This window comes from Oreochromis aureus, linkage group 7, assembly GCF_013358895.1.
Source record: "Oreochromis aureus strain Israel breed Guangdong linkage group 7, ZZ_aureus, whole genome shotgun sequence".
In the NCBI taxonomy this organism is placed as follows: domain Eukaryota; kingdom Metazoa; phylum Chordata; class Actinopteri; order Cichliformes; family Cichlidae; genus Oreochromis; species Oreochromis aureus.
Window position 1 is genome coordinate 62,900,882 of NC_052948.1, and position 116,059 is coordinate 63,016,940.

At 42.2% G+C, this 116,059-nt stretch overlaps 4 protein-coding genes and 1 pseudogene across 4 annotated transcripts; 3 read left to right on the top strand and 2 right to left on the bottom strand.

Annotated features, from left to right (window-relative positions):
* The first annotated feature begins 10,817 nt into the window (after positions 1–10,817).
* LOC116329015 lies at positions 10,818–28,398 on the top strand (annotated as a pseudogene).
* A 29,831-nt stretch (positions 28,399–58,229) lies between these two features.
* LOC120440860 lies at positions 58,230–61,780 on the bottom strand. The gene is made up of 2 exons (XM_039614281.1): positions 59,251–61,780; positions 58,230–59,103 (listed from the first exon to the last, which is right to left on the bottom strand). Exon 1 carries the CDS (start codon positions 60,904–60,906, stop codon positions 59,629–59,631), a length of 1,278 nt encoding a protein of 425 aa, XP_039470215.1. The 5' UTR covers positions 60,907–61,780; the 3' UTR covers positions 58,230–59,103; positions 59,251–59,628.
* On the bottom strand, positions 61,738–66,364 carry LOC120441093. The gene is made up of 4 exons (XM_039614771.1): positions 65,861–66,364; positions 63,444–65,713; positions 62,137–62,259; positions 61,738–61,943 (listed from the first exon to the last, which is right to left on the bottom strand). The coding sequence occupies exons 2-4, from the start codon at positions 65,479–65,481 to the stop codon at positions 61,738–61,740; spliced, it is 2,367 nt and encodes a 788-aa protein (XP_039470705.1). The 5' UTR covers positions 65,482–65,713; positions 65,861–66,364.
* Positions 66,365–66,430: 66 nt separating this feature from the next.
* LOC120440861 (carboxylesterase 5A-like) lies at positions 66,431–71,994 on the top strand. The gene is made up of 4 exons (XM_039614282.1): positions 66,431–66,661; positions 70,349–70,498; positions 71,036–71,108; positions 71,753–71,994. The coding sequence occupies exons 2-4, from the start codon at positions 70,369–70,371 to the stop codon at positions 71,940–71,942; spliced, it is 393 nt and encodes a 130-aa protein (XP_039470216.1). The 5' UTR covers positions 66,431–66,661; positions 70,349–70,368; the 3' UTR covers positions 71,943–71,994.
* A 5,591-nt stretch (positions 71,995–77,585) lies between these two features.
* LOC116324947 (carboxylesterase 5A-like) lies at positions 77,586–104,845 on the top strand. The gene is made up of 6 exons (XM_039614772.1): positions 77,586–77,726; positions 87,284–87,364; positions 87,720–87,861; positions 89,672–89,821; positions 90,359–90,431; positions 104,631–104,845. The coding sequence occupies exons 1-6, from the start codon at positions 77,586–77,588 to the stop codon at positions 104,818–104,820; spliced, it is 777 nt and encodes a 258-aa protein (XP_039470706.1). The 3' UTR covers positions 104,821–104,845.
* The last annotated feature ends 11,214 nt before the right edge of the window (positions 104,846–116,059 follow it).

Below are 116,059 nucleotides of genomic sequence, written 5' to 3' on the forward strand. Positions count from 1 at the left end.
CAGGTGACCCGCACCATGCTGGATGTGCAGGACATGTTTAGTCCAGCACAGAGCCCTACCCTTTATACCCATATTCATACGTGACACTGTTAGGATGGCCTGTAGTGGCTGGGTTCAAATAGGAGGCTTGAGGCAGAGATGAGGTGTGTTTATTCACCTATATTAAAATTCCAAAAACATAACATGAAATAAAACAATGTAGCCCAGGTGTGGAACATGGATCCAGCAACAGCCTCTGATGTTAACTGGCACCCCTTTATAGACTGCTGCTAATTGGCCCTCAAGCTATACTGTTATCTGGGGTTCAAAACTAAACTAAACTACACACACATTTCTTACCCAATAACCTTTAATTACACCAAATAAATGCTGTAGACATAATAACAATAATTACAATTATTAAATAAAATATTTCCCACTTGGCCCACCGACTACAATCTACAATAAAGTAAAATTGCTATTCAATCCCCTCTTCATCACTTGGTACCACCAGGAACCTTTAACAAGGCACTCAAGACGCCTGGGGACTCTTTTGGCTGGCACACCATAAGTGAAGCTGGAAGACGCCCCCAAGGAAAACCAATAGCCAAATAATCAATATAAACATAACAAACTTTCCTTTAATATAAATATTAAAATCACTCATGTTTTATATGGACAAGTAATAAAAACGACCTTCATTACAGACACCTTGTATAGATCTGGGCAGAATGAATGTGAAAGAGGCAGAAAACCTCCAGAGCAGATACTTCGGGCGTGGGCATAGAGGTGGGGGGGAAAGTCTGAAGTAGCAGCGGTGTTTGATTAGTTTGATTAATCAAGAATGAGACTTCCATATAGGCTCTGTCAAATCCCATTAACAACAGCCACCTCCATTGCTACTGACCACCAGAGTTCTGACAGGCGGCAAGACAGACGAAGAGGAAAGTGGGAAGCATCTTCAGAAGCAGCAAGCATGAAGAAAAGGCAGGAGTGCAGAGTCTGGACTTCAAATACAAACACTGACAGGAAGAGAGCTGGCTGCTGTGGTTTAGAGAACAGAGATACAGTATGTTGTGTGAGGGAGACCATGTGGAAGGGCGGCCAGGTGGTGGTGATTGAAACAGACAACAGTGTAGGTGCAGGTGAAGGGAACAGAGATGATAAACAGGTGTTGGATAGATATGGTGCTAAGGAGAAAAATGCAGGACAGATAAAAGTGGATTTTATGTAAAGGCTGTGGTGAACACATATCTCAAGAATAGTGAGAACATAGCATAACATATAAGGTACACACAGGTGGACTACATAAAGTGAGAGGAGAAAGGAGCCAAGGAGAATGAGGAGGAAAAGGAACTATTCAAAGGCAGAATAGTCGGGGAGAAGAAAGAACGGGAGTGCTGGGAGGTGAAAAGGACTAGGCTAGGCAGAGAGATGGAGCTGGAAAGGATATTAATAATTAATTAATATCCAAAACAACATAGATCCGTGTATACCAAGGAGATCAAAGCAGCTAAAAGGGTCTACTCCCAGAAGCTGGAAGAACGGCTCTCAGCCAACGACCCTGCGTCAGTGTGGAGGGGCCTGCAGGAAATCACCAGCTACAGACGCCCCCCACCCACTGTTGAAGCAAACAAAGACCTGGCCAACGAGCTAAATACATTCTACTGCAGGTTTGAGACGGACAGACCCACGCCTCACCCTCCCTTCCCCAGAGACACCGCTTCAGACACTGACCCCAACACACCTTCCACTTCTCCCCCTTCACCCTCCCCTCCCCAATCCAGTCTCAACGACCACCCCACCCTCCCAATCCAGACCCAATGACCACCACCACCCTCCCCATTTCAGACTCAACGACCACCATCACCCTCTCCAATCCAGACTCAACGACCTCCATCACACCTCTCACCCCCCTTTCCTCCTCCCTGAAACTCAGAATACACACTGAGGATGTGAGCCGACTATTTCAGAAACAGAAGCCCAGGAAAGCCCCCGGACCAGACGGTGTCTCACCCTCCTGCCTCAAGACCTGTGCTGAACAGCTGGCTCCCATCTTTACTCGCATCTTCAACAGATCCCTGGAACTGTGTGAAGTTCCCTCCTGCTTCAAACGCTCCACCATCATCCCTGTTCCCAAGAAACCCACCATCACAGGACTGAATGACTACAGACCTGTCGCCTTGACGTCTGTGGTCATGAAATTCTTTGAATGACTGGTGTTAGACCATCTGAAGGACATTACAGGCCACCAGCTGGACCCTCTGCAGTTTGTCTACCGGGCAAACAGGTCGGTGGATGATGCAGTGAATATGGGGCTGCATTACATCCTGCAACACCTCGACCGCCCGGGAACTTATACCAGGATCCTGTTTGTGGACTTTAGTTCGCCTTTTAACACCATCGTGCCTGAACTTCTCTCTTCCAAACTCTCCCAGCTCAGCGTGTCTCCAGCTACCTGTCAGTGGATCACCTGCTTCTTGACAGACAGAAAGCAACAAGTGAGGCTGGGGGAGATCACCTCTGAAACTCGGTCCCTCAGTATTGGTGCCCCTCAAGGATGTGTCCTCTCACCACTACTGTTCTCCCTCTACACTAATGACTGCACCTCCAAGAACTCAGCTGTAAAACTCCTAAAGTTTGCAGATGACACCACCGTCATTGGCCTCATTCAGGATGGTGATGAGTCTGCATACCGGCAGGAAGTTGAGCGGCTGGTACTCTGGTGCAGTCAGCACAATCTGGAGCTGAACACTCTTAAAACTGTAGAGATGACAGTGGACTTCAGGAGACATCCCTCAACTCTGCCCCCCCTCATCATATCAGACAGCCCTGTGTCGACTGTGGAGATCTTCAAGTTCCTGGGTACCACCATCTCCCAGGACCTGAAGTGGGAGACCAACATCAACTCCATCCTCAAAAAGACCCAGCAGAGGATGTACTTCCTGAGACAACTGGGGAAGTACAGTCTTCCACAGGAGCTGCTGATCCAGTTCTACACTGCAGTCATTGAGTCTGTCCTGTGCTCCTCCATCACAGTCTGGTATGGTGCAGCCACCAAACAGGACAGGAGCAGACTGCAGCGGACTGTACGGGCAGCAGAAAGGATCATCGGCGCCCCCCTGCCCTCCATCCAGGATCTGTACCTCTCAAGAACCAGGAAACGGGCAGGGAAAATCATCACAGACCCCCCACACCCTGGACACAGACTTTTTGATCTGCTGCCCTCTGGCAGACGGTACAGAAGCCTGCAGACCAGGACCACCCGACACAGGAACAGTTTCTTTCCCCTCGCCATCTCCCTTCTAAACAGTTCAACTGTCACACTGCTCCCACTGCCAGACTGCAACTGTACCTTATGTACATTCTGTAGTATTCATTCCACCTCATTTCATTTCTGTATTTTATGTATATACGTTTAGATTAGTTATTTATAGTTGGTTTACACAGCTTTGTGTATGTATGTGTATGCATGTGTAATGTATATATAAATACGTGTGTGTGGGTGGGTGGGTGTGTGTCTGTGTGTGATTTACATTGCTGTGCTCGAGAGCCACCATCTACCGGAACCAAATTCCTTGTATTTGTCTGCACATATACTTGGCCAATAAACACGATTCTGATTCTGATATGCATTTATGTGCTTTTTTGCAGCATACTAATATAAACTAATTAAAATCTGTGTTTTTAAATGAAGTTAAATTGCTTTTCTCTTTCCTTTTGTACCCGTTTGGTGCTTTTAAAGGTCACTCAATGTGTGACTCAGTCACTAAATGACCTATTTTTCATGTTTTTTACGACAGTGTTGCATTTTACTGTTATATTTTTACGATCTTTTATTTTTATAACCATTTGATAACATCTCTGGAGTAGGTGGCACTCAAAGGGATAATCTTATGTGGAAGAAGAGTCATATCTATGATCTTTGTGATTGATCAGATGCTGCCAGTTTCTTCTCTTTCATGTGAACGTGCAGAGAAAACCCTGAATTGATTTCATGAAAACCAGCTTTGTGTGACTGTTTAGGGTAAGTTCAGCATATGGGTATGCTGAACTGGCTTCCTGGGTCAAGTCGTTGTTCAAGTACAAATGAACCGAACTTTAACTAAAGAACTCAGAGAGCACGACTCGTCCCGAAGTGATAGGGCTCTAAAACTTTTTACGATGTTTTTATTACAATATGCTAACGCCAGTCTTCTTTGATAACAACTGATGAGCTTTTGAATGAATATTTTATTATTTTCCCACTGAGGCGAGGGAGTTTTTAATTGTTCTGTTTGTACGTTTGTTAGCAGTCTAGCACTCAGCTTTCAAAACAGTGTTTCCAAATTTAGAGTCATTGCAGATACCAATAACAGCTCAAGCTGGTTTCATTTTGTTAAACTCGCTGGGCCCACATCCTCATTTGAGGTTTGACAGTGTTTTAGTAGGTAAAGGCTTGGACATAAATTGAGCTGCGGTTTGAAGAATGCCTTGAAGGGGACTGGCGGCGGCTCCCGGGCCTGGCAGATCCCCACGTACTAGATAGAAGTGAAGAAGTTAAAGAATTAAAAAGGGGACGGAGGGAGGGACACGTAAACATGGAGGTGTGTTTGGAGGCGTGGTTCCGCTCCTGAATTAAATCTGTGAAAACTTTAATGGATTTTCTTCAAACTTCACAACAACAAACTAGGCCTTTGGGGACATGAGTGCGTAGGCTGGCCAAGCATTTGATCTTCATCGTTTGGTCAAAGTTGAATTTAGATATTTTTTTCCTTTTTTTTTTTCCTTTCACATAAGAAGAAAATGAAAGGGCACAGAGAAACATGCACTACACACTTGTTATTTAACTATTTTTAGAAACAATGCTCTGATGTCACAATGACCTCAAAGTCTCGCATGAATCATACCCTGCATGAATAAAAATAAACTCAAGGTTTTACAGCTTGTAGAAGTCAAGGATTTCAGCCAATTCTGCTCCAATCAGATGGGTTCAAGGTCCGTCGTGGAAATCAGGCTGAACTTTCCTTAGACCTAATTTATTCCTTTTTGAAGAGCTGAACGAATCTTTGGTTAACTTTAACCTATCTTAACGTTCGGTTAAAAACAAAAGCTTAAAAACCCATTCCACAAATTCTTTCAGCCTTGCGAGCCAAGACGAAAGCATAATGGGTTATCAAATAACTCTAGCTTTGTATAACCTCACTAAACCGTAACTAATTCAGGTATAATGTTGCATAATCTATTATGAAAGCATGTTATATAGTAAGCTTATGACCTCCATCATATAATTTCTTCTCTGCACTGTTGGTGTGAGAATATTTCAGTATTGGAAATCTGGTCACAACGTGGACCCCAGTACTGCTTCACAAAAAACAGTGAGTGATGTCACAATGTCCGTTTTTCATTAACGGTCTATGGTTTTAGATCCAGGACTGTCGAGCAACTAAAATTCTCTAATGTTCAACAGGTTCAGGTGACTGGAGAGATTTAGAAATTTATAGCGACGAGGCTCCACTTCCTACTGACACAGACACAGACACAGACACAGACACAGACACACACACCTTTTTAAAAAAAACAAAACAACAACAGTTGGAGATGAATCATAAACAGTTGGTGGCATAAATTAATCCTTAAACTAAGATTAACCCTGCTACCCTACAGCAAGAGGTTACTGTGTTCAATCATTCTATGAGAGCTTCAGCTTCTCTCCTCATTGGAAAAACAGTGAAAAGTTAATCATATCCATGTTGGCACTTTCACAGAAGATATTCTTAAGAGTTTCACTTCTTGGCCAAAAAGATTTTAAGTTTAAAAGAGAAACAAACATTCAATAAAATGATTTACAGCCACCAAAACTGACTTTTAAATAAAACTTAAATTGATGCACAAATGACACGTAGCACAAGACACAGCCCTTCAAAACAAAACTGTGCTTGGCTGTTCATATTTAGACCAACTTTCCCAACGAGGCTATACTAAATTTAAGGCTTGAAGAATTTGTGAAATGGGTATTTTAACCTTTTGTTTTCAACTGAAGTTTGAGCGAGGTTAATATTAAGAGCTAAACAAATCTTTGGTTAAGAAACGAATCAATTAGGTCTTAGGAAACTTCAGTCTGGTTTCCACAAAGGACTTTTAGATGAACATGACGCTGCACGGAAAGGTTTCTGTATTTTGTATTTATTGGAGAGCAGCAGGCGTGTCAGCTGATAGAATTGGTCAAAGGGGAGGCAGATCTAAGACTCGAGAGTTTAAATCAGCCAGGGCTTAAGGCTACCATGAGGAAGATGTCAGTTCTTTTCCTCACTGCATCAAAACAGCAACTTGGCCACCTCAGGATTGAGGTGGTCAAGTTGCTTAAAGTGAGCTAACAGCCCTCCTGATCTCATATCTATAACACACTCTTGAATATGAATTTATATGTGTGGTGGCGCGAATGAGGGATAACCGGGGACGGTAACTAAGATGGTGACAACGCCACCTGGGGGAGGGAGTTACACCCCAGGAAAGATTTCTCTAGCCAAAGTAAGTGTTACACTGGCTACCAAAGCCCACAGACTCGTTATTAACGGCAGAGGTGAGACAGATGAATTTTACAGATCAAAGTTTATTAAGAAGAACTACTAAAAACATAGAATTATAAAATCGAAAAGGCACCTAAGGTAGCAGGGTTGAGACGCCAAAATAGTTAATTAAAACACTTTATTAACCAAACGACCAGACTCCCTACCACGATGCTACCCTAAAAACAATCACAACATGTTAAAAGAATAACTAAACAAAATAGTGGAGACCGGCCACTTGAGGAGGCAACAGGGAGGAGTGCCCAAGGGTGCCACCAATTACTCACCCATGTAATTTCACTGCAGACCTCACTCACACTAAACTCTAAATGGTGCAATCTACCTATGCCCGGTGTGTACACTCGCATGCATCGGGGAGGGGATTCCACCTCACGTGCCTAGCCCCCCAACAAGCGGCCGCACCTCCACTAAAGCAATAAAACAAAGCATAAAACGTTAAACAAATTAGTAAAAGATCTACATAAAACAAATACATCCCAAATTACTGTTCGTTATAAAAGCATCGCATAACAAACAAAACAGCATAGACAGCAGCAGTATAGTGGAAACCTGCAACAAAAGAGGGATATATGCTATATGCCACATTATGATAACGCAAGAGTCCCACTTACCACTCTCTAAAGGGCCATACTAAACTGAGTAGCTTTCCTGGAGAGATCTGCAGCGCTTAGTTGCCTAATGCTCTCAGGCACCTTAGATGGACAAGACTGCTAAATGCCTCCTTCTGCTAGTGAAGCGCAGCTGTTTCTTATAAGCCTGCTAATTGTCAACTGGGAAGGCGTGGATGTTAGTGGTGCGTTTGTGGACATCATGTAAAATCCTACCCCAGAGTCTACTTCACTACATCTGCATAATTGAAATTCTGCTCCAGGTTCCCCAGAATCCCAGTTCCAGGCTGCAACAGACTCAACGACATAGCTAGATCTCTTCTTCTGAACTTCTCCTGATGAGGTTGAGAGTCGATGAGCAGACTCATCGACTCTCAACCTCATCAGGTGGTTGACCTGCCAATTCTGGTATTCTATGGCAGTGAGCACAAGGCCCACTAGAGGACTTTTGGCCCTCAAGCCCGCCCCCCCCCTTTTGAAGTCTGGTTTTGATTGTTTGGTCAGAGAAAATCACATTAGTGCCCTGCTGGAGGTCATTTTGTAGCTCTGCAGCTCTTCAGCAGTGCTCATCCTGTTCCTCCTTGCACAAAGGAGCAGATAACAGTCCTGCTGTTGGGTTATGGGCCTTCTACGGCCCTATCCAGCTCTCCTACAGTAACTACCTGCCTCCAGGAATCTCCTCCATGCCCTTGAGACTGTGTTGGGAGACACAGCAAACCTTTCAGCAGTGCCACATATTGATGAGCCATCCTGGAGGAGTTGGACTGTGCAATCTCTGCAGAGTCCAGGTATGGCATCATGTTACCAGTAGTGACCCTGTGAGTGTCAGTGTCCTCCACCTGTAAAACCATTCCTGTTCTAGGAGTTGTATCATTGTTGCCCTTCTATTACACCTGTTGATAATTACATTAACACCAAAACAGTAAGTGAATAACAACCCCCTCTGCTACTTAACCCAGAGGTTCTCAAAGTGTGGGGCCCGCCCCCTAGGGGGGGCGCAGAGCCATTGCAGGGGGGGCGTGGTATGAAAAAAAAAAAAAGAGCGCTTGGACACTGTGGACAGGTTTTTGAAGGGGCTCCCACACAAACGCAAAGCAGGAGATGAAGCATCGCCAAATATGTTTCCAAACCAACTTCCTTCCAAGCCAAAGACAGGAAAATATGGTGAAGCATATCTTCCCTTTGGCTTCACCTGCACAAGTGCCAAGGTAGGTCTCCCCTGCAAAATTAGTTTCCCTGCGTCGGGAGCAGCGCTGGGCTCTCCAAATCACGGACAAACAGTATCCCACATTCTTGATTTTTAGTTCACAAACACTTCTTGTAATAACTAACTACTCCTGACATTTAATGTCGGGAGTAGTTAGTTATTACAAGAAGTGTTTGTGAACTAAAAATCAAGAGCTAACATGATGTTAGCTCTTTATGCAGTAAAGTTACAGTGGGATACAAATAATATCAGGCTGATCCTGCCGTATTTGTTCCCCCTGTTCAAATCACGGACAAACAGTATCCCACAGCTGTTTATGTTTTTGAACCCATTTTGTACAGAGAGGCATTTTTTGAAAAATGTATTGATAGCAATGTTGAATATTATTACACAGGAAAAAAAAAACAACTACACGTAAAATAATCACACCGTGACGCCTCTGCCTTTCTAAATGGAGGGACAGTAACTGCGTGTGTGTATGTAAGCGTGTAAAACCTGCAGATAGTCAGATTAACAGTATTTTGTCTCTACCTGCCATTCTGCAATTCATCTCATGTAAACAATAACGTGGCGCACAGCGTGACGTGAAAAAAGAGCACATACCTTTGACGTTGCGTGGCGAACTCTGTAATCCTCGTCCACACGTAAACGCAAAAAAGGAGTTTTAAATAATCTCCGTTTTCGGTGAATCGCAACGCCGTTTACGTGTTGACGAAAACGCATAGAAACAGCTGAGTTTTCAAAAATACCCGTGTAGGTGTGGACGTAGCGTAAAAGAGTTAGTAGTATATTTTTTTACTACCTGTAATTTATTGCCGTTTACTTGTATTTGCTTAATTGTTTACTAAATGTTTGAGGTGTGAAATAAACCCCAATGGAGTTTGTAAACAAAATATGGGTGTGTGTGTTTGGAGGATGTGTTTGTGCGGGGGGGGAGTGTTAGGTGGTGGGGGGGCGCGAACATTTTTCTTGTAAAAAAGGGGGTCCTGGCAAAAAAAGTTTGGGAACCACTGACTTAACCGATTACATCAAATTCCCAGAAAGTTAACTGACTTGATGCTGTCCTCTGATTAAAAAGTGTTCCTTTATGTTTTCTTGAGCAGTGTATTTTCTACCTGTCAAGATGTGTTATCTTTAGGATCCAGAGAAACGGGAACAAATGATTTGTTTTTGTGACTGGGTACGTGTAAGAAAGCACTTAAAACTAGAATTTCAACGTGGTTCTTTGATAAGTTATCTGTTATGTGTAGACACAACACTGGTTCATTCCTTGAGTTAGGTGTCTTTTCTATGTTTGGATGATTTCTAGGTCAGGGTTGAGTGACCTAACAAACAAAAGCAAACATTCCTCTGAAAATTGTAAGCTACAAGGACCGGACTGAAAGAGCTCTGTAAAAAAGAAAGTCTGGCTCCTCGGAAGCCAGAAAAAAAACAGAAAGAAATGAGGAGTGACTCAAGGAGTTTACACGGTACTGTAAACTTCTTATCTCTTAATCCCTTAATGACATTTTCTTGATTAAAGTCTAACTCATAAAGCAAAGTGGTTTGGGTGCTGTCAGCTTGGTGCGCGTTCCATCTGGAAAGTTTATTTTTGAAAATATTTTCATGAATTTGGTTTAGTCATTAGTCATGGGTCAAAGGCAACAGGCTATAAACTCAGCTAAACTTTAATGGACCTCTGGGGGTTTCAACATGTGTCTTATTACTTCTGACTACTCAACATGTGATGATATAACAGTGCTTATCATGTTTTTTAATCTAGTGATGATTTTAAATGATGTAAGCTGGCATTCTAGCAAATAAATATTGTCTCTACAGGATCAAATAAAAGAATAAATCCTTAAAGATCAGGATCCAAAACAAGTACAGATACAGCATCATATTGCACACTGGAAGCAACTTATTAAGTCTGTGTATGTATATTTGCTATGTGCACTTTAATAAAAAAAATATTGTCAGTAAGTACCTTTGCATCCTTTATATTTTGGTTCTTATGTCAGAGTCTGTCACAAAGTCAAAGGGAAGAATAAGAAATGTTAGCATTAATAACTCACAATGTTACATGGAGTACACACCACAGACACATATAAATGTTTTGTGAAATTCATCAGTATACTTCCTTTAAATGTGAAAAATGATTTCAGTGTTAAACACATTTGTAATTCCAGAGAAACTACTAACATTGTCCCTTTCCAGCACCACGCTTGAAATAAATGAAAAGCCTTGTCACATTAACATCTGACCTTTGTCTTAGTGGAGAGATAACCAGCGGTTACTAATGAGCTTTTGCTCAAGAAAACTGATATGGAAATATAAAATGAAGCCTCCAATAGTTTGAGGACTTCCCGAGTCTGGTTTCCAGCCTCTCAGTCTCGGTCAATCATTACCCTCGCTAACGTATCACAGCCGAATAACTGCGGGGTCACAGCAGGAACCAGCAGGAGAGACGAAAACGATGGGAGACAGGAGGATGCTGACGAAGCTGAGCGAAGCACTGTGGAACTATCACAGCCTTCTCCTGATCATCTTCACGCCACTGCTGCTGCTCCCTCTTCCTCTGGTCATCGGAACAAAGGTGCGTGCACAAATATAACGGGAACTGTATCCCCTCCATTACAATTTCATTTCAGTGAAGTTGCACTAATCAGTGTTTTTAAATGGCTCCTATCATTATTTGCATATTGTGAAAAATGTTGCCACTGCTAGTTTTAATTGTATGGCACATAAACTTTATGATATGATCTCAGTAGTTAATAGTTATTGTAGAGTTTGTGTGATGATTTGAACAGTCTCTGTGCTTTGTTACGTTTACATTGGCTCTTTATTTGCTTTCCTATCAGCCAGGTATTAATTTGTACTAATATACTTTTTTCTACTCTGAGCACTCTGAGCCCTTTTAGACTGTTTCCCCTCACTATAAATACCGCTAACAGACCTTTGTGCTTAGTGCTAGTTGACCCTTGATCCTTTTCTAAAACTGTCTGTATATAAAAGTTTATATACTCATAAAATGAAAACACATAAAATGATGCCTCATGGTCAGTTTTTACAATTTAAGTTAACAAATTACTCAGGATTCCAAATTAAGCCCAAGATGAGATTACAGAAAGTTTGATTGACATAGGAAATAGGTCAAGGGAAAGCCTTTGCAGTGCAAAAAAAAAAAAAAAAAGTTTAAAACTACAGCTTGCCATTGGGATTTTGTTTTTCAGGCTATAGTAAGATTTGATATTTTTAGTACAGATCAGAAGAAGATTGTTTGAAGAGAACCTAGAATTGTGGTTAAGGACCAAGGAGCTTTATTGAGGGTGATGTGAGAGTTCAAAAAGCATAAAGTCCATGAAATAAAGCAGCAAATCAAATCCACACCATAAATTGACACGGAGCACATGAGGGAAGACACAAGATGAGACAAAGCACAAGGGGGAGACCACTATTTTTAAAAAATGAGGAGGATTCAGGCCGACATATTAGTGAGGAAAAGAGACATGGGTGCATGAGATCGACACAATCACAGTAACGTTAAATACAAGACACAAACGAAATCTAATCACCATACAAGGAAACTCCAACACAAAAGTAAACTCCCCGTAAGGAAAGGACACCAAAGGAAAAGAGTGTGAAGTGAAGGGAACTATCAACTACCAAAGTAACTGCAAGAAATCAAGACTGAGAAAATCAATAGACAAACTACTAATCATAACAGAAAACATTTATTAATAAGCAGAACTTGACAGTGCGATACCCAAAACACTGGCCAGAGACCCAGCATGTGACAGAACCCTTCACTAACTGTGAAGCCTGGTGGTGGAAATGTTCATGCACAACCGGATGCTCCAGATATTCAAAACAAACAAACAAACAAACAAAAAAAACTGAAAAAGCAAATCTGGTTGTTTCTGGTTAAGTTCAGTTCACATGAATTTTCTTTGTTTTTGCAGTTGAATTTTCAAATGCAAAAGCAAAGAAAATAGAACCATAACTGCTGGAATGAAGGTAAAATTAAAAAACGCTTCAGCCCAAATAACTACCTAAAGGTGTTTGAAGGTAGCAGCTGAGTGATGAGAGAGACTCTGGCTTAGTGGACGAGCTGCTGCCTTTAATTTTTGCATTATGTTTATATAAAAATGAACTTTATTTATCAATATTTACAGTCATCGATGTGTCTGTCTGTGTGTGTGTAATCGTGTTTTCCCTGTAGGAGGCGCAATGTGGCTTTGTGTTGTTGCTGATGGCGATATACTGGATAACAGAGGTGATTCCACTGTCCATGACCGCCATGCTCCCCGCCATCCTCTTCCCCCTGTGTGGCATCATGTCGTCCTCCAGCGTGAGTCAATCAGAGTTACAGAGGTCAAAGTGTTCTTCGTCTTGGGGGTTGTTATTCTTTATGAATGCACAGCAGCACATGTGTTGCTCGTGTGCCTACGTGTGGAAAAAGAAACACTTACTTAAACATGTTTGTTTTGACAAATAAAAAAGAGCCCTGTTTTCCGCATTTATTGCTCTGCATGATTTAAAGCTCAGAACAATTCTTTGTGCTCATCCAATTATTTAATATTTTCCAGTGAATGTGTGTGTTTTTTAAAGCTGTATTTTTAATTGGTTTATCTGTTACTTGTTAACTCCCTGTATAACATATTCATTGGCCACAAATTCAAAATAGAAAATGCTCTTCAATTTTTACACTTCTTCCTCAATTACTCTATAGCAGCTGTCTGTTCTAAAATCCCTTTTCTCCTCTAGGTGGCAAAGGAGTATTTTAATAACTTCCACTTCCTGCTTGTGGGTGTTGTCTGCCTCGCCACGTCCATCGAGAAGTGGGGCCTCCACCGCAGAGTCGCCCTGAGGCTCGTCACCTTGGTGGGGGTCAACCCTGCTTGGTGAGCATCTTCTTTCTCTGCTGTTGGATTCAAATTTTATATTTCTTTGAGATTTTAGTGTGAAGGCTCCACTGCTGTCTCCTTCAGGTTGATGCTTGGATTCATGTCCGGCTGTGCTTTCCTCTCAATGTGGGTCCAAAACGTATCTGCGGTTACCATGGTGATGCCCATCGTAGATGCTGTTCTCAAACAGATTCTAAAGGCGCATGAAGAGGGATACTCTGGTGAAGACAACCCTACCCTGGAGCTGGACGGTACCTGCACAGAGAGTTTACTTTGCTTTATTGAAGCACACAATATAATTAAAAGTGTGAGATAGCTGTGTGTTTTTCAGCTTATAGCCACTTTTAAAACCACTGAGCACTGACCAAAGTGCTGAATGTAAAAAATAGAATAAAAATACTAAAGTACTAAAAACAAAATACATATTGAAAAAAGTAGGATAGAACTCGTGACCCTGACTATAATCTGTCATTTTTCCAGAAATCAACAACTGTACTGCAAAAAATAAACAAAGTCTGAGGTATGTGAAGCTTGGGGATTCACTGCTGCCCTCTCTGTACCTCAGGGTGTTCTAAGTTTTTGTTTCTGACGTGCTTGAAGAGCAATTGAATCCCTTATTCCTCTCTCAGTGACAGCACACAGCCAGATGTCCCCACAGAAACCTTCACTTCTGTTCAAATACCAGCAGAGTCACAGCCTGCAGCAGACGAGGTGCAAAAAAGCACCAAACAAACACAGAATAAAATTATTCTTTTGATATTTTTCCAGTGCTCATACATGTTCTGCTACTCCCACTAAATCTGCTTCTCTCTCCATTTTGCCTTACAGGCTGCAGAGAACGTACCCACGGCCTCCCACAGGGACACAGGATGTCGACAGGGCCGGATGCTATGCAAAGCCATGTGCATCGGCATCGCCTACTCCTCCAACATTGGCGGCATCACCACGCTGCCCGGAACCTCTCCTAACCTCATATTCGCTGAGCACCTCAACCGGTGAGTGTCTCACAAGTAGGGATAGGAACTCATAAAAATTTATCGATTCTCATTGGCTGCACTTTGAGAGTCACCATCACAAGGCAGGACATCAAAGACATTACATTCATGCAAATGAATTGCACGCTGTGTGGTCAAATGTTTGCTCATGCTGGAGGTATATCCCCTCTGTGTTGTAATGAAGTTTTACTCAGGATTGTTATTCAAAAAAAGTAATGTTTTACTGTTAATACACAGAACACAGCTAAAATTAATCCAGTATGTTACTTAATTACTCCACAGAAAAAATAACTTGTTTTCTCTACTCATTACTTTCAAGTTTCTCTGTAAAATGACCTGAAACATATTGTCTGCCGGATGTTGTTTAACATCAGAAACCTCAAATTACAGCCCGACACACACACAAACCCCTATCTAATGAACACAAATATGATCTTTCTTTTAGTCTTTGATAAAAACCAGCACAAAGAGACTTTAAAGTGATTCTACTTTAGAAACATGAACAGGTACAAATGAAGGCTTGCTGTTCATGTTTGGTTAATTCGGTCTGCTGCACAGCTAGAATGAACTAAATGATTCAAAGGCTCCTTTAAAAACAATGTTTTTAAATGCTCTCCAAACACTGTCTTTACATTCAGGGTTTACCCAGACTGCAACAGCATCAACTTTGCGAACTGGCTCCTGTTGTGCCTGCCCATCAGTGTTATCATGCTGCTGCTGACATGGTTGTGGCTGTACTGGATCTTCATTGGCTCAGAGTGAGTGTCAGCATACCATCTGCAGAGCCAATCACCTGCTATCAGTGCTGTTCTATTCTGATTACTCTTTGTGCACACTTCTATTTTATCAGTTTCATCATTCTATTCTGATTTCTAATAATAATTAGCGCAAGTATCATCACATCACATTTATGTCTTTATTGTTGTGAAGATTTATTAGAGTTTTGATGATGATGAACCATTTGTTTTCATATTTATGCTTTTGTGCTTTGTTAAAAATGCCATCAACAGAGACTACATAAAACAGTGTTACTCAACACGGCTGGGTTGCTCTCGAACTCTAAAAGGAACTAAAGAACATAAATGCTGTTTGACAGTTTTTATTATACTTTGTGGGCCTATTTAAAGCAGCTTAAATGTGCTGTATTTAAGTTTTTTATTCTACAGGTTTACTGTTGGCCAGTCCACCACACACCTACAGGTAGCTGTCGAAACAGCTAGAAGATCAGCTAAACTGTTAACTGAACTTTTAAAATACAACGCGTATACTGTAGTACCCTTTAAAGAGAGCCAAAAACAACCCCCATAAAAACACTTGAAACCATCAATCCATCCATCTCCTTCCGCTTATCCGGGGCCGGGTCACAGGGGCAGCAGCCTAAGCAGAGAAGCTCAGAATTCCCTCTGCCTGGCCACTACCCCAGCTTGTCCGTGGAACACCAAGGCGTTCCCAGGCCAGCCGAGACATATAATCTCTCCAGCATGTCCTCTGGCTCCCCCGGGGCCTCGTCCTGGTCGGACATGCCCAGAACACCTCACCCAGGAGGCGCCCAGGAGGCATCCTTATCAGATGTCCGAACCACCTCAACTGGCTCCTTTTGATGTGGAGGAGCAGCGGTTCTACTCTAAACCCCTCCCGGCTGGCTGGACTTCTCACCCTATCTGTAAGGGAGAGGCCAGCCACCTTTTGGAGGAAGGCCATTTCCTACGCTTTTATCCGCGATGATCACTACCCACAGCTCGTGACCATAGGTGAGACCAGTAAATCGAGACATTCGCTTTTAAGATAAGATAAGAATAACTTTATTTATCCCGAGGGAAATGCCACCGGTACAAAGGATTTTCTGTGGCAGTCAGTTCTGCATTTTGGGGCAATGAGTCTTTTTCTGCGTTTGTTCCAGTGGCCCATCATGGAGGCGTGCATGGGGTGGGAGGGGTTGTCCATGATAGAAAGAAGCTTTTTTAGCATTCTCCTCTCAGACAACTCCTCAAGGTTCTCCAGTCTGACACCCAGGACAGAACCAGCCTTTTTAATCAGTTTGTTCAGCCTGTTGGCATCAGCTGTCTTCACCCCACTTCCCCAGCACACAGCTGCAAAAAACACAACACTCTCCACCACCGAGTGATAGAACATGGTCAGCATTTTCCTACCAACATTGAAGGACCTGAGTTGCCTCAGTAGGAAAAGCCGACTCTGCCCTTTTTTGAAGACAGCATTGGTGTTCTTGGTCCAGTCCAGTTTACAGTCCAAGTGTACCCCCAGGTACCAGTAGTCCTCAACGACCTCCACATCAGCCCCTCTGATGGTGACAGGGTTAGGAGGAGGAGCCTGCTTCCTAAAGTCCATAATCAGTTCTTTTGTCTTTGTGATGTTAAGTTGTAGGTGGTTTAGTTCACACCACTCAACAAAGCTGTCCACCACACTCCTGTGCTCTTCCTCCTGTCCATCCCTGATACAGCCCACAATGGCAGAGTCATCAGAGAATTTCTGCAGATGACATGACTGAGACTTGTACCTGAAGTCAGATGTGTAGAGGGTGAAGAGGAAGGGTGATAGGACCGTCCCCTGCGGTGCCCCTGTGCTGCTCAGGATGTTATCTGAGCGGCAGCTCTTCAGTCGGACATGCTGTGGTCGACTTGTTCCAACCTGCCAGTGGGGCGTCCACCTGCATTTCCGTGAGCTTATTCCCCAGCAGTGATGGTCTGATCGTGTTAAAAGCACTAGAGAAGTCAAAGAACATGACCCTCACAGTGCTCCCAACAATGTCCAGGTGAGAATAAACCTGGTCCAGCAGGTAGATGATGGCATCCTCCATGCCGATACGAGGTTGATAAGCAAACTGCAGGGGGTCCAGCCAGGGCTCCACGAGCAGACGCAGATGTTTCAGGATGAGTCTCTCTAGCGTCTTCATGACATGTGAGGTCAGAGCCACTGGCCTGTAGTCACCGAGGGTCAACGGGTTGATCTTTTTAGGGACAGGAACCAGGCAGGATGTCTTCCAGAGTGATGGGACTCTCTGCAGTTCCAGACTCATGTTGAAGATCCGTTGTAGAACTCCAGACAGCTGGGAAGCACAGCACCTGAGGGCCCTGGGACTGACACCATCAGGACCAGCAGCTTTGCCGGAGTGGAGTCTGCCCAATTCTCTTTTGATGTCATCTGCTGAGAGGGACAGGGTGAGACAGTCTGAGGGGGCAGGAGAGGGGGGAGGAGAATGGAGAAGATGGGAAGAGCTGAGTGTGGAGACAGGAAACCCCAGGCAGTCAAACCTATTGAAGTGCAGATTTAGGTTGTTAGCACTTCTGACGTCCCCATCCATCCCAACATCTCTCTTTTGTCTCAGGCCAGTAATGGCCCGTATTGCATTCCACACATCCCCGGTGTTGTTTTCCTGCAGTTTGTTTTCCAGCCTCTGTCTGTAGGACTCTTTACCCTCTGCAATCTTGGCTTTCAGCTCCTTCTGCACCAGTTTCAGCTGATCTCTGTCACCGTTTCTGAAAGCTCTTTTTTTCTTGTTCAGAGTTGCTTTGATGTCTTTGGTAACCCAGGGCTTATTGTTGGGGAAGCACAGAATGGTTTTTTTGGGGAACCACAGTGTCCACACAGAAGTTGATATAGTCTGTAACCAGTGTTGGGAAGGTTACTTTTAAAATGTATTCCACTACAGAATACCGAATACATGCCCCAAAATGTATTCTGTAACGTATTCCGTTACGTTACTCAATGAGAGTAACGTATTCTGAATACTTTGGATTACTTAATATATTATCATGCTGTTTACAACTATGTGAATGTACTATTGCTGTGATTTATTACTGTTACTGAAGGTCCGCGGCTCCGAACCGTAGTAAAGGGACCTCTGGCTAACACGGTGGGTTCCGTGTCGGGCTGGTAGCCGAAAACTAGCTTTACTTTGTTGTCTGGGTCAACTTTGCTTGCGGGAGACAGAGAGAGGCGTTGAAAGACTGCTCCAACGGAACTTATTTTTTCCGGAGGAAAACACGAACACAGTGTACAGTTGAGTCTTAATAGCTTACTTACAAATGGGCTCGTCAGGCACTCTTCTTGGCTGCAGTGGTTATTATTATATTTACATGCTTCCAGCTCCCGTTTTTGCTCCGTGACAGCTCGGACTTTTCCTTTCTCTCCCTCCCTCGCTCACAGACACATAACGGGTATGGTAGTCCATTCTCCCTGCAGCACGGACTACACTGCCCATGATGCTACATTCTTTAGGGCCATGCCTGTAGCATTCTGCCTTTTAGCTTAGCACAACAACAACAACAAAAAAGCGCTCTCTCACCCAGGAAACACGCAGAGAGAGAGCGCGTCACCCTGTAACCATGGCAACCGTAACGCTGCCGCCTGGAACAACAGAATGTAGCTGTCAAACAAACCCAAACAGTCCTGACCCGCGACAATATGAAACAGGGAAGTACCGCCGTGTAATCCATTGATTTCAACAAAGTAACTGTATTCTAAATACCACCCTTTTAAACGGTAACTGTAACGGAATACAGTTACTCATATTTTGTATTTTAAATACGTAACGGCGGTACATGTATTCCGTTACTCCCCAACACTGTCTGTAACACAGCCTGTCAGATTGTCAATATTGTCCTGATGAGAATCACAAAGAACATCCCAGTCCGTTGACTCAAAGCATCCCTGCAGAGTCTCTTCCGACTCCCTTGTCCATGTTGTAACTGTTTTTATGGCTGCAGGTTGTCTCTGAACGGCAGGTCTGTAAAGGGGCTGGAGGTAGACCAGGTTGTGATCAGCCCTGCCCAGAGGAAGGAGAGGGCTGGAGGTGTATGCCTCGGTAGCATTGGCATAAAACAGGTCCAGTGTTTTATTGTCTCTTGTTTTGCAGTCCACATACTGCTTGAATGTAGGTAGAACAGTGGAGAGGTTCGTGTGGTTAAAATCGCCCGTTATAGCCACAAACGCAGAGGCAGAGCTGATGACGTCATATGTAAACAATGACGATTATGGCGAGGGAAAACTCTAGCGGTAAATAATACGGTCGAAGACCGAGCGCTAACAGTTCAATGTGTTTGGTACATACAGCCATCCTCACCTTACGGTTTGCCAGAATCTCTCTGAGACAGACTTGAGAAAGTCTTTTTCCATGGCCTCTCCAAACTCACACCCGTGTTTTTGCTTCAGCCACTGCCAGAGCCGTGTTGCGCTTGGTCTGTTGAAACCTATCAACTGCCTCCGAAGTCCCACAGGCTAACCAAGCCCGATTGGCCTCCTTCTTCAGTCTCATGGCTCCCTTCACGTCTTGTGTCCACATTTGGTTTTGAGGTTACAACCACGACAGGCACCAACCACCTTGCAGACACAGCTCAGTGCAGCGGCTTAAGCAGTGGAGGTGCTGAACATGGTCCATTCGGACTCAATGTCCCCAGTCTCCCTCAGGAATGCTGTTGAAGCTCTGCCAGAGTGTGCGTTGAAGATCTCGTGGACATCTGGCCTCTGCCAGGCATTCCCAGCGCAAATTCACTATACATTTGGATGCACCAGGTCTGTCCAGCATCCTCCCCCGCCACCTGATCCAACTCACCACCAGGTGGTGATCAGTTGACAGCTCAGCCTCTCTTTTTACCCGAGTGTCCAGAATGTATGGCCGCAGGTGATACGATTACAAAATTGATCATCGATCTGCAGCGTAGAGCGCCCTGGTGCCACGTGCACTCATGGACACTCGCACAGAAGTCGAACAACGAAATACCACTCAGGTTCAGACCCGTATAGTGAAACTCTGCTTGAGTTTCACTATACAGAGATGTCTTCTGCACCGCTTTCCCCTCCTGAAGACAAGAAATCAGTTATGTATCTTTTGCATTCCAATTCCTGGGCATTAAAATTCCCACGATAAAGACGTGCCTCATCAAAGGTCTCCAACATCAGGCTCCCACTGCAACCCCATGCCGTTTTTATTGCTGCATTTCCACGCTCTGGCTGAAGTACAGTGACTACTTCCTGGCACGCACACTCGACGCTATGTTCCTGCTTGCCTTCTTTGGGTTCCTACGTTCAGAATTGACCTCCTCATCGACAAAATTCCATCCAGATCTTCATCCCGGTTTAAGCGACCTCCACCCAGTCTCTGAAGACTGCCTCGTCTTCTTCCTCAAACGAAGCAAAACCAACCAATTGGGCAGCCCCCTTTTCAATATTTTACTTCAAAAAATTCTGCCTCCCGCAAAGGAATTCCCGACCACTTAATCAAGCTCATGGGCCAATGGTAGTCACAAGCCTACTAGTTATACATTCTCAACAATCTCCAAGACCTTCGCAATGCCCAATCTTCACTTCTGCTAAGGGAAGCCATCTTTGGTGATCTGCCTGGCCCAGGAGCCGCTGTTAGTCCCCTCCAAGGCCTTCTCCAAACCACAGCATCAGTTCACGGTCCCAGGATGTGCTGGATGTGGTCCCAGCTCGTGAAAGTAAAATTCAGGCCCACTGAATATTTGAACAACTTGGTTGTAATTTATATATTTTCACAACTATGTAAATATATAATTATTTCTTCATTATCTGTCTGTACTTTTAACCAAACACAGTGAGTCATTAAATTCAGTGTGGGCATTCTCTCTCTCTCTCTCTCTCTCACACACACACACACACACACACACACATACACACACTGTCACACGCAGCTTCAAGTTCCTGTGGCAGTGTCGGGGAGAGCAGTCTGAGAGAGAGAAGGCCGTGAAAAAGGTGCTCGAAGACGAGTACAAGAAGCTGGGAGCCATTAGGTGAGCTCTCATTCGTTCATTTACACCAGGGGTCCCCAATCCCAGTCCGTGAGGTCCAGTGTCCCTACAGGTTTTAGATCTCACCCTGGGTCAACACACCTGAATCACATGATTAGTTCATTACCAGGCCTCTGGAGAACTTCAGGACATGTTGAGAAGGTACCGTAAATCCCAGACTACAGAGCACACCTGATTAAAAGCCGCATGCTCTAATTGTAGAAAGACAATCAATTCTGTACTTGTACAGGCTGCACTGGATTTTAAGCCGTATGCGTTTCACTTGTAATATGAGATATTTACGCAGAAATATTACACGTGAGGATTTTTAACATTTAATTTAATCCGTAAGGTAACATAAACATGGTAACATAAACGTTATGGTAACATACAAAAATACATACTGCAAATGCTTTTTTTCCTCGAACAGCGTCTGTAACACGGCTACCTTTAAGTATACGTACGTATCGGTAACACACAAATTACGTTGCTTATGGTTTTTTTACGGAACAGTGCACAAACAACATTACAACGTCTCTTAACAACCGATACAAATATATACCGTATATACACTACTTCTCATTTTGATTGGTCCACTGTTACCAGGCAAAATGTTTTTGGCCGCATGAAAAAAAAAATGCATTAGCTGCACGTCAGTATAAGCCGCAGTGTTCACAGTGTGGGAAAAAAGTAGCGGCTTATGACCCGAAAACTACGATAATTTATCAATTTGAATCAGCTGTGATGGATCAAGGACACATCTAAAACCTGCCCTCGTGGACTGGGATTGGGGACCCCTGATTTACACACTCATTTATTCATCAAAGTAATCAGTTTGATCATTTATTCATTCATGTGTGATCATTACTGCTGTCAGGCATAAATATGCTCATTTATCTATTCATCTATTCACTGACTTCAAATATTAGAAAGAGGCAGTTAAATGGTCATTCATCAGTATTTTCAATTAAAAAGAAACATAAAAATTAAACTATATATGTATTATCTAAAACACCTCTGTTAATACACATGGTAAAACTCATCAGAATATAAATGTTTACCCCATTTTTTAACCCCTTATTTGGACTGTTATTGGGAGAACCTGCCTAGTCCAGAATGACTAAGGGTCTCCAGAAGGTTGCCTGAAGCGTTCTTCTGCTGAAAAACCTTCACAGCAAAGTTTTCAGTGTTTTTCTTTTCTTTTTTGAATTAATTCAGAATAAATATATTTATTTATTTACTTGTTTTGTGGTGCACTTTCAGCATGACAAGGCATCATTGATTGATTGATTGATTGATCATTGATTTACTTGTGGATCAGTTATTGACAGAAAAACATTCCTATGATAATTTATGCATTCACCCATTCATTCATTCCCTCTCCCCAGTTCTCAGGAGATCTTCACTGGGGTGGTTTTTGTGGTGATGGTTTTGTTGTGGTTGACCAGATCTCCAGGTTTTATACCCGGCTGGGCTTCCCTCTTCCCTCAGTGAGTCACAACCTTCTTTTGTTTTCTTGGAAGTTATTCAAACTTATTCCCAATAGCAAGGTATGATGTTAAAGCCCTCTATTTTTTCCATTGAAAAAACAACAAAAAAGAACAGAAGTTTAATTTTGTCCAGTGTCCTTTGGCAGCATTCCTGCTATAGATCATTCTGTAGAGGTCACAATCCTGCTATTTGTTCTGGATCTCTGTGAACTCAGACTTGAACTTGAAACGGAGATATGGAAGCCTTCGGCTGAATGCTCTCTTCAGGTGTTTCTGGAGAAGTAGAGCTCCCCTCCTGATGCTTGAAAATTGGTGCACAACCCCATGAATGTCAAGGAAAAAAATCGTGGTTCAGATGCACATTCCTGTATCTGAATGTGCTGCAGGCTCTCTGTTAAAACTGCTTTCTGTCTGTTCAACAGCCAGAACAGGTTTCTAGGGAAATAAATAAGCAGTAGTGCTGGAAGCATCCAGAGAGGCATGTGGAGACAACCTTGAAGCAAACAGACTCTTAAATGTAGTATCATTTTTAATTTTAATTTCCAGAGGACAAATTCCACCTCTTCCAAAAGCAACATGATAATTCTTACACTGCTAAAAATATGCATCATTTCCTCTTGTTTTAATGCATGCAAAGAGCCAGAGTTACCAGCTGTTGTAGGAAAGAACTTTTTTAATAAAGAGAAGTTTATCTGGGAGTCAGTTTCAGTAGGAACCAATAGACTCAGGGAGCCACCTTATTGTTGGTTTTGGTCTTTCCATGTAATTTCTTGATAGAATGAAAAAGACCAGACCAGATTCTTCGGGAAACACAGATATTTATGATTCATCGCAGCAGCAATGAACCATGACCCACCTGACCACTTTGTTTGTTTTTCAGTAAATCAAACTACATCACAGATGCCACTGTGGCTCTGGTGCTGGGCATCCTCCTCTTCATCGTACCTTCTCACGGACCCTCCAGAAAATACGGTAAATGTGTGGAATGTGGCGTGTTGGTTAGTCGGATGTTGAAGGCTAACACAAGTACTCAAAGGGCACCAGGTTTTGTTTTTCTTAATTCTTCTTAATGCAGTTTTCCTATACTACATTAATCTGACTGCTTTGGTTATTTCTTCCTGTGCATATCAAGCTTTTACATAAAAAACAAACAAACTTTAAGCTGCACAGAAATGAATTTAGTGAATGCCTGAAATCAGTAAATTATTAACACTCATTTAAACTTCAGAGAGGTTCTGAATGTCTGTTTTTCAGCATCTGTCCCATCAGTCCCAGTAAATGTTTTTCTCTCTCAATTCAGAGTCCATGATTTCCTGGGAAGAGTTTCAGGCCTCCATGCCGTGGCAAGTTGCCCTGATGGTTAGTGGAGGCTTTGCCCTGGCTAAAGGTGCAGAGGTATGCTGAAATACAAATCACAATACATTCAGAACAGTTTCCTCCTACAGACCAAGAAGAAATTTGGTTTTCACAGTTAACACAAAAAAATCTCAGGTCCAGACAAAAAACAGCTCTCTGGTGTAGATCATTGGGGATTACAACAACTTTACCTTCTATCAACTTAACTGGACTACTCCCCTGATTGTGTCAACATTGTTTTCAGTCAGTGCTCACAATCAGGAAGATTATAGTAAAACTTATTGAAAAGCGGGAAATAAAAAAAGGATCAGAAGATTGTTTAGCTTAGAGTTAAACCATAAGTACACTCAAATAAACCAAAACCAAATATAGTTTTGAGTGTACTTCAATTATATCTCTGTCTATCTCTATCTCTAGAGATAAACAGCGACAGATATAGAGATAGATAAAGATATAGGCCAACCGATTGTGGTTGTAAAAAGACTTTAGGACCTTCAGAAGTCAGTGGAAAAACCTTCTCTTTGAATTGCCCTCTGTAAGCACTTTGCCGCTCAGTTTATGGGCTCAGTCACTCATTTAGACTGAAACTGAACAAAAAAGTCTTTTTTGTGAATTTTTGAATTTTAGAATGCACAATTAGCCATGGTATGGCTAATTGTGCATTATCCACTAACAATTTGTCTACATTGAAATCATTAATTAATGAACAAATGGTTTCACAGTCAGACCAGCCTGTCTTCATTGCATCTGGTCATATGTCCACAAACGTCATCTCAAATCTTCAAACTGGCCCTTCAGAAACCAGTGGTTGATATAATGGTACATAAAGCTTGTATAAAATCTGCTGTACACTTAACATGTGTGTTTGTTTGTGTGTGCAGGAGTCAGGTCTCTCTTTATGGCTGGCCAGGCTGATGACACCTCTGGGTGACCTCCGGTCTTAGCCACAGTCACAGTGGCCTGCCTCCTTACCACCACACTGACAGAAGTGGCCAGCAACGCTGCCACCATCACATCTTCCTCCCATTCTCTCTCCTCTGGTTAGTTCAGTGTGTTATACTGTACAGATCCGACGAAATGCTGAGAATTACTGTTAGATAACCTGTTCAGCTCATTTTCAGCTCAGTATTTTATTCTTGGACTTTACTGCAGTACTTAAAATAATCATTATTTATCTTACACTGGGCTGTGGAGTAGTCCCTCCGTTTATGGTCTGGTTGAAACAAACCGTTTAAATCCACTCCCTTTTAGTCTACTTTCTTCTGATTGGCTTCTCCCGACAAATACAACACGGAAGGGATAAGCAGCAATTTTATACTCATGTTGCATTAATGAGCTCTTTAGAAATCAGTTGGTCTGGGCCTTTCCTGCGTGTTGTTCCCTGTTTCACCGTCAAATCCAGCACTAGAGCCAAATGAGTGAAAAATAACTCTGAAAAATAAGTAAAACTGTGTGGTTACAGCTTCCATTTGATTCATTTTCTTCAGAATCTGCTTTTTCATTTGTTGAGCCTAAATGTTATTTGATGCCTGTAAATTCTTTAACTTCTTCATTAGCATCAACTTAGCGTGAGGTCGGCCTCCAGTTCAAGCATTAATTTACGTACTCGAGTGCTAAGACTATGCAGAGACCTGTCTTCAAGATTCCTCTCATGTCTCCTCAGTCCTGACCTCATCAGTGCTTTCAGTCTGATAAATTCAGCTTTTTTGATCCTTAAAAAGAAACCGCTGTGACATCTGAGTCGTTCTGCTGTTTCAGTGTTTTGCTTTAGCTGCAGTTTGTACTGTTTATGAGCTTTAAGATTTTGTTTCCACATAAAACAGAGTAGGGCTGATATGACCAAAATCTCATATCCCGATATTAAGACATCTGTCGTCCCGATAACGATATAAATCACAAAAATGTAACATTTTCTGTAAATTCTGTGAATGTCGGGCAGCTCGACTTGCGTGAAGTGTTTCCAGCTGGGCGTCGCGTACCTGGAGTCGAGTGTTTTAACTGATGCATGAAACGATACATTTTTAGACATAGGTTGTAACGGCCGCCGTTTTCTTTGTGAGTATTTATTACACAGCGTGCTGCGGGGAAAAGCCTGTTCTAACGTTTGAGTCTAAGGTTTATTTTTCAGCACCTGACGGCTCTTTTTTGCTTCTCATCCGTAAATACTCTGCATCTTTCACGTGATTCAGTTTATTTTGAAAAGTCTCAACAGGATCTTGAGCTTTATTGTGAAAGGTTTATGTGGAAAATAAACAAGCGGACACGAGGTGGTTTTACCATCGTTGTTGCTAACGACAACGCATAAAAACAAGCGCTTGTCCGTCTGTAGTGTGGTTATATTAAATATAAGAGAAAGAAAGAACTTTATGAAATTAATATAGCCACTACAGTGACCATCAAAATAATGAAAAAATATTGCCGTAAACAGTTTATTTTGCGACACCACGAAACAAACGATAGCATGAAATGAAACGATAGACGTTTTTATATCGTCATCCGATATATATCGTTATATCGAACAGCCCTAAAACAGAGCATAGGGAACTTACAACAAAAGAGACCACCACATCAAGGCTAACAACTCTTTTCACAGTTCTGTCTCAAGTCCTTCTGACCCCCCATAAGTAGGGAGGGGTTTCTCCAGGAAGTGTGCAGAACTTACTCATTTAGCTTTTTTAAGGGACAGATCTCTGGGTTGGCTGAGAGATTCAACCCTCATTGCTGACCTCCAGAAGAAGATGGTGCCTCTGTATGTTGGCCTTGAGCACGTTCCTCTGGTCAACTCAAACCACTCATTTGTATACTTGTTATAATAATCACAGGAATGCGTTTAAACAGACGTTACATTCAAATCTAAATACATATTGGCCCCTCTTAATCCTTTGAATGAATGTGAATAAAAGAAAAACTAATGATTGTCATTTAATTTCACTAATGTGTGAAATATTTATGAGAGATTGTTCTCGCTTCAGGCTGAGGCCATACATGTCAACCCTTTGTACATCCTGATCCCCGCCACCCTGTGCACATCCTTCTCCTTCCTCCTGCCAGTGTCCAACCCACCAGGTGCTGTGGTGTATGGCTATGGACACTTTACCACCCTAGATATGGTGAGTTCTGTCATAAGAAAAGAGAGGCAGCAACTAGAAATAACTCTCACTAAATGTTTGCTGGCCATAATTCACAAGAAAAATCTGATCATGTCTGCTGCAGGTTAAGGCGGGGCTTGGTGTCAACATGATTGGAGTCCTCGCCGTCCTGCTGGCCATAGCAACTTGGGGAATTCCTTTGTTCTCGCTGGATACGTACCCCGACTGGGCACCGACCTTCAACTCCACAACGCCTTGATGAGTGGACTTGGGGCTTAGTTTTCAGTGGTCAGACTCTGAATCCTGAAAGAGACTCAAAAAAGGCTCCCGAGTTTGACTCTTAAGAAATAGATTAATGTGCTTTAACTAACCCAAAGTTGAAAGAGTGTATTCATTGCTCTTTAGTGGTGTTACTGCTTCCTCTCCACCAACAGGTAAACATTTAGGAGCCCCTGTTTCGGTGCTGCAGTCGCCGTAAACCTGGTTGCCAACAAAAAACATTTAAAGAAGTCATTTTGTCAGCAAATCTCATGTGCAGACCCATGTGCTCTATCATAACTCCACTGTTTTTCAAAAGTCAGGATGAGACATCCTCCTAAAAATCCCCCTCAAATATTCTCAGACTGTAGCTTAGCAGAGAAGAGAATGAGCTCTTTGCTGCCACCCGGAGTCATTTTGCATTCAAAGGATTGGAAGTAAAAGATTTCTCTTTAGCAGGGATGTTGCTAGGATCTTAAAACAATGGAGGCTTAGCCCAGCCCTGAAAACCTTTGGATTTGCACTTCACGGCACCTTTTTAAAGTCATTTACTATATTTTATAGGTAAATTAATATAAAATTTTGTGCTAACTAAAGGTTGATGTTGCAGAATATTACTGGAAAAAACAATAAAAGCAATTTGAGTTTTTCCAGTTTGTTACCATAATGCTGAGTGCTGTGGCAGGCAGGATGAGGACCGAAATGCAGGACTCGAAACAAAAGGGTAAACTGAAGGAAGCAGCTTTTTGCGCAAAACTTAAAGATTACAACCATGGAAAGGAAAACCTGGACGAGGAACCGACAAACTAGGGAACTAGGAACGAGGGGAAACCAGAAACACAGAGAAACTCACACAGCAACAACAAGCAGAGGAAGACAAAGGGCTTAAATACACAGAGGGGTAATGAGGTAAGTGGAAGCACACGGGGAACAGATCACATTTGATCACTGGGAGAGATCAAGCATAACGAGACAGGGAATAAGCAAAACTGAATACCCTGAACGCAGTACAAGGAACTATAAAAATAAAACAGGAAACATGAGATGCACTGAGACGCGGGTTAGACACTGGGGGGCGTCCAAATTCATAGGCTGCATCCTCCTGAGGCCACATTTGTAGGCTGATTACGTCACAGCGACGCGACGAAGGCTGTCCAAATTCGTAGACTCCTCCAAATGCAGCCGACAAATGTGTCCTCCTTTTCCCCAGATTCGAAGGATGGGTCGGGTGTATCCTTCGTGGCCCACCATATCCCAGAATTCATAGCGTGGCCAAGCCAATTCCAGTTTCCAACAATGGCGGGAGCTACTTAGTTTTAATATTGCTCTTATTCCTCTTTCTGGGTCACAAAATAAACTTTTAAGATATTTTTAGGCGAAATGTAGCTCTGTAAACTTCAAATGTCTGCTCGGTTTATCAAGACATCACATATTTGCAAAAGTGCTCTGACGTTTTCTGAGACATCTGTTACCCACCAGCTCGATAGCTGACCGGGAGCTCGCGGGTCACTAGAGCCGGCGAGAACAGTGAACTCCCGGCACATCGTTTTCAAACCCCCATGGTCTACTCAGGGTAAACATGATATATAAGTCACTTAGATAACCTAAAAATTTTATTGTTTGGCTTTTTTTCAGTGTTTTATTTGTTCCTGACTAAATCAGTCCTCAGGAGTAAGCAGCCTATGAATTTGGAGACACCCCCACTGGGACCAGGGAAGAAACAGACATGGGAACAGAGGCAAATGGGGAAACAGAAAGGGAACATGGATCACAGAGACAAGAGTAACTAAAGGACACACATGGAACGCAGGGAAGGCATAGTGACAATATACATATATGTATATATACATATATGTATATATTAGGGATGCACCGATCCCGATACTGGTATCGGGTATCGGTGCCGATACTGTAAAATGTGTGCGTACTCGTACTCGTAAAAGTCAACCGATACCATGAACCGATACTAATGTAGCCCGGATGGGAATTTGGTAGTAGATACTCATAATTCCCATGGACTTGAACGCCACATAAGGTGTTCACAGTTCACAGAAGAGAACGGCATGGAGAGATGCACGAGGTTAGCTGAACCAAAGTGAGAGACTCGGCTAGTTTTACTGAGGTTAACTTGCACAAAAGAGTGTGTGACTAGAAAGCTAACCGTGTGAGAGCTTCGCAACAGAGTGTGGGTGAAGTGACTTTTTGTTTCAACGGTCGCACCACCGTCCGTGGAAAACTGTGTTTCCAGCCATGACCGCCGAGGCTAAAGGCTAGCCCGGACTGCTTGGCTGCGCCACGGAGGCAGCCGCTATGGACTGTCGGAGAGCTGGACAGTGACTGGCTAACGCGCTGTAGCAGAGATAGCATCGGGTCCGCAGGGAGTGGATTTAGTGTGGGACTGGTGAACGGCGACCTACCGAGCAACGGAACTGTAAGTCAGACTTTTGTGCTCTTACTGGGGAGAAGAGGATTTTTCTCCATCGTCCGGCGTGGGCAGCGATCAGGCCTGCAACAAGTGTGAATGTGAGTGTGTGTGGGGCCCATGTGTGAATATTGTGTGTTTAGTGGATTTATATAACGTGTTTTAGAGTGTATATTAGTGAGTCACTTACCAAAAGGTGATAACATAAGTTGGGTTGTTTAATATAATTTGAAAGGGAATTATTTCATTTATACAGTGTATTTCATTTGGTTAAGGAATTGGAATATCATTTGAGTTTAAAAAAGGGATGTGTTGTACAGTATTTGTCTCTGCCCTTACGTTCAGTAAACGTTTCGTTTGTGTTAAAGAGCTGTGTGGGGTCGTTTCTTTACTACCGGTTAAGTTTAACTTGTGTGTGGCAGAAGTATCAGTTTTTGTACTCGGTATCGGCAAGTACTCAGATCCAAGTATCGGTATCGGATCGGTTTGAAAAAATTGGTATCGTTGCATCCCTAGTATATATACATATAGATAGATAGATAGATAGATAGATAGATAGATAGATAGATAATTATTATTGTTAATTTATATTTTACATCTTATTTTGCAGTACTTTGTTTTTTGAGCATTTTAATTCTGTTTTTGTGATTGCATTGTATTCACATACACATTCTGTTTAGTGTCTTCAAACATCCACTGGACTTCACTGATCCTCAGTGAACATGGAACCTCTGTCATCATCTTCTTCTTATGGCATGCATTGAATACACAGACATGCATATTTTTAAACAGCACAACAAAATGTAAACAGGGGAAATTACACAGCATGCACTCAAATGAAAGATTCATAACATTAGTGACACAAGCAGATATTATCTTTGATGGATTCACTAATTATTAAGGTTGGAACAGTAATACATACTGTTTCCTTTTTCTAAAGAAGGTCTCAGTATCAGAGTGCAGTCTTGGTTTTGCATGGATATAATAATCTGAGATCTTTTACTGGGGATCATGAGAGTTTTACAGCATCAACCTGTAACCATGGTTACTCACCGCCACACATACACCATTTCAGAGGGAAAAAAGAGAGCAACCATTCTGCAGCCTGACATCACTCTGAGCAGCTGCATGATTTCCTGTTTGCACTGATCTTCCCAATAACTTAAAGAAATGTTGTCATTCTAGGAAGCACTTTGGAAGCACTGACAGCCTGTGATTCACCAACCTGACTTTGTATCTGAGACAGGTGCCAACTGCTGAACCTTGTTGAGTTTGTCGGACCAATCAGCACAGGCGCTGATGTTAGGTTGGACCAGAGGTGTTGGCTTACTCAAGGGCTGCATCATTATAAACTGTTCCACCCTATAAACCTGAAATCTGTGTGAAAAGGTGACCTGTGCAACGTGCAGAACAACACAAAACATTGTTCACCATCAAATTGCGAACCATCCCCTTTACTATGCTACTGCGAAACGTGCCTGTATGCGTGCATGCATTTTTAGTTTTAATGGTAAATGGCCTGTATTTGTAAAGCGCTTTACTCAGTCCCTATGGACCCCAAAGCACTTTACACTACATTCAGTCATCCACCCATTCACACACACATTCACACACTGGTGATGGCAAGCTCCATTGTAGCCACAGCTGCCCTGGGGCGCACTGACAGAGGCGAGGCTGCCGGACACTGGCGCCACCGGGCCCTCTGACCACCACCAATAGGCAAAGGGTGAAGTGTCTTGCCCAAGGACACAACGACCGAGACTGTCGGAACCGGGGCTCAAACGGGCAACCTTCCAATTACAAGACGAATTGCCAGTTCTTGAGCCACGATCGCCCATTAACAGCACATTGCAGCATTGAGGCATTAACCTAACACAATGACTCCTTTATTTGTTACAGATTCAGCAGAATCACTTGCTGCGTGCACACTGCTGAGAAAAAGAAGCTCATTTCAGTGTATTTCTGCTTTGTTTCATCAAAACTGTGTCAGTGAGGAGCCAAGAATTTTAGGATAGAGCCAAAGTTCATCCATGCAAAGTACCAATTGTGGACTCTGATAACATCTCCTCCTCCTAAAAATAAACTCTCCTAGTTTTAACACTGCATTTTTTTCCTCATGCAATTTGCAGTAAATTCTGTGTCACAGACCTTTTAATTCTCATTTCTGTGACTCGTTTAAACATTCTCCACCTAAAAGTGAAATTTTTACAAATACATGTGCTACAAGGCCAGCTGCCAAAATATTCCTGTTAACAGCTTTCAGTCACAACACCAACAACACAGAGCCTCTGTAATAAATCCAGCAGCTTTTTAAGCTCAAAAGAAGGAATTCAGCTGCTGCAGGTTTCAGTAAATCTGGACCTACATGTTCCTTCTTGTTTACAATTCCAACCTTTGCACTGAAGCAATATTTTTCCACAGGCTGTTCTCATTTATATGACCTCTATAAAACAACGGGGTCAGAGAGCGCTGTGGTGAAGTACGATAAGACTTTTTTGGTCCATCTTCTGCACATTGTCGTTACAACATAACAGATGTCACGCTGTAGGAGAGACTAGTGTAAGGCTGTTCCAGTTCTCAGCACACTGCTCTTCTCTTTTCCTCTTATGAGTCATTCGCAAGGAAAGAGGTTCGGAATAGGAGATAGCAGAAACATTTGGAATGCACCCTCTGTCTCTGTGTTATGCTACTTCCCATTTTAATTTGCTAGTATTTTTTGTGTTTCGTGTGTTGGATTTAGTTTTACTTCCTTTGTCTTGGGTTTTTTTTATTTACCCACCTGTTCCCCATTCCCCTTATCAGCATTTGTGTATTTATTCCTTCAGTCCACAGTGTGTTGGTTTCTACATTTTGTTTTCTCTGTAAGTTAAAGATGTGCTGTTTCGTTCTCGTGGATTTCTGTGTTTATGAACTTTGTCTTTGACCAAAAATAAAGGTTTGCTCTTCTGTTCGCATCAGTGTGCCTGTGGTGTCTGCTTTTAATTCAATTCAATTCAATTTTATTTATATAGTGCCAAATCACAACAGAAGTCGCCTCAAGGCGCTTCATAAGTACAGAGAAAAACCCAACAATCATATGACCCCCTATGAGCAAGCACCTTGGCGACAGTGAGAAGGAAAAACTCCCTTTTAACAGGAAGAAACCTCCGGCAGAACCAGGCTCAGGGAGGGGCGGGGCCATCTGCTGCGACCGGTTGGGGTGAGAGAAGGAAAACAGAATGAAAGACATGCTGTGGAAGAGAGACAGAGATTAATAACAGATATGATTCGATGCAGAGAGGTCTATTAACACATAGTGAGTGAGAAAGGTGACTGGAAAGAAAAACTCAATGCATCATGGGAATCCCGGCAGCCTTACGTCTATTGCAGCATAACTAAGGGAGGATTCAGGGTCACCTGGTCCAGCCCTAACTATATGCTTTAGCAAAAAGGAAAGTTTGAAGCCTAATCTTGAAAGTAGAGATAGTGTCTGTCTCCCGAATCCAAACTGGAAGCTGGTTCCACAGAAGAGGGACCTGAAAACTGAAGGCTCTGCCTCCCATTCTACTTTTAAATACTCTAGGAACAACAAGTAGGCCTGTAGTGTGAAAGCGAAGTGCTCTAATGGGGTGATATGGCACTACAAGGTCATTAAGATAAGATGGGGCCTGATTATTTAAGACCTTGTATGTGAGGAGCAGGATTTTGAATTCAATTCTGGATTTAACAGGAAGCCAATGAAGGGAAGCCAAAACAGGAGAAATATGCTCTCTCTTTCTAGTCCCTGTCAGGACTCTTGCTGCAGCATTTTGGATCAGCTGAAGGCTTTTCAGCGAGTTTTTAGGACATCCTGATAATAAAGAATTACAGTAGTCCAGCCTGGAAGTAATAAATGCATGACTACAACACGAGAAAAGACCCAGGGAAACCGACTTAACGATTAAAAACCCTGAAAACCATACATTTCACACCTGAGGCTCAACTCTCGCGGCCCGGTACCAAACGATCCCGGGTGTTGGGGACCGCTGCTGTGCAGGAGACACGGCAATAGATTGACAATGGTCTACAGCAATTAGAATGCACAACACATAACACATGGACACTTTTGGCCACGAACAAGCTGAAGGGATGGTGATGTTTTTTTTAATAAACACAGAGTGTTAAAAAACAACTTAAAACCAAATTTATTTATCAGCTACAGAGCCCCGCAGGGGACATGGAGAAAAAAAAAATACGATGAACTTTTGCGAGATCTCGCAAAACAAACTCGGGATCTTGCAAAACTTTTGCGAGATCTCGCAAAACTAACTCGGGATCTCGCAAAAGTTGAATTCCAACAATGGCGGCAGCTACTTAGTTGTAATATTACTCTTTCTGGGTCACAAAATAAACTTTTAAGATATTTTGAGGCGTGAATGTAGCTGTGTAAACGTCAAATATCTGCTCGGTTTACAAGACATCACATATTTGCAAAAGTGCTCCGACGTTTTCGGAGATCTGACACCCACCATCTCGAAGCTAACGGGAGGTCGAGACCTACTATAGCCGGGAGGACCACCGCTCTCCCGGCACATCGTGCCTCGACCTCCCGGTTGGCTTCGAGCTGGCGGCCTCCAAAGAATGCGGCTAAAACTTTTGCGAGATCCCGAGTTTGTTTTGCGAGATCTCGCAAAAGTCCGTCTTATTTTTTTTCTCCCATGTCCCCTGCGGGGCTCCGTAATCAGCAGCATCACTAGTACCAAAAACACAGGTCGTGTCCAAATTCATGGGCTGCATCCTCCTGAGGCCGCATTTGTAGACCGATTACGTCACAGCGACGCGCCGAAGGCTGTCCAAATTCGTAGACTCCTCCGAATGCAGCCGACAAATGCGTCCTCCTTTTCCCCGAATTTGAAGGATGGGTCGGGTGTGTCCTTCGTGGCCCATCATATCCCAGAATTCAGAGCGTGGCCCAGCCAAACTCCAGTTTCCGGCAATGGCGGCCACTACTAAGTTTTAAAATTACTCTTATTACTCTTTCTCGGTCACAAAATAAACTTTTAACATATTTTCAGGCGAGAATGTAGCTGTGTAAACTTCAAATATCTGCTCGGTTTATCAAGATATTGCATATTTGCAAATGTGGTTCGACGTTTTCGGAGACGTCTGTTACCCACCAGCTCGATAGCTAGCCGAGAGCTCGAGGGTCACTGAAGCCGCCGAGAACGGCACAACTCCCGGCACATCATTTTCAGATCACCGCGGACTTTCGCTACTCAGGTTAAACGTAATATATAAGTCACTTAGACAACCCCAAAATGCTATTGTTTGGCTTTTTTCAGTGTTTTATTTGTTCGTGAGTAAATCGGTTTGGCTGAGATTAAAATTATTAGATTAGATTAGATAAAATAAAACTTTATTAATCCCCCGGGTGGTTTTCACACAGCTGAATAAACGTCAAACAGAAAACTGATTAAACAGAAGTGTGAGATGGTCGAGAATTTACGCCAGTGTCCTGTTATATTTTAGATAGCAAGGAGCAGACGGCCGAATTTATTAAACTCCACCGAGACAGCGGTGACGTTAATCAGAAGGCTAGACCGTCCAATTCCACGGCTGTTTACTTCCGGCCTACCCGACCTTCTGAGGACCCGGCCCACATAGACCGCGAAGGCCGGGTCCTCAGGAGGATGCAGCCCATGAAATTGGACACGACCACAATTTAGTTTTCGCTGTCAAAGTCGATTTAACTGAATTTACATGTTTCCGGTTACTGTGAAGGTCACGTGTTTCCGGTTACTGTGAAGGTCACGTGTTTCCGGTTACTGTGGAGGTCACGTGTTTCCGGTTAGTGGCTGTATCCCAATTCAGGGTCTGCAGCCTTAAAGTACGCAGCCTTAACGGTCCTCAAGGGCCGCGTACTCAAAGGCCGCTAAGGCCGGAAGTGCGAGGCTTGGTTTTTTTTTTTTTGTTGTTTTTTTAATTTATGCACACATTTACAATCTCTCATTGGGAGACAACATTGGTGAAACAAAATCTTGAAATGGTTAGTAAGAAAACAAACGAAATAGAAGAAGACTAAAAGCAAAACAAAACAAACAAAAAAAAAAACCCAATATAAATATGTGAAAGCCATTCTTATGTCATTTAACAGTTTCCTTTCTATGAACACTTTAACATACATGTGGCTTACTTGGTACACCAAACGAAACACATTCATTAAAAGGATAGAAACTAGGTCCCATTTTCACATATCAAAGCAGCATCTTTACATGAATCCTTCAGTAATTCTAAAGATGACAAAAAAGATTTTAATTCAGTCTTCAATGCAGTTAGGGAAGGTCTTTTGTTTTGCCATTTACACTTGTGGATGTGGTATTTGCCCATAATTATTACCACTTTGTGGAGCATGGAAAGTTCCTTAGATGGATCACCACTATTGTATAAAACTTGTGTTAGAGTCAGTGGGGTCATCCAATCTATTCTTACACTCAACCAGTCTACCAAATCCTGCCAAAAGTCAGTTGTTACTGAGCAGGAAAAAAACAAATGATCAATACTTTCTTCATTTTGTGAACAAAATCCACATGGCTCCACCTCAAACCCAAACCTTTTTTTAAGCATTTCAGCTGCTGGGTAATATCCATTAATTATTTTAAATTGCATTTCTTTGACTTTGGGGGGGATAGGCCATTTTAAAAAGTGTGTATATTTGTTCGTTATTTTAACATTACTCCCTTTTAATTTTGTATTACTGTTAAAATTGTGAAATAATTCATTTTTAAATATTTTGTTTATGGTTTTATGATTACATTTTTTATTAGTCAAAGGAATCTGATTTAGCTGTAAAGAAGGTAAACTAATTTGTCCCTTAGAGTAATATAAATAGCCTTGTATCAAACTCAACAGAGGTAAGGGGATCGCCTTACAAACCATGTCATATTCTCTAAGGGAACAGTAAATGTTAAACTTTGCATTGAAAACACCCACTGAGAGAAACTGCCCCTTTTCATCAAGTAAATCTGTTATAAAGATGATGTTTTTTTCATACATGAACAATGACTTCCTATTAATTGTAATGGTCCTGTTATTCCACAAGGTGGAGCAATGTGGCGAAAAGTTATGGGCAAAAACCATCTTCCAATAAGACAAGACCTGCTTATGATATTCTGACAGTTTCACAGGCAACTTCAATAAATCAAAATCACATTTCAGGAGAAAATCCAACCCTCCCACCTTTTTGAAAATATTTTTAGGGATATGGAACCATATGGAGTCAGGTTTCAAGAGGAAGGCTTTTATCCAGTTTATTTTAAATACTCCAACCATTGATTGAAAATCAATTGTCTTTATACCACCTTTGGTGTAAACTTTGACGAGTTGTGATTTTTTAATGTAATGTGTTTTATTGCGCCAAATGAATTGATAGATTATGGAGTTAATCTTTTTAATACTTTTCGGTGTAATGTATAATGAGTAAGCTGGATAAACCATCTTTGAGACGCCCTCTGATTTGGATAATAGATTGCGTCCAAAAATTGTGATATCTCTCGTTAACCAATGATTTAGTGTTTTGGACATCTAGATATTTGACTTTATTTTTCACTGGAATCGTCCTCATGCTATTTTCCCAACAATCATAAAGTGGCAAAAGTTCACACTTCTTTAGATTCAGACACAAGCCTGAAGCTTTAGAAAAAAATGAAATTACATTCAGTACTTTCTCAAGTATTGATTTATCCTTTAAAAATATTACTGTGTCATCTGCAAACTGACTTATTTTCAGTTCAGTATCAAAAATATTTATTCCTTCGATGTCTGAATGGTTCACAATGAGGTAGGCCATTAATTGAGTGCAAAGAATAAATAATTTTGGAGAAATTGGGCAACCCTGTCCAATTCCACGGAATACGTCTATCCTAGGTGTTATGCCTGGATTGAGCGAAACATAACTATAAATCTGCTTGTAGAACAGTTTGATCACTTTGCAAAATTTGTTTCCAAATCCAAAAAGTTCTAAAGATCTAAATAAAAAATTATGGTCTATTGAATCAAATGCTTTAAAAAAGTCAATAAATAATATTAAACTTTCTGAATTAATAAAGGATCGGTAGTCAATCATATTAATCTTATGTTATTATGAATCTGCTTTCCTTTAATAAACGCTTATTGGCACTCATCGATTAATTTGGTTAAGACGCTCTTAATCCTATTTGCATATACTAAGGCTAATAATTTGTAATCATTACATAAAAGTGTTATGGGTCTCCAATTGTCTAGCACTTGAAAATTTTTGTTTGGTTTGGGCAATAAGGTTATTAATCCTGTTTTCATTGTTGGGGATAGTTCCTCATTTTTTAAACAATCCAAAAAGCCATTAAATAACAAATCTTTAATGTCTTGCCAAAAGGTTTTATAAAATTCAATCGTGAGACCGTCAATTCCAGGCGATTTTCCATTTTTCATTTGTTTTAGAGCTGTTTCTAATTCTGATATATTCAAATCTTCTTCTAACCATATTTTATCTTCCTCTTCCAATTTTTTTTACCTGGTCTTTAATCATATCAAAAAAGATGTCTGCATTCTCTTTTTCGGTTATACAGATTACTATAGAATATGTTAATTTCCTCACTAATTTGGTTTGGTTCCTCTATCATAGTGCCATCCTTACTCAATTTAGTTATTTTTTTCTTTGTTTGTCTACGCTTCTCTAGACCATAGAAATAAGATGAAATTTTTTCCCCATGCTCAATCCACTTGGCTTTAGACCTTACATATGCTCCTTTAGCCTTAATCAAGTACACCTCATCTAGCTGATTTTGTAAAGATTGTAAGCGTTCTGACTCTTCTGCAGTCATACAAGGCTTACCACATAATAAGCTTCTTGTGTCCTTGTCTTGTCTGTGTTTTATTGCTTTCCCTGGAACACTCTCTCACAGTCTGTGTCTAAAACCTAAAAGAGAATTATGGATTTGATCAACTGGTCTCTGAACGCTATTGACACCATCTTCTCAACGAGAAGCCTGGGCTCGGGAGAGCCCGAGTGCCCTGGAGGGACTTTCCCTGCCGGATACACGATGGACGGGTGGCAGAACTGGAGGGTCGTGTGCCTGGCGGGACTGTCGATCGAGGACGCTGAAGATATCTACCTATTCGGAACCATGGTAACAGGGTTCTTGCTGATCGGAGCTGGCTTGGCCCTGGCTTATCGGAAAATTGAGAGAGCGGAGCCGGCTGTCCAAATCCCCACAAGGCTGCCCGCTGGGATTGAAACGATTGGACGAGGTGCGAGTTCTCAGAAAGGGCTCACTGAAAGCAGCAGCATGGTTAAGAGCTTGGAGGCGCTTACGACTGCAGTGAATGCTCAAACTAACACCTCTGAGCGTATGTTGGATTACATCAGGAACGAATCCACCCGAAACAACAACTCAGGGAGGAAGCTGGACTACATCTCGAATCAGTTGGCTGCGGTCGTGAGGTCTCAGGATCTGCTTTGTGAGCAACAGAGTGACAAGATCTCGGGATCGATGGCTAATAACATCTTGGAGAAACTCGAGGCTATAAAAAAGGAGATTGAGACACCAGTGTCGGAGTGCTAAAAAACAGCCTGAAATTCTTATGAGTTGTTTGCAAAGAAAAAATCACCATCATTATACGGCTACCCCCTTCGGCGCCAGCTGCGGGCTCAAGGCTGGAGCCGATCAAAAACAATCCCTGATAACGACTATGTTGTGACTGTTCCTTCCCGTCCCATAAGGCCACCTGGGTTGGCTGGTAGACTGTTTACTTAGCCTGGCAGGGCGAAGGACACTGTCTCCGCTGAACTATGGACACGCACACACATACACTTACACTGATAAGCAAACACTGATCCCTCTCCCCTTCCAAACGCCTTCGATGCTTGTTTCCTGCGGGGGAACACGGCGGGCCTATGTGCCGCGCTGGAATGATAGCGCTGTGCAGGGCGGCTGCTGTGTTCGCTTCGGATAACTCCTCACCCCCCACCCATCCCCGTGGCTTGTCATGTCCTTCATAATGTTGTGCTGTGGACATTCATGTGCTTTTTGTGCAGAGGAGTTTTTTTGTTTCCTGTTCTCATGCTGTCCTACCATGGAAGCACAGCATGAGTAGGGGTCTCTTTTTTTCCTCTTGTACTTTCCCATTGTAATGTACATTTCAATGTTTTTCTCTAATGCTACCAATCTCCGACCTGTATCCCCATGTAATGTCTGTGTTTTATGTGTAAGGTCGGGGGGGTCCCATTTCACTGCAGGGCAACCTGCATGTGGCGAATAAAGCTTTGATTGATTGATTGATTGATTGATTGAAATGTATTTGTTCAATTAGATTTTTCTGTTTACGTATGTGTAGGGCAGACACTTTCTTTCCCATTTCTATAGCTAGTTGTTTAACACTATATTTAAACCATTCCCATTTACTGACATTTAGTCATCCTCATATTGTTAATTTCAAATTGAAGTTTTTTAACTTGTGTACAGAAGTCTTTGTTTTGTAATAAACTATTGTTAAATTTCCACATGTTTTCAGATCTTTGTTGTTTACATAGAGATAATGAGAGACTTATCAGACAATGATCAGTAAGTGGGGTTGATTAGGTTTCACATTTTGTAACATATGATGATACTGTTTGGGAGACAAGCCAATAATCTATTCTTGAACATACGTTCTTATTTGTTGGACTAAACCAAGTGTATTTCTTCGTATTTGGGATTGTCATCCTCCAATAATCCATCATATTAGTTGTTGTACAAAAGTCACAAATAATGCTTTCGTGTTCTGGTTGCTTCCCTCTCTGTGGTTGCCTGTCAAGCCATGAGTTAGGAGCCAGGTTAAAATCGCCTCCAGTTATTACCTGGGTAGAACCATATGTATTACTCCAGTTTGCAATTAATTTACTTAAGTTTGACATCATGTTTCTATTTAGAGACCTGTTATTGTATCCATACACGTTGATAAGAATAATTTTCTGTTCACAGACTTCTACCAACACCATGATCCAATGTCCCATTCCATCGCTTTTATGATCAATAACCCTCCCTGCAAATTTGTTAAATAAAATCCTCACTCCTGCTGAGTGAGTAGTGCCATGTGAATAAAGAATACTTTCTCCCCATTGATGTTTCCAAAATGTTTCCTCTTCCTTACTAGAATGTGTTTCTTGTAAAAAAAAATGTTTGCCTTAATTTCTTTGCAGAATAGAAACATGGCCTTACGTTTGACATTGTTTTTTAAGCCTCGAACATTTAAAGAACTTAATAGAACAGCCATATATAAGGTGAAGAAAAAAAACAAGAAAACAAAACAAAAACAAAATACAAAACAAGAACAGTATCGGCTTCTTTGGCACTTACTAGAAGAAAAGAGTGCTTGAAGCAGGAATAAGCCTAGTGTCCTACATAGGTAATCATAACAGTACTCAGACCCTATCACAGTACTACCCCCTTTATATAAGTAGCAATTTTAGCTTTCTATAGCTCACATTTAACTAAGACATTGCTTTATGACCCTCTCATATTTTTTATTTATTTTTAATATATATATATATATATATATATATATATATATATATATATATATATATATATGTATATATACATATATACATATAAATATACGCATACACATACACATATATATACATACATACATTTTTTAGTTAACTTGTAGTGACTTTTTCAAGTGCATCTCACGGATCGATTCTTTTACCGTCTATTATTGCATAACCCTCCTTCAGGAATGCTCTTCTGCCGTTGTTTCGAGCTTCCTGCACCTTGGGCCACAGCTTGATCCGAGCTTCACGGTCTTCTTTGGAGAAGTCCTCTTTAAATTTTATGTTCAGTTCTTTGCAGACCCTGGCCTCTTTGGATTTCTTCCATGCTTCATCCCTAGCCGTCCTCGTGCTGAACTGTATGATGATTGGTCTTGGCACCTTGTTGCTCACAGCATTGTCTTTCTTCCCCAGTCGGTGTACTGTATCAACCATGAGCTGCAGTTTTTCCACTGACACAGGAACCACTCTTGTTAGAATGCCGATCACTGTTTCGCGTGTATTCTCGTTTTCTTTCTCTGTCAGACCCAGTATTCTGAGGTCCCATCTTCTGCGGTACCGTGCACTCTCCAGACAGCTCTCCTTTAATTCTTTGTTTTCCTTTACGAGCGACTCCGCCTTTGTCTTTAGCTTGTCAATTTCCTCTCTGGTTTTTTTGGGTTGCCTGTGTGTTTACTTCAATGCGTTGTTCAAAGGCTTCCAACTTTTTGTCAAGCGAATCAAACCTTTCCTCGCATCTTTTTGTGAAGCCAAGTAAAACTTCATATATATTCTCGATGCTCACCTGCTTCCCGGTAGTTTTGCTTATCATTTTTTTGGGATTGGGACTTGGTAACGGAGTGTGGTCCCCCATGGGTCTTGCGATTTCTTGTTGAAGTTCCATCTCTTCTGTACCTTCCTCCTCACATGCTTCTTGCATAGCAGCAAGGTTGTAATCGTGATCGGAAAGGCTACCTGCTAGCTTGGGGTTAGCCATTTTTATCGCTCTAAGTTTGTCTTTGTGTCCGTCTGAGGGTCTTTCAAAGTAACTTCCAGGGGGTTTCGCTTGCGTTCTACTTCCTTTTGGAGTAACTGTTTGTCAGTAAAGTATTTTTCAGGACATCAAAATCACGTTTCCTAATCAGACCCACAGATTGTACAACCGCTTATTCTGCCATCTTGGCCCCCCCAGTGCGAGACTTGTAAGCTTGTGAAATGGGACGGTCTAGCCTCTGTCGCGCTGCCCAGGTTGCCTAGCAACCAAGATACTAAACGCTGAAAAAGTGTCATACAGCTTTGTTTGACAGAAATGAAGGAGAAAATATTTTGTTCATTTTTTTGTTTCTACAGCTGTGTCCCAAAACGTCGGCTGTATCCTTCGGAGGACCCGGCCTTTGCGGTCTACGTGGGCCGGGTCCTTTGAAGACAGAGAAAGCTGGAAGTGCGAGGCTGTGAAATGGGACGGTCTAGCCTTCAGATTTGCGTCACCACTGTGTCGGTGGAGTTTAATAAACTCTGCCGTCTGGGCGGACCCCAAGATGGCGCTCTGAGCAGTCACGTATCGCTGAGCTCTGCGAACCTGGCCTTTTTTAAAATATATGTTACACACAGTGAACAGACTTTATTTACGCCTACGCAATAGTCATCCTTACTTCTAGTTTTGGTATCTATTTGTGAACCAAAATGAGCAAACCCGAGAAGAGAAAGACCGAATCTAAGAAGTTGCAAGCTAACAGCGGCTCTGTTAGCAAACTTGCTAATGTTAGCCAAGCTGCTCAGTCTTCTCTCGCTACTGAGAAGCCCGCCGACACTAAAAATACTCTCATCGACTCCATGCACGACTATTTGGAGGCAGTTTCCGAACCGCTTCAGTATTCACGGATGGAAGAAGAGTTTCCCCCTCTCCCTATCACTCCATGTGCCTCTCCCGCTGGTAAGCTAAGAAAAGTTGCGGATACGGAGACATCTACGGTTCTCTCCCAGCTCTCATCACTTACCATGTTGATTAACTCGAGGTCAGACACTCTTGAAAAAATGGTGAGTGACAACTCCATAGTCATCTCCGAGATGAAAAAAGCTGTCCAAGAGAACACTGAACATACCACAGCTGTTAAGTCATTTGATGCTGTCTGTGCTGAGTTAAATGATATGAAGAGCAGAGTTGTCAGTGTTGAAGCACAGGTCGAAAAATATAAAACAATCGCTGAAGCACAGGAAAAGCGCATCTCTCACCTGGAGAGCTATTCACGCCGTTGGAATCTGAAGCTCTACGGTCTGACCGAGAGGGACAAGCAGGACGTGCGGCAGAAGGTAATCAAAGTCTATAGATTGGTCCTACCGGAGATGCAAGATAAATTCCCCGACGTCGTTGACACCATCCACCACATCGGCCCCAAGAAGTCCAACAACAACCAACCCAGGGGAATCATCATTCAGTTTACATCCAGGATCTACTGCGATGCTGTCTGGCGCGCTGCTAAGAAGTCCACTTACCTGAAAGGCAAAAACCTAAAGCTGGCTGAGGATCTGTCCCCTGACGACCGTGCCCGAAGAAACAGACTCTGGCCGTCTGTGGAAGCCGCGCGCAAAGAAAACAAGCCGGCGTTCTTCGTAGGAGGTTGTGCGTTCGTGGAGGGAACGCACGTGGAGGGAAAAGAGATTTTTCCACCCCTATAATTTGATCCAAGGTATTTTGAGGTGAAAACTGAGGCATCTTAAGATTAACTTGGTTTCACTGCTGATCTTTTGTTTGTTTGTTTGTTTGTTTTTGTTGTTGGACTCATAAAACGATCAGAGTTTAACTGATACAGTTTATTTGTTATAAGTTTATTGGTCTTGAGTTTGGCTGCAATATTTTTGCTGTAAATATTATGAGCAAGCTGAATAAGCTTCTTTTTATTTATTTATTTTTATTCTTTTTTGAATAATTAGTTATTTAAATGGAGCAAGAAAATTTCTAAGAAGCTCCCTAAAAATGCTCATATGTGAAGCGTTTATTTATTTTATTTTTTTTACCACATTGGTTTTATTGTTTTAGGCTATTGTATTCCTATTATTATTCAAGTTCACAATTTCCTTACTCAGGGGTTGCAGTTCTCATCTTATATAGGACTCTCTTAAGTGACCAGGTTCCCAATTCAACTTTTCTTCATTTACTTGGTCTAAGCTTTTTCTTATGTGTCACTTTTAATTTTTGTTACTATTTTTATGTCTCTGTCTGTTATTTCTTTAAATGCAAGAGGTTTAAGAAACAATGTTAAATGTAAGGCTATTTTTTTGTTTTGCAAGCAGTTCAACTCAGATTTCTGTTTTATACAAGAGCCTCATTCAACAGAACAAGAAAAAACATTTTGGAGATCGCAATGGGGAGATGATCTGTGGATGTCCCATGGTACAGAGCGTGCTGCTGGTGTTTGCATACTTAAAGGAAGATTTAATGGTAAAATCTTGAATTCTGACATAGATAAAGATGGTCATTACATTTTTCTAATAGTTGAGGCTGCACGCTCTATCTATATTTTAGTCAATGTGTATGGTTTTAACTGTCAGAGGGAGAATAAACTATATTTTGATAGGGTTGGAGGAGCGCCTACTGCGCTGGTTATCTAAATATCCCAATTCTTTTATTATTTTTGGTGGAGACTTTAATACAGTGTTTAACTGCTATTTGGACAGATGGCCTTCTAGAAGTTCAGACTCTAACTCATTCATAAGACTGTTTGCACAAAGATTCAACTTAGTCGATTCTTGGGGGGATTCTCATTCATCTCAGATAGCTTACACATGGTGTAATAAGACTCACACCAGGCACTCATGTATCGATTATTGGCTTATCTCAAAAGATTTAGAAAAAGTTAAAACGGATATTTATCCTACACCACTCTCAGACCACAAAATGGTTAGCTTATCAATCCCGTTGTCATCCTCCCTAATCACTAAAACCTCTTACTGGAAGCTAAATAGTACCATTCTTGAGCATAAAGAAGTGATTTGTGAAGTTCAGAGATTCATTAAACTTTATTGGAATAAAGCTCTCACAGATAATACATTTTGTAGCAACTGGGAACTTTTGAAATATGAAATTGGAAAATTCTTTAAAAAATATAGCAGTGATTTGGCAAAAAAAAAGATCTGATGAGACGCAAGTGATACAAAAGATCACATGCCTTACTTCCAAACCAATAGACCCCCTCAGTGAATCTGATAAGATAGAACTGGTTGACCTGCAGCATAGGTTAGATGAGATTTACAAACGCAAAGCTGACGGAGCATTTATTCGGTCTCGCAGAAAATGGCTCGAAGAAGGAGAGCAGAATTCAGCCTATTTTTTCAGACTTGAAAAGCATCAATCTAACACCAACTCCATCCTACAACTAAATATTAATGGGACAATTTCTAATGATAAGGATACCATAGCAAAATATTGTTCAAACTTTTATTGCAAACTTTATTCTTCTAGTTATTGCCCTGAAGCTTGTCTGACTTTTTTTAATTCTTAGACAAAATTACTCAGCTGAATGAGGAGGAAAGTCAGCTTTGCGACAGATCAATTTCTTTGATCGAGGTTGCAGATGCTATAAAACATCTAAAGATTAACAAATCACCTGGAACTGACGGCCTTACTGCCGAGTTTTACAAACAGTTCGCTGACAGTTTAGCCCCGTTTCTTTTAGAAGTTTTTAAGGAAAGTATGGATAGAGGTGCACTCCCTCCTACTTTATGTCAAGGTTTGATCACCCTCTTTCCAAAACCAGGAAAGGATCCTTTGCTCTTTGACAATTGGCGACCAATCTCTTTACTAAGATATTGGCACAAATTCTGGCTAATAGAATGAAACCTGTATTAGATAAAGTTATTGATGAGAGTCAGTCTGGTTTCATGCAGAATCGTCATATCTCAAACAACATAAGATTAATTTTAGACATAATAAATTACCCAGAATTTGTACAGGATGATAGTCTCATTCTTTTTTTAGATTTCTACAAGGCGTTCGACTCCTTAGAGCATGGGTTTATTTTTACTGCTTTAAATAAATTTGGGTTTGGTCAATCCTTCTGTAATGCCGTTCGGACACTGTATTCCAATAGTAACAGCTCCATAAAGCTTGCCACTGGTACTTCCCCAAGATTCTCTCTAAAGCGCGGAGTGAGGCAGGGTTGCCCCCTATTCGTATATTTATTCCTTCTTTCTGTGCAACTCCTTAATTCACACATTAAACTCAGTTCTTTAAAAAGCCTGGTCATTGCTAACAGAGAAATACTCATAAGTCAGCTGGCAGACGATACAGCTCTCTTCCTCAGAGACACCTCGCAAGTTTCAGTGGCCATTAACAATATACAGCCATTTTCTAAAGCCTCCGGACTTTCACTCAACCTGCATAAATGTGAACTTCTACTAGTTAAAAGTTGTTTAGCAACTTCAATTCATGGAATACCTGTAAGAAACTCTGTAAGATACCTTGGAATTCAAATAATAAAAAATGAGCAATCCAGATGCTCCACAAACTTCACTCCTATTATAGATAAATCCCAAAAGATCTTTAATCATTGGCTACAGCGAGACCTGTCGTTGAAGGGTAGAGTTCTGCTATCGAAGGCTGAAGGCATCTCCCGTCTAACCTATGCTGCCCAGTCACTACATGTTGATAATACAACCTGTAAGTCAGTTAACAAATTATTATACAATTTTCTATGGAAAAATAAAACTCACTACTTGCGTAAATCAGTAGCTTTAAATTCATATGATAAAGGAGGTATAAATTTTATTGATTTCGGTGCTCTTAACAACACCTTTAAAATAAACTGGATTAAAAAGTATTTAAAAAATCCCACTTCTATCTGGAACTTTATCTCACATCATGTGTTCTCTAATTTAGGCGGCCTTAACTTCCTGCTGCTCTGCAATTATAGTATTCCAAAAATACCACTAACCTATCTCTAATAATCGGCTATGTACCACAGGCCTTCAAGCTGGCTGTAGTTAAACCTTTACTCAAAAAGCATCTCTAGACCCAGCTGTCTTAGCTAATTATAGGCCAATCTCCAACCTTCTTTCATATCAAACATCCTTGAAAGAGTAGTTGTCAAACAGCCAACAGATCATCTGCTTATTTGAAGAGTTTCAGTCAGGTTTCAGAGCTCATCACAGCACAGAAACAGCTTTAGTGAAGGTTACAAATGATCTTCTTATGGCCTCTGACAGTGGACTCATCTCTGTGCTTGTCCTGCTAGACCTCAGTGCTGCGTTTGATACTGTTGACCATAATATCCTATTAGAGCGATTAGAACATGCTGTAGGTATTACAGGTACTGCACTGCAGTGGTTTGTATCATATCTATCTAATAGACTCCAATTTGTACATGTAAATGGAGAGTCCTCTTCACACACTAAGGTCAATTATGGTGTTCCACAGGGTTCATTGCTAGGACCAATTCTGTTTACATTATACATGCTTCCCTTAGGCAGCATCATTAGAAGACATAGCATAAATTTTCACTGCTATGCAGATGACACACAGCTCTATCTATCCATGAAGCCAGGTAACACACACCAATTAGTTAAACTGCAGGAATGTCTTAAAGACATAAAGACCTGGATGGCCGCTAACTTTCTGCTTCTTAATTCAGATAAAACTGAGGTTATTGTACTCGGCCCTGAAAATCTTAGAAATATGGTATCTAAGCAGATTCTTACTCTGGATGGCATTACCTTGGCCTCCAGTAACACTGTGAGGAACCTTGAGTCATTTTTGACCAGGACATGTCCTTCAATGCACATATTAAACAAATATGTAAGACTGCTTTCTTCCATTTGCGCAACATCTCTAAAATTAGAAATATCCTGTCTCAGAGTGACGCTGAAAAACTAGTTCATGCATTTATTACTTCCAGGCTGGACTACTGTAATTCTTTATTATCAGGATGTCCTAAAACTCCCTGAAAAGCCTTCAGTTAATCCAAAATGCTGCAGCAAGAGTCCTGACAGGGACTAGAAAGAGAGAGCAGATTTCTCCTGTTTTGGCTTCCCTTCATTGGCTTCCTGTTAAATCCAGAATTGAATTCAAAATCCTGCTCCTCACATACAAGGTCTTAAATAATCAGGCCCCATCTTATCTTAATGACCTTGTAGTACCATATCACCCTATTAGAGCACGCCGCTCTCGCTCTGCAGGCCTACTTGTTGTTCCTAGAGTATTTAAAAGTAGAATGGGAGGCAGAGCCTTCAGTTTTCAGGCCCCTCTTCTGTGGAACCAGCTTCCAGTTTGGATTCGGGAGACAGACACTATCTCTACTTTCAAGATTAGGCTTCAAACGTTCCTTTTGCTAAAGCATATAGTTAGGGCTGGACCAGGTGACCCTGAATCCTCCCTTAGTTATGCTGCAATAGACGTGAGGCTGCCGGGGATTCCCATGATGCATTGAGTTTTCCTTTCCAGTCACCTTTCTCACTCACTATGTGTTAATAGACCTCTCTGCATCGAATCATATCTGTTATTAATCTCTGTCTCTCTTCCACAGCATGTCTTTATCCTGTTTTCCTTCTCTCACCCCAACCGGTCACAGCAGATGGCCCCGCCCCTCCCTGAGCCTGGTTCTGCCGGAGGTTTCTTCCTGTTAAAAGGGAGTTTTTCCTTCTCACTGTCGCCAAGGTGCTTGCTCATAGGGGTCATATGATTGTTGGGTTTTTCTCTGTATGTATTATTGTGCGATCTACTGTACAATATAAAGCACCTTGAGGCGACTTCTGTTGTGATTTGGCGCTATATAAATAAAATTGAATTGAATTGAATTGAAAACTTTCTCACTTTCATCAACAAATTCTTTTGGCATGGGCACTGATTTACAAACACAATTTCTCTCCACAAAACTGTTTTATTTGGAATAACTGCAATATTATTTATAAAAATAAAACTCTTTTTTTAAATAACTGGTTTAATAATGGAATAATCTTGGTTAGTCAGTTATATAGAGAAGATGGACTCTTATATAATTACTCTGAATTCCTCAGGAGATACAATGTACCGATAACGTCTAAAGAATTCTCAATAGTGTTCGATGCCATCCCATCTGGTCTGTCCATGTTACTCAGATGCTCCCACAGTGCTCCACTACAGGTCACTCCCCTGGATGTGTTACATTCTTCCCTTGGCAATGTTTGCTTTTCCTCTCACAAGTCTATAAATACCAAAATAAGATCTCTCTTTCAAGATGCAATGGTCTCTGTTCCATCAGCCATATTTTACTGGGCCAATTTTGCAACAGATATTGAATGGAAAAAAGTTTGGACTTTACCACAAAGGTTTTTCTCAACGAACAAAATTAAAGAGATTTCCTTTAAGTTGATTCATAAGTTTTACCCCACCAAACAATATTTGTCCAAATTTATGGCTGAAATAAATGTAAATTGTACCTCCTGTCAAGAGCAACCTGAAACAGTTTCTCATTTGTTTTGGTCATGTAAATTTACATGTAAATTCTGGAAGGATTTCCACAAGTTTATTACTGACTCTGTTCTCCCTAATCTTCAACTATACTATAAGGATGTTATCTTTGGCCATTATAATTTTAAAGACAAGGACAATGATGCTTTCTTCTTTATAAATTTGGTTTTATTTTTGGCAAAATTTCACATACACTAAAGCAAAGTCCTCGGCAGAAAGCCTGAACTTCTTGTATTAAAAATGGAACTTGCACAATATATAAGGACAATCTCCTCATCAAAAAACACTAAGGCTCTCAAGACTGTTAACATCTGTAACCGTTTGAAACTGCTAACTTGATTTTGGCTCTTGCAAACTTTTGTTTATTTATGTTCCCCTTAATTTATTTTATTTTTTGTACTCACTTTTGTCTCACTGTCCCTGTCACTCTCTTTGTTTCTCATTGTAATACCACATTGTTATCTTTTATGTGATTCCTGTTTTACTTGACTGTATGTCTAAAATGTGATAAATAAAGTAAAAAAAAAACAAAACTCGGCCGTCTGCTCCTTGCTATCTAAAATATAACAGGACACTGGCGAATTCTCACCGTCTCACACTTCTGTTTAATCAGTTTTCTATTTGACGTTTATTCAGCTGTGTGAAAATCCTGGAGGATGAAGATTAATGAAGTTTTATTTAATCTAATAATCTAATAACTTTGATCTCAGCCAAACCGACTGATAGGTTTGTAGCATAAACCTATTCACTGGAACCTTCAGGACAATTTGCTACACAGCAAAAACAAGACACAAGCAGGCAAAGTTCTTTGTGTTACTCATGCATGAGGGAGACCGGACCGGAGCCAAGTGTCGTTCCACCCACTTGACCTCCGTCAGACTCTCAGCCAGGTTCCCCATAGCACTCCTTTTATTGTGGTTACATGAATATGCATAGGGTCATTAACATATAACATCTTACATAGGTATACATGTGAACAAAGAATACCTTGTCTGTGTGTGTGTGTGTGTGTGTGTGTGTGTGTGTGTGTATGTGTGTATATGTGTGGGGTCAAAATGTGACCCCGTGAAGACTCCCCAAAGCTGGTGCCAGGAGTCTAGCGGTACATCTGAACAAAAGGCTCTTACACTCAAACAGATATACGCGTGTTTGCTATACCATATATCAGCAAGAGAAGATCTCTCCTAGGAGGTGTGTGATCTATGCCAGAACACTCTGAAGAGGAGTGAACGCACTCCCCTCTTCATGCTACACAGAGTTGTTACAGACCTCCTAGGATGAGACATTCTTTCAATATGCCATCAACTATATACTTCTAAACACAAATGATTACATGTTTCTCAATACAAATGACAATAATAAAATATAAACCCAACACCGACTTACTCCGGAACAAATAAAACACCGAAAAAAGGCAAACAATTACATTTTTATGTTATCCGAGTGACTTACATATCATGTTTAACCTGAGTAGCGAAAGAGCGGGGGTCTGAAAACGATGAAGCCGGGAGTCCGCTGCTCTCGCTGGCTGGAGTGACCACTGAACCCCCCGGCTTGCTATTGAGCGGGTGGGTAACAGACGTCTCCGAAAACATCGGCACACTTTTGCAAATATACAATGTCTTGATAAACCAAGCAGATATTTGTAAATTACACAGCTACTTTCTCGCCTGAAAATATGTTAAAAGTTTATTTTGTGACCCAGAAAGATTAATAAGACTAATTTTAAAACTTAGTAGCGGCCGTCATTTTTTTGGTAGCTAAAATTTGGCTGGGCCGCGCTATGAATTCTGGGATATGGTGGGCCACGAAGGACACACCCAACCCATCCTTCAAATTCGGGGAAATGAGCATTTGTCGGCCACATTTGACACTAGGTTTACTAAACCTGCGCAAATTTGCGTAACTTCCCTAAACCCAACACCCCCTAGAATTACTGGGTTTTTTATTTTCTTTTTTGCAAGTCCCGAGGTGTTAAGCACCCCTGCTGAGATTTTCACAGGTCGTCAGCTCGTTTCTCCTCCAGCTTTTGTTGTGCAAACCACCCATTATCCTTGAGGCCTGGCACATTTGCATTTGCTCACTCAGAGTTGCTCAGATCCAAGTCAGGCCAAACTTCTGTGTTACAACTTTCAGAAATGCCTGCCGTACCTATACAAAATATCCCACACATTGACTGACCTGCAAATATGAAAGACACACATTCACACCTTCCTTGACTCTCAGCACAGATCTTCCATTGTCCCTTTGTCACTGTGTATGTGAGGAAGTGGCATTGCTTGACTACAGCACAGTGCTGTGCATAAAAGCAGACCGACCCAGGCGGGAGAATCATTTCTTGTTCGCATTTCTGAGAACGCACATCAGGATGGCCTCCGTATCACTGCCACGCAGGAAGAACCTCTCCGCGCAACAGGCTTTGGCCTTGCTTCAGGAAATGGACGAAGCAGATTCTGATAGAGGAGAGGTTTCATTTGTCCAGCAGGCCACTGATACCTCCTCAGAAGAATCTGAAAAGGAGACGGAACAAGAACCCAACATGCCTCCACGGAAGAGGCCCCGTGGTACTGGGAAGCCCAGCCAGAGCCACACGGCAAAAGACGGCACTGTGTGGGTTGAGGAGGACCCACACAGTGCAAATCGTTCGTGCTTCACTTCACTGTCCATTCACACAGTATATTGCAACCAAGCCAGACAAATTTGGGATCAAGTTCTGGATGGCCACGGAATTGGAAACCAAATATGTCTGCAGTGCATCTCCTTACTTGGGAAAGGACCCCAGTCGTCAGAAGGGAGAGAGGCTGGCAGAGAACGTGGTTATGAAACTGATGGAGCCGTTTTTGGATGATGGGAGAAACGTCACAACGGACAATTTCTTTACTTCACTGTCACTGTCGCACAGACTGCTGCAGTGCAAAACAACGTTATTAGGCACGGTGAATAAAGTCTGGGGTGAACTTCCTCAACTTGCAAAAAATACTGCAAAGCGAGAGGTATTCTCCACTTCAGTGCTTAGAAGTGGCAGTGCACCTAAAAAAAACAAGACTGTGTGTGTTCTAAGTTCCATGCACCAAGACGTGACGATCGGTGATGGCAGAAAGGCATGTACAGAGTGGACAGGCAAAAGAAGATTGTTTCTGAGTCTTCTAGCTCAGCAACTTCGTTGCCGATTCATGCAGCACAAAGAAATATTAGCACAGAGGAAGGCTGCTGAAGCTACTGCAGCTGCTGTCCCAGGGACCGTAAAGACAACGCAGTGCCAGGTGCAAGAGAGCTGCAACAGGAATCGCAGCAGGTTTACCTGTGCAACATGTCAGAAATTCACCTGTGTCAAATGCAGGGATGATGGACACTGGGTCTGCAAACGCTGTAAAGTTTGAAACACTTTGAAATAAAACAGAAACAAAACTTGTGTACCCATATATTGTGAATGTGTGTCTTTTGTATGTAGGTTGTAACACAGAGGTTTGGCCTGCCTTGGATCTGAGTAAACAAATGCCAATGTTGCACAAACACACACACACACACACACATGCGCACACACACACACACACGCGCACACACACACACACACACACAGCAAATCTGCATTTATTTGTCCCACAAGTGGAAAATCTGCATTGTCATTGCAAAAAAGTGGACAGTGCGTGTGTGTGTGTGTGTGTGTACATATACAGTTAAGCCCATAATTATTCATACCCCTGGCAAATTTTGACTTAAAGTTACTTTTATTCAACTAGCAAGTTATTTTTTGACTGGAAATGACACAGGCGTCTCACAAAAGATAATAAGATGATGTACAAGACGCATCATTGTGGAAAAAAATATTTCTCAGCTTTTATTTACATTTGAGCAAAAGTATCATGTCCAGAATTATTCATACCCTTTACAAACTGTCACAGTCTCTGGGAAAATCCAAAGTTCCATACCATTCCAAATAGTCAAAGCTGTTCTAAAGCATCCCAATTACCCTGATTAATTGGAAATAGCTGTTTTGATCAACTCAACAGGTGAAAAACAGCAGCTCTCTGCAGGTGGTTTGTGGACATTCATGGCTAAGACAAAGGAACTCAGTGAGGACCTGCGGCTGCACATTGTGGCTGCTCACAAGTGAGGAATGGGCTACAAGGCCATATCCAAATGTTTTCAAGTTCCAGTAGCTACAGTGCAAAGTATTATTAAAAAATACAAGATGTTCCGCACTGTGGAAAATCTCAGAGGACGTTGTCGGAAGCCAAAAGTGAAACCTGTGCTGGCCAGGGGATAGTGAGAGAGGTGAAAAAGAATCCAAGGATCACCACCAAGGCCATTCTGGTGAATCTGGGCTCTGCTGGTGGCAATGTCTCAAGGCAGACAGTCCAACGGACACTGTTGGGTTCCACGGATGCAGACCAAGGAAAACGCCACTTCTCCAGGCACTTCTAAGGCATGCCAAAGCTCATTTGGCCTTTGCAAATGCTCATCTGGACAAAGAAGAAGGTTTCTGGTCTTCAGTGTTATGGTCAGATGAAACAAAAATTGAATTATTTGGTCACAATGATGTTGGCATCATTGTGATCATTTAACATAAAATGGAGAAGCCTTCAACCCAAAGAACACCATCCCCACTGTCAAACATGGTGGTGGGAACCTAATGCTTTGGGGGTGTTTTTTAGCCAATGGACCAGGGAACCTAATCACAGTAAACAGCACCATGAAAAAGAGCAATACATGAAGATTCTCAACAACAACATCAGGCAGTCTGCAGAAAAACTTGGCCTTGGGAACCAGTGGACATTTTAGCACGACAATGACCCAAAACATACAGCAAGCGTGGTGAAGAAATGGTTAGCAGACAACAACATTAACGTTTTGCAGTGGCCTAGCCAGAGTCCTGACTTGAATCCAATTGAGAATCTGTGGAGGGAGCTAAAGATCAGGGTGATGGCAAGAGGACCCTCCAACCTGAAAGATTTGGAGCTCATTGCTAAAGATGAATGGGCAAAAATGCCTGTGGAGACATGCAAAAAGCTGGTCTGCAATTATAGGAAGCGTTTGATTGCTGTAATAGCCAATAAAGGCTTTTTTCTATTGATTATTGAGAAGGGTATGAATAATTCTGGACATGATACTTTTTGCTAAAATATAAATAAAACCTGAGAAATATTTTTTTCCACAATGATGCCTCTTGTACATCGTCTTATTATCTTTTGGGAGACACCTGTGTCATTTCTGCTCACAAAAGAACTTGCTGGTTGAACAAAAGTAACTTTAAGTCAAAATTTGGCAGGGGTATGAATAATTATGGGCTTAACTGTATATATATATATATATATATCGAAGAATCCACAGTTCCCTCATCCTACAACCACCAAGTACCTGCAGAGGGTCAGGCAAGTCCTGAGGAGTCAGCTGAACGGTAAGAACAAGCTCCGGGCCATCAACACCTACGCCCTGCCCGTGATCAGGTACCCTGCTGGGGTAATAGGCTGGCCAAAGGAGGAGATAGAAGCCACTGACATCAAGACAAGAAAGCTCCTTACCATGCATGGAGGGTTTCACCCCAAGTCCAGCACCCTGAGGCTGTACGTTGATTTGATTTGATTTGATTGAATCTTTATTTTGAACATGTTAAAAAAGTACAACAACATAGAATTCAAAGAGACAAATAAACAAAGCAAAACAAAAGGAAAACGAGCAACCACAACTACAAATAACTTTCATGTTCAAAAGGAGCAGGAAGAAGCATAAGCTTATTTAATCCACCCCTTTTCCACTATGTAGTAATGAATAGACTACAGAAATACCTCCTTGCAATTACATTATATGTTATGTGTATTTTTTTATTTTCTTTATTTATTAATTCATATATATATATATATATATATATATATATATATATATATATATATATATATATATATCTATCTATCCATACCTACGTATATACACATACACACATATACACATTTTCAATAACCCCAGTAACACCTCAAAGGATACACAACCTACAGATATATATACCCATACCAACATACCCGTGCACCCGCACACACATGAAAATATTGGACAAGAACACCCTATCAACTCTCTACCTCCTCCCTGTACCCTGTAAAAACCATATCCTTAAACCGCTTTTTAAACTGCACCATGCTCGGACATTGCTTTATATCTTCACTTAGTCTGTTCCACAGCTTCACACAGAGATGCAAAAACTTTTTAATGTTGTGCGGATACAAGGATGTTTTAAAATTAATCCCCCCTCAAATTGTATCCCGTTCCTTTTAGAAAACAGTTTTAGAATATTGTCAGGAAGCAGGTTATTTATTGCTTTATACATAATTTGTGCAGTGAGAAAATGAACCAGATCTGTGAATTTTAGAATTTTTGATTTTAAGAATAGTGGATTTGTATGATCTCTGTAACCAGTTTTATGGATTATCCTTATGGCCCTTTTTGTAATATAAAGATTGATGATAGCGAACATTGGTAAGTATTGCCCCAAACCTCTGCACAGTAATGCAAATACGGTGCAATCAGGGAACAATAGAGAATGTGGAGTGATTTGTGGTCCAGAATGTGTTTTACTTTACTCAAGATTGAAACACTTCTTGAAATTTTGTTATGTATATGATTTACATGAGACTTCCAGTTTAATTTATCATCTATAATCACACCAAGAAACTTATGTTCAAGTACTCTTTCAATTTCCACACCATCTATATGAATCTGCGCTTGTGCCTTTCTAAGGAATTCCCAAATAAGATTATTTTAGTTTTACTTAGATTTAGAGATAGTTTGTTCCTGTTAAACCATTTTTAATTTTGCACATTTCTGAAGTAACTGTATCCAGCAGTTCCTTTAGATTCCCCCAGAACAAAAAAAATATTTGTGTCATCTGCAAATAATACTAATTTTAATATATCAGATACCTTACAAATATCATTTATATAAATAATAAATAATTTTGGACCCAGTACAGAGCCTTGTGGAACACCACAAGCAATGTCCAAGCATGATGAGGAATGGACACCCAGCTTCACAAATTGTTTCCTATCACTTAAATAATTTTTCACCCAGTGCAGTACAACCCCCCTGATCCCATACCATTCCAGTTTATTAATTAATATGTCATGATTGATTGTGTCCAATGCTTTCTTGAGATCCAGAAATAGTCCAGCTGCATACTGTTTCTGATCTATAGCATTTGTAATCTCCTCAATTGATTCGATTAATGCCAGAGATGTTGATCTTTTTGATCTGAATCCATATTGACTGTCAGAGAGTAATTTATATTTATCTAAGAATTTGTCTAATCGTTTATTAAACAGGTTTTCTAGGATTTTGGAGAATTGTGGTAGCAAAGAAACCGGCCTGTAATTTGTGAAGTGGTGTCTATCCCCAGTTTTATACAGCGGCACAACTTTAGCTATTTTCATTTTGTTTGGAACTTTTCCAGTCTGAAATGATAAGTTGCAAATATATGTTAGAGGTCCTACAATTCCTTCAATGACCTTCTTGATGATTATCATGTCAATATCATTACAATCAGTAGATGTTTTATATTTACACATGTGTACAGTGTCAATTATTTCTTTTTCCTCCACTGATGTGAGGAACATTGAGTTAGGGTTCCTATCAATCAGGCTTTCACTACAGTCTACTGATGGCAGTGACTCAGGAATTTGTTCTGCCAGATTTGGTCCAATATTTACAAAATAATGATTAAAGCTGTTGACCACATCAGCAGTGTTTTCCATAATATTGCCGTTGTCAATAAAATATTGAGGATAACTTTGTTGTCCAGAATTATTTTTAATGATACCGTTTAAAACATCCCATATTCCCTTCATATTATGTTTATTGTTGTTCAATGTTTTACTATAATACTCCTTTCTACATACACGAATAATATTGGTCAACTTATTTTTGTATTTTTTTTATTTATTTTCAGCATCTTTTGTTCTTTGTTTTAGGAATTCCCTATAGAGTGTATTTTTCTTTTTACATGCATTTTGTAAACCCTTAGTGATCCATGGTCTATCTGAATATTTGTGCTTTCTGTTGTATTTTATTGTTGGACAGTTTTTATCATACAATTCCATGAATATTTTTAAAAATATGCCATATGCAATATCAATATTAGTTTCTTTGTACACATTGTCCCAGTCCTGATTTAATAGATCGTTCTTAAGTGCATTCATAGTTTCTTCTGTCCTTACTCGTCTGTATCTCAGTTGTTCTTCATGCTGATTTCTCTTATAATTAGTGTTATAAACTGCAAAAACTGGTAGGTGATCACTGATGTCATTAATTAATAATCCGCTCACAATGTTGTTTTCCATATTGTTGGTGAAAATATTGTCAAGTAAGGTGGCACAATGTGGTGTAATTCTGCTAGGCCTGGTTATTTTAGGATGTAAACTCAAACTGTACATAGTGTTTAGAAATTCGTTGGTCATTTTATGCTTTTCGGATTCAACAGGTCAATATTAAAATCACCACAGATGAACATAACTTTTGATTAGTTTTAGAGAATATTTCTTCTATGAAGTCATTAAATACTTGAATACTAGAGCCAGGTGTTCTATATATACAGCTAATTATTACATTTTCTCTTTTTCCTTATAAATTTCAATTGTTATACATTCTAATAAATTATCAATTGCAGTTGTCATACTTTCTACCACCTTGTAATTTAGGTTTTTATCCATATACACAGCCACTCCCCCTCCACTTTTGTTCCTTCTATTTACAAAATTCACATCATATCCCTCCAGTCCAAAGTCCAGTCCTTTCTCAGCATTGATCCATGTTTCAGAAATGGCAATAATTCCAAATGGATTTGTCAACTCATTTAGATATTCCTTTATATTGTTGAAATTGGCATACAGACTTCTGCTATTAAAATGGATTATTGATAATTTATTTTCCGTGTTGATGGTGTGTTTAAACTGTTCATCAGTGAAGTAGCAGCAGTTATTGCTGATATTGTAGAAGAAATTATTTTCCGGGTCTATATCCTTTTCTAAGTCTAGAACATTATGGTCTGTGTATCGAAATGTTCTCAGTTCCAGATTATCATAAACAGAATTCCAATGAGTTATATTGATATTGTTGCCGGATGCAGATGAAGTTCTTTTAGACTGTGCCATGTGTTGTGTTGTGTGTCACGTCACGTGTGTATTCATACCTCCAGTGTAAGTTGAACCTCAGTATTTGTCCAGCTCCTCCATATTTCTGATGACCAACACTTTGGCTTGTTCCGGTGTTCCATTGAGTTTAATGAATACTTTACAGTTGGTGGTCCATGTATTTTGAATTTTTCCCTGTTTCTTCAAGTAACGTGCTTTCCTGGCGATGTCCGCATTTCTTTTTGTCAGATGTTCATTCATGAAGACATCGGATCCTTTCAGTTTCATCCCTTGTTTTAACAGTGCTGTTTTGTGTTTTCTGTTTGTAGCATCCAGTCGAACTGAGAAGGCCAGAACTGATGGTTGTTGAATGACCTTTATTATTCCTTGCCGTGTATCAGACAACGAACCAACGTAAGAGCTAAACAAACAAATAAAACAATTACCATGTTATTCATGTAACACCATTTTAACCGCTCATTACGCTGGTCTAACCATTTTCTATTAAACTATACAATACATATCATGCGTTTCACATTACTCAAATTAAATCATGTACATTACAAACCTTGTTCCCCTGTCGACTGTAGCTAGAACCATTCATTTTATACAATTTAACCGTGTCTTTCTCTCCCTTTTCTCCGTTAGCATTAGTTTTCCGTTTTCTTCCGTCTTTTTTTGTACATCAAGCTAGTTACCGTTAGCAACATTCACTTCCGGTCACACAGGAAGTTACCAAAATAAAAGCACAAACGTTATATTACGTGTACATGAGCTAGCTTTACACATCCGCCGTTACACTCCCACCAAATTATTTGCTGTTCTAAACAAAATAAAACACAAATAATTTCCAAACAGGTAACTTAACAATGATAATACCTTTGTATATGCAACAACTAATTTTCATTGCACTTTAACTTCTTAGTGCATCTTGCTTTTCACAACTTCACAACAGCAGAACCAACTTATGAACTGGGCGTTCTACTGTAGACATCTTATGTAAACGTTCACCCTTTTTACTAAGGTTTCTGTCTGCAAAGGTTACTTTGACCTTTCTCACAAGTCCATCTTCATCTGTTATGGTGTCCACAACTCTACCAAGTCTCCATTGGGATCGTGGCAGCATTTCATCCTTGTCCATCACTATGTCACCTACTTGCATATTCCTTTTAGCAGCATGCCATCTCTGCCGAACCCTGATGTTGTGAAGATATTCTGTCTTCCATCTGCTCCAAAATTGTTCTGTTAGATATTGTACCTGACGCCATTGCTTCCGAGCATACAGATCCTCTTTAACAAACTGTCCTGGAGGAGGCAAAGCTGTTGTGGTTTTCATAGTTAGGAGATGATTTGGAGTTATTGGTTTCAAACTGTTTGGATCATTGAGATTGTCTGTCGTCAACGGGCGGCTGTTTACTATTGCAGCTGCTTCATAGAGAAAGGTTCTGAGCGATGAATCAGTGAGTCGTCTCTTTGCGAGAGCAAGTGTGGCGTTGAGGACGTTTCTCACAGTCCGAATTTGTCGTTCCCATACTCCACCTGCGTGACTAGCATGGGGTGTGTTAAACACAAAATCACATTGTTTTTCAGATAGAAAGGTTGTCAGTTTTTCAGTGTCTATTTCATTCAGTGCTGCACACAGTTCATTTTTGGCACCTACAAAGTTAGTACCTCGATCACATTTTATTTGTCTGACAGAGCCTCTCAGAGCTATAAAGCACCTTAGTCCATTAATGAAAGCGTCCGTAGTCAGGTCTTCTAACATTTCTACGTGTACTGCTCGTAAATAGAAACAAGTGAAAAGGAGAGCGTACCTTTTGTTTTCTTTTCTTGCTTGTTTGGTTAGGAATGGGCCGAAAACATCCATACCACAGTATGTGAAAGGCGGAGAGTGTTCGACTCTTTCTGTGGGGAGATCTTTCATCCTTTGTCCTTCCACAGCTCTTCTTAGTCTCCGACACGTCACACACTGACGGATGTAGTCTGATACTGTTTGACTTAGCTTGGGAATCCAATAACCGCTGGACCGTATTTCGTTCATTGTAAAGCTCTTTCCCTGATGATTTGTTTTTTCGTGACAGTGAGCGATTATGAGTTTTGTGATATGATGGTCTCTTGGAATGACAGTTGGATGTTTGAATGTGTTAGGAACCGATGAGTGTTGTAGCCTTCCTCCCACCTTGAGCACATTGTCTTCGTCCAAGAAAGGATCCAAGTTGTACATTTTGTTGCTCTCATGTAGTGCCTTTCCTCTGCTTAATGTCTTTATCTCATCTGAAAATGTTAGTCTTTGTAAGTCTTTGATAATCACCGTTTCAGCGTTTTGTCTTTCAGTTACAGTGCTGAGTGACTTTGATTTGTCTCCGAGTAGGAACCGTTTGAGACGTGCTATGGCACTGACAGCGTGTGGCCAGGATGAGAACCTTGTGAGACGGTCACAGAGACTTCTGTGTTCTGTAGTTTGGCTGTTGAGTGTTTGCACTTTTCTCACCTCTGGATCTCCCACCGAAAGTTCAATAGACTCTTTAGTTGGAAGATTTAACTTCTTTTCCCATAAGAATTGAGGGCCTGTGAGCCAGTTTGATGATAGCAGTTCCGCTACTGATGTGCCCCTTGATGCTATGTCAGCCGGGTTTTCACTCGTCGGTACATAGAACCATTGCTGTGGTGCAGTATTGTTACGTATTTTTTGCACTCTATTGGCAACGAATGTGTGGAAGCGTCTTGCTTCATTGCCAATGTACCCCAGTGTGACCTGTCCAAAAGAACTCTTTCACATTGTCATAGAGTAGCTCTTCCTTTAGCATGCTGCTTACTGTGATTGATACTGCAGCTGGGGACAACTCTAGCCTCGGAATCGTGGTAACCTTTGTTGGAGAGACTCGAGCTTTGCCCATTACAAAACTACAGTGTACCTCTTTGTTTTTGTTTATCAGTCTTAGGTAAGTGCACTGTCCATATCCTGTCGTACTTGCATCAGAAAAGTGGTGCAGTTCTCTTTGTACCACATCTCCAAACGATGCAGGAACATAACATCTGTTTATTTGTAACCTTTTCAAGTTGTGCAGATCTTCTTTCCAGCACTGCCATTGCGGGTTGAGATGTTCAGGAGTGGATCATCCCAGTCTGTACCTTGGCGGCACATTTCCTGTAGGATTCTTTTGCCGTTGAGAACGTACGGAGCAATGAAACCCAGGGGGTCAAATATTGCTGCGACTGTGGACAGGATGCTGCGTCTGGTCGGGGGTTGGTCCTTTACAGCTATGTTGAATGTAAAACAATCCTTTTCTATGTTCCAATACATACCGAGTGCTCTTTCTGTTTGTGATTCACTGAATGTCAAGTCCTTTGCTTTTGTCTGTTGCATGTTCTGAAGTAGGAATGTCTTTGAGTGCAACACTGTTGTTAGACACAAACTTATGTAACCTTAGTCCACCCTTGGCACATAGCTCACGTGCTTCTCTTGTGAGTTGTACAGCGTCTTTCACTGTCTCAACGCTTGTTACCCCGTTATCGACATAGAAGTCTCTGGTTATAAACTGTGCCGCTACGGGGTACTTGGAGCTGTTCTCTTTGGCTAAACGTTTAAATCCGTAATTTGCACAACCAGGTGACGAAACAGCGCCAAAGAGATGTACAGTCATTCGATAAGCTTGAGGTGGTTTGCTCATGTCTCCTCCTTTCCACCATAAAAAGCACAAGTAGTCGCGATCGTTTGTATTGACTTTGAATTGGTGGAACATTTTTTCAATGTCACACATTAGCGCCACCTGATGTTGTCGGAAACGGACAAGCACACCAGTCAAGTTGTTTATCATGTCAGGGCCATTTAGTAAATGGTCATTAAGGCATGTGCCCTTGTGTCTGGCTGAACAATCGAACACCACGCATAGCCGTTCTGGTTTCTTTGGGTGATAGATGCCGTGGTGCGGTATGTACCATGTCTCACCTTCAGGTCCATTATCATCAGTCTCTTCGGCATCACCCCTTTGTATAATGTCATTCATATATGTGACATAGTCCCTCTTGTATTTTTCATCGCGCATTAGTTTGCGTTTGAGCTGATTGAGTCTGCTCTCGGCAAGTTGTCTGTTATCTGGCATTTGTGGCCTTTCTTTAAATGGCAATGGCATTTCATAATGTCCCTTTTCTGTTTGTCTTATGCCTTGTTCAAGTTTCTCAAGAAACCTAAGGTCGTCTTGAGACACCATCTTTTCGTTTATTTCGTTTTCTTTAAAGTCCTTTTCTAGTGCACGTATTGCATCTGCGGGAGTACATGGAGGCATTTCTTTAACAGTTATTCTGTGACAAAGACTCCTTCTTGTCTCTAATGCATTGCATGGCACTGAGCTGCCAACTATGCTCCATCCTAAATCAGTTTGGATGGCATATTGCTCATTGTCTTTACCTAAGAGTACTTGTCTGGGTGCCAGAGCTTGGGGACAAGTATAACCAATCAGGAGACTCACCTCACAACTGAGGAGCGGTGGGATCTCATCTACAATGGGCGACAAATGACTCCACAGTTTTGCCGTGTCACATGTTGGTATGTGTTTCTCTATTTATGGTATGTACTCCTTTGTGTAAGCAGTTGGGAGCCTTAGCACTGTTGCTGAATTGTAACCTCTCACTAGAAGATCACACACCTTTCCGCTGCTTACTACTGCATTTTACCCATCATTGTGGTTAGTCTGAGTTTTACAGGGCACACATTTGCTTGCAGTTTCTGCGTTACATCCTGATCTATAAAAACAGTGTCACTCTGTGTGTCTAGTAGCGCATAGACTAGTTTTTCCCTTTGTGGATTAGCAGCCGTTGAGACCCATAGGACTATCATGGAGGTACTGACTGTGTGTTCTGCTCTAGCGACATTTAACGCCATGGCTGTTGCACTTTCGGGTGAGTTCCCTTGTGTTGCGTTGTCCATACTTACTTGATCTTGCCTTTCTCTTTGCAGACTAGTGCTGTAGTTCTCATCGTGAAGACAGGTCGGGTGTCTCTTGGTGCATGTTTCACAAGTGAGGCGCCGTTTGCAGTCCTTAGCACTATGACCTTGCTTTAAACAACCATAACAATGTTTATTATCCTTTACATGTTTCCTTTTCATTTCCAGGGTCATTTGCAGGAAGTTTGGGCATTTTATAAGTGGATGCAACTCTTGGCACAGTGTGCATGAAGAACTGTTGTGTATTTTAGTCTTTGCATCTCGTTCAGTTGTGTTAATGTTGAATACACTTGCCTTGTTTCTTTTGACTTCTCTTGTGTTTCTTTTGTCATCATTCGTTTCCGTAGACCGAAGTGCATGTATGGAAGTGACTGGGTTGCATGCTACTTCTGCTTCAAGTGAGAGAAAGGAGGCAAATTCACTGAAGCTGGGGAATTCACCACCGTCCATGAGTATCTTTGTTACATGCCTATTCCATCTTGTGTTTATCCAGTCTGGCAGTTTATGCAACAGTTTCTGATTTTCTTCACAGTCATTGAGTATTTGTAGTCCTTTCACATGAGGCATGGCAAGTGTGCATGCATTCACAAAATCAGCAAAGTTCCTTAGCCCATCAGCATCTCTCGACTGTATTTTAGGCCAACCAGATAACTTCTCTCTAAATGCCCTTTGTAGCACAAATGGCTGGCCATACCTTTGGTTTAACTTTGTCCAAGCGTCGTTATACGCTTCTTCATCATTTCTGAAGAAAGTCCCTTCAAGACACTTGCGAGCTGAGCCAGTTACATACCTTTTTAGATAGTACAGTTTATCTGCTGCTGACATGCCAGTTTGTTTAATAAGTGACATGAAAGTGGATTTCCATTCAATAAATTTTATTGGCTCACCACTAAACATTGTTGGTTCTGGCGTGGGGAGTCTATTTATTCTTATGCTGTCTTGTACCGCCTGTGCAAGCTGGCTGACACTAGGAGGGGCTGTTGTCGCCAGTATGGTGCATGATGGTACAGTGTGTTTGGGTGTATGCTCTGGGTTCACCTTTTCCGTCTTTACTGAATATGCATCATCAAGTTGCGATAACTCTCTGTTGTAGACGTCCAACCTGGCGCGAGCGGCTTCCACCTCCCTTTCGGCTTTCAGGCGTTCCAACGCTAATGTTTGAACTGCCATTTGTTTCTTATGCTCCTCTTCTAGAGCCTTTATCTTTTCCTTTTGTCTTTGTTCCTCTTGTACAATCTTGTACTCCGCTTCTTTTGCTGCTAGTTCTGCTGCTGCATCTGCTCGTTTTGAAGCAAGATGTGAGGCTGAAGACAGTTGGCTACGTTTCGATGCTGCAGTTGAACCATAGATGGATTGGGCATAATCATGTTCTAATAGTCTCCGTAGACGTTTTCTTTCATATTCTGCATCAAAATCTCCATCTACACCGCTTATTCTTTCCAGGATGACTTTCACGATGTCATGAGTAACTGCTTCACATGCATCGGTTTTTCTTCGTATGTCTGATGAAGGTGCAATGTGACTTCTCATTTCAGTGTACAACTTTAGCAGTTCATCTTTTCTTTGCTCTACATCATCTGCAAGATCTGCCATTTCTTTCTCTGAAATGTCCAACTTTAATCTTTCTCTTGTTTCTCGCACTCGTATTTTCCATTGTTCATAAAGAGTTAATAGTCTTTTTTCTTTTTTACTTATCTCTTCCCTCTGATAAGTTAGCATTTTTTCTGTTGGCACCTTAGCTCTTTCTGAACGCCTTGGAATCGCGGAGTCACTTTGAGCTTTATCTTGCAGCTCATTTAATATTTTTTCTTTGTTTGCAAACTGTTCGTTAATGTCTTCTTCTGAATCCTCCATTTTAACTTTATTTTCCTTATGCCTTTCACCGTTTTATTCTCTGACCTGCATCTGCCATCTGCTGGACGTCGTGGGAATTGTCGTTAAACCTTGAGCCTTCGTGGTGTAGCAAAATGGCGGCGGTCAAGCTCTTACTGTAGCATCCAGTCGAACTGAGAAGGCCAGAACTGATGGTTGTTGAATGACCTTTATTATTCCTTGCCGTGTATCAGACAACGAACCAACGTAAGAGCTAAACAAACAAATAAAACAATTACCATGTTATTCATGTAACACCATTTTAACCGCTCATTACGCTGGTCTAACCATTTTCTATTAAACTATACAATACATATCATGCGTTTCACATTACTCAAATTAAATCATGTACATTACAAACCTTGTTCCCCTGTCGACTGTAGCTAGAACCATTCATTTTATACAATTTAACCGTGTCTTTCTCTCCCTTTTCTCCGTTAGCATTAGTTTTCCGTTTTCTTCCGTCTTTTTTGTACATCAAGCTAGTTACCGTTAGCAACATTCACTTCCGGTCACACAGGAAGTTACCAAAATAAAAGCACAAACGTTATATTACGTGTACATGAGCGAGCTTTACACATCCGCCGTTACACTGTTAGCAAATCTCACAATGATGGCTGGTTTGTCACTGTCATTTTTTCGGGGTAGAGGATGGTAAGCCTCAATGTTGTTATAATCCACTTCCACACCTTTGGACCGTAGAAAGGTAACCACTTGAAGCTCCGTGGAGTTGACATCTTCCTCTCCTGGCCCTCCTACATTGTCAGCGGCGACCGCCCGGGCGTATGACCGGGGTTTGATGCGAAGCCCCGTGATGATGACATCGTTTATCCGGGTGTACTGCTCCAAATCCGCCACTCTGTTCTCCAGGTACGCCAGCCGCCGATCCTTCTCGGCGTTCTGGATGCGGAGAGCCTTAACTTCCTCGACCAGGTCCAGGATGACTTTCATCTGCAGTTTGACAGCAGAAATCTCCTCTGTCATAAACTCCAGCGACTTCTTAATATCGTCGCCTTCCTCGGCTGACAGAACTTTTTTCGGGCCCATGCTGAGAGACGCTCTTGTAGCGTTGCCGTGACGACCCGCTAGCTAGTTTGACACTAGCGTCCTTCGTCTAAAATATTCCAGGAGCGATGATTTAAATTAAGCAATGTTCACCGAGGTTTGTACTCATGTGCTACTTACTGGTTCTGGTCCGAAATCCACAGAAATCCACAAAAACTAGTTCAAAACTAGCTCCACACTGAAAACACTGGAATGATAACATTATTTGAACATTACCTAATAAGACTGATTCAGGACAGACAATTAGTTATGTTAAACTTTCCTAGCAGTCCTTCACAAACAGGGAACAGTCTGTCTATTCTCTCCATCTGTCAGCTGCTGCTGGCTCTTCCTCCTCCTCTTCCTCACACACTGCTGAGTTTGTCCTGGTGGATCATCAGGGTGCAAAGCCTCACAGATGATGTGCAGCAGTGGGTCCCTCAGTCTGTCCTCACTCTGACACTTGCAGTTGTCACACATGGAAATCAAATGTGTGATAAGCTGCAGGATTCAAACACAAGTGTAACTTATAAATACATGTTCATATTTTTATTCCACAATCAGAGAGAAAGAAACAGAGAGAGAGTGCAGGACAGACAGACAGGTGACAGTCTCAGGTGTACACACTGCTACAAAACAGCACAAGAGAAGGAGGATTTAGTGTTTGTGTTATTACGAGTGCTAAACAAGAAGAGTTCCCAGATGGTCCAGTGGACACATGTGTGACGACTGTGATTAAAGCATCTTTCTTTCAACTTAACGAGTGAACCGTCAGCTCGTTCAAACACACGTTAAAGTCCGTTTGGCTCGACACCACCGAACAGAGGCAGCAATATAACATAGCTAACATTAACAGTGCAGTGAATCCTGCTTGTGCCGTCATATTCAGGACTGCAAACCGAGCAGCATCACTGACTTTCAGCTTGTTGTGTTTGTGGATATATGACTGACCTTAAATATCCATAAAATCATCATATTCAAATCAAATCAAATCAAATCACTTTTATTGTCACGTCACATGTGCAGGTACACTGGTACAGTACATGCGAGTGAAATTCTTGTGTGCAAGCTTCACAAGCAACAGAGTTGTGCAAAATACAATAACGTGCAACAAGCAAAATATAAAAATGGTTAATCTAAAAAGTAATAAATATATGTACCATATATAAAGGTATATACATTACTGAATGTGTGTACTAAATATGTTTTTTTCACGTGTGTGTGTGTGTGTGTGTGTGTGTGTGTGTGAGTGTGTATATACATGTTTTACAAATGAAATAGAGTAAACAATAAAATAAGATATATAAAATATAAAATATACAGAGGTAGGTATGTGCAAAACAGTGGCATTAATGTACAGTATGGAGTGCATAATGTTGAAGTTCCAGTAGTGAGGGTGAGGTGTCTATGACGTGTTCAGCAGTCTGATGGCCTGGTGGAAAAAGCTGTCTCTCAGTCTGCTGGTACGGGACCGGATGCTGCAGAACCTCCTTCCTGATGGAAGTAGTCTGAAGAGTTTATGGCTGGGGTGACTGGAGTCCTTGATGATCCTCCCGCTTTCCTCAGGCACCGCTTCCTGTAGATGTCTTGGAGGAGGAAGCTCACCTCCAATTATCCGTTCAGCACACCGCACTACTCTCTGGAGAGCTTTGCGGTTGTAAGCGGTGGTGTTGCCATACCAGGTGGTGATGCATCCAGTGAGGATGCTCTCAATGGCACAGCGATAGAAGGTCCTGAGGATGCGGGGCTCATGCGAATCTTTTCAGTCTCCTGAGAAAGAAGAGGCGCTGCTGCACCTTCTTCACTGTCTTGTTTATGTGTACTGACCACGTAAGATCCTCAGCCAGATGTACACCAAGGAAGCGGAAGCTGCTCACTCTCTCCACAGCGGCGCCGTTGATGGTGATGGGGTGTGTACTCCTCTGCACCTCCGGAAGTCCACTATCAGCTCCTTTGTCTTTGCGACGTTGAGGGTGAGATGGTTGTCTTGACACCAGTGGGTCAGGCGCTGACCTCCTCCCTGTAGGCTGTCTCATCACCGTTGGTGATAAGACCCACCACTGTAGTGTCGTCCGCAAACTTCACAATGATGTTGGAGTTGTTAGTGGCCGTGCAGTCGTGAGGTGTAGAGTGAGTACAGGAGAGGGCTCAGTACACACCCCTGTGGAGCACCAGTGTTCAGTGTGATGGGGATGAGGTGGTGCTGCCCAGTCTGACCACTTGGCGTCTGTCAGACAGGAAGTTAAGGATCCAGCTGCAGAGGAGCTGCTCAGTCCTAGATCCTGCAGTTTCCTGTCCAGCTTCGAGGGAACGATGGTGTTGAATGCTGAGCTGTAATCTACAAACAGCATTCTCACATACGTGTCTCTCTTCTCCAGGTGTGACAGGGCAGCATGGAGTGTCAGGGCTATGGCATCATCAGTGGACCTGTTGTGGCGGTATGCGAACTGTAGAGGGTCCAGTGAGTCGGGTAGTGCGGAGCAGATGAAGTCCCTGACCAGCTTCTCAAGCATTTGCTCACGATGGGGGTCAGGGCTACGGGTCGCCAGTCGTTCAATGATGAGATGGTGGAGGATTTGGGTACAGGGACGATGGTGGCCATTTTGAAGCAGGCTGGGACTACAGACAGAGAGAGGGAAAGGTTGAAGATATGTGTAAACACTCCAGCCAGCTGAGCCGCGCATGACTTGAGGACGCGGCCGGGAATCCCGTCCGGACCAGTAGCTTTGCGTGGGTTCACTCTCCTGAAGTACCTCCGCACATCCTCCTCAGACACAGTGTGCGCACTGACGTCATCCGCGGTGCACACACTGTCCGGTCTCCTCATATTCTCTGTAAGATTAAGGTTGACTATTGAACGATGTATATTTTAAAGTAACGGCTTTAAAACAGAGTTAGTACAAACATCGCTAATTTCACATAACTTTGCCGACATGTGGCCAACAGTAATGTTTTAATGTTCTTCATTATTAAACATTTACTCTTTGGCCGCTCCTCTTCCACTGTTTTTTGGGGGCAAAATTATCCACACCCACCGCCGCGCTATGAAGTCTGGGATATGTTGGGCCACGAAGTCTACACCGCCACATCCTTGAAATTCAGGGAAATGAAGGATGCATTTAAGGGGCCGCATTTCGAGCAGCCTTTGGATTGGGACAGCCTTCGTCGCGTTGCTGTGACGTAATCGGCCTTAAAATGCGGCCGTTAAGGCTGCAGACCCTGAATTGGGATACAGCCAGTGTGGAGGTCTTTGTTTTTGTGCTCAGCTCTCTCTTCACCACGACAGACCGGTACAGCATCTACATCACAGCAGCTATGGCTGAATATGGATGAATATAAAAAGGTGAAGACCTTACAATATTAGGGAGAGACTCCCAGGAATCAGATGATGTCCTATGAGCAGCACTTGGCGACAGCAGGAACTAACAGTCTCTGCTGAAACAGACTCAGGGAATAGAAAAGAGATGACACAAGCACAGGAGCTTAGAGACCATCCATGGTTTTCAGTGGCTGGCTGGCTAAACCTTGCGGTTTTGGTTAAAAAAACCCACTTTTATCTTGTTAAAATCAATTCACAATGCAGCTAGCTTCTCTTTCATTTCTGTGGTTATCAGTGTACCTACTTATCAGCTTAGTCTTTGCTCCTGTAATCCAACTGTAACTGATGCAAAGAAAGAAGCATCTCAAAGCTTTAATCCAGTAGTGAACAATGACTAACATAGTGAGGTAAAAAAAAGTTCACTTTGTTCTGTTTAAGCCCAGCCTAACCAAGCACCTCTCATCTTTTATCTCCTTGGCTGTTCAGACGTTGGTGTTCCAGTTTACATGTATGAGTTTGTATACCAGGCTGAGATATACAAACAGAACAGGCCCAGCTTTGTGAAAGCCGATCACGCAGATGATGTCAGCTTGATGTTTGGTGGATGTTTCTGGAATGGAAATATAAAAATCTTAGGTAAGTGTGTGTAGTATATTCCCTATAATGCATTTTTATTGTGGTATCGCTGATGGGGGAAAGTTGTGGCTACCAAATGTTGTTTAAAAAGGACCTATTCTGCTTTCCCTTCTTTTCTGTCAGATGTGCATGACTTAAATAATATAAAATTCCCAAACTTCTAAATACTGAGGACAGCACATGTACAGTAATCACTGTGAGCAAAAAGGTGTAAGACAGCTCCTTTTCAAACAGTTTTTTCTATTCTTGCATCTATATGATGTCACAGAGAATGGATGTCCCTAATATGGTCATGTCGGGCACATAGCTCTAGCTGGGAGCACAGAAGCTCCACCCACATGCGGTTTCAACTCTCTGTTTATGTCAATCAAAGGGGGAAGAGTTAGACCAGCTTGTTTCAGATTGAGGATCCAGATTATCAGAGTCCAAGAATAAAAATTTCTAGCTGAAAATGGGCAGAATACATCAGCTTTAACCTTACGAGACTGTAAGTCAGAGGGCGGCTTTGTGACTGACCTTCCACTGTCCCATCTTCAGGCAACATCACCAAAGAGGATGAGAGATTTTGCAGGACGATGATGTCATACTGGGCTAATTTGGTCCGAGATGGGTGAGTAAAAACGGCTGCAAACTGCAAAACTACCGACCCTGTACTGCTGACTTCCTTCATGACATGTTGACTATCAACTGGTAGCAACTGCTACAGGACTGATGATGTACGGTATAGAAGAAACAGAAAAGATAACTCTTGACTGGCCTCAACAGATCTGCTTGCTGTTACTAACAGCCTGTCTGGGTTTATGAGTCAGTTTCAGTTTGGCATCTGACCCAAATACAACACCAAATGGTTGCACGTTTGTCAGAGGAAATAGGTCACAGGTTAAGTCTATAACAACACTAATGAGGCCCTGGGTTTGATCTCTGTTACCACCATGACTTTATCGAGGTTTTTCTTTTGGGATATTAAGAAATATATCTTATCTCAGCTTTTCTGCTTACAGCACATCAGCTTCCAGAACCAAATGCTTGACAGGAATTATTGCAATAAGTAATCAGTTTAATTAATATCAGCTGTGAGTGGCTGACAGGTGACTGCAGTAAATTTGCTGGTTGGAGTAGGAAATATTTAAAGGATGCAACCCACAAGGGTACACATGAATGCAGTTGCCTTTTACAAATGAAATTATGATATTTCTGCAGAATGAAAGAGCAGGGAACATATACTAATGATCTTCTCTGCATATACATCCCCAGCTCTCCCAATGGTCCTGGGCTGGTCAGCTGGCCTCCATACAACAGGCAGAAGCAGGAGTACATGGAGCTGGGCCCGACTCAGACTGTGAAACAGAAATTGAGGAAGGATAGGGTCCACTTCGCTACTGTCACCCTGCCTCAGAAGCTCCAAGAGTTGGAAGCAGCAGCCAAACTGGTGCCTGAAAACTGATGACTGATAAAGTTTTACAGCGACAAACATCCAGAGTTATTTACAGCCCGAACTCTTTTTTCTTTGTTTAAGAATAGATTAACTGAGTGTCTTTCACAACTCTTGAATTCTAAGTGATTTGTAACAAAACTGTGATAAAAAAAAATGTCATTTAATTTTTTTTAAAATAGGCATTGTTGAAACAAGATAATGCTTGATGAACTTTGAGATGAATTTTGAAAGCAAAAAGAGAACTATCAGATCTTTTAGGTTATGTACTTGATTTGCTGATTACTTTCCTAAAATAATAAATTAATAAATGGTGCCACTTCTAATTTAAAATGCAATATATTAGAAGGCAAAGGAACAATCTTCACATCAAGAGCTTTGACTATTCCATTGCACAACTAATTCTTACATGTCTAGAATGAAGGAATATATCTTATTATCATGTAATTAGTCCTGCCCACACCCGGTGAACTCTGAGGACTTTGAAAGGACACTAAAATAAAATATCAGTTTTATAGGAAAGTTGAGTAATTCTGTCGGACACTTGAATTACTGAAGGTCTTACTGGGCAAAGGTCAGAGCCCCAGTTTTATGTTACAGGTAATACTGTATTTCTTCTATGAAAAATCAGTCAGAAGACACACAAAATACTGACAATGACTGGAAAACAACATAAAATGATTAAATGAGACATAAAACCAAAATGAGAAACTAAAACTAACCAAGAAAATGTCAAAATAAAATCAACTCAAAAAATAATAAATAAAAATAATTAAAGTAACTGCAAATGATGCAAGACACCCTGAAAGACACACATACAAAAGTGACTTAGTAACATCAAGGGTGTCAAGTTCAGGTTGTAAGCACAGAGTCACTCCACTCAGTCTGAGCTGCCAGAATATAAAACTCCAAAGACAAACCTGCACTACATGAAGCCTGTCACGGTTCAGCAGCTGAAACAAGTTTTTAGTCCAGTACAGAGCCCTATTCTTTATACCCATATTCATACGTGACACTGTTAGGATGGCCTGTAGTGGCTGGGTTCAAATAGGAGGCTTGAGGCAGAGATGAGGTGTGTTTATTCACCTATATTAAAATTCCAAAAACATAACATGAAATAAAACAATGTAGCCCAGGTGTGGAACATGGATCCAGCAACAGCCTCTGATGTTAACTGGCACCCCTTTATAGACTGCTGCTAATTGGCCCTCAAGCCATACCATTATGTGGGGTTCCATACTAAACTACACACACGTTTCTTACCTAATAACCTTTATTAATATCACATCAATGCTGTGTACATAATAACCATAATTACAATTATTAAATGAAATATTTCCCACTTGGCCTACCGACTACAATCTACAGTAAAGTAATGTGGCTATCCAATCCTTACTTTAATCACTTGGTACCACCAGGAACCATTAAAAGGCACTCAACACTTGGGAACTGTTTTGGCTGCCACACCATCAAGTGAAGCTGGAAAACTGCCCACAAAGAAAGTTAAATAATCAATAAAAACACAACAAACTTTTTAATGAGTGACCTTTCCTTTAATATACATTTTAAAATCACTCATGTGTGTTTTACATGGACAAGTAATAAATACAGACAGCTTGTATAGATCTGGGTAGAATGAATGTGAAAGAGGCAGAAAACCTCCGGAGGATACCAGCTGACCTGCAGATACTGGAGATACTGGATGTGGACATACAGATGGGGAAATATCTGAAGTGGCAGCAGTGACTGCCACGATTGACTGAACTGGATGGATCTCTTGAAGCAGGAGCTGAAGGCGGTTAAGTTTGATTAATCAACAATGAGATTTCCATATAGGATCGGTCAAACCCCATTAACAACAAACGCCTCCAGTGCTGCTGACCAGTAGCGTTCTGACAGACGGCAAGACAGACAAAGAGGAAAGTGGGAAGCATCTTTCAGAAGCAGCAAGCATGAAGAAAAGGCAGGAGTGTGGAGTCTGGACTTTAAATACAAACACTGGCTGCTGTGGTTTAGAGAAGAAAGGCAGATCCTGTGTGTGTGTGTGTGTGTGTGTGTGTGTGTGTGTGTGTGTGTGTGTGTGTGTGTGTGTGTGTGTGTGTGTGTGTGTGTGTGTGTGTGTGTGTGTGTGTGTGTGTGTGTGTGTGTGTGGGAGACCAGGGAAGCAAGGCCAGGAGGTCGTGATTGTAACAGGCAACAGTTTAGGTGCAGGTGAAGGAACAGAGATGATAAACAGGTGTTGGATAGATATGGTGTTAAGGAGAAAAATGAAGGACCGATAACAGTGGATTTTGTGAAAAGGATAGAAATGGCTGTGGTGAACACATATCCCAACAATAGTGAGAAACATAGTGTAACATATAAAGTACACACAGGTGGACTACAGAAGAAGGCACAATCTGACAGTGAGGGGAGACTCTAAGGTGGTGTCACGGGAAGATGTATCTGTATCTGGTGGCAGTTCGTAGGATGACTCCGAAAATCAAGAACAGGAAACGAGTGAAGGCAGAGACATAAATTAAGTGGTTTGGAAGTTGAAGAAACGAGAATGTTGCTCATGGTCACAGCCTCGAGGACACAGCCTCTGGGTGGAAAGGAAAAATGACCAGATGACTGGGAAAGTACAGCTGAAGTGGTGAGGGACATTGTAATGAAGGTATTTGGTGTATCAACTTGAGCAAAAAAATTAGCCAAGGAGAATGAAGAGGAACAGGAAGTATTCAAAGGAAGAAAAGCAGGATAGTCGGGAGAAGAAGAAAGTACAGGAGTGCTGGGAGGTGATAAGGACTAGGCTAGGCAGAGAGATGAAGCTGCAAAGATATTACCAATTAATAATTAATATTCAAAACAACAGTGTATATGCATTTATGTGCTTTTATGCAGCATGCTTACATAAATTCATTGAAATCTGTGTTTTATGTTTAAATGAAATAAAACTGCTTTTCTCTTTTCTTTTGTATATATTGGTGCTTTTAAAGGTCACAAATTAGTGTGTGACTCGGTCACCAAGTGACCTATTTTCTCATGATTTTTAGAGCTGTGTTGCATTTTACTGATATATTTTTATGAGCTTTATTTTTTTTTTTTTTTACAACCATTTGATATATCTCTGGAGTAGGTGGCACTCAAGGGGATAATTTTGTGTGGAAGAAGAGTCATATCAGCATATCATCTATGAAACACACCTTTGTAATTGGTCAGTGGCTGCTAGTTCCTTCCCTTTCATGTGAACGTGCTGAGAAAACCCTAAAATGACTTCATGATAACCGTTTAGGGTAAGTTCAGCATATGGGTATGCTGAACTTGCTTCCTGGGTTAGGGCCCTGGTCGAGTCGTTGTTCAAGTACAAATGAACCAAACTTTAACTAAAGAACTCAGAGAGCACGACTCGTCCCAGTGATAGGGCTCTAGTAAAACTTTGATGTTTTATGATGTTTTTATTACAATAGGCTGACGCCAGTCTGCATACTGTACGCTGACGCCAGTCTGCTTTGATAACAGCAGCTGATTAGGTTTTGAATTAATATTTGATTATTTTTCCACTGAGGCGAGGGACTTTGTAATTGTTCTGTTTGCTAGTTTGTGTGTTTGTTAGCAATATAGCACTCACAGCTTTCAAGACAGTGTGTTGAAATTTAGAGTGATGGTAGATACCAATAACAGCTCAAGCTGATTTAATTTTGTTTAAATTTGGGGACATGTAGGCTGACCTTAATTGTTTGGTCAAAGTTGACTTTAGAAATTTATTTTTTCATGAAACCAGATTATGAAAGGGCATGGAGAGAGCTGCACAACACACTTGTTATTTAGTTTTCTATTTTTGGAAACAATGCACTCAGATATTACAATGATATCATAACGTTTGGCATGAATCATACATTGCATGAATAAAAATGAACTCTGAAGGTTTTACAGCTTATAGAAGCTGAAGATTTCAGCCAATCAGATGTCATATCATATCATATCAAATTTATTTGTATAGCACATTTCAAGACCAAAGTACACCAAAGTGCTTTCCAGTAAAACCATGATACAGACAAAATAACAATATAAAATATAAATTACAGATATAAAATAATTGCATAACATAAATGCAGAGGCAGATAGAAATCACACTAATTAGCCTCAAATGCCAGGTTAAACAAGTACGTTTTTAGACGTGATTTAATAGATTGAATAGAATCTTATGCACAAATGTCAAGAGGAAGATTATTCCTTCATTTGGGTGCGGCAATGGCAAAGGCACGGTCTCCTCTGGTCTTCAGCCGAGACCTAGGTTACACTAAGAGCAGTTGACCCGATGATCTTAGTGCTCTCTTAGGGCTATACAGACAGAGGAGATCCGCTAAGTAATCAGGTGCCATATTATTTAGGATTTTATAAGTAAACAATAAGATTTTAAAATCGATTTTAATATTTGATAGGAAGCCAATGTAAGTTGGCTAGGACAGGAGTGTTATATGACGGCTGTGTGCAGGCAGGAAAAGGACCCAAAGTGCAGACTCCAGAGACAAACGTAAACTCAAACAGCTTTAATGCTGAACTCAAAAGGTAACAAAACTGAGACTTCCAGATAAACTTATACAGACAGAACACACAGCTAGATAGGGGTAGATCGCGACAATGACAAACTCAAACACGGGGCTTAAATACATAGAGGGAGCAATCAGGGAATCGGCAACAGGAGGGAAACACAGCTGGGGCAAATCAGGCCTAACGAAACAGGGGAAGCAAAACCAGACACATTAACATAAGACACGCACCTCCAAAGTAAAATAGGAAACATAACACAGACTGAACTACACACACAGACTCTGACTGGACGTGGGGATACAGCAGACAGGGGAGACAGCACCTAAGAAACACAGACAGAAAACCAGAACACTAAAACTCTAACTAAACCCCACCCAGAGAACCTAAACTAAGAATAATCCTAAAACCCATAAAGCAAAGCTAGAATATAATGAAATAACAAAATCAGAGAACCAAAAACACAAAACACTGGGTCGACGACCCAGGGACCCTAACAAGGAGTGATGGAATCATACCTTCTAGTGCCGGTTAAGAGATGTGCTGCAGCATTTTGGACCAACTGGAATCGCTTAAGGAGGGTAGATTGGAGGCCCAAATAAAGAGAGTTACAATAATCTGGTCTTGAAGTGATGAATGCATGAATAAGTTTCTCTAGATCTTTGCGTGGTATGTAAGGTTTAGCCTTAGAAATTTGGTGTAGTTGATGGAAGCTAGTTTTTACCACATTAGGTACCTGTTCATCCAGTTTGAAGGAAAAACAACTTAAAACCAAATTTATTTATCAGCAGCATCACTAGTAACAACAACACAATTTAGTTTTCGCTGTCAAAGTCGATTTAACTGAATTTACGTGTTTCCGGTTAGTGTGGAGGTCGCTATATGGCGCTCCCCAGTGGCTGCAGCCAGGTGCTCTTGGAGCGAGTGAACACCAAGTGAAAGCGCCACCATTGGAACTTCCAATTGTGTGAAAACCTGCTGGATTAAAGATTAATATCCAGTGCAAGAATAATACTTCATTAAGGCCACTAGATGGAAGCATTTAAACACTCACAGCTGGCAAACTCCAGCTTCCTTTATCCATTTGACCTCTGTTGGAAGTCATCAACAGTCACTTCTGTGCAGATGAAAATTTTCCTCGGGATCGTGGTGGACAGCGAGTTTCTGACTGACTTGGGAGAGGCTCTTCTTCAGAAACACGAAGTCCTGAAGGTTCCGGTGCTGATGGGAATCACCAACCATGAGTTTGGCTGGATCTTACCTCAGGTCGCACAGATACCTACGGTGGCCCTGAAGTGCAAACCACAAAAACAAATCACAAAACGCACAACAAATTGAAAAGCGTAACAACAAATCACTTAACGCAAAAACAAATTGAAAAGCGTAACAACAAATCACTTAACGCAAAAACAAATTGAAAAGCGTAACAACAAATCACTTAACGCAAAAACAAATTGAAAAGCGCAAAAACAAATTCACTTAACGCAAAAACAAATTGAAAAGCGCAACAACAAATCACAAAACGCAAAAACAAATTGAAAAGCACAAAAACAAATTGAAAAGCGCAAAAACAAATTGAAAAGCGCAAAAACAAATCTCTTAACGCAAAAACAAATTGAAAAGCGCAACAACAAATCACTTAACGCAAAAACAAATTGAAAAGCGCAAAAGCAAATCACAAAACGCAAAAACAAAAACAAAAACCAAACCGGAAGAGGTAGGTACCAATGCTGCAACAACAGGCATCACTGATTGGATGATGAATCCGGTAGCCTTTTGAACCGGAAGTTGTTCTGCCGAACGTGGTTATGAGAAAGAGCAGTCAACGGCTGTATCCCAATTCAGGGTCTGCAGCCTTAAAGTATGCAGCCTCAACGATCCTCAAGGGCCGCGTGCTTTTAAAAACGCGCTAAGGCCGGAAGTGCGAGGCTTGTGAAATGGGACGGTCTAGCCTCCGTCGCGCTGCCCAGGTTGCCTACCAACCGCTGGAAACGTTTCATACAGCTTTGACGGAAATGAAGGAGAACATATTTTGTTCGTGTGTTTGTTTCTACACGAGCTTTGTGTGATTTAATACGTATCTGAGGCTGAGACCACAGGACTGTAAAATATGATTGCTGGCCTTCATATCTGTACTGAACAGTCATTTAAGATTAGCTAGTAAATAACAATTAGCTAATGTTGTTCATGAGACTAAAGTCAGTGTAAATATGATATGGCCAATATCATAGTTATTATATTAATCATTAGTTATTACAGCAGTGAGTTTGAACTCTCAAATCAAATCACTTCTATTGTCACATCACATGTGCAGGTACACTGGTACAGCACATGTGAGTGAAATTCATGTGAGTGAACTCTGTCTAATACTGAGCTTCAGTAAAGATTCAAGTTGCAGTTATTTATATGTCCTATCACCTTAAATCTTCACTCAAAGACAAGTATCTTTGACAGTGTATATGTAGATGTATTATATATAAGAGACAAATATTGTCCGTGTAATATGTTGGCATTACTAAATTTGGCTCAATGCTTACATATATGTGTAAAAAGAAAATGTACGAGCTGTGATAACTGTTTCTGATAGAATGAAGAGTAGACTGATATATTAAATATCCCTTTATTGGGTGAGAAAATCAGACCATGTCATAACTGCTTTAAGTCATACAGAATAGATATCAGAGCCTTAAACAGGCTGACTTCTGCTAAATGGGTCAAACTGGGCAGAAAGTATACAAACACATAACATCCTTATAGAATATGATGTAACACTATAGATCAACTTAGCTCAGAATATATAAAGCATATAAACAATTACAGCAATATGATGCAACAAACACAGCAGTGCTACTAATCCAAAATACTCAAAGCTTCATAGAACTGAAACAAACATTTATTTTTAGCTCCATTCTGCTGCTGATACATACTTTAGGTTTCTGAATATTAAACTTGTTGCTGCCTTTCATAGTGTGTAACTTGAAGGCCCTGAGTACTTTCTCCCACACTGAAAACACTGGGATGATCAAATTATCTGAACATTACCTAATAAGACTGATTCAGGACAGACAATTAGTTATTTTAAATGTTTCTAGCAGTCCTTCACAAACAGGGAACAGTCTGTCTATTCTCTCCATCTGTCAGCTGCTGCTGGCTCTTCCTCCTCCTCTTCCTCACACACTGCTGAGTTTGTCCTGGTGGATCATCAGGGGTGCAAAGGCTCACAGATGATGTGCAGCAGTGGGTCCCTCAGTCTGTCCTCACTCTGGACACTTGCAGTTGTCACACATGGAAATCAAATGTGTGATAAGCTGCAGGATTCAAACACAAGTGTAACTTATAAATACATGTTCATACTTTTATTCCACAATCAGAGAGACAGAAACAGAGAGAGAGTGCAGGACAGACAGACAGGTGACAGTCTCAGGTGTACACACTGCTACAAAACAGCACAAGAGAAGGAGGATTTAGTGTTTGTGTTATTACGAGTGCTAAACAAGAAGAGTTCCCAGATGGTCCAGTGGACACATGTGTGACTCCTGTGATTAAAGCATCTTTCTTTCAGCTTAACGAGTGAACCGTCAGCTCGTTCAAACACACGTTAAAGTCCGTTTGGCTCGACACCACCGAACAGAGGCAGCAATATAACATAGCTAACATTAACAGTGCAGTGAATCCTGCTTGTGCCGTCATATTCAGGACTGCAAACCGAGCAGCATCACTGACTTTCAGCTTGTTGTGTTTGTGGATATATGACTGACTTTAATTATCCATAAAATCATCACATTCTCTGTAAGATTAAGGTCAACTATTGTATTATTATATTTTAAATGCTTTAAAACAAAGTAAACGCTGAAAGTACAAACATCGCTAATGGCAAATAACTTTGCCGACATGTGGCCAACAGTAGTGTTTTAATGTTCCTCATTATTAAACATTTGCACATAAAAAGTGACATCATATTCAGTACTTACGTTTAACAGTTTACTCTTCGGCCGCACACGCTTCTGCCGTCTGCGGCAAAATTATCCACAGTGACTGCCGCGCTATAAATTGTGGGATATGTTGGGCCACGAAGTCTACACCGCCACAGCCTTAAAATTCAGGGAAATGAAGGTCGAATTTGAGGGCCGCATTTGAGCAGCCTTTGAATTGGAACAGCCTTCGGCGCGCCGCTGTGGCGTGTCGGCCTTAAAATGCAGCCTTTAAGGCTGCAGACCCTGAATTGGGATACAGCCAACATGTTTTGTCCAAGTTGTGGAAAAAAGTTGGTAGAGCAGTCACCAAACTTCCGAACAGAACAACTTCCAGTTCAAAAGGCTACCGGATCCATCATCCAATCAGTGATGCCTGTTGTTGCAGCATTGGTACCTACCTCTTCCGGTTTGGTTTTTGTTTTTGCGCTTTTCAATTTGTTTTTGCATTAAGTGAATTTGTTTTTGCGTTAAGTGATTTGTTTTTGCGCTTTTCAATTTGTTTTTGCGCTTTTCAATTTGTTTTTGCGCTTTTCAATTTGTTGTGCGTTTTGTGATTTGTTTTTGTGGTTTGCACTTCAGGGCCACCGTAGATACCTCTACACCACAGCATCTGTGACTGTTTCCACTCTCCTGATTTGCGTTTCCTGTTTAAAGTCTTGATCTAAATTTTGTTTCCGTGTGTTACGTCCCCCCCCCACCGTGGTGGAAGCAAAGGTAGGAAGGGGACAGCAACACCGGACAACCACAATCAATGAAGGAGGAGGACAACAGGACAGTTAAGAATCAGGCAGGATTTATTGCTTGCTTGCCTTGATAGTCAACTTAACAGAAAAAGGTGGGGGGAGGAGGACTGGCGGTTGAGCCAAATCAAAGAAAGTAATAAAACAAAAAGAGGTCGATAGCTTCCAGGGCCTAACTAAAACAAAAAGGCAAAACAAAAGGCCTACCTAGCTGCTCGACAAAAAGTCAGTGAAAACATACAAAAGTGGCATCAACCGCATAACCTGGTGTGTCTAACAGTTTAAAACCTGCAACCAGTGTATAGAGTACCCCAGCTTACCTGTCCCGCCTCCCACCACACACAATACAAAGAAGCCTGTTTGCAAACATTTGTCACAGCAGAAGCCAGCAGCCACCAGCTGGCCAGGGAGCTGCTCATTTATAGTGGTCCTCGGCGTGTGATTGGCCAACTGGGCCCAGTCCGGCCAATAGACACATGCCAATCAACTTCGAATTGGCCAATAGGAGGAGGCTTGACACCTGAAAGATAAATAGAACACAACAGCAAAGCCACATCTCTTGGCACGTAACACCCCACCTTTAAGAACCAAACTCAGGGTTTGGTGACATCTCTAAACAAGCACGGGAGAGTGCGTCTGCTACAATGTTTTCTGAACCTTTTTTGTGATGGATATTGAGAGTATAATTCTGAATAATCAGTGACCAACGCATAAGCCGCTGGTTGTGATTATACATTCTAGAGAGGAAAACTAAAGGGTTGTGATCTGTGAATACTTGAACTGAACTCTGACCTGACTCTATATAGACTTCAAAATGTTGCAAGGCCCACAACAAAGCAAGGGTCTCCTTTTCAATGGTAGAATACCTGAGCTGATGTTTATCAAACTTCCGAGAGAAGTAACTCACAGGATGGTCAATGCCCTGGGTATCCTCCTGGAGAAGCACCGCTCCGGCCCCAACTGCGCTGGCATCTATTTCCAGTTTGAATGGTAAAGAGAAGTTAGGAGCAGACAAAACGGGGGTGCAACAAAGTAAGCCCTTGAGGCTTTCGAAAGCCTGCTGGCAACTCTCAGACCAAATAAACGGCTTTGAGGGACTGGTTAAGTCCGTCAGAGGGGCAGCAACAGAAGAGAAATTCTTACAAAATCGTCGGTAATATCCTGTCATCCCAAGGAAACGCCGCAGTTCTCTCCTGGTGGATGGTTGGGGGAACTCCCTAATCGCAGTGACTTTGGCATCTGCAGGGCGCACTTTTCCTAAACCAACTTGCTGGCCAAGGTAGAGGACACTGCCTCTAGCAAAATCACATTTGGCAAGGTTCAAAGTGAGAGATGCGTTTTCCAGGCTAATGAAGACTTCTTTCAATGTAGCCATGTGGGTTGACCAGTCACTGCTATACACAACAATGTCATCCAAGTATGCTCTGCAGTTAGGGATGTTTCCCAACACTTTATTGACCAGTCTCTGAAATGTTGCAGGGGCATTGCACATGCCAAAAGGCATAACCGTATACTGCAGGAAGTGGTCAGGAGTGACAAAAGCTGAAATATCAGATGCTTGCTGTGTCAAAGGCACTTGCCAATACCCTTTTAACATATCAAGCATAGTGATGTATTTTGCAGGCCCAATTTCATCAATGCAGTCATCGATGTGCATCTGGTACAGTGACAGAGTTCACCTTTCGGAAGTCAGTACAGAATCTTGGACTCCCATCTGGCTTTGTGTCTAGGAGACATGGTGAACTCCAAGAGCTGTAGCTTGGCACCATGAATCCATTCTGAAGAAGATACTCAACTTCCTGTTTTATGATTTCCCTCTTTGGTGGACTAACCCGATAAGCGCGCTGTTTGATTGGTGTAGGGTTAGTCAGCACCACATCATGTTTTATGATAGTGGTTTGAGACGGGATGTCATTGAACAGAGATGGGAATCCCAATATGAGTTTTATGATATCACTGCTCTGTTCAGCAGGAAGGTGGGACAGGTATTGTGGTAGTGTTGACAATATCACAGAATTACCTAGTCGAGCACTTTGTGGCTCAGCACCCGTAACACCAACCCATCTTCATCTGGAGTAATCTCCACCTTGGAAACAGAAGCCATCGGGGATGTAACCACTTGCTCTGGGACCACAGATGGCACAGTTGAAGGTTCACGAGAGTTGTACAGCTTCATCATGTTGACATGACACACCCGAGTAGGACGTCTGCGATCCGGGGTCTGAATAATGTAGTTGGTCTTGCTGAGTTTTTTTCTCTACAACATAAGGACCAGAGAATTTAACGGAAAGAGAGGAGCCAGGCACGGTAGAAGAAGGAGCACTCTGTCACCTGGCTGGAATGAGCGGTCGACTGCCCGCTGGTCAAAGTGTCTCTTCATTTTTGCTTGTGAAGTGGCTAGTGCATTCCTTGTTAGGGAATAAGCCCTCCTTAACCTGTCATTTAGTGTTTTGACATACTCTGGAAGGCTTTTGGTGTTGTCAACCGGATTAGCCAGCCTCTCTTTAAAAACCTTTAAAGGACCCCTCATCTCACGCCCAAACACAAGTTCACCGGGACTAAACCCCAGAGACTCTTGGGTTGCTTCACGACAGGCAAATAAAACAAGAGGAACACCTTCATCCCAGTCCCGTTGAGAACTATAACAGTGTTTCCTTAACATGGACTTCAAAGTCTGATGAAACCTCTCTAGTGCCCCTGACTTTCAGGATGGTAAGAACTCGAGGTTATGTGTTCAATGCCTAATGTTTTCAGGGCTTGGGCGAATACTCTAGACTTAAAGTTAGTGCCTTGGTCTGTTTGCACAACCTTGGGCAGACCAAAGGTTGAAAAGAATCTCAACAGTGCTTTGACAACAATCTGAGCTGTAATCCTCCGTAGTGGGATTGCCTCAGGAAACCTAGATGAAACGCACATGACCGTCAACAGAAACTGGTTTCCAGTTTTAGATTTAGGTAAAGGCCCCACACAGTCAACAATCACTTTTTGAAATGGCTCCTCTACTACTGGGATAGGACAGAGAGGAGCTGGTGGGATTATTTGGTTTGGCTTGCCAGCCATTTGGCATACATGGCATGTACGGCAGTATTGAACAACATCAGATTTCAGTCCTGGCCAGAAGAAATGTTTCAGAATTCTGCTGTATGTCTTGTTAACCCCAAATGTCCTGACCATGGGTGGTCATGTGCTAAGGACAATACCTGGGTACGATAGGCAGTAGGTACAACCACCTGATAAACTGCAGACCAGTCCGTGTCTTCTGAGACCTCACTCGTCCATCTGCGCATCAGTAGACCTTCATCTGAGAAGTAAGCCAGCTTTTCCTTCTTGGCATCCTGGTGACTGAAGATAGAAGAATGACACTTGGACAGGGTTACATCATTTTTCTGTGCAGTAATGAACTCCTCTCGGGAGACTGGCAAATTCAGGATTTGTTGTGTTTTGTCAGCAGATGGAACTTTGGCCTGACCCTCAGATCCAGAGGTAAATGTGATCACGTCACCAAAGGGATCTGATCTCATAAAGGAATCGGCCAAGTCAGGGCCATACTTTTTGTCTGGGCCCTCGTAACTACACAAGCTGGAAAAATGGCAGGCGGTCTTGGGCGGAGTCAGAGTCCAGACTCAGCTCGGGTCTATCTAACACTTCAGGAACGGGCATGACCTTGCCTCCAGCAAGGTCATTACCTAGGATGAAGTCGATACCTGGGATAGGCAATGCAGAACGAATAGCCACTTTAACAATCCCACTGACTAAGGAAGACTGAATGTGAATGGTGTGCAAAGGGGCAGACACAAATCCGAGTTCTACTCCCTGGACAATAACCCTAGACTGGCAAAATGACTCCTCTGAAAACGGTAAGACGTCTTCTCTAATGATGGACTGAGAGGCCCTGTATCTCTCAGTATCTTTACTGGCTGTTGATCTTTTAGATTCTCAGTCAGTGAAACCACTCCCTCTAGAATGAATGGTTTGAAACAGGGATCAGGGTGGTTATTGTTCGGTTGAAGTGCCCTCCCGCTCTCTGTAGCTTTAATCAGTCCCATCCCTTTTGGTTGTGAGGATAGCTGCTGTTTACGCTTTAATGCCTGACAATCTGCAATGAGATGTCCCTTTTTGTGGCAATAAAAGCATTCACGCTCACCATGGGGAGGGAAGGTAGTCTCACTGGCCTCCCAGCAGAGCGACTAGACTCAAGCTGTGCAGAGCGAAAGGCTGTGGGTCTATCTGGATGAGAAATGGGTGAAAAAAACATTCTTATGTGTTAACACAAACTCATCGGCCAACACAGCTGCTTTTGACATTGACGTCACCTTCTGTTCATTTAAGAACATTATGACCCTCTCAGGTAATGAATTTTAAAATCCTCAAGTAGCATTAACTCGGCAGAGAGACTCATAATCATCCCCAACTCCGTTAGCAGCACACCACTTATCAAAAGAGCCCCTTTTCATGTGCAAACTCCACATATGTTTGACTGCTGGACTTCTTGTGGTTTCTAAATTTCTGCCTGTAGGCCTCAGGTACCAGTTCATAGGCACGTACAATTGTTTCCTTCAACACATCATATTTCATGCTCTGCTCTAACGAAAGTGAAGCTACTACCTCTTGAGCTTTGCCCACTAATTTACACTGCAGTAAAATAGGCCACATATCTCTTGGCCAGTTCAGAGCAGTAGCTACCTTTTCAAAAGCGCTGAAATATGAATCTACCTCAGCCTCACGAAAGGTAGGTACTAGAGCAATATTTTTGCTAACATCAAAACTTTTGGGGAGACTTTTGGGGTTTCTTTGGTGGCATCTGTTTTCTGCCCTGATGACACCCTCAGTGCTTCTACTTCAAGCTGCTTTAACCTGATTTCCTTTTCAGCTTCTATCTCAAGCCTCACGGATCTCCAGCCGGAGATCATAATCTGCTTTACGCACCTTATCCTTCTCCTGTGCCTCCAACTGTAAACGTAATAAACGAACCTTAAGCTTTGCATCACTGCTAGATGTCTGGGATTCTGGAGAGAAAGGCTTAAAGCGAGGCAGAGTTTGGGAGCCGCATCTGACTTAACTTGGGCACCGGAGGTGTAGCAAGTAGAGCTTGCTCTTCAGTTCTCTCTGGAGAAGCTGGGTTAGCAGAGGCTCCAGGGGAAGCTAAGGGTCCTGAGAAGGTACCTCAGTTATAGCAAGGCTACTTAAGATACCCAACTCGATTAACCCCTCCAACAAAGCCTGCTTAATATCCTTCTTCACTCCATATTTTGGTACGGAAAGTTTATACTGGGCAGCAATACTTAACAAGTCGTCTTTGCGACACAAGTCAATTTTTTCAACGCTAGGTTGATTAACAAAATCAAGCAGGTCAAAACTCATCTTTACCCGCAACCATGAAACACAGCCACCCTAAAACCACAACACACTTTCATCAATTTAGGTTGTCCACAGCATAAACAGATCCCGGACGAGCCCCCACTTGTGTTACGTCCCCCCCCACCGTGGTGGAGGCAAAGGTAGGAAGGGGACAGCAACACCGGACAACCACAATCAATGAAGGAGGAGGACAACAGGACAGTTAAGAATCAGGCAGGATTTATTGCTTGCTTGCCTTGATAGTCAACTTAACAGAAAAAGGTGGGGGGAGGAGGACTGGCGGTTGAGCCAAATCAAAGAAAGTAATAAAACAAAAAGAGGTCGATAGCTTCCAGGGCCTAACTAAAACAAAAAGGCAAAACAAAAGGCCTACCTAGCTGCTCGACAAAAAGTCAGTGAAAACATACAAAAGTGGCATCAACCGCATAACCTGGTGTGTCTAACAGTTTAAAACCTGCAACCAGTGTATAGAGTACCCCAGCTTACCTGTCCCGCCTCCCACCACACACAATACAAAGAAGCCTGTTTGCAAACATTTGTCACAGCAGAAGCCAGCAGCCACCAGCTGGCCAGGGAGCTGCTCATTTATAGTGGTCCTCGGCGTGTGATTGGCCAACTGGGCCCAGTCCGGCCAATAGACACATGCCAATCAACTTCGAATTGGCCAATAGGAGGAGGCTTGACACCTGAAAGATAAATAGAACACAACAGCAAAGCCACATCTCTTGGCACGTAACACCGTGGATCGCAGAGCTTCGCCGCTCCTGGCTGGGAGAATGGAATGAACAGAGAGGCCGTGCTGGCGGTGGTGAACATGTTTAATCCTCCAGGGGTGAGCACGGCGACAGCTGGGCAGCTTTTCTTTATATTTACAACAGCATTGATTCAATGATTTGATTGAAGTTGAGGTGAAGTTTTTTTGAGCTCATGTTAAAATTAGGACTGAAATGATAACAGGAGTTAAAATAGAAATCATACTTTTAGGTGCTGCTTAGTTAATTCACAAAATCAATAAAGTTAATTAAAAATAATACATTTGATTATTTTCAAATAGGAGAAAATTTCACAGGAACTCAAAGTGTTGAAGGAAGTCTATTTTTTTTTTATTGCTTATTTAATTGCCTGCGGGGGGCGCTATAATAAAACTCAGCCTGATCTAATAGTTAAAACCTGTTTCTCTGTTCCAGGCCTCCTTTGCAAACAACCTCATTGTAGATGAATACCTACAAGATGCTAAAACTCCAGAGGAGATCAGAGACGGATTCACTGAAATCATGGGAGACCTGCTGATGACACTGTCTGTTGTCCGAGTGGCCGGGTACCACTCAGGTTAGAGAATGAGCTAACTGATCCAGCATGCCTTTATATTTAAACATTAAAGCAGGTGGATTTCCAAGGAATCCCAAAACCACACATATAAGTGCCAGAAATGAAACACAGTCATTCAGTCATTCAGTCTCGGGGCTCTGTATCAGAGACATATGGAATGGGACTGAGCAGAAATCCGAAAAAAGCCAAACAAACTGCTATCTTGGCCTTGCTTCCATACATCCATTTTCTTCTACTCATCCGAGGCCAGGTCGCAGGGGCAGTAATCTAAACAGAAAAGTCCAGACATCCCTTTCCCTAGCCACCTCCTCCAGCTTATCCAGGGAACACCGAGGCGTTTCCAGGCCATTTGAGAGGTGTAATCTATTCAGCATGTCCTTGGTCTGTCCCGGGGAACTGACCAAGGACACCTCACCCAGGAGTTATCCTTGTCAGTTGCTCGAACCAACTAGACCCTTCGGGCAAGTCAGAGCCGCTCTCGACTGAATACCTTATCCTATCTCTAAGGGAGAGGCCAGCCACGCTTTACAGAAGGCTAATTTCCACCATCTGGATCCACAAACTGAGGGTAGGGATGCAAATTGACCAGTAAATTGACGGCTTTGTTTTTGTGCTCAGCTCAGTGCTTACATATATGTGTTCAAACACACGTTAAAGTCCGTTTGGCTCGACACCACCGAACAGAGGCAGCAATATAACATAGCTAATATTAACAGTGCAGTGAATCCTGCTTGTGCCGTCATATTCAGGACTGCAAACCGAGCAGCATCACTGACTTTCAGCTTGTTGTGTTTGTGGATATATGACTGACCTTAAATATCCATAAAATCATCACATTCTCTGTAAGATTAAGGTCGACTATTGAACGAAGTATTTTTTAAAGTAACGGCTTTAAAACAGAGTTAGTACAAACATCGCTAATTTCACATAACTTTGCCGACATGTGGCCAACAGTAATGTTTTAATGTTCTTCATTATTAAACATTTACTCTTTGGCCGCTCCTCTTCCACTGTTTTTTGGGGGCAAAATTATCCACACCCACCGCCGCGCTATGAAGTCTGGGATATGTTGGGCCACGAAGTCTACACCGCCACATCCTTGAAATTCAGGGAAATGAAGGACGCATTTAAGGGCCCGCATTTTGAGCAGCCTTTGGATTGGGACAGCCTTCGTCGCGTTGCTGTGACGTAATCGGCCTTAAAATGCGGCCGTTAAGGCTGCAGACCCTGAATTGGGATACAGCCAGTGTGGAGGTCTTTGCTTTTGTGCTCAGCTCTCTCTTCACCACGACAGACCGGTACAGCATCTACATCACAGCAGCTATGGCTGAATATGGATGAATATAAAAAGGTGAAGACCTTACAATATTAGGGAGAGACTCCCAGGAATCAGATGATGTCCTATGAGCAGCACTTGGCGACAGCAGGAACTAACAGTCTCTGCTGAAACAGACTCAGGGAATAGAAAAGAGATGACACAAGCACAGGAGCTTAGAGACCATCCATGGTTTTCAGTGGCTGGCTGGCTAAAGCTTGCGGTTTTGGTTAAAAAAACCCACTTTTATCTTGTTAAAATCAATTCACAATGCAGCTAGCTTCTCTTTCATTTCTGTGGTTATCAGTGTACCTACTTATCAGCTTAGTCTTTGCTCCTGTAATCCAACTGTAACTGATGCAAAGAAAGAAGCATCTCAAAGCTTTAATCCAGTAGTGAACAATGACTAACATAGTGAGGGGAAAAGTTCACTTTGTTCTGTTTAAGCCCAGCCTAACCATGCACCTCTCATCTTTTATCTCCTTGGCTGTTCAGACGTGGGTGTTCCAGTTTACATGTATGAGTTTGTATACCAGGCTGAGATATACAAACAGAACAGGCCCAGCTTTGTGAAAGCAGATCACGCAGATGATGTCAGCTTGATGTTTGGTGGATGTTTCTGGAATGGAAATATAAAAATCTTAGGTAAGTGTGTGTAGTATATTCCTATAATGCATTTTTTATTGTGGTATCGCTGATGGGGGAAAGTTGTGGCTACCAAATGTTGTTTAAAAAGGACCTATTCTGCTTTCCCTTCTTTTCTGTCAGATGTGCATGACTTAAATAATATAAAATTCCCAAACTTCTAAATACTGAGGACAGCACATGTACAGTAATCACTGTGAGCAAAAAGGTGTAAGACAGCTCCTTTTCAAACAGTTTTTTCTATTCTTGCATCTATATGATGTCACAGAGAATGGATGTCCCTAATATGGTCATGTCGGGCACATAGCTCTAGCTGGGAGCACAGAAGCTCCACCCACATGCGGTTTCAACTCTCTGTTTATGTCAATCAAAGGGGGAAGAGTTAGACCAGCTTGTTTCAGATTGAGGATCCAGATTATCAGAGTCCAAGAATAAAAATTTCTAGCTGAAAATGGGCAGAATACATCAGCTTTAACCTTACGAGACTGTAAGTCAGAGGGCGGCTTTGTGACTGACCTTCCACTGTCCCATCTTCAGGCAACATCACCAAAGAGGATGAGAGATTTTGCAGGACGATGATGTCATACTGGGCTAATTTGGTCCGAGATGGGTGAGTAAAAACGTCTGCAAACTGCAAAACTACCGACCCTGTACTGCTGACTTCCTTCATGACATGTTGACTATCAACTGGTAGCAACTGCTACAGGACTGATGATGTACGGTATAGAAGAAACAGAAAAGATAACTCTTGACTGGCCTCAACAGATCTGCTTCAATTCAATTCAATTCAATTTTATTTATATAGCGCCAAATCACAACAAAAGTCGCCTCAAGGCGCTTTATATTGTACAGTAGATAGCACAATAATAAATACAGAGAAAAGCCCAACAATCATATGACCCCCTATGAGCAAGCACTTTGGCGACAGTGGGAAGGAAAAACTCCCTTTTAACAGGAAGAAACCTCCGGCAGAACCAGGCTCAGGGAGGGGCGGCCATCTGCTGCGACCGGTTGGGGTGAAGAAGGAAAACAGGATAAAGACATGCTGTGGAAGAGAGACAGAGATTAATAACAGATATGATTCGATGCAGAGAGGTCTATTAACACATAGTGAGTGAGAAAGGTGAGTGGAAGGGAAAAACTCAATGCATCATGGGAATCCCCGGCAGCCTACGTCTATTGCAGCATAACTAAGGGAGGTGTTTCATCTTGTTCTCTCCATAAACTCCACAAGATGCTCGGTTGAACTTTCCCTCCTCCGAGGTAAACTTTTATTAAACTCTTAATAAACAGTCAGGAGTCTCTACTTCTCACCTTCCGGTGTTACACTCTCTAAACTCCGGGCGGAACACACAGGTAAATGCAATTCCCATTGCTACATCCCTTTTCTTTTACAAAGACAATGAACTATTCATAAGTTGAGAACTCAGTTTGCAACTGGAACAAAACTTAGACATGACATTTCTTTGTTGGACACAATTTTCTTCAAAAATAAAAATTTCTTCCTTCCACTTACATTTTTAGCTTTTTTTTCCTTTTTCTTTTCTTTTCCTTTATTATCACTTTTATTCATTTTTTTTCCCCATTTCGTTTCTCTTTCTCTCTCTCTTTTTTTTTTTTTTCAAACAAGTAAACAGATCACAAGGCCATAACTCAAAATATTATCACAGCTGTTTTGTTCTGTTCTCTAACCAGTAAACAAATCACAACATATAACTCAAAATATCGTCACAGATGGGTTTTTTTTTTTTTTTTTTTTTTCTTTTGTCTTTCCTCAGACCAGTAAACAAATCACAACATATACCTCACAGATTACCCCTTAGTTGCATACATAGTCCTTCAGATATCCAGGGTGTTGTACTACCCGTCCTGACCTGGTAGTACTGTTTTGTGTGTTCTCTTTGTTCTGTGTCGGCACAGTAATGTCCTGTCCCTCAGGCTGGAGATGTACCGACATGTCCTTTTTGACCTCCCAGCTCGCCTCAGATGGCGACGATTCCTTCTGAGGACTCTGCCGTTGTCCAACTCCACATCATAGGATCTGTTTCCCAGAGTGTTACACACTCTAGCCTTGGTCCATAAGGTGTGTGGTTCAAAAGGTTGGACTCGCACCAAGTCCCCTGGGTTTAATGTGTCCATGTCCTTCGCCATCCTGTTGTAGTACTTTGTTTGTCTCTCTCTGTTTTTCATCAATGCTACCTTGTTATCAGTCACTTTGGGTTGCAACAGTCTGTCTCCTATTGGGAGGAGTGTCCTCGTCCTCCTGCTTAACAGTCTCTGTGCAGGGCTGGTAGTCAAACCTTGTGTTGGGGTGTTTCTGTGGTCCAATAAGGCCAGATATGGATCCTGTCCAGCCAATTTCGCCTTTTTCATGAGTCGTTTGGCAGTTTTAACAGCAGACTCAGCTTTGCCGTTACTCTGTGGATAGCCAGGCGATGAGGTATGGTGTTGAAATTCCATTTCGGCTGAAGTTGGCAAACTCTGTCGAGCTGTACTGGGGCCCGTTGTCAGAAAAGACAATATTTGGGATTCCCTGACGTGCGAAATGAGCCTTTAGTTTCCTAATCACAGTACTCGACTTGGTATCAGGTAGATAATCTATCTCCCAAAAGTTGGAGTAATAATCAACCGTTATTAGGTAGTCCCTACCCTCAAAGTTGAATAAATCTGTCCCAACTTTGGTCCATGGTCTAGTGGTCAGCTCGTGTGGTTTTAGTGTCTCTTTCTGTTGTTTTGCATCCACAGACCGACATATGTCACATGTTGCGATGTACTTTTGATGTGGTCATTCATACCGTGCCAGTAGATGCAGTCTCTAGCTCTCCTGAGGCACCCTTCTGTTCCGATGTGTGTTGAGTGAATTCGCTGTGTTATATCTGCCTGGAGTGCTTGTGGAATCACCACTCTCTCTCCCTTGAAGACCAATCCATCCTGTGTGCTCAGTTCATCCTGCAAAGATTGGAACTGGGCTATTTCAACAGGTACACATCTTTTTACAGGCCGGCCACCCCTTTTGTATCGCTTTTTATCAGCGTTTGTAGTGTGTGGTCGGTTCTTGTCCCTGCTCGTATTCTGTCCATGCTTTCCGTTGAAACAGGAACATAATCCACCATGTTGACACATTCTGTCTCCAACTCTGTCTGGCTTTTGATGCTGTCCTGCAGGTAGGCCCTACTCAGCGTATCAGCGAGTAGCATGTCATGACCTGGAACATATGTTATGGTTATATCATATTTTGCAGCCTTAATAACATCCTTTGCAGTCTCTTAGGTGCATGTAACAGTGGCTTTTTAATAATGTTCTCGAGTGGCTTGTGGTCTGATTGCACTCTCACAAGACGACCATATGTATATTGGTGGAATTTCTCCATCCCAAACACAATAGCTAAACATTCCTTTTCAATTTGTGCATAACCTCTTTCCGTGAGCGTCAGTGCACGACTTGCAAATGCCACTGGTTTTCCATGTTGAGTCAGAGCTGCTCCCAGCCCTGTCTCGCTGGCATCACACTGCAGTGTCAGCTCTTCTTCAGGGCTGTAATATTTCAAAACTGGGACTTGTGTTAGTTTTTCTTTCAGTCTTTTAAATGCATCTTCCTGCACGTCTGTCCACTCCCATAGGCTGTCTCTGCGCCAGTTGTCTGAGAGGCTCACAGTCATCCGACAGATGCTTGTAGAACTTTGATAAATAGTTGACCATTCCAACTAGTCTCTGCACCCCTTTTATGTCAGTTGGTGCTGGCATCTCTGTGATGGCCCGCACCTTCTCTGGGTCAGCTCTCAGCCCCTCTGCCGTGAGTAGATGTCCGATGTATGGTACTTCCTGTCTTCTAAGCTTGAGTTTTTCCACATTCAATTTGATGTTCCTCTCTCTGCAGCGTTCCAGGAAAAGTCTCAGGTTTCTATCATGATCCATTTCTGCTAACTCAGTTGTCTCTCCTTTTCCAGTGATCAAGATGTCATCAGCTATGATGTATGTGCCAGGCAGGTTCTCTAACGCTTGCATCAGTTTGCGCTGAAAGACCTCTGGCGCTGGGCTGATCCCCATCGGCATTCTCAGCCACCAAAGCGACCAAATGGTGTTGCGAATGTCGTGAGATGGCTTGACTCTTCTGTAAGCTTCACATGCCAAAAGCCATGTTTCACATCACAAACTGTGAAAACTTTCGCTTTTGACACATCTGGCAAGATGTCGTCTATTGTTGGTAACGGGAAATGACTACGCTTCAAAGCTTTGTTGAGCGGTCTCGGGTCAATACATATCCTGGGTTTGCCGTTTGGCTTCTGCACTGTCACCATCCCACTGATCCAATCAGTACTACAATCCACTGGTGCTATTATTTGTCTGTCTGCAAGGCTCATCAGTTCCTCTTTCAGTGGTTTCATCATCGACACTGGGACTCTGCGTGCTTTGGCAGTTTGACGGGCTGCACTGTTGTGTCGATTTCCAGCTCATATTCACCTTGCAAACATCCATCTCCTGTAAACACATCCTGAAACTCAGTCTTTATCTCTTCCAACAACCATGTGTTTTTCTCTGATGGACCTGTTGTCACTGAGCTGTCCAATGCACAGATGTTATCATATCTAACTTGTATTAGCTTCATCGCTTCACTAGTTGTTCTCCCAAGTAGAGGCGCTTACAATCCTCCTCTACCACTTGGAACTCGACTCTATACTTTTTGTTGTTTCTTGGGTTTGTCAGCTTGACCTTACACTTTCCTAATGGACACAGCCTTGACTTATTGTACATTACAAGAACCTTGTCTGTGTGCTCCATTTTGATGTTCGGGTTCAACAGGTTGATGGGAATAACGTTGCATGTTGCACCACAGTCAACTTGAAACTTGACCAGGCTGTTGCCAATCATCATGCCTGCAAACAGCTGCTCTCGTTTTTTCATGTCTGACTCTTTGATCTGGTTCACTTCTACTGCAGTCTGTGTCATAGCTGTGACAGTCATTATGTCCTCACAGGAATCAGAGTCCTGCTCCGTCACTGTGTGAACCTTTTTCCATGTTCACTCTGTCTGCTTTTACTCCTGCATGCTATAGCAAAATGATTTTCTTTGCCACATTTTTTGCATTTTCTTCCATATGCTGGGCATTTTGATTTGAGTCTTTCATGTGCTCTTCCACAAAATCTGCATGATATCTCTTTATCCAGTCTTTTTTCTCTCTTTTGTTTTACTGCATGCAGTTCTTCTACAGCCTGTCCCGCTATTGTTTTGTTGTATTCTCTTGAAATCTCCATTGCTCTGCAAATATCTAGACATCTGTCTAATGTGAGGTTCTCTTCTCTGAGCAACCTTTCCTCCAACTGGAGCTGTTCGTGCCACAGACGATCCTGTCTCTAATCAGTGAGTCTTTTAATTGTCCAAAGTTGCAGGGTGCTCGCCAGCATTCTCAGGTCCGTAACATATTTGTCAATATTTTCTCCAGGAGCCTGATTGCGTGTGCAAAAAAATCTGTATCTCTCGACAGTCTCATTAACTTTGGGATTACAGTGTTCATCTATTTTTTCATCAGCTCACTTACTGTTACTCTTGACTCAGCTCCGATCAGCGTTCCACAGAGCTCCCTGCCCGTTCCCCGATCAGATAGTAAAACAACTTCACTCTCGCCTTTTCCTCAGCATCCGGCAGAGCTAGTTCGTGTAGAGTGTAAACTCTTCTTTCCATGTTTTCCACGCCTTAGACAGGTTCACTGAATCCATACTCCACTGTGCGGGTGGCTTCAATCCATCCATCGTAGCCGCCGCTGCGCTCTTCTCGTCAGCGTCTCACCTGCTATCCTGAGCCGTTAGCACCTCCGAGGCTAACTAGCCTAGCTGGACGCGTCGATACCGTCCGCTCAATCTGTTGTCATCAAAGCGCGGTGTGGATCACTCTAGACCCCGCTGCCACCATGTTTCATCTTGTTCTCCATAAACTCCACAAGATGCTCGGTTGAACTTTCCCTCCTCCGAGGTAAACTTTTATTAAACTCTTAATAAACAGTCAGGAGTCTCTACTTCTCACCTTCCGGTGTTACACTCTCTAAACTCCGGGCGGAACACACAGGTAAATGCAATTCCCATTGCTACAGGAGGATTCAGGGTCACCTGGTCCAGCCCTAACTATATGCTTTAGCAAAAAGGAAAGTTTGAAGCCTAATCTTGAAAGTAGAGATAGTGTCTGTCTCCCGAATCCAAACTGGAAGCTGGTTCCACAGAAGAGGGGCCTGAAAACTGAAGGCTCTGCCTCCCATTCTACTTTTAAATACTCTAGGAACAACAAGTAAGCCTGCAGAGCGAGAGCGAAGTGCTCTAATGGGGTGATATGGTACTACAAGGTCATTAAGATAAGATGGGGCCTGATTATTTAAGACTTTGTATGTGAGGAGCAGGATTTTGAATTCAATTCTGGATTTAACAGGAAGCCAATGAAGGGAAGCCAAAACAGGAGAAATATGCTCTCTCTTTCTAGTCCCTGTCAGTACCCTTGCTGCAGCATTTTGGATCAGCTGAAGGCTTTTCAGTGAGTTTTTAGGACATCCTGATAATAAAGAATTACAGTAGTCCAGCCTGGAAGTAATAAATGCATGAACTAGTTTTTCAGCATCACTCTGAGACAGGATATTTCTAATTTTAGAGATGTTGCGCAAATGGAAGAAAGCAGTCTTACATATTTGTTTAATATGTGCATTGAAGGACATGTCCTGGTCAAAAATGACTCCAAGGCATTACCTCGGCCACAGTGTTACTGGAGGCCGAGGTAATGCCATCCAGAGTAAGAATCTGCTTAGATACCATAGTTCTAAGATTTTCAGGGCCGAGTACAATAACCTCAGTTTTATCTGAATTAAGAAGCAGAAAGTTAGCGGCCATCCAGGTCTTTATGTCTTTAAGACATTCCTGCAGTTTAACTAATTGGTGTGTGTTACCTGGCTTCATGGATAGATAGAGCTGCGTGTCATCTGCATAGCAGTGAAAATTTATGCTATGTCTTCTAATGATGCTGCCTAAGGGAAGCATGTATAATGTAAATAGAATTGGTCCTAGCACTGAACCCTGTGGAACACCATATTTAACCTTAGTGTGTGAAGAGGACTCTCCATTTACTTGAACAAATTGGAGTCTATTAGATAGATATGATACAAACCACTGCAGTGCAGTACCTGTAATACCTACAGCATGTTCTAATCGCTCTAATAGGATATTATGGTCAACAGTATCAAACGCAGCACTGAGGTCTAGCAGGACAAGCACAGAGATGAGTCCACTGTCAGAGGCCATAAGAAGATCATTTGTAACCTTCACTAAAGCTGTTTCTGTGCTGTGCTGAGCTCTGAAACCTGACTGAAACTCTTCAAATAAGCCATTCCTCTGCAGATGATCTGTTAGCTGTTTGACAACTACTCTTTCAAGGATTTTTGATATGAAAGGAAGGTTGGAGATTGGCCTATAATTAGCTAAGACAGCTGGGTCTAGAGATGGCTTTTTAAGTAAAGGTTTAACTACAGCCACCTTGAAGGCCTGTGGTACATAGCCGATTATTAGAGAGAGGTTGATCATATTTAAGATCGAAGAATTAATTAATGGCAGGACTTCTTTGAGCAGTTTTGTAGGAATGGGGTCTAAAAGACACGTTGATGGTTTGGAGGAATTAATTATTGAAGTTAACTCAGAAAGATCAATTGGAGAAAAAGAGTCTAACTTAACACCGATGGTACTAAAAGTAGCTGTAGATAATATTACATCTGTGGGATGATTATTGGTAATTTTTTCTCTAATGATAAAAATTTTATTTGTGAAGAAGTTCATGAAGTCATTACTAGTTAACGTTAAAGGGATTGTTGGCTCAGTAGAGCTCTGACTGTTTGTCAGCCTGGCTACAGTGCTGAAGAGAAACCTGGGGTTGTTCTTATTTTCTTCAATCAGTGACGAATAGTAAGATGTTCTGGCTTTGCGGAGGGCTTTCTTATAAAGCAGCAAACTATTTCTCCAGGCTAAATGATGATCCTCTAAATTTGTGACACGCCATTTCCTCTCCAGCTTACGAGTTATCTGCTTTAGGCTACGTGTTTGAGAATTATACCACGGAGTCAGGTACTTGGATTTGAGGCTTTAGTTTTCACAGGAGCTACAGTATCCAGAGTCGCACGTAGTGAGGAGGTAAAATTATTAACAAGATAATCGACCTCTGTTGGAGTAGCGTTCAGATAGCTGCTCTGCTCTATGTTGGTACAGGGCATTGAAGATGATAACAGTGGGTGGATTATATTCTTAAACTTAGTTACAGCACTTTCAGAAAGACATCTACTTTGATAAAGTCTACTCTCCACTGCTGTGTAATCAATTATTGTAAATGTAAATGTTATCAGGAAATGATCAGACAGCAGAGGGTTTTCAGGAAACACTGTTAAATATTCAGTTTCTATGCCATATGTTAAAACAAGATCTAGAGTGTGATTAAAGTGGTGGGTGGGTTCTTTTACATTTTGAGAGAAGCCAATTGAGTCTAATAACAGATTAAATGCCATGTTGAGGCTGTCATTTTTAGCATCTACATGGATGTTAAAATCACCCACAATAATTATTTTATCTGAGCTGAGCACTAAATCAGATAAAAAGTCTGAGAAATCAGAGAGAAACTCTGTGTAAGGCCCAGGTGGACGATAGATGATAACAAGTAAGACTGGTTTCTGAGTTTTACAGCTGGGGTGGACGAGGCTAAGCATCAGGCTTTCAAATGAATTAAAAGTCTGTCTTGGTCTTTCGTTAATTAATAGACTGGTGTGAAAAATTGCTGCCACACCGCCCCCTCGGCCTGTGCTTCGGGATTTCTGGTAGTTAGAATGACTCGGGGGTGTTGATTCATTTAAACTAACATACTCATCCTGCTGCAACCAGGTTTCTGTTACTAACAGCCTGTCTGGGTTTATGAGTCAGTTTCAGTTTGGCATCTGACCCAAATACAACACCAAATGGTTGCACGTTTGTCAGAGGAAATAGGTCACAGGTTAAGTCTATAACAACACTAATGAGGCCCTGGGTTTGATCTCTGTTACCACCATGACTTTATCGAGGTTTTTCTTTTGGGATATTAAGAAATATATCTTATCTCAGCTTTTCTGCTTACAGCACATCAGCTTCCAGAACCAAATGCTTGACAGGAATTATTGCAATAAGTAATCAGTTTAATTAATATCAGCTGTGAGTGGCTGACAGGTGACTGCAGTAAATTTGCTGGTTGGAGTAGGAAATTGTTACGGTTTGGAGGAGGACTCAAGCGCAGGACTCCGGTTCTGATGCTCACAAGAAGGGTTTATTTACAATACACCAGGTGTATATACAAGAATGTGCGGGGGGTGCTATATACAGCTGAGTGAGGGGAGAAGGGGTCTCCAGGGAAGTCCAGGGGAAAGCACGCGTTCTTCAGAATATCCACTCACACGATCACAGGCTCACACTCCGACACTGCCACACGGGGGGAAAATCCAGGGAGCTCTGTAGACAGGGAGACAGGGTTAAGTACGACGCACACAGGAAAACACTCTTAACTAACTTGCTGTAGCTTGGTTTCACTAACGCGTGGTAGACAACGATCCAGCGACGAACAGCAGTCACCTCCTGGCTTAAATGCTGATCACCTTAATGAGACCCAGGTGTCTCATCTCCCGAGGGCGTGGGCCGAGGGCGTGAACCCACAGTGAGTTCCGCCCGGCGAGAGAAGCGGAGCGAGAGAGAGAGAGAACAGAGAGAGTGCTGATCAGCGTGCAGCTGATCCGCCTGGCCGTGACAGTAACCCCCCCCGACGGGAGCCTCCCGGCGACCCCCAGGCTTGTCAGGGTGAGCCACATGGAACGCCCGCACCATACCCCGATCCAGAAGGGCCGTCCGCGGGATCCAAGAACGCTCCTCCATCCCGTAGCCCTCCCAATCCACGAGATACTGCAGACCGCGCCCCCGGCACCGGACATCCATGATCCGCGAAATGGTGAAAGCCAGGTGGCCATCAATGTCCCGGGCAGGTGGAGGGGGCCTGGAAGGAGGGCACAGAGGACTAGAGAGGCACGGCTTCACTTGTGACACGTGAAAGGTGTTATGGATTTTCATATTCCGGGGCAGTTTAAGACGGACAGAGACCGGGTTAATCACAGAGTCGACTTCAAAGGGACCAATGAAAGTGGGAGACAGTTTCTTGGATTCAGACCTGAGTGGGACGAATCTGGTGGACAGCCAAACCTTTTGTCCAGTTGTGTAGGTGGGGGCAGGGGTCCGGTGGCGATCCGCCAGGCGCTTATTGCGTTCCACTGTGCGGAGAAGGGCGGCCTGAGTCGCTCTCCAGGCGCGCCGACACCTCCGAAGATGCTGTTGGACAGAGGGAACAAAGTGCTCACCTTCGATGGCTGGGAAAAGTGGCGGTTGATAGCCCAAGGACGCCTCGAAAGGGGACACACCGGTGGCAGAGGAGGTAAGGCTGTTGTGAGCATACTCAATCCATGACAGTTGCTCGCTCCAAGTTGACTGGTTAGTGGATACCAGGCACCGGAGAGCCGCTTCGAGCTCCTGGTTGGCGCGCTCCGTTTGGCCATTGGTCTGTGGGTGGAAGCCAGAGGAGAGACTGACCTGAGCTCCGAGGGCACTGCAGAACTCCTTCCAAACACGTGACGTAAACTGCGGTCCTCTGTCTGACACAATGTCCGCGGGGATTCCATGGAGGCAAAAAACGTGGTTAGTTAGTAGCCGGGCCGTCTCTAGAGCAGTGGGGAGCTTAGGGAGGGCGACAAAATGAGCAGCTTTGGAGAAACGGTCCACAATGGTGAGAATGACAGTGTTACCTGACGAGATGGGCAGACCAGTGATGAAGTCAACAGCGATGTGCGACCAGGGACGACTCGGAGTCGGCAGAGGTTGGAGGAGGCCAGAGGGTGGTTGATGGACGCTCTTGTTTTGAGCGCAGGTCGAGCATGCGGAAATATACTCGCGGACGTCTTTGGCAAGGGAAGGCCACCAGGTGAAACGTTGAAGGAAGGCAATAGTGCGGTGGACCCCCGGGTGGCAGGTGAATCTGGCCGTATGAGCCCAATGTAACACTCGTGACCTTACTGAGGAGGGGACAAAGAGCAACCCTGGAGGTCCCGTTCCGAGGTCTGGTTCTGTCCGTTGAGCCTCTTGAATGGCCGACTCGATCTCCCAGGTCAGAGCCCCGATTACACAGGTGGGCGGTAGAATGGGAGAGTCCCGAGCTGCGTCTTCGGAAGCGGCGAATTGGCGTGAGAGGGCGTCTGGCTTGACATTACGGGAACCGGGTCTGTAAGTGATCGTGAACTGAAATCTAGTAAAAAACAGGGCCCACCTGGCTTGCCTGGCGTTGAGGCGTTTAGCCGATCGAATGTACTCCAGGTTCTTGTGATCGGTCCAGACCACAAACGGCTGGGCAGCGCCCTCAAGCCAATGGCGCCACTCCTCCAGGGCTAGCTTGATGGCTAGTAGCTCTCGATCTCCCACATCATAGTTGCTCTCTGTGGAGGAGAGACGGCGTGAAAAGTAGGCACAGGGGTGCAGCTTACCTCCTTGCCGCTGGGAAAGCACTGCCCCCACTCCAGCGTCCGAGGCGTCCACCTCCACAATGAACTGCAGGTCGAGATCGGGTTGGACGAGAATGGGCGCCGAGGCAAAGCGGTCCTTCAGATGGGCAAACGCTCGTTGAGCCAGCTCATCCCAGCAGAAGGGAACCTTGGGAGAAGAGGCAGGGCAAGTTTACTGTAGTCGCGAACAAAGCGACGATAAAAGTTTGCGAACCCCAGGAAGCTTTGAAGCTGTCTACAGTTGGAAGGAGTCGGCCAGTCAACCACGGCTTGAACTTTTGCGGGATCAGTTTTGAGGTTACCATGATCGATGACGTGGCCCAGGAAGGCAACAGTTGAGACATGAAACTCACACTTCTCCCCTTTAACAAAGAGACGATTTTCGAGGAGACGCTGGAGGACTTGCCTGACATGGCGTTGATGGTCGGCGACGGAGCGGGAGAAGATGAGGATGTCATCCAAGTAGACGAAAATGAAATGGTCGATGAAATCTCGGAGCACGTCGTTCACGAGAGCCTGAAACACAGCTGGAGCATTGGTGAGACCGAAAGGCATTACAAGATATTCGAAATGGCCCAGGTGAGTATTGAAAGCCGTCTTCCACTCGTCTCCCTCCCTAATCCTCACCAGATGGTAGGCGTTGCGCAGGTCCAACTTTGTGAAAATGGTGGCACCCTGGAGAAGCTCGAACGCGGAACTCAGCAGAGGGAGGGGATACTTGTTTTTACCTGTGATGGAGTTGAGGCCGCGATAGTCAATACAGGGCCGTAGACTCTTATCTTTCTTGGTGACAAAAAAGAAACCAGCGGCAACAGGTGAGGACGAGGGGCGAATGAGACCGACGGCAAGTGACTCATTGATGTATTTTTCCATGCTTTCCCGCTCCGGTCGAGACAGGCTGTACAACCTACTGGTCGGGAGTGGCGCGCCTGGGAGGAGGTCAATCCCACAATCATACGGCCGGTGAGGAGGGAGGGAGCGTGCCTTATCTTTAAAAAACACTTGCGCCAGGTCATGATAAACAGATGGTATGGAGGACAGATCAGGCGGTTCTGAAATAGTTTTACTGGGTGGTAGGCTCATGGCGGGGGTGGCGGCTTTTAAACTGAACATGTGACACTCCTCCCCCCACTCCGAAATACTTTCCTTCCTCCAATCAATCACAGGGTTATGTAGACATAGCCAGGGATAGCCTAAGACTAGTGGTGTGAGCGGGGCTTTAAAGACATACAACTGTATGGTTTCAACATGATTGCCAGAAAGAGTCAGGGAAACCGGTTCTGTGACATGAGTAATGTCTGGAAGACGCTGGCCACTAAGGGCTGTGACTTGGAGTGAATGAGACAGAGGCTCCGTGATAAAACCTAATTTGAGCGCCAGCGAGGCATCAATAAAATTCTGTTCTGCCCCGGAATCGATCAGAGCGTCGAGAGAATGAGTCTTGAGACGAACCGTTAGCTTAGCTGCAATCATGAGACGAGGAGGAGACTGAGAACAGGTGACCTCGCCCACCCGTACACTCCTCACTACTGGCGGGCGCTGTCTTTTGGCCGAGCCGGGCAATCCATGGCAATATGGCCCCTGCGGCCACAATAAAAGCACTCACCGGCTCTCCAGCGACGATACCGCTCCTCGGGCGACAGTCTGGAGCGGCCCAGTTGCATGGGCTGTTCACCTTCCTCCATGCTGTCCGATGCGTGACTGCCGCTAAGCACACCTCCACCTGACGTCGTCTCCATGCACCCCGGGGGCCTCTGGGAAATGTAGTTTCCGGTTCCCCGGCGCGCCCGTAGGTGCTCATCTATCTTCACACATAGCGTAATCACATTAGACACATTAGATCACATTAGATCCCTCATCATCAATTCTCTCTTTAACTCATCACAAACATTATTCAAGAGAGTACTTATCAATGCCGACTGCCCCCACCCAGTCTCTTCGGCCAAGGTCCAGAATTCGACCGAAAAATCCGCCATACTCCACCTCCCCTGCTTCAAATTTAACAGTCTGTGGGTGGCCGCCTCCGCTCCAGTGCCCCTTTCAAAGACACTTTTAAATTTGGTGAGGAAGTCCTCGTAAGAAATCTCAGGGGCTGTTCTTAAAACGGCTTGCGCCCAGTTTAATGCCTGCCCACGTAACAGTTGAACCATAAAGGCGATTTTGGCCCCGTCTGTCTCATACGTTCTTCGTAACTGACGGAATTGTAGCGTGATCTGAGTCAAAAATCCACCACATTTATCGAACTCACCCAAGAAGGGCTCCGGCGCCGGTAATGATTGCTCTGGAGGTTCAGTGGAAGCCGGTGCGGGGGGAACAGGTGGAGCGGCTGCAGATGGATTCGGGGCCGATAGCTGAGGAGAAACAGACGGAGGAGGTGAGGGTGCGCTTACTGACGGTAGATGTTGAGCGAGGACTTGAGTGAGTGCAGCCAGTTGTTGATTTATGTGCCGAAGCACGTGTTCGTGGCGTTCCAGAATTGCCTCCGGGGTGAGGACGGGTTGCTGGGTGGGATTTGAGTCCGCTGAGTTCATGATGGCTGGATCGTTATTGTTACGGTTTGGAGGAGGACTCAAGCGCAGGACTCCGGTTCTGATGCTCACAAGAAGGGTTTATTTACAATGCACCAGGTGTATATACAAGAATGTGCGGGGGGTGCTATATACAGCTGAGTGAGGGGAGAAGGGGTCTCCAGGGAAATCCAGGGGAAAGCACGCGTTCTTCAGAATATCCACTCACACGATCACAGGCTCACACTCCGACACTGCCACACGGGAATCACACGGGGGGAAAATCCAGGGAGCTCTGTAGACAGGGAGACAGGGTTAAGTACAACGCACACAGGAAAACACTCTTAACTAACTTGCTGTAGCTTGGTTTCACTAACGCGTGGTAGACAACGATCCAGCGACGAACAGCAGTCACCTCCTGGCTTAAATGCTGATCACCTTAATGAGACCCAGGTGTCTCATCTCCCGAGGGCGTGGGCCGAGGGCGTGGGCCGAGGGCGTGAACCCACAGTGAGTTCCGCCCCGGCGAGAGAGAAGAGGAGAGAGGAAGAGAGAGAGTGCTGATCAGCGTGCAGCTGATCCGCCTGGCCGTGACAGAAATATTTAAAGGATTCAACCCACAAGGGTACACATGAATGCAGTTGCCTTTTACAAATGAAATTATGATATTTCTGCAGAATGAAAGAGCAGGGAACATATACTAATGATCTTCTCTGCATATACATCCCCAGCTCTCCCAATGGTCCTGGGCTGGTCAGCTGGCCTCCATACAACAGGCAGAAGCAGGAGTACATGGAGCTGGGCCCGACTCAGACTGTGAAACAGAAATTGAGGAAGGATAGGGTCCACTTCGCTACTGTCACCCTGCCTCAGAAGCTCCAAGAGTTGGAAGCAGCAGCCAAACTGGTGCCTGAAAACTGATGACTGATAAAGTTTTACAGCGACAAACATCCAGAGTTATTTACAGCCCGAACTCTTTTTCTTTGTTTAAGAATAGATTAACTGAGTGTCTTTCACAACTCTTGAATTCTAAGTGATTTGTAACAAAACTGTGATAAAAAAAAAAAAATGTCATTAATTTTTTTTTTAAAATAGGCATTGTTGAAACAAGATAATGCTTGATGAACTTTGAGATGAATTTTGAAAGCAAAAGAGAACTATCAGATCTTTTAGGTTATGTACTTGATTTGCTGATTACTTTCCTAAAATAATAAATTAATAAATGGTGCCACTTCTAATTTAAAATGCAATATATTAGAAGGCAAAGGAACAATCTTCACATCAAGAGCTTTGACTATTCCATTGCACAACTAATTCTTACATGTCTAGAATGAAGGAATATATCTTATTATCATGTAATTAGTCCTGCCCACACCGGTGAACTCTGAGGACTTTGAAAGGACACTAAAATAAAATATCAGTTTTATAGGAAAGTTGAGTAATTCTGTCGGACACTTGAATTACTGAAGGTCTTACTGGGCAAAGGTCAGAGCCCCAGTTTTATGTTACAGGTAATACTGTATTTCTTCTATGAAAAATCAGTCAGAAGACACACAAAATACTGACAATGACTGGAAAACAACATAAAATGATTAAATGAGACATAAAACCAAAATGAGAAACTAAAACTAACCAAGAAAATGTCAAAATAAAATCAACTCAAAAATAATAAATAAAAATAATTAAAGTAACTGCAAATGATGCAAGACACCCTGAAAGACACACATACAAAAGTGACTTAGTAACATCAAGGGTGTCAAGTTCAGGTTGTAAGCACAGAGTCACTCCACTCAGTCTGAGCTGCCAGAATATAAAACTCCAAAGACAAACCTGCACTACATGAAGCCTGTCACGGTTCAGCAGCTGAAACAAGTTTTTAGTCCAGTACAGAGCCCTATTCTTTATACCCATATTCATACGTGACACTGTTAGGATGGCCTGTAGTGGCTGGGTTCAAATAGGAGGCTTGAGGCAGAGATGAGGTGTGTTTATTCACCTATATTAAAATTCCAAAAACATAACATGAAATAAAACAATGTAGCCCAGGTGTGGAACATGGATCCAGCAACAGCCTCTGATGTTAACTGGCACCCCTTTATAGACTGCTGCTAATTGGCCCTCAAGCCATACCATTATGTGGGGTTCCATACTAAACTACACACACGTTTCTTACCTAATAACCTTTATTAATATCACATCAATGCTGTGTACATAATAACCATAATTACAATTATTAAATGAAATATTTCCCACTTGGCCTACCGACTACAATCTACAGTAAAGTAATGTGGCTATCCAATCCTTACTTTAATCACTTGGTACCACCAGGAACCATTAAAAAGGCACTCAACACTTGGGAACTGTTTTGGCTGCCACACCATCAAGTGAAGCTGGAAAACTGCCCACAAAGAAAGTTAAATAATCAATAAAAACACAACAAACTTTTTAATGAGTGACCTTTCCTTTAATATACATTTTAAAATCACTCATGTGTGTTTTACATGGACAAGTAATAAATACAGACAGCTTGTATAGATCTGGGTAGAATGAATGTGAAAGAGGCAGAAAACCTCCGGAGGATACCAGCTGACCTGCAGATACTGGAGATACTGGATGTGGACATACAGATGGGGGAAATATCTGAAGTGGCAGCAGTGACTGCCACGATTGACTGAACTGGATGGATCTCTTGAAGCAGGAGCTGAAGGCCGGTTAAGTTTGATTAATCAACAATGAGATTTCCATATAGGATCGGTCAAACCCCATTAACAACAAACGCCTCCAGTGCTGCTGACCAGTAGCGTTCTGACAGACGGCAAGACAGACAAAGAGGAAAGTGGGAAGCATCTTCAGAAGCAGCAAGCATGAAGAAAAGGCAGGAGTGTGGAGTCTGGACTTTAAATACAAACACTGGCTGCTGTGGTTTAGAGAAGAAAGGCAGATCCTGTGTGTGTGTGTGTGTGTGTGTGTGTGTGTGTGTGTGTGTGTGTGTGTGTGTGTGTGTGGGAGACCAGGGAAGCAAGGCCAGGAGGTCGTGATTGTAACAGGCAACAGTTTAGGTGCAGGTGAAGGGAACAGAGATGATAAACAGGTGTTGGATAGATATGGTGTTAAGGAGAAAAATGAAGGACCGATAACAGTGGATTTTGTGAAAAGGATAGAAATGGCTGTGGTGAACACATATCCCAACAATAGTGAGAAACATAGTGTAACATATAAAGTACACACAGGTGGACTACAGAAGAAGGCACAATCTGACAGTGAGGGGAGACTCTAAGGTGGTGTCACGGGAAGATGTATCTGTATCTGGTGGCAGTTCGTAGGATGACTCCGAAAATCAAGAACAGGAAACGAGTGAAGGCAGAGACATAAATTAAGTGGTTTGGAAGTTGAAGAAACGAGAATGTTGCTCATGGTCACAGCCTCGAGGACACAGCCTCTGGGTGGAAAGGAAAAATGACCAGATGACTGGGAAAGTACAGCTGAAGTGGTGAGGGGACATTGTAATGAAGGTATTTGGTGTATCAACTTGAGCAAAAAAATTAGCCAAGGAGAATGAAGAGGAACAGGAAGTATTCAAAGGAAGAAAAGCAGGATAGTCGGGGAGAAGAAGAAAGTACAGGAGTGCTGGGAGGTGATAAGGACTAGGCTAGGCAGAGAGATGAAGCTGCAAAGATATTACCAATTAATAATTAATATTCAAAACAACAGTGTATATGCATTTATGTGTTTTTATGCAGCATGCTTACATAAATTCATTGAAATCTGTGTTTTTATGTTTAAATGAAATAAAACTGCTTTTCTCTTTTCTTTTGTATATATTGGTGCTTTTAAAGGTCACAAATTAGTGTGTGACTCGGTCACCAAGTGACCTATTTTCTCATGATTTTTAGAGCTGTGTTGCATTTTACTGATATATTTTTATGAGCTTTATTTTTTTTTTTTTTTTTACAACCATTTGATAATATCTCTGGAGTAGGTGGCACTCAAGGGGATAATTTTGTGTGGAAGAAGAGTCATATCAGCATATCATCTATGAAACACACCTTTGTAATTGGTCAGTGGCTGCTAGTTCCTTCCCTTTCATGTGAACGTGCTGAGAAAACCCTAAAATGACTTCATGATAACCGTTTAGGGTAAGTTCAGCATATGGGTATGCTGAACTTGCTTCCTGGGTTAGGGCCCTGGTCGAGTCGTTGTTCAAGTACAAATGAACCAAACTTTAACTAAAGAACTCAGAGAGCACGACTCGTCCCGAAGTGATAGGGCTCTAGTAAAACTTTGATGTTTTATGATGTTTTTATTACAATAGGCTGACGCCAGTCTGCATACTGTACGCTGACGCCAGTCTGCTTTGATAACAGCAGCTGATTAGGTTTTGAATTAATATTTGATTATTTTTCCACTGAGGCGAGGGACTTTGTAATTGTTCTATTTGCTAGTTTGTGTGTTTGTTAGCAATATAGCACTCACAGCTTTCAAGACAGTGTGTTGAAATTTAGAGTGATGGTAGATACCAATAACAGCTCAAGCTGATTTAATTTTGTTTAAATTTGGGGACATGTAGGCTGACCTTAATTGTTTGGTCAAAGTTGACTTTAGAAATTTATTTTTTCATGAAACCAGATTATGAAAGGGCATGGAGAGAGCTGCACAACACACTTGTTATTTAGTTTTCTATTTTTGGAAACAATGCACTCAGATATTACAATGATATCATAACGTTTGGCATGAATCATACATTGCATGAATAAAATGAACTCTGAAGGTTTTACAGCTTATAGAAGCTGAAGATTTCAGCCAATCAGATGTCATATCATATCATATCAAATTTATTTGTATAGCACATTTCAAGACCAAAGTACACCAAAGTGCTTTCCAGTAAAACCATGATACAGACAAAATAACAATATAAAATATAAATTACAGATATAAAATAATTGCATAACATAAATGCAGAGGCAGATAGAAATCACACTAATTAGCCTCAAATGCCAGGTTAAACAAATACGTTTTTAGACGTGATTTAATAGATTGAATAGAATCTTATGCACAAATGTCAAGAGGAAGATTATTCCTTCATTTGGGTGCGGCAATGGCAAAGGCACGGTCTCCTCTGGTCTTCAGCCGAGACCTAGGTTACACTAAGAGCAGCTGACCCGATGATCTTAGTGCTCTCTTAGGGCTATACAGACAGAGGAGATCCGCTAAGTAATCAGGTGCCATATTATTTAGGATTTTATAAGTAAACAATAAGATTTTAAAATCGATTTTAATATTTGATAGGAAGCCAATGTAAGTTGGCTAGGTCAGGAGTGATGGAATCATACCTTCTAGTGCCGGTTAAGAGATGTGCTGCAGCATTTTGGACCAACTGGAATCGCTTAAGGAGGGTAGATTGGAGGCCCAAATAAAGAGAGTTACAATAATCTGGTCTTGAAGTGATGAATGCATGAATAAGTTTCTCTAGATCTTTGCGTGGTATGTAAGGTTTAGCCTTAGAAATTTGGTGTAGTTGATGGAAGCTAGTTTTTACCACGTTAGGTACCTGTTCATCCAGTTTGAAGGAACTATCCATAAAAACTCCAAGATTCCTAACAGCATCAGTGAGGTGAATAGCAACAGGCCCACGTATACCTGTTAGTTGTCCCAGAGGCATATTTCTATCAAAAAAAATAATTTCCATCTTCTTTTCATTTAGAGTAAGAGAGTTACACGATAACCAGTCTTTGAAATCCCTCAAACAATCAAACAGGATGTAGTGAAGATGAAACATCCCCAGTCAAGTGGAGGTAGATTTGAATATCATCAGCACAGCAATGAAAAGAGACATTATGGACCTTTATGGGTTAAAGGTCCATCGTGGAAATCAGGCTGAACTTTCCTCAGACCTAATTTATTCAATTTTGAAGAGCTGAACAAATCTTTGGTTAACCTTAACCTCGCTTAACCTTTGGTTAAAAACAAAAGCTTAAAAGCCCATTTCACGAATTCTTTAAGCGTTATGAGCCAAGATGAAAAGCATAATGGGTCATCAAATAACCGTAGATTTGGATAACCTCACTAAACCATAACTAGTTCAGCTATAATGTTGTATAATCTGTTATGAAAGCATGTTATATAGTAAGCTTATGTCCTATGACCTCCATTATATAATTTCTTGTCTGCACTGTTGTTTGTGAGAACATTTCAGTAGTGGAAATCTTGTCACAATGATTTTAATTATCATTGTTTTCCCTCCAAATATTAAGATGTTTTGAGCTTAACAGCTGCAACACGTTTAGGCTGGTATACTCGTGCATGCTCTCTGATTTATGAGGCTGGTCACAGCAAACATGCACCCTCGTAGCAGCATTGTAAATAGACCCACACGGACCCCACTGGGTGACCACTGTGGTCCGTACTGCTTCACAAAAAACAGTGAGCAATGTCATGATGTCCATCTTTCATGAACAGTCTCTGGTTTCAGTTTTAATGTTCAACAGGTTCAGGTCACTATGGACAGATTTATGGTGAAATTTATAGTGAGGAGGAGAGGCTCCACTTCCTGATTACACTGAAACACAAAGTAAAATAAACACACACACACTTCTTTTTAAAAAAACAAAACAAAACAACAACAACAACAGTTGGAGATGAATCATAAACAGTTGGTGGCATAAATTAATCCTTAAACTAAGATTAACCCTGCTACTATACAGCAAGAGGTTACTGTGTTCAATCATTCTGTGAGAGCTTCAGCTTCTCTCCTCATTGGAAAAACAGTGTAAAGTTAATCATATCCATGTTGGCACTTTCACAGAAGATATTCTTAATCTTAAGAGTTTCACTTCTTGGCCAAAAAGATTTAGAGTTTTAGAGAGAAACAAACATTCAATAAAAATGATTTACAGCCATCATACTTGACTTCTAAATAAAACTTAAATTGTGGCAGAAATGACATGTAGCACAAAAAGGTAAAACCCTTCAAGATAAAACTCTTAGACGAACTTTGACAAAATTTCTCAATGTGGCTACGCTTGAACTTATTGGATAGCTGCAGGTGTGTCAACTAATAGATTTGGTTGAGAGGCAGGGAGACAGATCTAAGATGGGAGGTTAAATCCGCCAGGGGTTGAGGGTACCATGAGGAAGAACATCTTTTCCTTCATTACATCAAAACAGCACATTTCAATCCTGAGGTGGCTAAGCTGCTTAAAGTGAGCAAACAGCACTCCTGATGTTATATCTTTACATAAATATAAATATAAATTTCTATGCATAATTGAAATTCTGTTCCAGGTTCCCCAGAATGCTGCAGATGAACTGCTTTCACTGGATGTGTTTAACAGAACAATTCTGTTTCCTGGACAGTTTGCTGCGACATTTTTATCATGTAATAATTTTCTGAAACATTTCCAGGGTATCTGAAAATTTCAAGCTATGATAATCAATTTATTCATAGCTTCTGCTAATTTTCTCCACTATTATAAGCCGAAAGTTTGATGCCAGTTGACCCAGATTGCCGCTGTGATCAAGTAGCTGGATTCTCACCCAGTTGCTGCAGGGAGCAACCAACTTGTCTCAAACCCCAACACCACAGCGACTGTCATGGTTCTGGGTCATTTTGACCCAGCATTTTGAGTTTCTTATGTTTTGGTTTATTTTTTCATTATGGATTATTTCCTGATGCTCTTGTGCTTTGTTGATTATTATTAGAATTCTGTTTCTGTTTATTCGTGTTTAGGCATTAGTCCTTAGGTTTTGTGTCTCACCTTTAGTGTAGGTTCAGTTCTGTGTCTAGTCTGGGGCTGTGTCCCAATTAAGAGACCGCACGCTTGAAGTACGCATTTTGAGTGCGATTACGTCACCGCCACGCGACGAAGGCTGTCCCAATTCGAAGTGTATTCCAAATGTGTACTCCAAATGCGCCGTCGATTTCCCCAAATATTAAGCGTGGAGTCCGGTGCACGCTTCGTGGTCCCATATATCCCACAATTCATAGCGCGGCGGTGGGTGTGGATAATTTTGCCGCAAAATACGGCAGACGGCAGAAGGGAGCGGCTGAAGAGTAAACTTTCAAAAGTACTGAATATGATGTCTTGATGCATTCTCAATCATCCAGGAAAGTAATTCTCCAAAAGTTGAATCTGTTCATCTGGACGTAGCGTTTTGTGGGAGAAACGTTTCGTCACTCATGACTTCTTCAGTCTCAGCTGACTGCAGGTTTCCCCAAACCTTATATACTGAATATGATGTCACTTATTTATGTGCGAATGTTTAATAATGAAGAACATTAAAACATTACTGTTGGCCACATGTCGGTAAAGTTATGTGACATTAGTGATGTTTGTACTTTCAGCGTTAACTTGTTTTAAAGCCTCAACTTCAAAATATATATATATAGTCGACCTTAATCTTACAGAGAATGTGATGATTTTATGGATAATTAAAGTCAGTCATATATCCACAAACACAACAAGCTGAAAGTCAGTGATGCTGCTCGGTTTGCAGTCCTGAATGACGGCACAAGCAGGATTCACTGCACTGTTAATGTTAGCTATGTTATATTGCTGCCTCTGTTCGGTGGTGTCGAGCCAAACGGACTTTAACGTGTGTTTGAACGAGCTGACGGTTCACTCGTTAAGCTGAAAGAAAGATGCTTTAATCACAGGAGTCACACATAGGGATGGGTACCGGTATCCGGTGCCGTGATGGCACCGGTTCTGACATAAACTGTAGTAACCAGACTGAAAAGCAGCGCACATTTCGGTGCTTTATTTCGGTGCTTTATTTCGGTGCTTTCTTTTCCCTGAGCTGTGATACACTTTGGATTCTAGCCAATCATTTTACGTTTCCGAGGATAGTAGGCGGGCCCAGGTACGTACGTTCTTTTAGAGCAGAGCTACAGATTAAAAATGCCCAAGGCGAAACAGTCAAAAGTCTGGTTGTACTTCACAGCAAAAGATGCAAACTCAGCAGCCGGCAACAAGTGCTTTAAGCTGATACTGTGCAAAGGAGGTAACACCTCGAATCTGATGAAACACCTGGCGACGCATAGCGTTTTTTTAAAAGCCGAGAAATGCGCCGTATTTGATAGCTTGCTGCGAGACCTCACACCGAGCACATCTACTGCGGGTGTGGTGCCTGTTATCGGACCCGGAGTTAGCAACATCCCCCCAAAATCCGAAGAGTAGAGTCCTGGCCCCTAGCCCTGTCAGCGTAGCAGAAATGATGACGGATGATGATGGCAGCAGCAGCCGTTCTCCTCTGCGTGAGTAGCTTCATGTTGTTCGTGTGTAATTTACATTGAGTAGGCTAACCACGTTAATTATATCATCATGCATTAATAATTAATGCATGTAAGGTGAACTAGCAAACACTGTCGTAGTTACATGCGGCTGTCTTCTCGTTTGATGGCAGATACTCCCTTCACCCTGGCCAAAAAGGCTAAAATGACCAAAGAAAAAGTGGAAAACAGCTAAACGTGAGGTTTTTGGACAAAGTTTGTGTTTTTCCATTGTTTAAGCACTGCTTCCAGCCAAGAGTGATACCATATATGCCCTATAGCTGCAGAAAAGGCTAACATTGTTATCTTTTTACAAAAAAACAGCTGAACATGAGAGGTTTTTGGACCAATTTTGTGTTCTCCATTCTTTAAGCACTGGTTCGAGCACCGTTTAAGCACCGGCACCGTTTCAAAAGTACCGGTTTGGTACTGGTATCGGATAAAACCTAAACGATACCCATCCCTAGTCACACATGTGTCCACTGGACCATCTGGGAACTCTTCTTGTTTAGCACTCGTAATAACACAAACACTAAATCCTCCTTCTCTTGTGCTGTTTTGTAGCAGTGTGTACACCTGAGACTGTCACCTGTCTGTCTGTCCTGCACTCTCTCTCTGTTTCTTTCTCTCTGATTGTGGAATAAAAGTATGAACATGTATTTATAAGTTACACTTGTGTTTGAATCCTGCAGTTTATCACATATTTGATTTCCATGTGTGACAACTGCAAGTGTCCAGAGTGAGGACAGACTGAGGGACCCACTGCTGCACATCATCTGTGAGGCTTTGCACCCCTGATGATCCACCAGGACAAACTCAGCAGTGTGTGAGGAAGAGGAGGAGGAAGAGCCAGCAGCAGCTGACAGATGGAGAGAATAGACAGACTGTTCCCTGTTTGTGAAGGACTGCTAGGAAAGTTTAACATAACTAATTGTCTGTCCTGAATCAGTCTTATTAGGTAATGTTCAGATAATGTTATCATCCCAGTGTTTTCAGTGTGGGAGAAAGTACTCAGGGCCTTCAAGTTACACACTATGAAAGGCAGCAACAAGTTTCATATTCAGAAACCTAAAGTATGTATCAGCAGCAGAATGGAGCTAAAAATACATGTTTGTTTCAGTTCTATGAAGCTTTGAGTATTTTGGATTAGTAGCACTGCTGTGTTTGTTGCATCATATTGCTGTAATTGTTTATATGCTTTATATATTCTGAGCTAAGTTGATCTATAGTGTTACATCATATTCTATAAGGATGTTATGTGTTTGTAGACTTTCTGCCCAGTTTGACCCATTTAGCAGAAGTCAGCCTGTTTAAGGCTCTGATATCTATTCTGTATGACTTAAAGCAGTTATGACATGGTCTGATTTTCTCACCCAATAAAGGGATATTTCATATATCAGTCTACTCTTCATTCTATCAGAAACAGTTATCACAGCTCGTACATTTTGTTTTTACACATATATGTAAGCATTGAGCCAAATTTAGTAATGCCAACATATTAAACGAACAATATTTGTCTGTTATGTATAATACATCTGTATATATATATATATATATATATACATATATATCATAATAATCTGACAATACATATAATATAGGCCATAATATATTTACATTACCAAAGTGAGATGATTTTAGTCTCATGAACAACATTAGCCAATTGTTATTTACTAACTAATCTTAAATGACTGTTCAGTACAGAAATGAAGCCCAACTATCATGTTTTACAGTCCTGTGGTCTCAACTAATCAAAGTGATGTCATGACAAAAATGAATGACCAACAAAACATTTTTTCTCCTTCATTTCTGTCAAACAAAGCTGTATGAAACGTCTCTCGTGGTTAGTATCATGGTTGCTAGGCAACCTGAGCAGCGTGACGAAGGCTAGACCGTCCCATTTCACAAGCCTCTCACTTCCGCACTTCTCGTACTTACAATTCAATTCAATTCAATTCAATTTTATTTATATAGCGCCAAATCACAACAAAAGTCGCCTCAAGGTGCTTTATATTGTACAGTAGATCGCACAATAATAAATACAGAGAAAAACCCAACAATCATATGACCCCTATGAGCAAGCACTTTGGCGACAGTGAGAAGGAAAACTCCCTTTAACAGGAAGAAACCTCCGGCAGAACCAGGCTCAGGGAGGGCGGGGCCATCTGCTGCGACCGGTTGGGGTGAAAGAAGAAAAACAGGATAAAGACATGCTGTGGAAGAGAGACAGAGATTAATAACAGATATGATTCGATGCAGAGAGGTCTGTTAACACATAGTGAGTGAGAAAGGTGACTGGAAGGAAAAACTCAATGCATCATGGGAATCCCCGGCAGCCTACGTCTATTGCAGCATAACTAAGGGAGGATTCAGGGTCACCTGGTCCAGCCCTAACTATATGCTTTAGCAAAAGGAAAGTTTGAAGCCTAATCTTGAAAGTAGAGATAGTGTCTGTCTCCGAATCCAAACTGGAAGCTGGTTCCACAGAAGAGGGGCCTGAAAACTGAAGGCTCTGCCTCCCATTCTACTTTTAAATACTCTAGGAACAACAAGTAGGCCTGCAGTGTGAGAGCGAAGTGCTCTAATGGGGTGATATGGTACTACAAGGTCATTAAGATAAGATGGGGCCTGATTATTTAAGACCTTGTATGTGAGGAGCAGGATTTTGAATTCAATTCTGGATTTAACAGGAAGCCAATGAAGGAAGCCAAAACAGGAGAAATATGCTCTCTCTTTCTAGTCCCTGTCAGGACTCTTGCTGCAGCATTTTGGATCAGCTGAAGGCTTTTCAGTGAGTTTTAGGACATCCTGATAATAAAGAATTACAGTAGTCCAGCCTGGAAGTAATAAATGCATGAACTAGTTTTTCAGCATCACTCTGAGACAGGATAT

Excerpts from the sequence above, each read along its gene's own strand:
- LOC120440860 (XM_039614281.1), bottom strand. The coding sequence starts at position 60,906 with ATGTACAACTTGGATCCTTTCTTGGACGAAGACAATGTGCTCAAGGTG.
- LOC120441093 (XM_039614771.1), bottom strand. The coding sequence starts at position 65,481 with ATGGAGGATTCAGAAGAAGACATTAACGAACAGTTTGCAAACAAAGAA. Across the intron at positions 62,260-63,443 it reads TGCGCTACTAGACACACAGA|CCAAAGAGAACAGCTCCAAG; the intron begins GTGACACTGTTT and ends TTAAACGTTTAG. Across the intron at positions 61,944-62,136 it reads ACAACTCACAAGAGAAGCAC|CTGTAAAGGACCAACCCCCG; the intron begins GTGAGCTATGTG and ends CATTCAACATAG.
- LOC120440861 (XM_039614282.1), top strand. The coding sequence starts at position 70,369 with ATGTATGAGTTTGTATACCAGGCTGAGATATACAAACAGAACAGGCCC. Across the intron at positions 70,499-71,035 it reads TGGAAATATAAAAATCTTAG|GCAACATCACCAAAGAGGAT; the intron begins GTAAGTGTGTGT and ends TCCCATCTTCAG. Across the intron at positions 71,109-71,752 it reads GCTAATTTGGTCCGAGATGG|CTCTCCCAATGGTCCTGGGC; the intron begins GTGAGTAAAAAC and ends ATACATCCCCAG.
- LOC116324947 (XM_039614772.1), top strand. The coding sequence starts at position 77,586 with ATGAAAATTTTCCTCGGGATCGTGGTGGACAGCGAGTTTCTGACTGAC. Across the intron at positions 77,727-87,283 it reads TTGGCTGGATCTTACCTCAG|AGCTTCGCCGCTCCTGGCTG; the intron begins GTCGCACAGATA and ends CGTGGATCGCAG. Across the intron at positions 87,862-89,671 it reads AGTGGCCGGGTACCACTCAG|ACGTGGGTGTTCCAGTTTAC; the intron begins GTTAGAGAATGA and ends TTGGCTGTTCAG.